Genomic DNA, 144,179 nt, shown 5'->3' on the forward strand with positions numbered 1-144,179 from the left:
CACAACAGCCTCAGAACTTTGAGACTGCTGTGGTGGTGGGTAGTTAGGACAGAGAGATAAATCCTTGAGTATGAGTGTGCTGGAAGTCATATCAGCCAAAGTCATATTTTGAGCCATTGTAGCCCGGCATGAAATCTGGGGACTTGGACCTGTGAAATCTGGATTCAAACTTGCTGGTCAGCTATGTTGCATCCAGGAAAGTCATTGAAAGCCAGTCTCACTTTTTCCATGTGTAAAATGGGAATATTAATGACCTGTCTTTGGCAATTAATTCCACAATTGTAACATGCATGTGTTTTACCAATGTACTCAAGTGCATGAATAAAACACCTTTTTAAAAGGCAGTCAATCTGATTATATTTATGATTGTATCAAGATTATTTTCTTCTGCACATATATACTCCTGAACATTAGGGACACACACACACATAAAAGAATATTCACACAACTCTTATATCAAGTTTACCCTTTCTTTGTAGTGTCTTATCAGTGCACACATGTGTGCCAGTAAAACTCCAGAATCTTGACCCAATCATGTATATGATCCATTCAAGATGGCTTTTTTGCTATGTGTTTTATCAGTATGCAAATGTTCAACCCTAGAAAGGGGGAAAGGCACAAATGAACTGAAAACTGGTTCAAGCTGTGCATCCCCTATGTTCCTCAGTATAAAATTCAGAAATAAAACAACTGTCAGGGCTGGGCTGTGGGGATCAGTCAGAGATGACCCAGGAGTCATGGGGACCAAAGAGTAAATAGGAACCACAACAAATTAGGAGGCTGAGTTAAGGAGCAATCAAGATGTCAGGACCAAGGAACAGACAAGATGCAGGAGCAGACCAGGAGCTCAGGATGGTCTTGTTGCTCAAGCGCAACAGCAACAGGAAACTCTCTTATGCTCCTTCCTGTCCAGGAGGATCCAATAGTCAGCCTGGGGGAGGAGTCAGCCCAGGGCCTGATGGTATTTCACCGAGAAGCTGCCACCTGCAGTTCAGTAGCTCACCACATGGGACAACTGATGACAGATCCCAATAGGACAATATTATATAAAAGGACAATAAAGCAACAGCATCAATAAAACAGCAGCAAATGAAGAATGCACGCACACGAAAAGACATAGAATTGGATCCAGATTTAGTCATAATGAAAGCAGACCCACTGAAATCCATGGGATTTAAGTTAGTTCTTTCATTTCACACAAAAATCTATTACCAGCTGTCTTTCATCTATCCTCTAGCAGTGTTATAGAAATTTCAGTTGTAGTATGTCTGTTATCCCATGATTTTATAAGCTAGGCTATGTCTGTTTTACCTCAGTGTGAGACTGCCATGCTAAACAAAGACACACCGCCTTATCAGAGACTCAGGAATGCCAAGAATGTGTTTACTAGAGTACAAGGCTACCTCTCTGCGCATGCCTAGATATGTCAAAGGTGCTGCCTGTCTTCTGTTTCCCTCTCAGCTAGACAAAGAGATTAGTACAGCACAAGCGTAAGACAGCCCCAAAGGTCTTGCCTATATAAACTTTTGAATCTCATCACTTTATTGTAGCCTTTGTTGGAGCGTTAGCCCCAAGGGTTGCCTTATTCTGCAGAATAAAATCGTGTTGGACCAGATCTCTGCCTCCTCTTGTTCTTGGTAAACAAATTGGAAAGTCTACCAGGGAAAAGAACACAATTTTTGTAACAGCAGCACAGCCAGGTTGGTGAACAAACTTATTTATATTTATTTTTATTTATAAAGGGCATTTTATACCATGTTTTGGTTCTAACAAGGGCCCAAAGCACTTTACAAAACAAAAATCAAAACTAAAACCTTAAAATTAAAAGAGCATCAGTATTAAAAACTATTCAAAGCCAAGTGAAATAAGAATATTTCCCTGCCCATCTAGACACTATCAGGGATGTCACTAGATGGTGCTAGTCTCACCTCTTTAGGAAGAGAGTCCCAAAATCTGGGTGCTGCCACAGATAAGGCCAGCCTTTTTTTTTTTTTTTTGGTGGTGGTGGTGGTGGAACGTATAACAGGGCCTCGATATCATATTGGTCTCTCATCTTCACTCTGGGTTCTTGGCTCCTGGTGTGCTCCAGAATGCTGCTCCCCCCTGCCCCAGACCTGATACGAGGGCTGGAGTCAAGGTCAGGTATGTTTGGGCACTGCCAAGAGCCCACATCTCACCAAGGGCCCACTGCCAAGACCCTCCTGGACTCTTGCTCCTCCTCTTCACCATTGCAACCTGCTTGTTGACCTGCCTCTTGCTCTGGCCCAAACAATGGTGGTGTTGAGAAGGAGGAGCAGGAGATGCCATGGCCTACTTGCCCACTGGCTCTCTGACTGTCAGGCAAGCAAGTGGTCACAATGATGAGAAAGAGGATGAGGAACAAAAAAAGCTGGTGACAATGGAGGTGAGAAGGTCAACTCTGTGAAGGAGGGAACCCATTGAGGGTGCCTTGCCCAAGAGCCCTGAGAAACCTGGACCCAGCACTGACTGACACATTGCTAGGTCTAAGCCTCAGGACTTCACACAGATGTAGCATGAAGTATGACTTTTGCCCACCTGCATGCTCTAACGATGAGGCCATTAGCAAAAAAACCCCTCTGGCAATACATGATCTACTCTTGTAGAATATTCTCCTTCCTAGGATGAAATATTGCAGGGCCAACGTGATAATTTGCAAAGATACCAACATCCATTAGCTTTCTGACATTACTGAGCATCTGAACAACATCCTTCCAGATCACAACCAGAATCCTCCATCAAAGCATTCATTATTCCCTCCTGTTGTTTTGATGAGCTTTTTCATCAATGACAATAAATCCATAGGGTGTCTCTCCCGGATGAAATACCATGGTGCAGCTTCAAAGTGAATCCACTTTTCTTAGCCATACCATCATAAATAATAGTAGATTGTAATGCTTAGATGGAGAAGGCCTTGTCCAGAGACGTAAATCTAGTGATGGGGCAAATTCAGAATTGGGGGAGTTTTTATTTAAAATTCTGGCCGTTCAATAAGCCATGTCCCATTTCAAGGTGGGCCCACACCCCTCTGAATGGGGGTAGGTTCAAGATGGAGCTTGGCCCTGCCCCCTGCTCTCACCAATATTCAACCACCCATGCCAGTTTCCACCCACCCCTTTCCCTCCCTAACTTTTGAAAAGGGGAGCAGCAGATAACCTGTTGTGGGGAGAGTTTTCATGATCACCAACAAAAAAGGACACTGTGGGGCAGGGTTGTGTGTAGAAGCTCTTTGACAAGAGAGTCTGTTGGGAATTTTAAAGAATACCAAAGATTTCTATTAGCTAGAGCCTCCCTCACCAATAATTTCGCCTTGGGGGCTGTCGTGTCATGCCAGATGCTCATGGGCTCATCATGGTTTGCTGTGTCGTGCAAACCTGGTGTCATGGGTTGTTTGAGGGGGTAGACAACCCTCAAATAACCCTCAGACAAGCCCATAACAACCCATGACACCAAGTCTGCATGACACAGCAAGCTACGAGTGCACTGACACTTGCATAATTCAAAATGGCAGCCAGCACACTCTGCTAAGCCCCACAGCAAAATTAATCCATGGTGGTTTAGCGTTATGTGTGAACAGCCTAAGTGTGTATTATATCTTTTAAGTCTTTTGTAAAGCAAATGGGTCTTAATTACCCATTCAAGACCAAGCCACCAGAAAATACTTTTCCTTACAACAGGGACAGCACACAACAATATATTGTCGCTGGAAAAAATCAGTTTCCCACCAGCTACTCTGAAGATTGTGGCTAAGTTCCGAGGGAACAGAGAAGTCTGAGAGGTGTGGCAGTGGACGGCATCATCCTTGCTCATCCAAATGTCCTGGCACTTCACCCCTGTGAGCCCTGGCTCACTATGCCACTGCTCTTATCAGCAGGACATTCAACAAGATCCAGTGGCGATGAATGGTCCTCCCAAGGTCGGTTCTTGCAGTGGCGGTGAATGGTCCTTCCAAGGTCGGTTCTTGCAGTGGCGGTGAATGGTCCTTCCAAGGTCAGTTCTTGCAGTGGCGGTGAATGGTCCTTCCAAGGTCGGTTCTTGCAGTGGCGGTGATTGGTCCTTCCAAGGTCAGTTCTTGCAGTGGCGGTGAATGGTCCTTCCAAGGTCGGTTCTTGCAGTTGGCTATGAGTGTCAGACTCACCTGAACTCTGAGAAGCCAGGCAGAGACAGCGTTTCACCATTCTGCCATTCCAGTGACTGAGCAGCATCCAAATTATCAGTCCTTTCTATGTCTAAGTCTGAGTCTTCCTCCAAGGCCACAGTGCCAGGGATGGGGGAAGGCATGTGGGTGAAGGCATGACACATGGGTGGTGGCTGAGGGGGGAACAGCAGGGTTGATTTGATTTAAATCAAAATGATTTAAATCATGATTTAAATTGCTTCTCTGAAAGACTCAATTTTAATGATTTAAATCACAGTTTAAATCACTAGTGAGGAAGATTCTATTTAATCATATTTAGTAGAAGTACATTATAGTTTAATATAACCTTAATACATATTCAGAGGTGTAGGTTTCATTAGAAGGCAGGTACACAGTGGAGGATACATGCAGCAGAAGTTTTCTCAGCAGTCAGGACCCCTTCCAACCCTACTATTCTATTATTCTATGAACTAGGTTCTTTTTTTACTAATCATTTTAATAAAATTTCAAATTGTGATTTAAATTTTAAAAAAATCCAATTTTAATGGTACAATCTGATTTTTAATTAATTTATTTTTTAAAAATTATTGATTTCTATCAATCCCAGAAACCAGTAGCTTACTCACCACCACGCCAATGCTGGACCCATGAGGTTACTTGAAGGAAAGTGACATTTCGTGTACTCAGAGTGCTTTTCTTTATTATCATCAATGTATGCAATGGAATTATATGAATCAAGTATAAATATTGACTGTGCCTGACCAAATATAAAGAAGTGAATATACATACATACAATATAAGCTCAAATAATCTATCGGGATGAACATTATGATTGAATCCCAGTGATTTTCTTTTTTTTCAATGAACTCACATTTCTATACATTTGTCCAATGTCTTTGGTTCTCTGTGAGTTTAGATAAACTTTATTATTGTCAGCTTTACGTATATAAAGAGCAGTCTCCCATAGGCTCACTTCTGTCTCTTGGCAACGTGCACACAAATGCATGTAAAGTTTTATTTATTTTTTATTCGCTTGTTTGTTTATTACACTTGTGTGCCACCCAACTGGCAAATTACCTTGGGGCAGTTCACAGTAATAATAAAAAAAACAGCAAGAAAATAACAATGAAAACATTAAATACAATAATGAAAGTATCAACATAATAAAATATTAAAACATTAAAGACATTAAAACGTTAAACATATTAAAGAGCCAGCAGTAAAGTTAATGCAAACTTTAAAAAGAAAGAAAGAATTGCAGCAGTTCATCTGTACTTTAAAAAAAAAAAAGCAGAAGAATTGTCAAAGCTAGAGATGAGCCAAACTTAAGTTCAGAAACAAGAAATTGAGAGAAACCAGAATTGACAGATCTGTCGTTCCCTTCCATGCACAGAATCTGACCAGACTGGCAGCTGATTCTTACTTCAACGCTGGCAAGAGACACTGCAGCCTGCATCGCAGGCTAGCTTAAGGGATGCAAGGTGGACCCCATGGTACAAACTGCTCTGTCCTGCAACAGAGGGGAACAGTGCAGGAGGCACAGCTGGGGCAGGGGGGGACTGCTAGCAGGGCCAGTTCCAGGTTTTGGAGGACCCTTGGGCAAGACATCCACGATGGGCCCCCTGCCTCAGTGAATCTACTTTCTCACCACCATTGCCAGCAGCTGCTGTTTCTCCTCCTCCTCTTTCCTCTCATTGCTACCACTTTCATGCTTGACAGCCAGAGAGCAAGCTGGCAGGGTCATCTCCTGCTCCTCCTGTTCACCACCACTGTTGTGCGGGCCTGAGCAAGGGGCAGGAGAACAAGCAGGATGCAACTGTGTAGAGGAGGAGTAACTCCAGGGGACTCTTGCCAGTGGGCCCCTGTTGGGGTGTGGGCCCTTGGCAAGTGCCTAACCATACCTACCTTTGATGCTGGCTAGGGGTGTATGAACCCCCCAACTTCCAGTCCAGGGGGCTGCAGCAGGGAAATCCGGGCCACTTTGGGCCCCACAGATTTCCCTGGAGCCTTACCACATCCGTTGGATTTCACAGGGTGGCTCCCTTCCATGGGAGCTGGCTGTGCCAGGACCTTTCTTCTCGGTGCCAGCCATTAAGGAAGCCCTTGACAGCTGGCACAGGGAGGAAGGGCCTCAGCAGCACCCCAGCGCTGTCTCCCCAGCACCATTTAGAATGGAGGAGAGCTACCCCGTGGGAAATCCAGCAGACCTAGAGCTGAATGGAATCGGTCCGCTGTGGACATCACAGGTCAGATTCTCGAGAATCCGCCCTGATTTGAATCCGCAGCGGATTTCTCTGCCATGCTGCCCCTCCCTGCTGCCACTGCCCCCTCACGTACCCCAGCAACTTCCACATCCGCTGACCACCTTACATGGCCTAATAACAGGGCTGGCTTCCACCATGGCCTCTGTACCTCTGTGGCAACAACTACCCAACAAGCCTATGAGTCAGTGTCTGTGGGAGTATTAAAAGGAAAGCACGGGGGGGGGGGGAAGCAAGAGGCAGGTGAAGAAGCAGTTGCAAAGGGGAAAAGTAGGAGCAGCTCCGGGGGCCTCTTGTCAGTAGGACCCTCCTGGTAGGGATACTGGAGAAATTCGAGATGGACTAAAATGAGCTCTGATTTCTAAGAATCCAACTTGTGGAATCTGCTGCAGAGCAACCCCCTCGGTAATGCAGAGTCCATGGACTTCTGGATCTTTAAAAAAAAAAAAAACTTTCCTGAAATTTACACATATTCATTTGTAGGAACTTACACAATTTCTGCTGAGACTGGTAAAGATACGCAGGGGGAAAGTAGAATGGAATGAGGGACAACGCGCAAAATGTTACATACTAAGGTAAATTATGTAAATCGTTGCAAACACTCTTACAGAATTATCTGCGTATTTTTCCGCACAACTAAAAATAATAATAATCTGTCTGTGAACGGACGACAGAACAAAAGGTGCCTGACAATCCATGAAACACAGACAGAGTGGCTGTTATACAATCCATACATCCCTACCTGCTGCTATATGGTCATTCAGCAGGTGCCCAACCTTGCCTACCCTGGTGCCAACCAAAAGCAAAATCCTTTGTGTTTTATTTCCCATAGTTATAAATCTTACATCCCAGGAACATCTGCTGTCTCACATCATATCTGGGTTGGTCCCAAGTTAAGAAAGGGTTAAAGGAATCAAGTACTGCCAACAATGGGATGTGGCTGCAAAAAAGGCAAATGCTATTTTGGGCTGCATTAATAGAGGTATAGCTTCTAAATCCCGTGAAGCACTAGTTCCCCTCTACTCAGCACTGGTTAGGCTTCATCTGGAGTACTGTGTCCAGTTCTGGGCACCACACTTTAAGAAGGATGCAGACAAACTGGAAAAGGTTCAGAAGAGGGCAACGAAGATGATCAGGGGACTGGAATCAAGGCCCTATGAGGAGAGACTGAAAGAACTGGGCATGTTGAGCCTTGAGAAGAGAAGGCTGAGGGGAGATATGATAGCACTCTTCAAGGACTTGAAAGGTTGTCACAGAGAGGAAGGCCAGGATCTCTTCTCGATCATCCTCCCAGAGTGCAGGACACAGAATAATGGGCTCAAGTGACAGGAAGCCAGATCCGGCTGAACATCAGGAGAAACTTTCTGACCATTAGAGCAATATGACAATGGAACCAATGACCTCGGGAGGTGGTGGGCTCTCCCACACTGGAGGCATTCAAGACAAAGCTGGAGAGCCACCTGTCAGGGATGCTCTGACTTGGATTCCTGCATTGAGCAGGGGGTTGGACTCAATGGCCTTGTAGGCCCCTTCCAACCCTACTATTCTATGATTCTATGACCTAGGCTCTTTTTTTTTACTAATCGTTCTAATAAGATTTCAAAATCCAATTGAAATAAAAAAAATCCAATTTAAATTGTAAACATCTGAATGTATTTATTTATTTATTTATTTATTTATTTATTTATTTATTTATTTATTTTAAAATCATTTATTTTTATCAGCCCTGGGAAGAAGTAGCTTACTCACCATCACTCCATTGCCGGACCCATGAGGTTACTTGAAGGAAAGTGACTTTTCATGTACTCAGAGTGCTTTTCTTTATTAGATTATATTTACCACCACTGCAGCTGTAAGCCTCATCAGCCCAGTCTGCAGAATGCTGACTATGCAGGCCTCAAAGCAGGGCATCGGCTCCAAATTCATTATTAATTACAAGCCGAGCAAGTGTTTGGGGGTAAGGATGCCTGGAGCTCCTAATAGAAATCAGCATTACGAGCATAATATCAGCATATTATGAAGCCGTTATTTGCCATCTTCAGCAGCAGCAGCAGATCGCTGCTCTTTCCATTTTACCATGGAAGAGCTGAGGCTATTGTGAGTAACTTGCCCGAAGCCAAGCCAACCAGGGTTCCATAGCTGAGCAGGCATTTTTGTCATTACTCATTAGGAAAAGTTTCTTTCTGATTTTCCAGCTTTTTAACAACATGTTTAATTGCAATTTTCCAGTTTCTTCCCCCATCCCACCCACACCCCATCCCACCCAAGATGATGTGTTGCAGTTTTGTGTTTTCACTTGTGTTTTCACATTTCTTGTTACAGTTCAGTTCTTATGTGAAATAGAAAAGGAGCAGGGAGGAACACAGAGAAGGAGGATGATACAGAGACAGAGGAGGGGAAAGGGAAGAATGTACAGGAAAGGAAAAAGGAGGACAGACACAGAGCCACCATCAAACCTAAGCATGGTTGGGCACCTGCCAAGGGCCCACACCTAGCAGGGGCCCACTGACAAGAGCCCCCTGGAGCCCCTGATTCCTCTCCTTCACCATTCCAACCTGCTTGTTCACCTGCCTCTCATCCTGGCCCAGACAACGGAGGTGGTGAGGAGCAGGTGCAGGAGATACCACAGCCTACTTGCTCACTGGTTCTCTGCCTGCCAAGGAAGCAAGTGGTAGCAACGCTGAGAAAGAGGGAGAGCAGTGGCAGCTAGTGACTTGGGGTGGACAAACAAGCCATTTTCGCAATAGCCGGTTTTTCTCTGAACACCAGCTGGAAGCTCAGCTCACCTTGTTTCCCATAGTTGACTGTGCTCTGTTTTCATTTCTTTCCAATAGGGAACGTGCGCACAGGAAAAATGCACATTTTTTTTTCACACTTTCTCCCCACAGAATAAAATGTGAAAATGCATTCTTGGGATGGGGGGGGGCTGCACATCTCTCAAAGTGCACAATTTTAAAAGTGTGCATTTTTGAACGCAAGTGTGGGAAATCGCCAAAATCTCCTGGAAAAGATGCTTTTGCTCGCAGTTGCATTCAGGATTGCGAATGGGGCATGTTCTCATGATTTGCAAACAAAAATGAATTCTCATACCTTCCTACTAGTGACAATGACATTGAGAAGGTAGACTCACTGAGGGTGGGGGCCCATTGATGGTGTCTAGCCAAAGGGCCCCCAAAACCTGAAGCCCACATTAAAGATTTGAGATAGTTGCTCATTAGCATGTGTGCCGGAGTGGGATATTCCAGTTGTTATTGGCATGGGTATTCTGCTCCATATATAGTTTGAAGAAGCTATGCCAAATTGTTTGGATTTCCCCCTCCCCTTTTTCTGTAATTTAATATTGAATATCTGTTCATGGGCATTTGAACTTCAAATCCAACCATCTATTCCTGAGATCCAAGTCTTTCATATTCCTGGGATGCTGCCGCGATATTGACACAAGTGGCATGTTTGATCTCCATTCAATTCCCTTTATAGGAAAGCTGGCAAGGAAAACTGATGTCATCTTTGGAAAGGCGAAAGGAGAGGGGTCATCGGAGTGTGAAAAGAGGGAATGCCTTATGGTGCTGTCCAGGACAGAAATGAAGATTCAACAGCTTACATGATGACAAGCTGACCTGCTGGTGAATCTCCCCAGAGCTTTTCAAGTATAAATAAACGGTAGAAAGGTTTAAGCAAAAGGGGGGGGGGACACAAGCAAATGGAAGGACAAACGTCTGAATAGCTAACAACCTTCCTTTTGCATCTCTCTTCCCTGTACAAATGAATGAAGGTTTCCCCCTAAAGAGGAAGACTTGAAGTTATTTTACAGTGGGTGAGAAGAACCCCATCTTGTGCAAAATCAGTTAAGCCCAGCACTGTGCTTTTCCCACATTGCGCACATTGTGTTGTGTGCAATGCGGCAGCAATTTTACATCCTGCTCTAGGATCTTTACTCATGATGCTTCCAAGGAAAACAGACCATGTTAGAAGGCCCATGACTCTGCACTTGCATTCTTAAAAGAATTCTTGGGTACTCATGTTTAATTTGCCAATAAGCCTGAAAAACTGTTATTAGATCTTAGATGGCCCCCCGCCCCCTGGAAAAAGCTGATCCAGCTATCTGTCCTACATGTTCCACAGTGAAGATTGATGCAAAGAATTTATTCAGCTTCCTTGGGTGGCCATGTGTCCTCTTTTTCAGGGGACGACCCTCTATTTGAAGGGCTGCCAGTGGACTGTCAGGGATGCTTTGACTTGGATTCCTGCACTAAGCATGGGGTTCGACTCTGTGGTCTTATAGGCCCCTTCCAACCCTATGATTCTATGATTCTATTTGATGGTGTCCTCTATTTGAATGGTTGTCTTCTCCATTTCCAGTTTAAAGAAAAAGAGCCATAAGAACTGTTGCCCATCAACAATTTGCACCTGAACAGCAGACTGAACAGGCAGGCACACAGGTCACCTGGTCCCAGTCTTCTACACTATGATGAGATAGATATATTGTATTTCTATTTAAATTGTAATAATTATGTCTAAATTTGCATCTATACATATAAATTAGCATATGCGAACGTTATCACCATCCTCTTCTTTCCTCTTTTTTGGTGATGCATTTCCTCTTTTCTTGGTGATCCAAAAGTGGCCACCCTAGCCATCTCCTTTCAACACACCTTTCACACCCTTGTGATCTGAAGGCCTTCACTGTCTTCTCTGCTTCTGATGTGTTTCATTAAATTGCTGGTTTAGTGTGTGCGTGGGTTTTTGGGTTTTTTTTAGCAATATGCTCCTCCAGTCTTCCTTTCTTTTTGTTTGGTTGCCCTGTTCCAACTTACATTCATTTTGCTGGTGTTTGTACTCCTTCCTGTTTTCGTCATGTAAACTACCATTTTCTGAAGGAAGCCTTCCTGCCTTTTACAGCTTCCAGTAAGACTCTACCGCCCAGAGACTTGCTGAGTGTGCTATCCGTGGTGCTAAACTCTACCAGCAGGCTGTTGAGTTGCACAGAACTTTTCTACAAGCAAGGAACACCCACTTTAGGACAAGTCTAGATGCTCCTTAATGAATGCTACCTAATAGACTGTTGGTGGGCAATGTGTAAAAAAGTTAAACAATGCAGATAGTAAGCAAACTCAACTGTATTTTGTAATAACTTGTAGTTATGATGTGAAAGATTTCTCTCTCTATATATTTTTTGGAGGGGGAAGTGTACGACTGCTACCCTTAGCTCACTGCACACTCCTGAGAGGTGGAATTGGTCTCTGCATAAATTGGGCAAGATTATCTGTTAGCAGAAATGTGTAAACTTAAGATGAAAAACATGGAATAATTCCCTGCTGTTGTTTCTTCTTCTTCTTCTTCTTCTTCTTCTTCTTCTTCTTCTTCTTCTTCTTCTTCTTCTTCTTCTTCTTCTTCTCCTCCTCCTCCTCCTCCTCCTCCTCCTCCTCCTCCTCCTCCTCTAGGCCAAATCAACCATTTCATCTCCTGCACTGCACATCTCAATCAATGGAGCAGAGATAATAACATATGCATTGTCCCTTACTGCAATATTTTAAAATCTCTCCTCCACCCCCCTCTCTTTAACATGTGCATGCAAATGCACATGCACGCACACGCACACGCACACACACAAATTGTTTAATGCCACATGAAGAAGTGCATGGTTCAAGATGGTTATATCATATGATCTCCAGAATTGCACGCATGGGTTCATGCCCTTGTTCTAATTTGCTAATAGTCCCCTTAGTTCTCCACTCAAAACTACTCACAACACAAACTCATGCATTAGTCCCATTAAGTTCAATGGGACTTACTCCCAAGTTAGTGTTTCTATAAGTTAGTGCAGCCTATGAACCCCGTCCCCAAGCTAACCTTCCCGCCACCAGCAGCTGGGGAGTACAGCATATGTTTTGGATGCACAAGGTCCCAGGTTCAATCCTTGCCCTCTCCAGTTAAAAGGATCGGGTCGCTGGTGATGGGAGAGACCTGTGCCTGGGGCTCTGGAGAGATGCTGCCAGTCAGGGTAAACAACACTGGACTAGAAGAATGAATCGTCTGACCTGGCAAAAAAACAGCTTCCTACTTTAACTTCACCTGTGTGCGTTGAAATGATGGCGGTAGGGATGTTGGAGAAATCCACCACAGACTCCAGTGAGGCTGGATTCTTTAGAATCCAGCCCCCTGGAGTCCATGATGGAATGGACTACCCCCTGCCACCCCAAAATCCCCCCCCCCGGGATGGACCTACCTGATGGCGGTGGCAGTGGTGGCTCCAGGTTGTCTTCCTTCCGCTGCTGTAAATATTTACGTAGCCTATCACGGCCAAGGGCAGGGACGCAAATGGCGTCCACTACACCGGATGCCATTTGCGTGGCAGCAGATGGAAGTCCGGCTGCAGACAGGCCCAGCCGATGGCTCCATGGGCTCAACGCAGAGCGGAGCTGGCTGGGAAGGATTCCGGGGGGAGGGACGGATCGCCTCCCCCCCAGCAGATGCCCTGGACTGGATGGGTGAGTGAGGTTCGTACACCCCTACTTTGATTTAATACTGCCAAGAAAGCAACCTGGATGTAATCGTGTACAATACATCAAAATTCTCCCTGTGCTTGGCAGGGCCACCTCAAGGCATTTTGCTGCCTGAGGTGAAAAACGAGATGGGACCCCTCCCATTCCATGTATAAAAGCCAAATGGACCAGCAGCTGGATTTATTTATTATTTATTTATTTGCAATATTTGTATACCACTCCATATTGAAAACAGATGTTGGAGCGGTGAACACAAGGGATAAAACAGTAAATGAATAAAAAGATTAAAACACCACCTTAAAATCATGTGTGTGTGTTTTTTTAAAAAAAACAACCCAACAACAACAGAATGCCAATAGAAACCATGACTGGTCAATTCAGGAATGCCTCCTGGAAGAGTGCTGTTTTCAGGAGGCGCTGGAAGCAATGCAGTGTTGTGCCTGCCTGACCTCCAGGAGCAGGGAGATCCAAAGAAAGGGGGCCACCAAGCTGAAGGCTCTTCTCCGGGTGGACTCCAATTGGCCATAGGTCCATGTGGAACCACCAGGAGTGAGCCCTCCAATGAGCTCAGTGACTGGGCAGGTTGGCAAGGGGGAAGGTGCTGTCTCAGGTATCCTGGTCCTGAGTTGTTTAGGGCCTTGTACACTAGTACCAGAACCTTAAGCCTCACCTGATAGCGGATAGGCAGCCAGTGCAGTTCCCCCAGCAAAGGAGCTGCATGCTGAAAAGGGGCAGCTCCCGACAACAGCTGAGCTGCTGCGTTCTGCACTACCTCCAGCTTCCAGAGAAGCCTCAAGGGCAGCCCCACACAGAATACATTGCAGTAATCCAGCCTTGAGGTTACCAGCGCCTGTACCACTGTGGCCAAGCTATCCCTGTCCAGGAGAGGCCGTAGTTGGAGAACCAGCCGAAGCTGGTAAAAGGCGCCCCGAGCTGTCATGGCCACTTGGGCCTCCAGCGACAGTGATGGATCTGGGGAGTTCAACCCCATCCAAAACAGGCAATAAGCCTATCTCCCGGACTTGAGAACCACTCACCCACAGGGCTTCTGTCTTGCCAGGATTCAGTTTATTGGCCCTCATCCAGCCTGTTACTGAATTCAGACACTGGTCCAGGACTTGCACAGCCTCTCCTGATTCAGATGTCACAAGGAGATAGAGCTGTGTGTCACTGTCATCAGCGTATGCAGTCTTTCTGAAACACTGATAAGGGGACACCTGAGGGCAGCAGGCTAGCTTAGGGGGTACAGGGCAAGCTGCATTGCATGCCGTTCTCCCCACTATGTCCTCGCTGCTGCCTCCCAGCATCTGCCACCTGAGGCAACTGCCTCGCTCTGCCTGATGGTAGGGCCAGCCCCAGTGCTGGCCATACATGATGCTATGGCATCTTGGAGAGGACGGTCTTCTGGTGATGGGGCCTGCATCCCTTCTGTGTTCCCTCCCCTACTGTGTTTTGGTGCTGTCTCTGGTGGGGTCTCAAAGCAGGGCTCTGCACAGGGTGGGGGGAGGGATGGAGAGATGGAGTAAGAGAGGCACACCTAGTTCGGCTGCTGAAGTGCAAAAAAAGAAAAAAATCAGACAGAGATGTGAGCTGGCTGGCCTGAAGCTTCCTTGGAATTCTCTTTGGGGACCTGATTCAGGCCGAGCATTTGCTTCCACTGTGCTCTTTTCATATGTTTGCAGATAAAACAGATATTTCAAAGGCAGCACACCATGCCAGTGCTCTGCCAGGACTAAGCTCTGTAGCGCCGCCCCTGGAACGTCTCTCTGGAACATACGTAGGACAAAAGCAAGCTGCCTACATTGGTCAGGCCCTTGGTCCATCTAGCCTGCTATTGTTGACACTGACTGGCAGCGGCTCTCCAGAGGTTCAGGCAGGGGCTTTTCCAGCCCTACCTGAAGATGCCAGGGATCAAACCTGGGACCTTCCGCATGCAAAGCAGGGGCTCTGCCACTGAGCTATAACCCCTCACCATCCACTAACTGGAAGTGGGAGGGGAGGGAGGCAGAGAGACAGACAGACAGTACAACGAGCAAGAAAACGGAACTTTGTTGCATTCATTTTTGTGCAGTGTAATCCTAACCATGTTTCCTCTCAGAAGTCCCATCAGGTTCGGTGGGGCTTAGACTTACTTAAAAACATAAGAAGGAACCATTCTGCTTCATTCTGCTTTAGTCAGGCTGCGTTTGGACTATTGAGGTATTTAAGCAGAGGCTGGGTGGCCATCTGTCAAGAATGCTGTAGTTGTAAGTGCAACCTGCATTGCAGTTCCTGCACTGAACAGGGAGTTGGACTACATTACCCTGAAGATCCCTTCATGGCCATCTGTCAGGGATGATTTAGCCACATCCTGCATTGCAAAGCCTGCACTGAGCAGGGGGTTGGACTCGATGATCTCCAAAGTCCTGTCCAGCTCTATGATTCTAAGAGCCCTGCTGGATCAGACCAAAGGCCTCTCTAGTCCATCATCCTTTTCCCACAGTGGCAACCAAAGGTCCATGGGAAATCCACAGGCAGGACATGCACCTTCCTGCTTGTGTTCCCCAGCAACTGGTACAAAGAAGAATAGCACACATATTTCTCAGTAAACATACATAGGATATCGCTGTTGGCTCCTAATAAATGCCTTTAAGGTTGTAGGCTTGCTTATTTATTTATTTACAACATTTATACACTGCTCCACATCTAGACAGATTCCAGAGCAGTGAACAATAAAAGATAGAAAGTTAAGATAAAAGACTAAAACTCAATGCTAAAAATATTATTATTATTATTATTATTATTATTATTATTATTATTATTATTATAATAAAAACTGTCACTGGTCAGTCAAGGAAGCCTTCCTAAAATAAAGATGTTTACACAAGGCGCTGGAACCAACGCAGTGTTGGTGCCTGCCTGACCTCCAGAGCCAGGGAGTTCCAAAGAAAGGGGGCCACCACACTGAAGGCTCTTCTTCAGATGGACTCCAATTGGGCCATAGGTCTGTGCGGAACCACCAGGAGCAAGCTCTCAGTGACCAGGCGGGCAGGTTGATAAGGGAGAAGGCGCTCTCTCAGGTATCCAGGTCCCAAGTTGTTCAGGGCTTGGCAAGAGCTTTGAGGGGAAGGTGTGGATATGACTGCTGTTGATACACACATGCAAAGACAGAGAGAGAGAGTCCAGGAGAAGTCATTGAAAGAAAGATTCACCAAGTAAGGGATTAGCAAAGTCTGTAAAATTACATTGCGCGCACACACACACACACATTTGAACTCTGAATATAGTCATGTCTAGAGGGGTAGCTGTGTTAGTCTGCTGCAGCAAAAACCACAAACCTTTTTTTGCCAATGAAAAGGTGTCTGTATTGTCTCATCACCCAACAACTCTTCTGTGAATGGCCCCTTTTAGGAGGGTAATAATGACCACTGTCATAATTTCTGCATTTTGTTTCCCTCTGACATCACTGTTTACAATCCTGCCCCACAACCAGGTGTATATATGCCTGCAACTCAACATAACAGTTCATGCATCTGATGAAGTGGACTGTAGCCCAGGATGGCTTATGCCATATGTTTATGTTGGTCTTTAAGGTGCCACAAGACTCTTTGCTGTTTTTGTTGAATGTAGAAGAGATCGTGTGTGTGTGTGTGTGCGCGCGTGTGCGTACATGTGTTCATCTTCCAGAAAATACTCTTCCAAGGAATGGAGCATGGACCAGGCTTTTATTCCATGCCCTCTTCTTCCTTATAACGTTTTCTCATACAGAGCCTTCCTTTTTCCTGACAGTGAGTGGCAGGGGAGAGGGGCAGTGGTGGTGAACATAATCCCTGATGCAACTTCGGAGCCCCTTGTGACATGGTGAAGCATCCGTCTGTTTAGTGTCATGATGCTTAAGCAAGCCAACATAGCTTAGTAAGATAGAAAAGTGGGGAGGGATGTATAAATGTGTCTGAGGGGGAGTGAGGGAGACAGAAAGACTGACAATAACTCTATTGAAGGATAGAGGCACAGGAGAACCATCATACCCGTTTTCAAACGTAAGCAGCAGGGTACTTTTGTTGTAGCTAATTTTGAGATGCAATCAGTTGCATGGCATAAATCTGCTTTGAAGTTCTGCCTTCATGTTTTTACTAGTATGTGTGTGTCCCTTCATCTACTGGTATAATACTTGGCAGCCTAAACGGCCTCCTTTCTATTACAGAGGAAAACCCCAAGGGGAATGGAAGGGTGAATCAAACACATTGTTCCCCCCTTTGTTCTCTGGTTTTATCTTGTTTAATATTGCAGTTGTGGTCTCTAGTCTAATAAGCACTGATCTCTTATACTCTCCTTATATGAGGATGAGTGTTCAGTTACATAACTTGCGAGGAATGATAGAACAGAACTCAGTGTAAACAAGATCTAAGGGCTCCCTTTGGTCAGAGCCGTATCCTTTTAGCAATAGGATTGATTTGGGCAGGAAAAGAAGGAGGGAGGGAGGGAATGTTTTCAAACCCGATGTGTCTGTTTAGGACTTGAGAAGACCTGGGTTCAAATTCCCACTCAGTGGCAAAAATGACTACGTGATCTTGGGCCAGTCACTGTCTCTCTGCCTGAATGATCTCCCAGGGGTGTGATGAGGATAAAATTGGAGCGGGGGGATCATTTGTTGTTTTGTTGGTTTAAAAGACATATGACCTGCCTTTTAGGGTAAACTCTCCCAAGGCAGCACACAACAGAACTTGAAAACCATAAAACACGACAAAACAATGATAAAAGTGGAAGATCAAAATGAACACTTAGAAGCAAATAGCTAGGGTGGCCATGTGTCCTCTTTTGCAGAGAATGGTTCTCTGTTTGAAAGCCTGCTATAAGACTCTCCTCTCTTTGAAGGTGTCCTCCATTTGAAGTGCTGTCCAGTCCATGTCCAGTATAAAGATAAAGAACCCTAAGAACTGTTGCCCATCCAGACTTAGCACCTGGACAGCAGACTGAACAGGCAGACACACAGGTCACCTGGCCACGCTCTTCTGCACTATGGTGAGATGACCTGTATTTCTATTTAAATTCTAATAATTATTTCTACATTTGCATCTACTTATATAAATTAACATATGCAAATTTTATGCAAATGAGTGTCCTCTTTTGTCCTCTTTTTTGACAAATCATAAATGACCACCCTACAAATAGCACCATATACACAATTATAGGCCAAGATAAACTGGTGAGTCTTAGGGCCCCATTGAAGGCCTGAAATAGAAAACAATTGGAACAGAGTTCCACAAATGGGGGACTGCTACCGAAAAGGCCTTACCTTTTGTGTCTGCTGGTCCAATTGCTCTTACAGGTGGACACACAAGTAAGGCCTCTGATGCTGGTCTCAGGGTAAAGGCAGGTTGGTATGGGTGAAGGGTAACCAGGACCCACACCAATTAGGGCTTTAAAGATCAATACCAGCATTTTAAATTGGGCCCAGAAGTGCAAAGGAAAACAGTGCAAGTGGCACAATATACATATCACATGATCTGATTACCTAGCATCTACATGTACTTAGTCTTGTACCTGTTGAAAGTTTCTGAGCCTTCTTGCAAGGCAGCCCCATGTAGAGTGCATTATAGACATCCAGCCTGGATGTTACTAGAGCATGGAAAACTGAAGCAAGGTCCATCATCTCCAGATAGGATTGCTGTTGGCATACCAGCCTACGAACTCCACAATGCATACTTAGTCTCTCAGGGGGACTGCAACCACGTCTAAAACCAGTCGCAGACCTCCAGTCATGGTAATTTGTTTCCCTGCTTCCAAGACCACAGTCTTGTCTGGATTCAGTTTTTCAGCTCATTTCCAGCCCCAAAGCACTTCGAGGTTGAAAAGTTCCACAGCTTCCCTGGGATGTGTAGGTGGAAATGAGATTCCACTTTGCACTCTTGGGTGGAAGGGTAGGGTTTAAAAAAAAAAAAAGCTTATAGATAATACCTCCAAGGAACCACTTCTTTCAGGAGCACAGTTATGTCTACTGATTTATTTAATTGAATGTTAAAACAAAAAAAGCGTTGTATGCAATATGTAGGGAAAACTACAACGGACCTAAGAACAAGATTCCGTAACCACAAATCTGTGATCCTCACCAAAAAATTGGTGCAGCCTGTTGCAGGACATTTCACCTCACCTTCACAAAGTCTCTCAGATTTACAGTTGCTTCCAATAGAACAAACAAAAGACAAGGACATGCTTGACAAAAGGGAAAATTTCTGGATCTATAGACTGAGTCCCAATGGCCTTAATCTAGAGGTCAATTTGTAGGCATTATACCACTCACACCCCTGTTTTTTTCTCCTAAGGAACTTTCATCTCCAGGCATTCCAAACTACCACTCCCGATAGCCATTGAACAGCACAGCTACTGATGGGGGCCGAAGCCAAAACGTTTAGCTTAAATATACTGTATATTTTTAATACTGTGTTGTTAGTCTTCCTGCCTTCCATCTCTCTCTCTCTCTCTCTCTCTCTCACACACACACACACACACACACACGGCTAAAAGTGAAGAATGTAGGAAGGTGCTCCTTGGCAGACCCTTCTGTGTCTATGTGTGACCCCATGTGGTGAACCACTGAACTGCAAGCGGCAGCCTTCGCAATGAAGACCCCCCACCCTGGACTGGCTCTGCCTACTCAGGCTGGCCATTCGATCATTCTGGGTAGGAAGAAATTGAAAAGGCTTCCCATTTCTTCTGAGACTCACTTGGGGTCTTCCTGAGATCTGGTATGTTCCTGCTTTCTTGGTTATGCTTTTGGTTCTGACTCCAGGTCAGACCCCTCCTCCGTCCTGACTTCTGGCGTGGGAACAGAGGAAACAGCCTTATACCGAGTCAGGTCAATGGTCCATCTAGTCCAGTACTGTTGACACCAGTGGAGGCTGGTGGCTCCGATTTTTGTGGGGCTGTAAGTCCGTTCCGGGTTTCAGTCAGAACCAGACAGAACTCTGAAGGTGCTATCCAAGGTTCTGAACCTATTTGGGGGGATAGTCTAAGCACCTTGGATAACTCCTTTAGAGTTCTGGCTGGTTCTGACTGAAACCTGGAATGGATGTACAGCCCCACTGAAATCGGAGCCACCCCCCTCCACTGGTTGGCACTGACTGGCAGTGGGTCTCCAGAGTTTCAGGCAGGAGTTTTTCCAGCCCTACCTGGAGATGCTGGGAATCAAACCTGGGACCATCTGCATGCAAAGCAGGGGCTCTACCACTGAGCTATGGCCCCTCCCTCCTCAATATTGCCTCCTGTTTTGTCCTGTGGGCTTGACTTGCTCTTTGGCAGTGACTCCTGGCCTGTTCCTCGCTCCTGCCTCTTTCTTGCTCTGGCTTGTCCAATGGACTTCCATTCCTGGCTCCTGTCCTGGCCCACCTCAGACTGTGTCCTGTGGCCCCGCCTTGACACTCCTGAAGGTTAAGGGAGCCTATGATTTATGCAAAGAGAAAGCACTAGTGATCTCAACTTACAGGGGAGGGCGGGGGGGAGAGACTTTTAAATAAATAGATCATGATCACATTTTTAAATGCAAGCTTGTGACCTTCCATTTCGCTTTGTAGTTATTGGAATGTGAAGTATATTTTCTGTGTGGTTATTTTGGCTTAAGACTGTTGAGCTATTTTTCCATTTTATAATTTGTTTAATTGGTTGGAGTCAGACATCGCACTGCAATACATGTCTACTCAGAAGTAAGACCTATTGAAATCAATGGGACTTACTCCCAGGTAAGAGTGTATAAGATTGCGTGCCATGTCCACAGACTGGATAATGATCCTACATGGGAACCTGCCTTATAGTGTATCAGACCATTGGACCATTTAGCTCAGTATGGTTTACACTAGCCTTCCCTAACATGACACCAGATGTTTTGGACTACCACTCCCAGCATTCCTGACCATTAGTCATGTTGACTGGGGCTGCTGGAAGTTGAAGTCCAAAAAACCGGTAATGCCCCAGGCTGGGGAAGGCTGTATGCATTGAGCAATACTCCAACAGTGGGTTTCAGACAAGGGTCTGTCCCAGCAGTGGAGACTGGCGGCTCCAGTTCCAGTGGGGTTTTGAATCCATTCTGGGTTTTAGGCAGAACCAGACAGAACTTGAAAGGGGCTCTCCAAGGTGTTGAACCCTACCAAGGTACCTCACTGCTTATATTTGAAAACTGGTATGATGGTTCTCCTGCGTCTCTATCCTTCAATAGGCTCAGCACCTTGGATAGCTCCTTTAGTGTTCTGGCTGATTCTGACTAAAACCCAGAAAGGATTCAAAGCCCCATCGAAATCAGAGCCACCAGCCCCCACTTGTTTCCCAGTCCTTCTTTGAGATGATAAGGGTTGGACCTGGGACCTCCAAATGCAAAGCATGTGCTTTATCACTGAACTATGGCCCTTTCATGCCTTCTCCCTAGCCATCAAAACCAAGTTTATATTTTCAAAAAAAAATTGCATTGCTTCTGGAAGATGTACAAACTCAAGATCAGTTCAGTCTCTGTGGAAAAAGAAGTCTAAAACATAAATATAGGCATCCCTCTCCATGTGCTTTTGAGATCCTGACATTATGTATTGATGCTAGCTAGCCCCACTTTTTCTGGAGGAACAGATCATCTGGGTGGCAGTGCACTCAGCCTGCAATGACTTTATCTTCCATATAGTTGGCCATAAAAAGGAGGCTGCTGTGCTACTTGAATGTTCATGATTAATTTGCTTCTTTTCTTCTCCCTCCCCAGCACCACCACCACCACCCCATTCAAATACAATTAAATACGCTAATAAATGCCCGCATTGCTGGGGAGAGACTTTGCCATGATAACATCAACAGCTCCCTAAGAACACGTTAGCCAAGGAAAGAGCATTTCCAAGACATTTGAGAGTAATGTATAGAATTATTTGTCCTCTCCCCATCAACCCCAAAGGGTTCTGATTGACAGCCCCCTTCTATTCCGCAGCCCCTACGTAGTTCCCGACGTCCAAGGGAGATGTCAGATTCCACCCCCCTTTAAAAAAGAAATCACAAGCATTAGGAGAGCTTTGCAAATTCAGTTTGCTGTGCTCAGATGCTCAGCAGCAGAGGAAGGGGGAAGGTAGTGCAGTGTCGTGTTTATAGCAGAGAGTATGCAGGAAAGCTAGAATAGATGCAGCTTTTGCTGGTCCAGACGGCTGCTGCTGAGAATTCCTGCCTTTACCCTGCTAGTCAATTCCCCTTCCTCCCCCTGCCCACCCCCTTCAAATTTTGTTTTTATTTGGATGCACTTTGCAGGGGAGAGAGCGAGATCACCACGGAGTCAGAGGACAGCGTGCTTTGTTCAGCACCATCAAGACGGGACAGAGCTCAGGAAGCCTTTGAACTGCAAGCCGCCCGGTCAGTTTTTTGTCCCACCGCTCAGGGTGGTGGGATCTGGAAGCTCCCTACCACCATGGAGCAGTCAAGCCCCCCACCCGGTGCTGAAAGCTGCCCCGGTTCTGAAAGCGACATCAATTTCCTCTACAACAGCACCTTGGAAGACTTCAACTTGAGTTCTCTCATGACGTCCAATGCCACGAGTCAATCCCCGCTGAAGAACACGTCTTCAATCATCATAGCCATTGCTATCACTGCCCTCTATTCGGTGGTCTGTGTCGTGGGGCTCCTGGGAAACATCCTAGTAATGTATGGCATTGTCAGGTAAGGGCAGAACTCTGGGTGTGTAGCCCCAGCTTCTTCCTTGACTAAACAGGGGAAAGTTCTATGCACATCTCCCTTGGCTGGGTGTCCAGTGCAGGCTGGTAGAACTGGCTTTGGTGGGACAGTGAATCCATGCTAGGTTTTAGTCAGAACCAGCCAGAACTCTAAAGGAGGAATCCAAATGCTGAACCTATTTGGGGATGGGGTTCTGGCTGTTTCTGACTAAAACCCAGAATGGATTCACCACCTCAGCAAAATCAGTACCATCAGCCTCCACCACTAAGGACTGTAGACAGCAGCAGCAAGGAAAGAGGCTATGCCAACTGCATGTCAGAAAATCAGTTAGAACTGTGTGTAGCACTAACTTGGAAATAAAAGTGTGTGCTTAGAAAACACGCTTAGAGACTGTGTGTGTGTGTGTGTGCGTGTGCGCACATGCAAAAGATCACATGCCCGTGAACTGAATTATATGTAACACAAACACCAAGAAAAGTGGCTAGAGAGAGAATGTGTGTACTAATATACACTGTGCATGTCAGTGAGCATAGTGTGTTCCTTTGAGTACAGCCTGGTTAGAAAGACGAATAATTGGATTGGCTGTGGGAATTTTGTGCCTTGTGTGTGTAATTGAGCAATACACTATTGTTTGTTATAAGTTAGCATAGCAACCAAGGATTAAAATGTGGGAATATGTTTGTGTTGTATCTTAATGTATGCATTTGTGAGTGCAAAATAAAAGAGTATTGGATGTTATTGCTGTTGTAATGGGAGTAAGGAACTGCATTGCCAGGTCAGTGCATGGGAATATGATTCCATGTGTGGGGTTCCAGTTCTAGGATTCTGTCCATCCTGTGGATGTTCTTGAGTGGAGGAAGCACCTTGGAACAGAAAATGCATTGCCTTGTTCATGGTGGAGTCTCTACTATCAGAGAAGCCAGCTGCATGGTGAATATTAGATATAGACATCTCTATGTTTCCCAAGGTGAAAAACAGAGTTTTGTTCTAAGTGCCAGTATATGTGCCTGTGTGTGAGAGTGCCTCTTTTAATTTCACACAAATGAGAGTAAGGATAGGTGTGCAAAACAAGCATGAGTTGTGTATGGAAGCATGTCCTTGTCTTGAGCATGGTGTGTTCCTTTAATAACTCTTGGGTTTGGCTTGTGATTATGTAGTATTTTGATCACAGGGAGACATTTCCAGGAGTAGGTGCCTCATGTTAATGTGGCAGAGGTAACCATGATAGGCAGCAGAAATATCAATGAAATAATAACCCGATGTAATAATATTTTCTGGTCCTTGATCATCAGCGCGATCAAATGCTTATGCGATCAAGTTGATGCTTGTCTAACGAACACAAGAAGCTGTCATTTATACCGAGTCAGACCATTTCAACTCTGGGTGGCATTAGTACTCATCACTGTTCTCCTAGCTAGAAATTCTGCTGGACATTGAACCCGGGATCATTTTTCATGCAAACTATGTGCTCCACCAGTGAGTTATGGCTCAGTCATGACAAGAGCTTTGTTTAAGAATAGTGCTTTGCACACACACACACACGCGCGCGCGCGCACACCCCTCTTACTAAATTCACTTGTGGTCAGACAGAGCTAGTTCCTTCCAGTGGCTTTTTTATTCAAATTGTATATTTTGCAAGATACACACACGCACACAAACCTGCCCAGACCCCAACTTGTGAAAATCACTGTTAGTTTGGAGGCTGTGAGTCACCATTCACAGATTTATGTGGGGAAAGGAGAACAGTGGTGTCAATGTAGTTTTTCATTGCTATTTCTGAGTCACACTCAGTGACTGTAGAATATCCAAGACTGTGGGCAGGAGAAGTGATCTGTGTTCATGTAGTCAACTCAGAACTCATCATCAGATTCACATGCTGGCTGTATATTTGTCAGATGCTCTACGAAGTTGTGGTTTAGGAACATGCAATATTTCTATAGTCAGGGAACTTACAACTTTGCATGACAAGATAATCGAATTCTGTGGTCCACACATCCAAATTCTGCTTTGGGAACAAAATATGCAAATTGCATGCATTTGTGTCCCCTGACTTCCTTTCCAAACATTTGGAAAGATATTTTCTAAATACTATTCCCTGGCAATGGGTGACAAGTGGTTACTGAGGTGAGAGAGCAGAACATTGGTGTTGTAAGTGCAGTAACCTGGAGCCATTACAAGGAACATTTAGCTTTCCTGAATGAAAATATCCCATTTTGGGGGCAATAGAAAGTCCGCAAACAGAAAATCTGGTTGTGGTTTCTGAGCCTTTATTATTGTTTTGATAATTTCCAAATTCTATCTACCACTTTGAGAACTAATGACTTGATATTTTTCTCCAAAATAAAAGGATACCAAGGATTTTTAAGAACTCACTGTATGGGGGTTCAAAGTAAAGGGAGAAGGAGTGACTAACAGTGCAATCCTATACCTGTCTACTCAAAAGTAAGTCCCATTGAGATCAATGGAGCTTACTTCAAGGTAAGTAGGTATAGGCTTGCAGCCTAACTCCCCTTAAAGTGACAGCTCTACTACTTTCTTGGGGCAGGTGAATCCAGAACATTTCTGAAGATGCAAGAACATTTCATGCAAGATCTGGCTTGAATTCCTCATGCACTCATTTCATCTAGGCTAGGCTACTATAATGCTCTTTACCTGGGCTGCCTTTAAAGTCAGTTCAGAAACTTTTGTTGGTTCAAAGTGTGGCCACTGAGATGCTGGTGATCCAGTGGTCACAACTCTCCTTCACTAATTACATTGGTTACCAGTTCATTTCTGGGCTCAATTTAAAATGCTGGTGTTGACTTTTAAAGCCCTAATTTAAAATGCTGGTGTTGACCTTTAAAGCCCTAATTTAAAATGCTGGTGTTGACCTTTAAAGCCCTAAATCGCCTAAGAAGTAAGAATTGCCAAATCTATCCAACTGCTCAGAATAGCTTCAGAGGCCCTGCTGTCTGGCCATCATTGACAAGGGTTTGGTTGATGGGTAATGGGAATGGAGCTTTTTTGGTGGTGGCACCACAGCTTTGTAATTCTATCCCCAAGGAGTTCCATGAAGCTCCCTCCCTTCCCAGCTTTAGAGGAAACCCTTTCTGTTGGGTTTCCTCTTTAAAAATAAAAAAAACCCTTTTTATGACTGTGTATTCTTTATGCTGATCTTTGGGATATTTATCTCTTGGATATTTATGCTGATGTTTTACACTTGTCTCAATCTGGATGGTTTCATTATTGTTTTATTGTGAAAAATCTGATTTGTGAGCTGCTTTGATTACGTGTGTCTGTGTGTGTGTGTGTGTGTGAGAGAGAGAGAGAGAGAGAGAGAGAGAGAGAGAGAGAGAGAAAGAAAGAAAGAAAGAAAGAAAGAAAGAAAGAAAGAAAGAAAGAGGGGGGAAACTGGGAAAGGGGGATATAAATTCCTAAGACAAACAAATAATTCAACACAATCCCAGCACTTTATCCATACTATAATGATCTGGGCTGGTTGTGCACCTGCCCCCTAAACAGTATGGGTTGGCTCCAGGTTTAATCATACTTATAGACCCATTGAAATCAATGGGACTTAAGTAAGTCATGACCAACTGAAGCCCCAATGCTTTCAATGGGTCTACTCTAAATATGACTAAATCAGGATCTAAACCAACCATTAACTACTGGGACTACTAAGGTTGGTGATATTAGCAGTTTAACTTAGGAACAGTAAGCAACACGAATCTATTATTTTCACACACACACACACACACAGAAAATGCAAAGGCAGTTCCAGTGCCTCAATCAATTTCAAAGTCTCCTCAGTCATTCTGTCATTCTCAGCATGCAGACAGCATACTGATAAGCCCACCATTCCTGCTCTTTCCACTCTGCCTAGTCACTAAAGAAATAAATGAATCTGAATGTGCCTTCAGTCAGAAACCTACCATTACCCAGTGGAAACTGGGAGCTCCAATGTCAATGAGGCGGTGAATCCACTCCAGGTTTCAGTCAGAACCAGTCAGAACTCTAACGGAGCTATCAGCCGCCACTGCCATTACCCCAGTGCCGATACTTTCAAATGATCAATACCCAGTATATCAACTGTATAGCATAGAATCATAGATTTGGAAGGTGACCTCAGAGGTCATCTAGTCCTGCCAATACAGGGAATCCACTGCTACAGCATCCCTGATAGGTGGCCATCCAGCCTCTGCTTAAACCTCTAATGAATGAGAGTCCATGTCAGGTTATGAATAACTTATTTGTAAGTGAAAAGCTCCCAGTTCTGACACGTCATCCTAATGGTGGATTTTGTTGGAAAGCCAAGAGGGTAGGAGTGAAGGATCTGGTGACCATTGGAACCCATGTTGGAAAGGTACCACAGGCTGGAAAGCTGTGGCTCATCCATGGGGCAGTGTCATTCCACAAACTCAAATAGCACTAGCAGAGCTCCACTGAATTTGTCTGCTGTGCAAGTGCCTACAGATTGCACTAATGGAGCGTGTGCTACTGGGCCACATGGCACATTCCTGAAAGTGGTTGTGCAAGCAGAACTTCAGTTGGATTCTCCCTTCCCATACACTCCGGGACCTAATTTCCATTAGTGCAGCGTCATTTGGGCTAATGGAATGACACAGTTGGATACTGCCCCATATGTGTTATTAGTACAAATGGCCGATACAACAGTGACCCAGTTTTCCAGACAGCTGCAAGACTGACAGAGATCCCTGCTATTGTGAAGCACACATGATTTCTTTTAAATCCACAAGGGAGATGATCAAAAGGGATTATATTTCCTTCTAAAACAGAGTCTTTTTCATTGGCTTTGAAAGGGCTTCGGATGTTGGGTGGTATATAAATAAATAAATAAATAAATAAATAAATAAATGTTGCTGAGCACTCCTTGCCCTTGTGGATCATGTTTATAGTTGCCTATACAAGAGCTACAATGCCAAATCTGGGATTAAGGAAAGGTGCCTTGTGGCTTTTGGTGTCCTGTATCTCATACGTTTTCTGTTATTCATTATTATTTATTGAAAGCATTTTTGCTCCGCTCTTTAGCCAAAAAGGCTGCCAGAGTGGCATGCAAATACAAGCAGTAAGTCAGTCCCTGTTATCAGTCTTACAAAGCCACAGCACACAAGGCAAAACGTAGGGATGTCAGAGAATTTCGCCACAAATCTCGGGGAGGCCGAATGCCAGCGCATTCGGCCACCCGAAATCGGTGGCAAAACAGTCTCCCCCCCCCGCCCCCCCCCGGGACGGGACTTACCTTGGGCGAATCTCCCTGGCAGCGGCAGCTCCAGCGGTGGTTCGTTGGCGGTGCGGCGGCGGCGGCTGCGGCGGCTGGTCTTCCGACCAGCTGCCGCCGCCGCCATTTCCAAATTAAAAAAAAAAAAGTGATAGGCTACGTAAAGATTTACGTAGACTACGGCAGAAATAAGGGGAATGCAAATAGCGTAGTGTTCCCCTTATTTTCGCCGTAGTCTACGTAAATGTTTACATAGACTAGACGTGCCAAAATAAGGAATGCAAATGGCGGCGCCCATGGGCGCCGCCATTTGCGTACGCACGGTTTTTGGGTTTTGGTTTTTAATTCAGCCGTGATAGGCTACATAAACATTTACGTAGCCTATCACGGCTGACTGCAGGGACACAAACGGCGGCAGCTACGGCCACCGCCATTTGCAGACCTGGCGGGCCAGGATTCGCGTCAGGAGGGACGGGACGCCTCCCCCCCAGCCAGAATTTTGGGGGGGAGGGACGGGATGCCTCCCCCCACGGGCAGAATATTGGGGGGAGGGATGGAGCGCCTCCCCCCCACCGCAAATCAAATTTCGTAAAAGGTAAGTGACTTTCGTACATCCCTAGGCAAAAGGGATGGGGGGGGGGAAGCAAGCTCAGGCACTGGTTCTTCTTTCTTTCTTTATAGGATTTTCACCTTGCTGTTCAGCCAGAAGACATGTCACAAAAGGAAAAGAGATTGGGAGGGAGGAGGGGGGGGGGAAGCAAACCTCAGGCACCAGGTCTTAGTTTCCAAAGTTCTTATAGGTGTTTTTTTTCTGGCAGGGAAGGCCAAAACAAGCTCCCTGCAGCTGTTCCCTCTCTGGCCAATGTATGGGGCTAGCTTGGTCTCCCCCATGCCATGATGTTTAACCTGGGAGGCAGGGAGTGCAGCATCCCAGTGGCCTTTTGTTCTCTGGCTGATGTCCCAGGGAACTTTGAGTTGGAGCTGTGTGTTCCTTCTGGTAGGTAAGGGTGAAGCATTCGGGTACTTACAATGACCAGGGTGAAGCATTAGGGTGAAGGGTGAAGCATTAGGTACTCCTACTGTGTATTTCTTCTGGTAGGGAAGGGCGAAACATTAGGGTACTTATAATGACCAGGGTGAAGCATTGGGGCACTAAAGGGTGAAGGGTGAAGCATTAGGGTACTCCTACTGTGTGTTCCTTCTGGTAAGGAAGGGTGAAGCATTAGGGCACTTACAATGACCAGGGTGAAGCATTAGGGTGAAGGGTGAAGCATTATGGTACTCCTACTGTGTGTTTCTTCTGGTAGGGAAGGGTGAAGCATTAGGGCACTTACAATGACCAGGGTGAAGCATTAGGGTGAAGGGTGAAGCATTATGGTACTCCTACTGTGTGTTTCTTCTGGTAGGGAAGGGTGAAGCATTAGGGCACTTATAATGACCAAGGTGAAGCATTAGGATGAATGGTGAAGCATTATGGTACTCCTACTGTGTGTTCCTTCTGGTAGGGAAGGGTGAAGCATTAGGGCACTTATAATGACCAGGGTGAAGCATTAGGGTACTAAAGGATGAAGGGTGAAGCATTAGGGTACTCCTACTGTGTGTTCCTTCTTGTAGGGAAGTGTTTATTATAAGCATTGGGGTACTTATAATGACCAGCTGGAATGGAAACTGTACAAGTAGCCAGATGGAATGTGTGCTGGCTAGGTGACAATCAGAGAGAGCCAAAGCTGGCTGGTCTCTCAGCAGAGGCAACAGAATAGCCCTGCTTCATCCAGGCAATGGCTCATGACTCATAAATGGGTCCAGGTTTGGAACTGGGGGTCAGCATCATCAGGCATTTGTCGAGGCCCACAGCCCAACATGTGGGTCATTGCAAACCCTCAGAGCTCCCTGGCCTCGCTGATCCACCTCCTTGCTGTCACTGCCTATTGTTCACCTGACCGCTCCATGCAAGTGAGCCATTTCAGGAGCAAGGGGAAGGTGGAGCAACTTCTGGTCGCCTTGCCCTCTCTATGGACAATGGTGCACATTGGACCCTGAAAGACAGGATAAGCGTATGAGTGTCAGCAACAGCTATGAAGAAAAGCTGGGGCTAGTCAGGGAGGGCTTCCCCCTGAGATCATCTTGCCCAAGGGCTCCCAAAACCTTAAACCACCACCAACTGGGTCAAACCACAGCCTAAGATGGGTCACCCCAATAGCACCATTACTCTTGTTTGTTTGTTCTGAGGTTGTTGTTTTTGTTGTTTTAAAAAGAAGAAAACAGTATGTTTGAGGGAGAAGGAGAAATACAGAGAGAGAGAGAGAGAGAGAGAGAGACAGAAATAGGAAATGGGGAGAGGAGAGGAAATAGACACACAAAATGTAGAATCTACCCCAAATAACTAAAAATGGGTCCCATATTGAAACATGGTCAAGTCTGTATTCAAACAGTCTGTAGGCATTTAGTCTAAGAATCTGGATCCCAAGAATACTGCACATGTAATACACATCCATGTTTTCCATTACATGAAGGATATTAACTTGTGCTAAGTGTTGGGTTTATGGCAAACCCATTCCCCAATCCAAGATATTAAGGGTGCAATCCTATGCATGTTTAGGCAGAAAAGAGTACTACAACTCCCAGTATTCCCCAGCCAGTATGTTGTATTAGAATTCCCATCATCCCCACCAGCAGCCCAACACTTCCGGAGGATACCACGTTGGGGGAAGAGTGCTCCCCACAGTGTACTGTAAGCCTTAGGGTGAACACCAAGAAAGCAACCTGAAGGAGTACAAGAACACAGAGAAATTTGCCAAGAATTTGGAAAGAATCTGGAATAAATTAGGGCACAGTCCAAATACAACATATCTGGAGGGTGTCCAGAAATTCTCCACCCTTTGGGCAGAGAAACTGAAATTATTTTGAAGTTCTTCACCCTATGAAATTTTGAAATTCTCCACCCTATGGGTAGAGAAATCGGGCAGGGGGAGGCAATTTCACCAAATTTCTCCAGGGGGAGGAGAAATTCTCAATAATTTCTCACAGGTTGGGCTCACCATTGGCAGGGGATGTAGCACAGCGTCTTTTTTCATAAGCGTTTTTGGTGTTTTTGTGCTGCCACCACGAGTGGCAACAGCATCCACTGTGTTGGCAGGCTGGCCCCCATTTTGCATCCTCCATAATGCAGGTGTGAGGGAGGCAGTGTTGTATTCAGCTCCAGGGAAGAGATGGAATTAGTGCTGCACCAAAATCTATCTTCTAATTTTATGGAAGTTTTCTTCCCCCATGAAAGAGGCTTCCATTGTTCTACCTCATTCACAGGGTACTTCACAATTATTTTTGTGGTGTTTGGGGGCTTAGTCAGTGTGAATGGGGCTGAGGGGGCTATGTGTGCGTGTTTTCTTTCTGTTACACATCTCTCTGTTTCTATGCAGCCTCCCAGGCTGCCTGCACTTCTTGATCTGAAAAAGCCCTATGGGAGGAATTACATCATGATGTCTTCTCCTTGGGCTTTGCTTGAAATGTTAGAAGCCGAGGAGGCTGCTGGAGAGATGATTGTACTATGTCAAACAGGACATTTGTGCACACTCCTTGGCCACCTCCTATGTAAGGTAAGCACAAGAAACCCAAACCCAATCCATGAGAGTTTGTCCAAAATTTTCATCACCATTGAATTTCTTTTCAAAAACAATTACTACTCTAACAAATTGAATGAGAATGGATGAAAAAGATGGAGAAATTTTCAGCACAGCACTACTTTTTAAACCATCAGGACTTGTTGGCTGTTATTGCAGTATTGGCTGCTAGTAGAGCTATAAGAACATTTGCCGCACCTGGTCCAGCCACCACAAGGGCTAGCTGGATGCACTAAGGCAACTCAAAAGCAACCAAGATGGGCATTTGTCCCCTGAATCTGGTAATCAGATATATCTTTCTGAAAATGGATGTTCCTAACTATCATGCCTCATGGCCCATGGCAAGGGGTAGGGAATGTGTGGCCCTCGAGACATTGGCGGACTGCAAATCCCATCAGCCTTTGCCAGCATAGCCTATGGTAGAGGATGATAGGAGCTGCAATCCAACAGCATCTGGAGAACCATGTGTTCCCCATCTCTGGCCTAGGGCAATGAATTCCACAGGTAAATTATACGTTTCCTGGTGTACTTAATTTTGCAACCATCAAACAATAGCCTTCATGGCCAGCATCATCTTCAGCCAGTGAAAATGACTGGATGTCCCAGCATTATAATATTTTGACATTTCCCTCCATTCACGGTCTCTGCATTGTTCTTAATTTAATTTTAGAACTCTGTATCATCATGTCACGCCCAGATTGTCTTTTTAATCAAGTTAAACATTGGCAACTGCTTAGTCCTTTCTTATTAAGGGAGTTGCTTGATCCCTTGATAATTTTTGACTGTCTTTTTTTTCTTTTCTCCCTCCTCCCTGCTTTTTTTATATTTGCTCTCCTGTATCATTTTATAAGATGTAGTAATATAACAGCACAAAGTGTTCTGCAAACAGTATCTGACTATATAACAGAATGCTGATACTTACAGTTTTATTTTGAATCCTTTTTCTAATAGCATTGAATTTATCTTTGTTTATGATTGCAGCACACTAAGCTGACAACTTTTACTGATAATCTGATCATCCAAAGCTTCTATGATCTTGGAGATCACATGCTGATAGTCTCTTCAACCAATATAGGCAGTTGCCTAAAGGGTGTGTGTGTGTGTGTGTGTGTGTGTGTGAAGTGTTTGCTGCATTTCCACTACTTGAGCATTCAGTAAATACAGTATCATTTGAAGGGGATGTACAGTTCTATAAAAACATGTCCAGGAGCTGTGATTGGCCAAGGTCCCTAGAGGTTTCTTTTTGTTGTCTTTGTAGGCATGCTGCTGCCCTTCAACCCTAACTCTATGATGTTCAATGCAAAGAAACACACTGGGACAGGGTATAAATACCTCTTTTTTCATATTTCAGCTTTCCCCAGCCTGTGGCCCTCCAGTTATTTTTGACTATGACTCCCAGCATTCCTGACCATTGTCCGTGCTGGCTTGGGCTGAAGCCTAAAACATCTAAGGGATGCCAGGCTGAGGAAGGCTGCCATATTCATAGAATCATAGAATCATAGAATAGTAGGGTTGGAAGGGGCCTACAAGGCCATCGAGTCCAACCCCCTGCTCAATGCAGGAATCCAGGTCAGAGCATCCCTGACAGGTGGCTGTCCAGCCTCATCTTGAATGCCTCCAGTGTGCGAGAGCCCACCACCTCCCTAGGGAATTGGTTCCATTGTCGTACTGCTCTAACAGTCAGGAAGTTTCTCCTGATGTTCAGCCGGATCTGGCTTCCTGTCACTTGAGCCCATGATTCCGTGTCCTGCACTCTGGGATGATGGAGAAGAGATCCTGGCCTTCCTCTCTGTGGCAACCTTTCAAGTACTTAAAGAGCGCTATCCTATCTCCCCTCAGTCTTCTCTTCTCAAGGCTAAACATGCCCAGTTCTTTCAGTCTCTCTTCATAGGCCTTTGTTTCCAGTCCCCTGATCATCTTTGTTGCCCTCTTCTGAACCCTCTCCAGTTTGTCTACCCTCCATATTATGTGTGATATGTGTGACATTAAAGAGTGTGTGATATAAGCTACCTTAGGATCACAAAAAGTATCCTCTGATGGGCAAGGGATGCCTGTGTGTTTAGTACGGGTGGATAAACTTGTCAGTTTCACTTTTTCCCCACATTCAGTTTCTTTAATAAAAAAATGAAGTTCTTTCTGTCCTGTTTAGGAAGAATTTTGTCCAGTAAGTTCTTGATTTTGCATTTCTTTCCTCTTTCTATTTCACTTTCTAGAAAACAAGTCCTATGACTGAGGAAGGGTTGAAGAAACTGGGTATGTTTAGCCTGCAGAAGGGAAGACTGAGGGGCGACATGATAGCGCACATCAGAAACCTGACTGTCACGCAGAAGGGGGCAAAGACTTATTCTCTGCTGGACTAGATACAATCCGTTTAATCCAATGTTAGTATGATTTAAGGCAGACCCGTTGAAATGAATGCAATTTCAGTTAGTCATAATGAACTGAAATCCCATTCATTTCAATGGGTTTGTTTATTTATTTGAAGTGTTTTTATGCCACACCTCAGCCAAAGAGGCTCCTAGAGTGGCTTACATATAACCATTTAAACAAGAGAGTCCCTGCCAGAAGGCTTACAATCTAAAAAGACATGGCACACAAGGAAAAAGGAACAGAGCAGGAAGAGGGGGAGAAATTAATTCTCTTAGCAGTCCTCATGGTATAGCCCTGCTCTCTCCATCATCTCCCACCATACAGCCTGCTGGAATGCCTAGTGGTGGTGACAGCTGAGGGAGGAGGACCCTTCCTGAGGACCATTTACTCTAAGTAGCAGTAACATTGGATCTGAGCCTGTGTTACAGGAGGGTAGATTTTGGATGGACATCGGGATAAACATATTAAAGGTAAGAGTGTTATGACAAAGGGAACCAATTACTGGGGAGGGGGGGCTCCCCCTTGCTGGAAGTTTTCAAGCAGACACTGACCAGTCAGCTGTTGAGGTCGTATGCTGTATAATACTGCTGTGCCCCCTATTTTGGGAACTTTTCCTCCCCCTGTGAAAGAGACAGTGTTTTTCTGCCTTGTTCTCGGGGAGAGGGAAAATTTCTGAGAATTTTCTCTTGGGGAGGGGGACAGGGTTCTACATAACTTTTTTAAGCATAGGTGATTCTTCTTTCTATTTTTTTTTTTTAACACCCTTGCACTTGCAGGAGCCCAGGACTCTTCTCCGGCCGGGAGTTCTTCCTGAATGGCTTTTGGAGAGGCTGAGGTTACATGGTCTCCTGGGAGTTCAGAAAGAACTGTGGGCTGGAGATGAGGCCTGGCCGGCTGCAAGTGCAGGGGGTGATTTAAAAAAAATAACACATAGAGAGAAAACCCCTCAAGTATTGCCTACATTTAAAAAGGTATGTGGAAACCCTGTCCCCCTCCCCAAGAGAAAATTCTCCAAAATTCTCACTCCTCCAAGCCTCTTTCTCAGGAATTTTCATTTTTCCCCCACCCACCCCTATGAAATGCTGAAAATGGAAGAGTCAAAATTTTTGGCACAGCACTACTCTATAGCTCTGGATTTCATGCACCAAGCAAGCAGTTTGGACAAGATGTCCTACAAGCCCCCCTTCAACTCTACAACTTTATGAATCTATGGGCAGTAAGTATCCAACAGTGTCATTCTGTAAACTTATGCAGTGCTAGCAGAGCTCCATCAAATCTTTCTGTTGCACAAGCGGTTGCACATTATGCTTGTGCAACTGGTTGCACAACTGCAATGTGCAACCAGCTGTGCAAGTGGAATGCTCAACTGGTTGCACAATGTAATGCACAACTGGTCATACAACAGGTTTTGTTGCACAATGGACTGAGCAAGAGGTTGCTAGTGGAAACTAGGTTCCGAACTTTGTGCAAAAGGAGAATCCTGCTGAAGTTGCAATTGTGCAAGCTTGGTTGTACAACATGCAAAGGATTGTGCCCTTAAAGAGTTGTATTCTTAAGCAACCACATGTTCTCTCCCTTGCCACTGTTTTGTTTGAGAAAAAAATAAACCTGATAGCTTCCATCCTCATGAGCCCCCTTCCTTAGACTACCAGTCAGGGTCACCCAATGAAATGAATTGGTGGGAAATCCAGGGCAGAAAAAAGAAAGCATTCACCACGCAATGCACAAGGAAGGTGTGGAACTCTCTGCCACAAGACATGGTGATATCCACTGATTTCCATGGCTTTGGAGGGGTGTCAACAAATGGGCAACTTGTTGCTCTCCAGATGTTTTGGCCAACACCTCCCATGATCTTTCACCATTGGCTATGCTGGCTAGGGCTGATGGGAGTTGTAGGCCAAAACATCTGGACGGCCACAAGTTGCCCGCCCCTGATGCAATGTCCAGGTTCAGAGGCAATGTCTCACTTGTGGGCATCCTGGAAACTTCTGCTTCTGTAGGAACCAGGAGAGGATTCTGAACTAAATGGATGCTTTGGTGTGACTCAAGAGGAATCTTCTGACATTCTTCGTGGCAATTTGCACAATCTGTCCATGGGACTTTCCAATAAACATGCTTAGGGTAAGGGCAAAAGTGTTTTGTATTGTTTTGAAGGCAGCAATTACATAACCACCCATTTATCTTCCTTCCTGCTCCAGCCTGATGCCTTGGCTGTCTTGGAGCCATTTTCTTCCATTCCTCCAAGTTTTAGTTCCACCCTTTGAAGTGCCAGTTTCACACATTTATAGTCTGCAGGGTTTCTGAGTTGTGCTAACTGTTATCTTCTCTTCCGCCCCTTAGGCTGGCTGACTAATATTTAGCACAGGATGTCTTTGTTCGAGATTTAAAAGCACTTTGTAGATGAGTCTCCATTCTCCATGGGAAAATGAGGGCAGAGAGAAGTGAAGCAAATGCAGGGGCAGGGGTGAATCTGAGAGCCACCAACAGATCGAGTGAAATTCTGAGTTGAAATTCTTGCTCAGACATGATGTTTGCTGGGTGAACTGGGCCCGGGCAAAACTTTTTATTTACTTATTTAAGGCACAATCCTGTGCACGTTTAGACAGAAGAAAGTCCTTCAACTCCCAGCATTCCAGGAATGCTGGGAGTTGTAGGACTTTCTTCTGTCTAAACATGCATAGGATTGCATCCTTAGAGTATTTTTATCCCGCTCCTCAGCCAAAAAGGATCTCAGAGTGGCTTACAAAAAATCAGTAAAAGAATTCAGTCCCTGCCCGCAGGCTTACAATCTAAAATGGCACTACACACAAGGAAAAGGGAATCAGGAGGGAAGAGGTAAAAACTCAAGTCTTTCAGCAGGGCAGGTAGACTGAGCCTGCTTCTCCTCTCTCATCTCCCTCAGTGCAGCCTGCTGGAATGGCTGCTGGTTGTGACCGTTGAGGAAGGGGGACAGTTCATAGGGGTTAATTCTCAGTATAACCTATCTCACATGGGTTGTGGTAAGGATAAAATAGGATGGGTCTATATGTGCTTCCCTGACCTATTTGCAGGATGGGTGGGATACAATTGTGATATCTAGGAACTAGATCTCTGTGATTCAGGCTGAAATGAAATCCTATATCCACTTATCTTGCAATAGCCCCAAGATGCCCTTGGGGTGCCCTTCAGATGTTTTGGACTACAACTCCCAGCATTCCTGACCATTGGCCATACTAGCAGGGGCTGATAGGAGCTGAAGTCCAAAACATCTGGAGGGCATCAGGTTGAGGAAAGCTGTTCCACAGCTTATCTCTAGTGCTGTGTGCTAAAACATGTCCTCCAGTTCCTGAAAGTTTCCCCCACCTCACCCCGTGAATGAGGCTTCTGTCTTTCTTCCTCATTCTTAGGGTGGTTTAGAATTTCTTTTGGTTATGTTTTTGAGCTTAGCATTGTGAGGTGGCCGAGGGTAGTATGTGGCTTCCCCCCACCCCGTTTCTGTTACACATCTCTCCATCACTCTGCAGCCTCCCTGGCTGCCCACGCTTCCTGATCTGAAAAGGCCCCATGCGAGGAGTCTTCCCCCAGGATCTAATTGAAATGTGGGAAGCTGAGGAGGCTGCAGACCATCAGAAAGATGTATGTATGATGAAAGAAAGGACACTAATACATGCATCCCTTCACCATCTCATGACTAAGGCAAGTGCAAGAATCCCACACCCCACCCATGAGAATCTCAATGAAATGTTCTTCTCCTTCGAAAAACCCTTTCAAAAGCAATTTGGAACAATTAGCACATTTTAGTCTGTTGGATTCACTGAAATCTTTCGAGACAAAACGCTGTGACAACTTGGGCTGTATACAGCTATCATGTATTTTGAAGAATTAAGGCAAGGCTGAAAGAGCTGGGTATGTTTAGCCTGGAGAAGAGAAGATTAAGGCAAGACATGATAGTGGTGTTCAAATATCTGAAAAGCTGTCATGCAGAAGATGGAGCAGACTTTATTGCTCCAGAGAGCAGGATTAGAACCACCAGGGGGAAATTGCAGGGAAGCAGATCTTGGCTTAACAATAGGAGAAATTTCCTTATAGTGAGAGCTGTTCAGTAGTGGAATAGATTTCCTCAGGAGGTGCTGGGTTCTCCGTTGCTGGAGGTATTTCAGCAGAGGCTGAATGGCCGTCTGTCAGTGATGCTGTAGCTGCAGTGTGCAGTGCAAAGCCTGCACTGAGCAGGGGGCTGGAATAAATGATCTCCAAGGTCTCTTCCTATGCTATGATTCTATGCCCCCATAAACCTTTGGCCGCTTGTGGGTAAAGATACATTTCCTTTATATCAGGGATAGGCAACTTATAGTACTCTAAATGTTTTGTCCTACAACTCCCACCAGCCCTAGCCAGTATAGACAATGGTGAGGGATCATAGGAGTTGTTGGCCAAAACATCTGGAGGGACACACGATGTCCATCCCTGCTTTAGAATTAGCCTCCATTGCTGGGGGAGAGTGGGCAGCACTGATGTTGTTGGGAGTGTTTACCATTGTCATTGGTAAACAGCCGTTTGATAACGTTACACCTTGGAAGAACCCTTTTCATGTCTGCGAAATGAACCTTGCATGTCTATCACGGAACTCTGGCGTATTGCAAAGGATTTTAGGATATGCACTCCCTTCCTCTGGAGTAGAGCTGTGTGCAAACGGCTTCTCAAAATCCACCACCCAGTTTGTGGGCAGAGAATGGCGGGGGAGACAATTTCACCGAATTTATCCAGGGGGAGGAGAAATTCTCATCAGTTTCTTCCACACATAGGGCTCACCATTGGCAGGTCTTGTAGCACAGCTTCTTTCTTTTTCATACCGTTTTTCTTTTTTTTTTCACTGCCACTGCAAGCTCCAACAGCATCAGCTGTGTTGGCAGCTTAGTCCTAATTTTGCATCCTCCACAATGCAGGTGTGAAGGTGGCAATGTTGGGTCTAGCTCCAGAAACAGGTGGAGCTAGTGCTGTGCCAAAATCTGTCTTCCAGTTTCCTAAAAGTTTTCTTCCCCCATGGAACAGGCTTCCATTTTTCTGCCTCATTTTCAGGGCATTTTATAATTTATTTTGGTGGTGTTTTTGAGCATATCTAATCCCTGCAAGGTGGCCATTGGTGCAGATATTGTACTTCCTTATCTTTCCTATGGGAGGAATGACTTCATTACTGAAGTGTGGGAAGCCAAGGAGACTACAGGCTGCCAGAGATATGATTGTACAGTGAAAGGCAGGACACTCACACATGCTCCTTGGCCACCTCATAAGTAAGGTAATCACAAAAACCCTGAACCCAATCCATGAGAATTTCTTTGAAATTTTCTTCTCATTTGAATTTTCAAAAGCAATTCCTTTTCTATGAGATTGAATGACAAAGGTCAAAAAAATGTAGGAGAACATTTTGGCACAGTATTAATCTGGAGCAGCTTTTAGAGTGGCCACTTATACATCACCAAAGAAGATGACCAAAAAAAAAAAGACATGGGTTTGCATCAAATGTTCATATGCTACTTTATACATATAGATGCACATTTTGAAATAATTCCTATGATTTTAAATATAAATAAATACAATTCAGCTCACCATAGTGGGGAAAGACTATGATCAAGGGACCTGTGGGCCAACCCTGTCTGCTGTCCAGGTGCTAATGGGCTGTTGACAGGCATCTTCAAGGTTCCTACAAGTTTTTAGCCCTTATGACTGTGAAGATATGCCTGCAATTCGGTAGGCAATGCCTGCTAAAGAGGAGTGATATCTAAATACGATTTCCAATTGTGGGAAGGTGAGGCTTCAGTACTCTGCACAGCTCCATGAGTAGCAAAACAAGAATATATTATGCAAAATTGCCTTCCCAAACATTTTTCTGCAACACAAGCCAAATTATGCAAACGTGATCAACTTGCTTAACTGATGCAAGTTGCAGTACTTTTCTTGGCAGAGAATATGGATTACCTGGGTGCAGGGTTTCTGTTTTTGTTTTTAACTTTTATTTTTATTTATGTGTTGCTGCAGCAAGTGGCAACAGCAGCAACTGTGTCAGCAGCCAGGCCATGATTTTGCATCTTCTACCATGTTCCAGTCCAAGTGTCACACAAGGGCATTGCGGGGGGGGGGGGTTGTATTGCCCCGGCCGTGGGCTTCGAACTCTTAATTTAGAGGTGCCAAGATAGTGATAAATCAGGTTTATCTGATAAGGAGATACTTTATTGAGTAACTCACAGTACACAGGCATACCCAATGGTTGGATCAGACAGCTTCTCTGAACCCAGAGCCATGGGGTACAATGGGACTTATACCATACATATCAGCAGTGAGGCAGCACAACACTAGCAAGTGCCACCTATTGTTCATTCCCAACATAGACTAGAAGTAGTTGGTTCTCAGCACAACTACTTGCAGCTTTAAGACGCAACACACTTTGCTTCCCAGGCACATCTTGATATCGGCTTTTGACTCATCTCACATGTTTAGAGGCCTACTAGCAAGGGAATTCAACTATTAATGAACTTAAGCAAAGCACTATGGATCTGTAGGCCTCTCTAATGCTACAGGTAATTTGGTTACAGGCCTGGGCCAATACAGTGTGTGTGTGTGTGTGTGTGTGTGTGTGTGTGGTGGAAAGGCAACAGCTACACAGAGAAAATGGTGGAGAACAGAATATTCAAAGAAAATTGGGCAAAATGTCCCTCTTTTTCTTGGCGGGGGGTGAGAAAAAGAAACATCTCGTCAATTCTCTCAGGGAAAAGAAAATGTCATCTGAGAAATTTCAGCTCGGTTCTAGCTGTCACCTTCTCAGTCCATTTCATCCATCTGCTGTCAGCTGGTGCTCGCAAAACACATGTGCCTCAATAAATCAATTTGTTTTCTGAAGTGCCTCAACACAGTGACTTTTTACTGCTGCAAGACAACCATGGCTACTTTTCTCAAATTAGGAATATTATTTGGAAGACGGGAGAAGGGAAAACACAACAACCCTGGGCCATCTTTCTGTGGTACTGGAAATTTCCAGTGGAGTCAGCTGCTGTTTCTGCCTGCAAAGTTCAGCCAGTGACAAAGGATGATGAGAACAAGGGAAATAATGGAGAGGGGGGAAGTGATATTGAGCAGGGGTTGGAGAACCTGTGGTCTGCCAGATGTTGACTTACTTTCCTTACTTATTACATTGTTATCCCGCCTTTTTCCTCCTTAAGGAACCCAAGGCGGCATACATAATCCTCCTCCTCTCCATTTTAGCCTCACAACAACAACCCTGTGAGGTAGGTTGGGCTGAGAGTCTGTGACTGGCCCAAAGTCACCCAGTGAGCTTCCATGGCTGAGTGGGGACCAGAACCTGGATCTCCCAACTCCCAGTCCAACACTCTAGCCACTACACCACACACTCTCAGATGTTGTTGGATTCCAGCTCCCATCAGCCCAGGCCAGCATGGTCAATTGTCAGGAATGATGGGAGTTGCAGTCCAACACCATCTGAAAGGCCACAGGTTCCCCAACTGTGACATAGAGGGATGCTCATCTTTCATGGTTCCCTACTCTTTGGGGAGGCAAGAAGGGCTCTAGGAACAGTTTGGCCTCACTGAGACAGCTACCTTTGTGACAGGGCTGTGGCCAGTGATAATCAGAGGAGGCTGGTGGCTACGATGTCAGTGGGGCAGTGAATCAATTCTGGGTTTCATTCAGAACCAGTCAGAACTCTAAAGGATCTTCCAAGGTGCTGAACCTTCAATCTGTCCAAGCTGCTGAACCTATAGGGGTTCAGCACCTTGAATAGCTCCTTTAGAGTTCTGACTGGTTCTGACTGAAACCCAGAATGGATTCACTGCCCCATAACATCAGAGCCACCAGCCATTTGAGTATCATCAGTGGTGATACTCAAATCTACATGGGGAGAGCAAGTTCTCCAACTCAGAATTCCTGACTTCAGTAGGGTGGATATTTGCCTTACTTTACAGAGGCTGGCCCTTTGTTTGAGGGGCTGTCCTCTATTTCAGAGGTAGAGAACCTCAGGACCAAGGGCCATATCCAGCCCACTGGGCTTCTCCAGAAGGTCGTGGCCCCTTCCCCTGGCTGCAACTCCTTTTGCCTGACCACCAATCATGTAGTGGTTTCCTGGCTTTTGTGCAGTTTTTTCCTCAGTTCTAAAAGGTTGAAATGCCCCCACAAAGACTTAGTTTGTAGTAGCAAGGGGCTGCAGCTAAAATAGGCTGGTATTTTTGAACTCCTTCAGCCTCACCCACCACTGGAACCCCTAAGAGGCTCTCTGCAATGGAATTCAGCCCTCCGGCTGAAAGAAGTTCAACACTCCTGCTCTATTTGAAGGTGTCCTCTTTTGAAGGGTTGTCCAGTCCAAGTCAAATTTAAAGGTAAAGAAAAGAGAGCAAGGGCCTTGAAGTTCTCCATCCATAATAAGCACTTGGAGACAGGGATGGTGTGGGCGCTGAATTCTGTCTGGGAATCTGGCTTAACATCCCCTGCCCACATCCCCAAGCCCATGGCCCCACTCACCCCCTGCCCATGCTCGGCGAGTGGCCTGCACTCACTGCAGCAGCCTCATCAAGCTCTGCAGTCACCATTTTTTGAAAAATAAAATGGTGATTGCAAAAATGCACATATCTGCGTGTGCGAAAACGTGTGCATTCGCGAAAACGCACATTTCACACATACGCAAATATGCCCATTTTTGCGATTGCCATTTTATTTTTCAAAATGTTGACCACAGAGCTTGACAAGGCTGCCGGGGTTAGTGTGGGCGGCTCATCGAGTGAAGGAGGGGCTCGAGCACTGTCTGGGGGCCGACGAGTGGGGGCAGGGGCTGGGCAGGCACCCGGAGAACCTGGACGGGGGTAGGTTCGTACATCCCTACCTGGAGAAGAGCAGATTAAGCAACAGATACACAGGTGACCTGACCACAGTCCTCCCTACTATGCTGAGATAAATTAATTCTAAACTTGGATCTATATATATAAATCAGCACAAGCAAATCTGATGCAGATCTGTATCCTCTTTTGACTTCTCTTTTTTGATGATGCGCAAACAGCCACCCCAGAGGCCAATGTCACCTGAGTCGCCACAGGTAAACCCATCCTGTTCCACTGACCAAGCAAAGGCAGGACGTCAGAATCCCGGGAGTTATGCCAACCCTGCCCAGTCAGGAAGCTTCAGACCACCTGCCAATCCTATGGGCTTATGTTATATACTTCTATGCGCTTCTGTGCTTGAAGAGGGCTCTGACATCACAACCCACATTCTCCATGGTAGCTCACTAGCCTAGGTCTCAGCCTCATGTTCCCTTGTTCAAGCCCCAGAGTCTGTATCAAAAGTCCTAATAAATGATAGAATAGCTAATCATTTGCTTCCCTATCATGACACCCCAAATCCGCTAGCCTTAGATGGCTGCCTCCCCCTGCCTAATGATAGGGCCAGCTAGGCTGGCCACTTATGAATCACCCCAAAAGAGGAAATGTGTCACCCCAAAGAGGCCAAAAATAGATACTGATTTGCATCCAATTTGTATATGCCGATTTATGTGTATAGATGCAAATATAGATATGATTATTGTAGTTTAAATAGAAATACAGTACATCTCACCATAGTGCCGAAGACTGTTACCAAATGGCCTGTGTGCCTACCTGTTCTGTCTGTTGCACAGGTGTTAACTGTGGATGGGCAACAGTTGTGATGGTTCTTTATGTTTAAGAGAGAAATCCTATGGTCACTAGACAGTGCCTAGAAGGCCATAGGATTTTTCTGTTTGGGGGAACCATGCTCCCTGCCCCCTCCCCCACTGTCTCATAGGCAGCACAGTTCTTGCCGGTCTCCATGATCAGAAACAGAATGCCAAGAGGGAGAAAGGGGGTGGGGAGGAGATTGTGGAAGCCTCTTTATGAGGCTTTCTATGTGCCACGCAGCCTCCCCCAAACCCGCTCTGATGCTCCCCAGCTAGATGGCTGAAATCGCCCATCTAGCCGGCAATGCAGGGTGGCTGGAGCACAGAGGAGAGGATTCCCTCTATGCTCCAGCCACCCTGCATTGGATTGGTGTCAGCCTCCAAGTTCGGAGGCTGACGTCTGTCTCCATAGGATTGCACCCTAAACTGGAATTGGACAGGAAAGCCCTTCCAATAGAGGACACGTTCAGATAGAGAGGATGGTCCCCAGTAAAAGAGGACACAGCCCAGACACTGCAGTTGCTTTAGGACACCAATGCTGATCATTTCCCTCAGCAGCAAAAATCAGAAAGGGCTTGTGAGGAATGTAGGATTTCCTTAAAAGAAAATCACTCCCCATTCTGTCTGAAGTAGCTATCCTCGGATAAATGAAGAATGAAACCAATCAAAGGACTCGCAGGAAGTTAATGATCAGAATTGTTACCACTGAAATGGCTATTGTGTGCAGCAGTCCCTGCTTTTCAGGAAGGCTGAAGCGATGAGGGAAGGAACAGGCCGCAGCCTAAATCTTGGCAGGGTGGCATGTTATGCCCCACATCTGCGTACATGAACCTTAACTTGGAGTTCAGAGGAATTTAGCCCAACCAGGCAGAATTCAAGACATCGCCAAGATGATTTTTTTTATCGCTTGTCCCAATTCTGTTTTATTTACCATTTTTCTTTCCAAAAGAAAGCACAGTCATAACATGGCAACCATCTCACAAGGTCATTCTGGCCTGGCTTTGGTTGTGAACGAAATCAATAGTGACTCACTGGAGGAAAATAACTTGTAAAATGTATCGAGGCCATCTACAATCCATAATGGAGAACTTATTAACCTTCTCTCCAGCCTCGCTCCCCAAAGAGACTTTTAGCCAGGGCCAGAGTTTTAGTAGGACATTAATCTCACTAGCACTATCAATAGTGCAGTGATCAGGAGGGTAGGGTCTCTGGATATATTTACCAAAGGTTATGGGTTTGAGTTTCTCAAATGGTACAGCGATTCATTTCCTTGGGGTCTCAGGCAGAGGGAGGTGTTTCCCATCACCTCCTCCCTGATCCTTTAAACTCAAGACACTGGACATTGAATCTGGCACCTTCTGCACGCAAAGCATGTGCTCATTCGTTGAGCTATGGCTCTTCCATCACCCCCATAGCTTGTAAACTATGCCTAAGAAATTCAAGAATATAGCCAGATGTCTTTATGTCTGCCAGATCAGCCTTCCTCAACCTGGCACTGTCCAGATATTTTGGACTATAACTCCCATCAGCCCAAGCCAAGTCTTTTATCTCTGAATTCATATGCCACTATAGCTTATCCTCCAGTGTATCTCAGTCCAAATCTGTGGCAGAGCACTAACAGCAGAGAATGTAGCATCAACAGTGGGATTCAGCTTTCTGAGGATCTCAGCTTTTACTTTTTTAAAAAAGCAAGTTTACTTTTAAAAAAGCAAGTTTCTAGCCCATATGCTTGAAATCATATGGGCAATGCCTGCTGAAATCTCAAAAGGCAAGAAAAGTGGCTACATAAGATTTCCAGTAGTTGGGGTGGGCTTCTGCATAGCTCCCTGATCTTCCCCTCTTCCAGGAAAATCAGAATACATTATGCAAAATATGCTAAATTATGCATATTTGCTCAATTTGCATACCTTCTACTAGTCACAGAATCCAGCTTTTCTGCTCTCAGGTAAGCCATGAACATGAAGATGTCTTGGGTCAGAATACATTGCCGTATATTTTCCTCTTCCAGCTATACATGTGTCTTGATGGCTGTGAACACAGGGGTAATATAATTAGCTGATTAAAGTAGGCCCCATCCAAATTCTTCAAAAGGAGGTTTCAGGATTGTCTGTTTATTATTTTCACTGAGCTTTGCAGCAACAGCATGGAGAAGGGTGCGGGGAGAGAAACCCCTGAAATAAATCAACATCCAAATGCAGCCCACACTGTCATGCTGAAGGAAATCAGCTTTTTGATTCCCAGCAACCAATTTCCCAAGTCAGACCACTTGCAAGAAGCCTTTGCAACTGAGGAAGCTGAAGTGGCAGGCTTTCGTGGTCAAACAAAGCAGGATTCCAAGAATCCCGTGCTGGCTATCTGCCCTTGTTAAAGCTTCTGCAAAACTAACTAAGCTGATGGAGGCAATTGGCACTGACTTTGGTTTACCCCTCAACTGAGTAGAGTGGCTGCCTTGGGTGACCCAGCACATGAGTCACTCACAGAAATGCTCTCCAGCAGCGGTGGCAAGCCCCTTTGGGCATGGGGGCCAGATTTCTCCCTCTCCCCGTGGGCCAGATGATGCCACGTGACAGGGCCCCATCTGTGATGATGTCAGGGTGAGAGCCCAGGCTGAGTGAAGCCTACTGGTGCCAGCTTCACTGCTTCTTCTCCCTTCCATGGGCTGGGTGGACCAGCCTGGCGGGCCAAATTTAGTCTGTGGGCTGCAGGTTTCCCATCCAGGCTCTAGGGTGGCTTTTAACATACACAAACAAAACACATGGGGTGTGAAGCCCTTTTGGGCATGGGGGCCAGATTCCCTGCCCCCAGCAGGCCAGAAGGGCCGCAGCAGGAAGGGCCATGGCTCAATGTGATAGAGCCCCTGCTTTGCATGCAGAAGGTCCCTGATTCGATCCCCGACATCTCCAGGTAGGGCTGGAAAAACTCCTGCCTGAAATTCTAGAGAGCCACTGCCAGTCAGTGTAGGCAGCATTGGGTTAGATGGACCGACGGTCTGACTCAGTATAAGGCAGCTTCCTGTGTTCTTGTGTTCCATATGCAGCTAGCTGCCTTATACTGAGCCAGACCATCGGTCCATCTCACCCAACTGACGGGCAACAGCGGGCTGTCCAAGATTTAGGCAGAGGTCTTTCTAGCCCTCTTTAAGTGGAGATGGGGAAAATTGAACCTAGGACCTTTTACTTACCTACAAAGCATTCATCCCATTGGCAGTGAGCTACATCCCCTTCCCAAGTGCAAGGCAGTGGGACTAGATTTCACAGTGGTGCCTAGCTCATGCAGTTGCCATCACCCAGGTCACCTAATATCCAAGCAGGAAGGGAATCCTGAAATATGGGTTCCTCGTAGGCACAGGGAGTATTTTGTTCAGTCTGTGTTTTTAAGCAAACTGACTTATTTTGCACTTCTCAGGCTAATATGCAGATCAGAACACACACATATCCTTTCGACGGTGGACTTCTCCACATTTTGCAATGCAGTTTGTGGCTCAGAAATTTCAGACCAAAATGCATATATTGGGGAAAGGCATGTATTACGGAAAGCGCATACAGAAATGAATAGATAAGGGGAAGTTGCTAACAAATTGCAGATCCTGGGGAAAGTTGCGAACACAAAATGAACATCTGAAATGTGAGAATTTGCAGACTGATGCAGAAATTGGGTAGAATGGAGTTATGATTGAATACATGCATAACTGACACAGACCAGATATAGACTGATTCATCCATCACTAGTTCCTGTTGACATTTTGTCACATTTTCAATACCTACCTTCTCACCAAACTACCCTAGAACTCTTTTCTGTATTCTCAAAAGAATCGTCTTCCAAGGGGGTCAAGCATCAACAGCTTCTGATTGACCTTGCAGCATCCTGTGATTTCCCAGGCCACAATTACCCTGGATCACTCTGGCAAGCCTCCAGTTCTCATAGATCTCATAGAATCATAGGGTTGGAAGGGGCCCCCAAGACCATCAAGTCCAACCCCCTGCTCAATGCAGGAAGCCTTATTCCCAGGCAGTCTCCCATCCAAGTACTAACCAGGGCTGACCCTGCTTAGTTTCTGAGATCAGAAGAGATCAGGAACATCCAACAAGTTGCATGGGCCTGTCGCTTCTTCCTCTAGCCAACAACACTGATGCCATAGGAAGCCATAGCTATGCCATAGGCAGGGCCGGCCCTACCATTAGACCAAGTGAGGCAGTCTCCTCAGGCAGCAGATACTGGGAGGCGGCAGCAAGGCACTGGTGAGACCTGTGTGCCAAGTGACCTGCCTATGCCCCCAGAGCTAGCCTGCTGCCTTCAGGTGTGGTGAAGGATGCTGTTCCATCACTACCCTGAGAGGGTTCCACCCTTAAAAGGGGCCTAGAAATACTTTTAGATAGAATAATTTTAGATACATCATCACTGTTCAAGAATTGGCTTTTGGACATGGAATGGGAGAGGGCGCCATCACGTTCTGTGCCTCAGGAATAGGGATGTCAGAGAATTCCACCACGGATCTCGGTGAGGCCGAATGCCAGACGTGGCCGCCATTCGCTTCCTCATTATAGCTGTGATAGGCTACATAAATAATTACGTAGCCTATCATGGCTAACGCAGGGATGCCATTTGCGTCCCTGCAGAGGCCGTGATAGGCTACGTAAGTATGTATGTAGCCTATCATGGCAAAAACAAAAACAAAAACAGCAGATGTAAATGGCGGCGGCCGCCGCCATTTGCATTCCCTTTTTTTTTTGCTGTTTTAGCCTACGTAAATATTTACGTAGGCTATTACAGCAGGGGGGAAAGGGAACGCAAATGGCATAGTGGCCACCATTTGCGTTCCCTTTTTTTTTTTGCTGTAATAGCCTACATATTTATGTAATAGCCTACATTTAAGTAATAGCCTACATAAATATTTACATAGGCTAAAACAGCAAAAAAAAAAAAAAAAGGAAACGCAAAAGGAGGCCACTACGCCATTTGCGTTCCCTTTTTTTTCCCACTGTAATAGCCTATGTAAATATTACGTAGGCTAAAATGGCCAAAAAAAAGGGAACGCAAATGGTGGCGTAGTGTAGTGGTGAGAGTGACGGACTGGGAGCCGGGAGATCCGGGTTCTAGTCCCCACTTGGCCATGGAAGCTCACTGGGTGACTTTGGGCCAGTCACAGACTCTCAGCCCAACCTACCTCACAGGGTTGTTGTTGTGAGGATACAACGGTGAGGAGGAGGATAATGTAAGCCGCCTTGAGTTCCTTGCGAGAGGGAGAAAGGTGGAGTATAAATGCAATAAATAAATAATAAATAAAATTTGCGTCCGCTGTTTTTTGTGTGTATTTTTGCCATGATAGGCTACGTAAATATTTATGTAGCCTATCATGGCAAAATACAGGGATGCAAATGGCGGCGGCTATGGCCGCCGCCATTTGCTTCCCTGCAGGCTGCCTAGCGGCCGGATGTCCAGCTGCGGGCGGCCCCGGATGGCGGCTCCATGGAATCTCCACGGAGCGGAGCCGGCCAGAGGGAATTTCAGGGGGAGGGACGGACCGCCTCCCCCCCACCGCGAATGTCACCCTTCGAAAAGGTAAGTGACTTTCGTACATCCCTACTCAGGAAGCAAAATGTCGTGAGCCAGCCCTGTCCACGGGGCTCCTGGTTTAAGCCCCACAACACCTGGCATGACTTTGTACCTTTCCTCTTATTTTTATTCTTGGAAAGACACAAACTCTAGACCCTCACAGTTTAGAAATTAAGCACTCAGGAAAGCTGAATTCCTTTCAGTTCGATTCAGAATTGACTCAGCAATCAGGCAAAATTGGAAAACTCTTGCGGGGAGGGGATACTTATGTTTTCCCTGAGAGTTCTTAATTGATTTGCAATGTTGGCTGTACCTTACTTACTATCTTACAACAGGGGTGCACAGCCTGTAGCCCCAAGGATTTTACCCCACCACCACCAGCATAAGTGCTCTGTTGCCACTGAATCCCCCACGCCATTTCCACCATGCATGTACTTTCTGCTGTCTCCCCCTGAGATTGTCATGAAAACCACTTTTTCCTGCCACAGCAAGGAAGAAGCATCTGTATCAAGATCACTGGTGCGTGTGTGTGGCCTTCAGAGCCAATAAAGTTGTGCACCCCGCCTTAAAATTTCATCAGTGTTCGTTTGCCCAAATTCTAGGCACATTTCTCTGCCCAGAGTTGAGCAAACACCCTCAAACGGTGATTTTGTTTTAAGCCTCAAGGGACCAGTGGACACCCTGCTCAACTTCTCAGTATGCAATTCATTGATAACCATTCCAAAATGTTCCTCAGGTTTTGCCTACACCATAACAAAACCTACAGCTGTTCAACACTGACCGAATTTGAGCAGAAGTCCATATTCTCCTTGAGGCTGAAATACTTTCTAGACCCTGGAAGGGGGAGAGGAGTATCAACACTCCTTCAAGTGAGCCATAGGTTTAAAATGAGCTCCACTTCATCTCCACAAACCTTTGAAACACAGGCCAGGCGCATCGGCAAACTGGGCACCAGGCACTTGTGTGGGAAGCAAAGTTTGGGCTCCGGTGGAACTCCATTTGTTGCTAGGCTTCATTTGGGCAAATTATCTCTGACAGAAGCACCATTAAGTGCCGAGCAAATCAGACTGAGGATTGCACAACTTCCAAATTGTTTCTAGGGGTATTTGCAAAAGCTCGCATCAACGGAATGGTAATTGCAAAAGCACTAATGATGCTTCTATTCGTACTTAGCGACTAGAGGGTGTGGATGTTCTCTCCCGAATCAGGCTAGGCCTAGTCCTCACTGGAGTATCAGTGTTAGGGCTATACCACTTCAGATTACATCTAAGGGCTCCCATGATGAAATGTGAAGGGGAACTTGCACGTAGGGTGGCCATTGGGGAATTGCCAAAGAAGAGGACATGCATCACCAAAATCGAGGAAAAAAGAAGATGCCAATTTACATTAAATGTGTATAGGCTGATTTATATGTATAGATGCAAATTTCTAAATAATTATTATAATTTAAATAGAAATACAATACATAGTACGGTACAAGAGCCTCGTGTGGCACAGAGTGGTAGGTGGCAGTATTGCAACCGAAACTCTCCCCATGACCTGAGTTCGATCCCAGCGGAAGCCAGGTCTCAGGTAGCCGGCTCAGGTCGACTCAGCCCTCCATCCTTCCAAGGTTGGTAAAATGAGTACCCAGCTTGCTGGGGGAAAGGTAGTCATGACTGGGGAAGGCAATGGCAAACCACCCCACTATAGTCTGCCATGAAAGTGCCAGCATAGCAAGCATCCCTCTAGGGATCAGTAATGACCTGGTGCTTGCACAGGGGGAACCTTTCTTTCTACAGTACATAGTACCATAGTCAGGACCAGGTGACCAGTGTCTCAGTCTGCTGTCCAGGTGCTACTGATGGGCAACTTCAAGGCCCAGGTCTTCCTTCTGATGGTTCTTTATCTTATACTGGGCTTGGACTGGACAGAACTTCAGATGGGAGATGCCTTCAAAAGAGAGGGCAGTCCTCTGGCAGCTCTTTAAATGGAGGACCCATGGAAACCCTACTTGCACATATAAAACTAGAGGGCTCGAAACTCCCCGCACACCTCCCCCAGCATCTAGTTTTCTATGTGCAAGGAATTCTTTGTATGGAGAAACATTCGATCATGGGAATGCCCATCTGCAGAGTGAAGAAGACTTTTGACTGTTTAGCTCTTTAAAGTCTGGCTTTGAATCCCCGTATATTCAAGCACATTAATGCTCAATTCAGGTTGCCACTAGGGATATTGCAGATGCCCAACTGCATCCAGGAGACTGTCAGGCTCCCCCCCCCCGCACCCCAAGATCACGCCCAACAAGACCCAGGCCTCGCTCGCCCCCACCTAGAGCCCTGCCAGACGCTCCCCGCACTCACCTGGAACCATCCGATGAGCGGCCACCATTTTGCCGACTGGTTTTTTTATGAAAAAAAGCAGTTCAAAAGACTGTGCATATTTAAATATGCACACGTTCGGGCCAGGAAAGCATCATCTATGCAATATTAGAGGCATTTATGCCTCTAATATTGAGTAGGTGAAGCTTTCCTGGGCCAAATTAGAGGCATTATGCCTCTAATATTGTGTAGATAAAGCTTTTAAATATGCACATTTTTTTTGAGCTCCCTTTTTCTCATAAACAAATAAGTCAGCTACATGGTTGGCACTCGCTGGACAGGTCCTGAGCCAACTGAGGGTGGCTGGCCAATCTCATGGGGCTCGAGCATGGGTCTGGGGGCATGAGCGGGGGCGGTGCTTCAGCAGGTGCCTGCCGATCCTGGACGGAGGTGGGGGTTCACACATCCCTAGTCGCCACCAATTTTTTTTTCCTGACAGGCTCTTCATCTTTAATAGCTATACGGCAGGCAGGTGCAGATGTTCCTCTCCGTGCTGAGAATAGCTGTATCATTGAATTGGGCTGGTGCAGAGCTCCATTCAGTTCAGCTCACCTAAATCTGCAAATCTCTTCATAAACAGCAGGAAAGAAGCCTTTGTTTCTTTAGAGCAGGGGTGCAGAACCTCAGGCCTGGGGACCAAATCTGGCCTTCTTTGGGTCCTGATCCCCCCTCAGTGTTGTCCAGATGTCCATGCCCCCTTTCCTTGGCCCCACCCCCTTTCCCTCATTTCCTGGCTTTTTAAAGGTTACCAGTTGTTTTCCGGGCCAGATTCAAGGTGTTGGTTTTGACCTTTAAAACCCTGTATGGTTCTGGCCCAGCCTATCTCGAGGAGCGCCTCCAGCAACACCAGATAGGCCGCTCAACAAGATCAGCCTCAGATGGCCTTCTCTCCGTCCCATCAGCCAGGACAGCTAGACTGGTGAGGACGAGGGAGAGGGCCTTCTCTGTAGTGGCCCCCACTCTGTGGAACTCCCTCCCTAGGGAACTCTGCCATGCCCCCTCTTTAATGAGCTTCCGCCATGCATTAAAAATGTGGTTGTTCAGGCAGGCATTTGGGGTTGGTTAGGGTATTTTTAGAAATATGATGTTTTTAATGTAGTTTTGTATCGTTTTAAACTGTTTTTATTATTGTACATCGCCCAGAGTGGCTGGGTGACCAGCCAGATGGGTGATTAATAAATGTAATAAATGAAAATGAAAATAAAAATAAAATGCCTCTCCTAAGGCTCAGTTCCTGGAAGTGAAAGCTTTAAGATCAACCATGCTGGCATTTGTAGGATTTTTTCTTTTTTCAGCCCTCCCCTTTTGCCTTTGGCCCTGCCCCTTTTTGTCCTTGGCCCCACCCACCACTGGAATATGGCCCCTGGAAGCTTCTCTGAAATGGCATTTGGCCCTCTGGATGAAAGAGGTTCTGCGTCCCTTCTTCAAAGTCTATTTCTCCAATGATTGATTTATCACCCTGTTATCTTTCAATCATATCTAACCTCTCTCATGCATCCTGTTCATATAGTATACTCTTATCTCCTGGCGCTGCTTAGAGAGCCAACGCTTTCCAGCGGAGTCATTTCCAAAGCTTATAAAGCAATTGAAATGCAATGAATTAGCTGAGCGTGGAGAAATTTGCAGTTCTATCTTCCACGCGGCTGCTGGAGGCACAGGACGAGGCGAAAACACCAGGCACGAGAGAGATGGAGACAGCCGCTCCTTCTCTCTCACGCATGAAGAGCGAAGGCAAATTTCAGGGTTGCCAACAACAATGATTCGATCCCGTACCATTTTATTTCCACATTAGCCATAAGGCCTGGCAGATGACGGAGCGCAGTCCAAAAAGAAATAAAAGAACGAGGTAACAGAACCCGCATTCTAAAACGAGCGCAGTAAGAAAAACGACAACCTGACGGGTTCATTTCCATCACGGCGGTCACAAAGGCGATTCCAAGCAGGTGACTCAACAGCGCTTGCTGTCCTTGTGCTGCTGCATGTGGGAGTGGATTTGCCAATGCCCTTTGGGAGGAAGGAAAGGGTGTGCAAGGCTTGGAGCAGGAAAGGGCCTAGAGCCGGATGCGCAGCCCCAGTCCATCAAAGCAGTGCCGGGTCCAGGTTCTACAGGTGGGCAAAATCCTCCTCCATGCTACTTCTGCAGTGAAGTCATGAGGACTAGGCCTGGCAATGTATCAGGCAGTGGTGGCTTGGAGGGCCCTTGGGCAAGGCACCCTCCATGGGCCCCCTCCCTCGGCGAGTCTGTCTCCTTACCACCATTGCCACCAGCTGCTGCTTCTCCTCCTCCTCTTTCTTGTCCCTCCTGCCACTCGCTTGCTTGACAGGCGGAGGGCCAGGGAGCAAGCGGGCCGTGGCCTCTCCTGATCCTCCTCCTCACCACCATTGTTGTCTGGGCCAGAGCGAGAGGCGGGTGAACAAGCAGGCTGCAATGGTGAAGAGGAGGAGTGAGAGTCCAGGGGGCTGTTCTCGGTGGGCCCCTGCACGGGGGTGGGCCCTTGGCAGGTGCCTGACCAGGCCTACCCTTGATGCCGCTCCTGCTGGCTAGCAAACTGACATTTGATCACAGCTCTCCATTTTGGATCGAACGCGTTGAGGTGGTTTAATCTAACCAGGTTTCCTGTGCGGATGAACAGGGAGGGATAGCGAGGAGGAGGAGGAAGATAAAGCACTTCAGGCAGTGCAAACTCCAGGTTTTGAGGGCCCTTGAACAAGATGCCCCTGTCCCTCAGTGAGTCTACCTACTCAGCACCATGGCCACCAGCTGCTATTGCCCCTCATCCTCTTTCTCTTCGGTGCTCCCAGTGGCTTGCTTGACAGGGAGAGAGCCAGGGAGCAATTGGGCCGTGGCCTCTCCTGCTCCTCCTACTCACCACCATCGTTGTCTGGGCCAGAGCGAGAGGCAGGCGAACAAGCAAGTTGCAACGGTGAAGAGGGGGAGCAGGTCCAGGGGGCTTTTGGCAGTGGGCCCCTGCTGGGGGGTGGGCCCTCAGCAAGTGCCTGACCCTGCCTTTTCTGCCACCATCACCAGGTAAGCCTGCTCACAAGTGACCGTGGGGTGGGCAGCAAGGTTGGTAGATGCAGCAGCGCCACTGTGAGAGGGCCCAGGTGGCATTAGGGTTGTACGAAACCCCACTTACTTGCGTCTGCGGGGCTCTGCCAGGTGGGGAGGCGATCTGTTCCTCCCCCCCAGAATCCTTCCGGGCCAGCTCTACTCCAGCCTAACTTCTGGCCGTGGCCAAGCTGCGGCCGCAAATAGCGTCCCGCGTAGGGGACGCCATTTGCGTCCCTGCTTTGCCATGATAGGCTACGTAAGGATTTACGTAGCCTATCATGGCCAAAGGGAGGCACGCAAATGGCATCCACTAAGCAGGATGCCGTTCGCGGCCGCAGCTTATAAAACTGCAAAAGCCTGTAGCTTATAAAACAATGTGGCGGAGGTGTTACAAAGTCTCAGGCTGCAATTGTATTCACCATTTCCTGGGAGTAAACCCCACTGACTGAACACTAGGGATGTTAGAGTCTGCCACAGACTCCAGTGAAGAGTCTAAAGATTCTAAAGAATCCGGCCCGCCGGAGTCCACGGTGGAACAGAGCAATCCCCCCTGTGACCCCACAAAACCTCCCCGGGATGGACCCTACCTTTTGTCGGCCGTCCACTGCCCTCATCTGCGGGTGCAAATGGTAGCCCCGGTCTGCGGCCGCCATTTCCCTCACTACATTAGCCGCGATAGGCTACGTAAGTATTTACGTAGCCTATCACAGCAAAGAGCAGGGACACAAATAGCGTCCGCTATGCCATTTGCGTCCCTGCTCTTTTCATGATAGGCTAAGTAAATATATACGTAACCTATCACGGCCACGCAGGGATGCAAATGGCGGCCGCTATGGCAGCCGCCATTTTCGGCCACAGCACAGCAGCGGACGGAGGTCTGGCTGCAGCAGCTCCGTGGACTTGCCACGGAGCAGAGCCGGCCAGGGAGGATTCCGGGGGGAGGGACAGATCGCCTCCCTCCCCCCACCCCGTGGATCCCCCGAACAGAGCCAGGTAAGGGATTCGTACATCCCTACTGAACACAGTGGGATTTACTTTTAACTAGAAAGGAGCTATCCAAGGTGCTGAACCCTATCCCCAAAGTAAGGTCAGCACTTTGGACCACTCCTTTAGAGGTCTGGCTAGTTCTGACTGAGACCCAAAATGGATTCACAGCCCCACTGAAACTGGAGCCACCAGCCTCCACTGCACGGGGTCCTGCTGTGAAGTAGGGTCAGGCAATGCTTGTAGCAAAAGTAGATTTCAGGTTGCAGCAAAGGGTACGGAAATCCTTTTGGAAATCCAAATGCTCAGATCCATCCCTCTCATTCATCAGAATGTGCAAGCCCACTGTAAGGCAGAAAGCAGAAGCAAAACATGGTAGTTCATTAGCAATGCCGCAGATGAATTTTAGGTGGTGCACCAGTCCTTCAATGCCAGACTGGGTGGTGTGACCTAGTGGTAGGATGCTTACTGCAGATGCTCTTTGTCAGCCAATGTGTTCTATCTCACAGCAATGGACAGCTAGTTGACAACGCCAGCTACTTAAAAGTACCAAACAGCATCTTATTAATCCATTATGAAAGCAGCCAGGGACAAGAAGGCAAAGAAGGCATGAATGAGCAACTGAACAAATGGCGATTAAAGTGGTATGAATGAGCAAAGCCTGTTTTAAAACAGAAATAGCTGAATGTCAGTGACAAGAATTAAGAATGGAAGCAAGCCCACGCCAAATGCCCAGTATTTAGGGCAGGGGTGGAGAACCATTTTGGACAAGCTCTCATGGGCTACATTCCAGTGGTGGGTGGGGGTAACAGAAGTGGGCAGGGCCAATGACAAAAGGGGAGGAGCCAAAATACCATCACTTGCCACCCATGATGAAACCTTAGAAAAGGCACTTCAATCTCTTAGAACTGGGGGGAGCTGTGTAGGGATGTACAAACTCCCCACAGTCCGGTCTGTGGAGGGGCAATTCAGGCCACTCAGGGCCTCACAAAATCCTCCAGAGCCCAACCACGTCCACCAAAGTTGGCAGAGTGGCTCTCTGGCTCCCTATAAGATGCAGTCTGCTAATGGTGGCTGCCATTAGCCTATCGTGGGAAAAATACAGCCGTAAAATACAGCTGTTCATGGCTGTATTTAGGTCAAAGTCAGTGCTTTACAGCCACAAATGGTGTACAATACGCCTTTTACGGCTGTAACTTTCCTGCGATAAGCTAATGGCAGTCGCCATTAGCATATTGTGTCTTATAGGGACCCGGAGAGCCGCCCCGCGTGAACTGCTCCAGACCCGGAGGGAAGCACAGCTGCTCTGCCACGGACTCCAGAGGTCGGATTCTTTGGAATCTGACCTCATTTGAGTCAGTGGCAGAATTCTCCAGCATCCCTAGAGCTGTGCGAAAGCCAGGAACCCTTCAAATGATCAGCAATTGGAGGAAAGGGCATTCCCATCAGGTAACCATGGGGGCTGGATTGGGGGGAAACCACACTTGTCTGCTGATGTTCTCCTTTTCTCCTTTCAAATGTGCCAAAGCATCTCTAGCACTCGGTTTGTTCCTAGTTTCTGGTGCGAGAGGTGGGGTAAAACATGCTGGCTGTTCGAATTGAGATGCGTTGATTACACAGACCACTGGTATAATTCTGTGTCAAATTGCTTCTTAAATTTGGAGTGCCATACGGCACTTTTGAAAATTAAAAATAAACATCCTTGCCTGGCGCATCTTTAAATTCAATGTGTCTTTAACCAAGGCAGCTGCTTAATCACTACAAATGATGATGCACCAGTTACAAGGACACAGGAAAGCCATATAATTGGATTTTTTCTAAACCTTCCATCATAGAAACTCGCTTCTTGCTGCCTTGCTTCATTTCATCCATGGCTGGTAAAGAACGCTTGACTTCCAGAAAATGGGACTGAAAATCAAAACCCATGAAGGTAGAAGATAGCCCTTTTTCTCACCCCATTGCTCATAGAAGGAAAACAGGCATGTAAGCTTCACGGTCTACACTGGACTCCTGTCAATCTTTTTTAACTACATGGGTCAGACAGAGAGCTGAAATTTCAAGCGAATCAAATAAAGACCTTGGGAAGACATTTGCGGGGAGCCTGTTAAAGTGACCTCGATTTCCTTTAATCCAAGGGGCTTGAAACATAGGAGGAACAGCGTAGGAAGAATTTAGATTAACACCTAAATTAGAGACAACTTCTTTTGTCACCCAGGTGGGCAGTGAGAAGGGGGAAGGGAATATATGCAAAAAACATGCCTGCCCCGTAAAATATGTACAAGTGGGATGTGCAACAAAATATTGCAGTGTGGAGTGCTCCTGTCCATGGTGCAAATGAGCCAGCCGTGCCCTCTTTCAAAGTATGCCATTCCCCACCCCCAGCACCTGATTTTCCATTTCATTTCATTGATGACATTTCCATACCACCCAACAGCCAAAGCTCTCTGGGTGGTTTACAGAGATTTAAAACCATTAAAAAATACATTATACCCAGTATAAAAAAAGAACATCGACATACATACATATATATACAGACAGCACACACACACACACACACACACACACACACACATATCTAAACAATTTTAAACCATCAACCTAAAACAAATGCAAGGCCTGATTAAAACCTCATCGTATGCTGCCAAAGGCCTGAGAGAAGAGGAAGGTGTTAACCTGGCACAGAAAAAATAACAATGTTGGCACCAGGCAGCACTCTGGACAGCCAGCATTCTTTGGCCACACAGCAAGTTCGGTCCTTCTCAGGCTGTTTTGGAGTGTGGAGGGGAAGGCCTCCCCTTAATTTTTTTTCTAATGTCTTTTTTTCTCCTTTGGTACCTCTGGAAAGCTTGGGGTTTCCACCAAGCCTAGTAATACCGTGTGTGTGTGTGTGTGTGTGTGTGTGTGTGTGTTGCTGTTTTGGTTGCATCCACACTCAGAGAACACTGTTCACATATGGGACATATCAGTGAAGGCTGGTGTTTCCGCTGTCGGTGGGGCAGTGAATCATAGACCAAGATCTTTGCAGAACTAAAGTGTAACAGCTGTCCAGTGTCCTTGTTGCATGTGGAGCAGGAACACTATATGAAAACTGCATCCATTGTACCCAACAAAATATGCGTATTAGCCGCAGCCCTTTGACTTGCCATCCACTTTTGATGTGGACGTCAGTGCTGAACATTCCCTGTTCCTGCCCAAGGGGGTTATTTGGCCCATCAACTACGCCATTACGCAGTGGAGGCTGGTGGCTCCGATGTCAGTGGGGCGGTAAATCCGCTCTGGGTTTCAGTCAGAACTCTAAAGGAGCTCTCCAGCCTCCACCATTCTACATGCATACATTGGATGTGCACAGAGCATCCTCACATGCAAGCATGCAAGCATGGGGGCACATGGTCACTGCACATGTAAGAGGCAAGGAGATGTCTTCGGGGTCCCCGTCCAATTCTATGATTCTATGCCATATGATTGATACATTGGGTAGTGGTCATTTGAAAGTACCAACAGTGGAGTAATGGCAGTGGAGGCTGATAGTTCCTTTTGAGTTCTGACTGGTTCTGCCTGAAACCCGGAGCAGATTCACTGCCCCCTGACATCGGAGCCACCAGCTTTCACTGCCAGCTCACTCTGCTTCTCATATTAGTACTCCCTTGCCTCTGCTTTGCTTGCTTGCTTGCTCAATAGGTTTGTTGTATCAGCAGGGCTTAGCTTGTGCCAGGGATCTATTCTGCAACACAGGATGTCCTGACAAAGAAAACAGTGCCTCTGAACATATTCAGAGTGTCTTTCCCATGTCCCATAACCCATCATAGCGGCACTTACAGGGAGGGCTCCCAGGTCAAAAGGCACCGTGCTTCCAATGCACCATGCCAGGTTTAGATTTTAGGGGGTTCTTAAGCAGGTGGAAACCCCACCACCACCACTACCGGCCCCCTGCCTATTCATGTCCTCTGGGCCTGATCTGATTGCATCCCCCCTCCCAAGGACAGGGCGAGGTTAGCAGAGGCTGCTGCTAACCCATTCTTGCTCTCGTCACTCTTTGTTCCGTTAAGAGAGGAGAGCTAAATAGGAAAGGGGGAGAAATGCATTTGGTTCACATTTTAATCTGATGTTGCCTAATTTTGCACTTTCGAACAAATACGCGAACTGCTCTGAAACTCAGTTCTAAATGTGCGCTTCTCCAAATTTTGCAGTGAGTTTTTCCAGCCAAAAACTGCATACAAAAAAACAGCCAAAAGTGCACAGAAGAACATGTATATTAGTGGAAACAACTTTCAAAAATGTGTTATATTAGGAAATTGCTTGTATGATGTGTATGATGGGCAAAATTGCATATGCAACTGCATGTGTGTTAGGAGAAAAGCACCTAAAAATGTGTATGAATGAACTTTAAAAAAAACATAGAACATAACATTGGGAAAATTCTCAAAGTTCAGGACAGACCAAACTTAATTTATGCATTCGTTTATTTATTATTACATTTATATGCCAGCTTTTTCCATCTTTCATGGAACCCAAGGCGATTTACTTGGTCCTCCTCTCCTCCATTTTAACCTCACAACAACCCTGTGAGGCTGGTTATGCTGAGAGCTAGTGACTGGCCCAGAGTCACCCAGTGAGCTTCATGGCTGACTGGGAACTAGAACTCAGACCTCCCCAAGTCCCAGTCCCACCCTCAAACCACTATACCACTATGATTGGAAAAATCAAAAATGAGAAACTGAGAGAAACCAGTTGACAGATCCATCCATACCTAGAGATGAACAGGCAGCAACACCTATCAGGGAGAAGCAGCCGATATTGTGGGCTGGAGGGGCTGGGCAGCACCCCTGCCACCCTCCTGCTGAGGCATTGGCCTTAGCAGGTGCCTGATGTTGCCAACTTGCGATGCCAGCCTTGCCAAGGCAGACTTAAAGCTTTCAGCAGTCATTGCCTACACACTTCCAAGCTGATTGTCACAGTGATACAGATCAGAAAACTACCTTAAGTTAAAATATATAAACCAAAACTCTAATTCTTGGAATGATGAATTCTGCTTCCAGTGTGAAAATCCTGCACTTGTGCAGTGTGACCGCTGTGAACTTGCTTGAATGCATTGAACTCTTGAGCACCTATTGTTTTAGAAATTAAAGGCACAATGCTATGGGGATGGCCGAAAGCCTGTGAACTCAGAGGCTTATGGCCATCCAATGCAGACCAGAAGGAGTGGCAGAGGCAAGCCTTGCCTCCACGTTCCCCCTGCTATGCATTTCAGCTAGATGGTCTTTTTTGCCCACCCAGCTGAGGTGTCAGGGAGGGGGAGGGAAGGATGCTGGGGAGGGCTGGGCATAGCTCGTATCCCGGCTTCCCCAGGCCCCACCCACTGAACCACCCCCTTTACCCTCCCTTTACCCCCATTACCCTCTTTTTCGCCCATCTAGCTGCAGTGTCAGGGAGGGAGAGGGAAGGATGCTGGGGAGGGCTGGGCATAGCTCGTATCCCGGCTTCCCCAGGCCCCACCCACTGAACCGCCCCCTTTACCCTCCCTTTACCCCCATTACCCTCTTTTTCGCCCATCTAGCTGCAGTGTCAGGGAGGGAGAGGGAAGGATGCTGGGGAGGGCTGGGCATAGCTCGTATCCCGGCTTCCCCAGGCCCCACCCACTGAACCGCCCCCTTTACCCTCCCTTTACCCCCATTACCCTCTTTTTCGCCCATCTAGCTGCAGTTTCAGGGAGGGAGAGGGAAGGATGCTGGGGAGGGCTGGGCATAGCTCGTATCCCGGCTTCCCCAGGCCCCACCCACTGAACCGCCCCCTTTACCCTCCCTTTACCCCCATTACCCTCTTTTTCGCTCATCTAGCTGCAGTGTCAGGGAGGGAGAGGGAAGGATGCTGGGGAGGGCTGGGCATAGCTCGTATCCCGGCTTCCCCAGGCCCCACCCACTGAACCGCCCCCTTTACCCTCCCTTTACCCCCATTACCCTCTTTTTCGCCCATCTAGCTGCAGTGTCAGGGAGGGGGAGGGAAGAATGCTGGGGAGGGCTGGGCATAGCTCGTATCCCGGCTTCCCCAGGCCCCACCCACTGAACCACCCCCTTTACCCTCCCTTTACCTCCATTACCCTCTTTTTCACCCATCTAGCTGCGGTGTCAGGGAGGGGGAGGGAAGGATGCTGGGGAGGGCTGGGCATAGCTCGTATCCTGGCTTCCCCAGGCCCCACCCACTGAACCGCCCCCTTTACCCTCCCTTTACCCTCTTTTTCGCCCACCCAGCTGAGGTGTCAGGGAGGGAGAGGGAAGGATGCTGGGGAGGGCTGGGCATAGCTTGCATCCTGGCTTCCCCAGGCCCCACCCATGGAACCGCCCCCTTTACCCTCCCTCTGAGGTCGCTTTTCCACCCTCGGAGAGGCAGCCGGCACAGTTCTCTCCTCATCAGCTGTGAGGGGGAGGGGAGTTTGGACTCCTGAGTCTGAGGTCAGCTCGGATCCAGGAATCCGAAGTATGCTTTGGCTCCCCAGATGCTGTCTGGGGGTCATAGGATTGCTCTCAAAGCAACATTTACCAGGTTAATACAGAGGAAATGCTACGTTGCTGGATCGAGTGTTTTGCTTTGTTTTTCTCACGTAACTGCTCATCCCATACTGTGCACCCATTGTGGTTCTACGCATTCCACAATTTCATAATCGCACTAGAAGAAGAATGCAACATTCTGAGAACTGCAGCTTTGATTTAAAAAAGCAGAAAATGTCATTTTGTTGTCTTCATGGATGCAATCATAGTCTCAAAAGTGAACAGGAAATGCTTGTTGCAGTCCCAGAAGCTACAGAGCATGACATGGAAGATTCCAGTGTCATGGATTTTTTTTTCCATTCCCCATAAGCTAGACGTAGAATGCATTATTGCATGCAAAGTCATATTGACATCATATATACAGCCCCGAAATTCTCCATTTCTTGCTGCAGAGTCAATGCTCCCCCAGCACAGTAATTTAATATGAGCATCTTCACATGGGCAATTAAAAATGGGTTTGGGCCACGCACAGAAAGATAGGAAATTTTGGGAGGATCTTCTATCTTTTAATCTTTAGCTTATCTTCAGGATTTGTCTAACGTAAGATTTTTCTATCCTCATTTTGACAGATTCCCAATTTATCTGTGAGTGTTAGTTGGGCCCTTCTGTATGCAACAGTCTGTAAAATGTCTCCAGCAAAGGCAAGAGATGAATTTTGGTCCTTCGATTTTGTTGAGAACTCAACTCAGTATGGGGAGATCAGATGCTTTCATCCACAAGTCACTTATAAGCAAACAACGGCAAAAACAACCCAGCAGCCAAGCAACAATAATGAGTGTACAAATGGAAGATTTCAAGACAGTGTTTACAAAGCACAGAAGAAGTATATGAACTTCTAAATATGGCAGGGATAACTAGTGGCATAGTGGAGTCAGGGCTCACGGGGACAAAGCGCCAGAACTTTAGCAGGGACACTGAGGTGATCTGCCACTCCCACCCGCTGAGACGTCCCTGTTCCCTCTGAGCAGAACTGCAATCCTCACAGTAGCTGGGGAGAATTGGATTTTCCCAGCATTAATATATTGTTTCCTATTGCAATGCAAAGTATTTGGGGTGTCTTGATCTTGAATGGGCAATTAAGACCCATTTGCTTTACAAAAGACCCAGTGGAAGCTGGTGGCTCCAATTTTGGTGGGACTCTGAATCCATTCTGGGTTTTAGTCAGAACCAGCCAGAACTCTAAAGGAGCTATCGAAGGTTCTGAACCTATTTTGGGACTAGGGTTCAGCACCTTGCATAGCTTCTTTGGAGTTCTAGCTGGTTCTGACTGAAACCCCAAATGGATTCACTGCCCCACTAAAATCAGAGCCACCAGCCCCCACTGAAAAGTCCAGCTCCTGGTGGAGATGAAAACTGTTAGAACTGGTTTGTTTAAATAGATCAACACAGCTGCCTGCATTTTTGGATTCTCCTTCAGAGCATGGCTTCAAGGAGATTGCCATGATGAATGCCTGCACTTCAAAGTTTATTACTACACCACTGGGGATATTTAGGTGCAAGCTGTCAGCTTATTGCACATGGAATAAATAGAAAATGTTTCTTAAAAACCCAAGTGTTTGTTTTTTTAAAAAAAAAACTAGTATTTTAAAAGAGCAGAAGAATAATTTTGGAAACTTTCCATGATTTTTTAGATTTAGGAACTGTGGAAGGGGATTCTCTTATTTGTTAAAGGGGGGAGGGGACATAGACAAAACCGATTGGGATCTGCAACAAAATGTTGCAGTATTGGGTGTTCTTGTTTAAGGTTCCAGCCAGCCAGTCATAACCTCTCCATTCTATTCCATTCCATTCCATTCCATTCCATTCCATTCCATTCCATTCCCCCTCAGTCTAGTTTAAATACTCAAGGTATTTAACAACATACACAACATATTCACAACAGTTTAAAAACAATCAGTCAACAAAAGATCATCCTAAAGGTAACACGATTTAAGAGGCCGGGATAGCAGATAAATCAAAGATTTACAGTAGAGGATGAAGACTTGGAGGGTGTGCCAAGGGCTTTGCAGAAAAGATGGGTCTTGAGAGGGAGCTGACAGAAGTAAAAAGTGGCATCACACCTCTGGGAGGTGATTCCAAGCATCCAAGGCAGTAAAGGAGAAAGGTCAGAATTGTCTGAGGAAGCAGGACATCAATGGATGGCCAAGAGTAGTCCACTTCCTATGCTTGTGGCTTGCAGTCTGCACTTCCTCACACTGCGACTCTCGAGGAAACTTGCCTGAGGAAACTGTGTGAGGAAACATGAGGTTTGCAGGATGCCTGGAGGCAGACTTCTGTTGTGGCCCAGAGACTGGGAAATGACAGGACCTTGTCTAGCTAACCTGTCCACTGACATCAGAGTCACCAGCCTCCACTACGTAAACTCCTTCATGAGGAGGGGATATCCTAGCCCAACCAGGGTCTCCCCTTGAGTAGAGGCACTCCATGCATGTACCATGGTATGCATGTAGAACCCTTTCACAGATTCTTTAAATTTAATGTGTGTGTGTGGGAGGGGTGTATCTAAAACCCCCTAATGTGGTATTTGGGAGGAGAACAGTTATCACAGGAGTGAAATTGCTCTATGGCATCTCCGATCAACTCAGGACCCTAAACCAGCTTTTCCCAGCCTTGAGTCCCACCCAGCACAACCTGGCAATTGGCCATGCGGGCCATGAATGATAGGAGATGCCATCAAACCACATCTGGAGACCCAAGGTTGGGAAAGGCTGCCCTGAACAGATCTCAACCCTGCCTTGGACAATTGGCTATTACTGTCCACACACACCTTGCTACCTCCAGTATCAGAGGCAGCATGCCTATGTATACCAGTTGCTGAGGTACATGGGCAGGAGGGTGCTGTTGCACTCATGTCCTGCTTGTGAGTTTCCTGTCAACAGCTGGTTGGCTGCTGTGTGAACAGAATGCTGGACTAGATGGACCTTTCTGATCTAGCAGGGCTCTTCTTGTGTTCTTATGTTCTTAACTGAAATATCCACAAAAGGGCCTAAGTGCTTAAGGGCAGATTCCTATGCATGTTTAGGTAGAGGAAAAAGTCCTAAAACCACCAGCATTCCCCAGACAATTTTAGACAGTTTAGTTTTCTGTCTAAACATGCATAGGATTGTGCCCCAAAGCACCTTTAGATATGCAGATCCCTATCAAGCCATTCTCTGGCATCTAGAGTCCCTACCCCTATATGAGCAACAGGAAAATTAGCATTTAATCTTTGTCTGATCGTGAAATATTCCAAGTTACAATCACACTGCTGTGTTTTTAGAATAATTTCTTTTCCTCCGAACAGCGATTAAGGCAAAGTAATTAATCAGCAACATGTCAAGCCGGAAGGAGATGCCAATGCCTTTATCACTTCAAGCTTTTCATTACAGGAGAGACTAATTATGACTCAAGTTCAAGTCTATGATGTGAAACTTAACCTTGATGCCCACCTGAAATAACCCTTTGTGCTGGAGGGAATATTAAGAAGGGAGTTCTACCAGTCCGTGGAAAATGAATGAGAAAGATCGGTGTTTGGAATAAAAAGGAAAGCAAAGGCAACAATGCTAAGTCCTTTGCAACTCATATGCATGTGGGAATTAGTCTAGACATCTCCAGCAGGGGTGGAAAATCCCCAGTGGCAAAGTGATGTTGCTAGCTAACTAAGAATGTTGTCATGTTTTCTCCATCCAGACATGCAGGACTGGTGAGTAAAAATTTGATGCAAGCACCTAGGAATTTGTGATTAGGGATGGCGCAAGTGTTCAGTGGGGGAGATGTTGATGTTAACACACACACACAGCTTGAAAAGTCTGGCCTCATTTCATCTTGTAAAGGCTTGGGGGCAGGGGATATTGCCAGTCCTTCAACCCCCCACTTGTTATCCATTCAGTGTTAAATGGAGCAGCTGGGGCGGGGCGGGAGGGAGAAAGAGATGAAGTGAACAAAAAGAGTTAATAGCCTCTTTTTCTGTTTACTGATTATTGCTGGTTGATGTCCCAAGTGTTTGGGAGTTCTCCCCTTACTCCACCCCACCCCACCCCACCCCTAGCATATCAGCATTAGTCTGATAATATCTCACCGGCTAAAGGCTTTGGCCTGAAATCCAGCCAATAAAATATTACTCTTCCATTGGCCTTGAATGGGAGCCAGCCATAGATCAACATCAAGGTGACACATAATCCCTAAAGGAAGAGTTTCTGCTGTCATCACTTGAAGGGTTTTTTCCCCTCCTTACATCACTTGGCAGTAAGCTTTTCTTAAGCCAGCAAAAAGGAAGCTTCAGAAACGGCTGCTCTGTGACACTGATTCTCAGCTGAATGCATAAACTTTCTCCATTAAGACATGAGTTACAGGGCTGGCCCTATCATTAGGCCGAGTGAGGCAGCTGCCTCAGGCAGCAGAGGCTAGGAGACAGCACCAAGGTGTAGGAGGAAAGCCCTTCTATGCCACATGACCTGCCTGCTGCCTTGCACTCCCTAAGTTAGCCTGATGCCCTCAGTTGCAGGGGAGGATGCTGTTCCATCACCAGTGTGGAAGAAAGATTTAACTGCCAGTCCAGTTGGCTTTTGGACATGAAATGGGAGGGGGAGCCATCTTGTTCTTTCCCTCAGGCAGCAAAATGTCTTGAGCTGGCCCTATATCAGGTGGTGGAAAAGCTCTCTCTGAGTGCTTTTAATTGGCAACAGAAGTCTCACATCAACAGATCTCTGTGGGATAGCCCCACTGTGTCATTTTGCCCTAGTTTCCTTACCTGTGATCTTTCCTCCTCTGATGTTACTACCATCAGTCGTCCAGAAACCTGCTCTCGTATATGACCCTTGCTATGCCAGGAAGAATGCTAGGACAGCTAGACTGGTGGGGATGAGGGAGACGGCCTTTTCTATGGTGGCCCCCACTCTGTGGAACTCCCTCCCTAGGGAACTCCGCCATGCCCCCTCTTTAATGAGCTTCTGCCATGCATTAAAAATGTGGTTGTTCAGGCAGGCATTTTGGGTGGGTTAGGGTATTTTAGAAAACGTTTTTATTGTAGAATTTTATTGTTTTAAACTGTTTTATTATATGCTGTACATCACCCAGAGTGGCTGGGTGACCAGCCAGATGTGTGATTAATAAATTTAATAAATAATTTAAGAGAGAGAGAGAGAGAGAGAGAGAGAGAGAGAAAGAAAGAAAGAAAGAAAGAAAGAAAGAAAGAAAGAAAGGTTAAAATGTCCAGAACCATTTGGCTTAGGAAAAAGGTGAGTACAGGGAGATGATATACAAAATTATGCATGGTATAGAGGAAGTGGATAGGGGGATGTTTTTCAGCCTCTCTCATAGAACAGGGGGTCATCCCATGAAGCCAAGGTGTGGGAGGTTCAGATCAGATCAAAGGAAATACTTCTTCACACAGTGCATAGTTAATCCTCCCTGGTTTGTTTCATGATCATTGTACCAAGGAGGAGCAAAGTTGGACCTAACGGGTTGTATGCATTCTGGAGAATTCTGGATTATCTTTCCATGCGAACGTAGCCACTGAGTGATAAATGTGCATATAATCTCCATCGGTTACCAGTCCATTTTGGAGCACAATTCAAAGGGCTTATTGCTAAAGCCCTGGACAGCTTGGGACCAGGGTACCTGAAGGAAGTCCTGCCTCCACATCAGCCTGCCCAGTCCTGAGATTATCATGGCCCCATCATCAGAGGCTGGCAACTAGGGAGAAGGTCTTCTCAGTGTTGGCACCCCATTTCTGGAATTCTCTTCCCAGGGATGCTCACCTGGCTTCTGCTTTCTTTGTTATCTTTTTGTCCTTTTACATTCCCCAGGCTTTTTAATCTGTCATGACTTTTACTGCTGCCATTTTGATCATGTTTTTATCGTGTTTAATCTCAGTTATTGTTATGACCTTTGTTTTATTTTTTTATTGCATTAAGCTGCCCTGACACAATGTATACTGAGTCAAAATCTTAAAGTAAAATAAAATGAAATATTAACTCCAAAAGATCAGAACCTGAGCATTTGAAAAATAAACATTCTGTTTTGATTTTCTAACTTCATTCAGCAATAACCCCCTTTTCTGTCTACCGGGCAAAACAACTGGAATAGTGTGGGCTTTGTTATGCAAAGCTTGTACCATCTTTTGAGAGAATTGTAAAACTTCAGATGATGATTGTTAATCATGAAATTTCCAGGAGATCAGTTTCCCATGGTAACCGGAGAGATTTCTGAAAGCAAACCTGGTAGAAAATAAAGTAATACATAATAATTATTGCGTCGTGGACAATCAGATTAAAAAGAGGATACAAGGAAAGCAGCCAACCATATGAAGGAAGGTTGTATGGCTGGTCCTGCAGTTTGAAAGACAGAGGAAAAAATGGTTTCTTATGCAATCGGACCTTTGCCAAAAGAGAGAAGTGGGAAGAGGGAGGTGGGAGGCGGGAGGGGGGATCCTTCTTGAAGCAAAATTGCTGCCTCTAGCTTTTGAATTCTCCAAACAATTGCTCTTTCTCTGCAAATAAGCTATCAAATTATTAATCCTTCTTGTGAAGCTAGTACTATCACAGCTTAAGTAGTTTTTGTGTAGAGTGGAACTGAATACACACACAAACACACACACACACACATACACATGCAGGGAGGGAGGGAGGGAGGGAGAGAACTAAGGCAATGGCAGAGATTACTCCAGAGGGCAAGAAGGATGGATGTTTGCAGGGTGCCCAACTCTAACAGTGCTGCTGATCTCAGGATGAAACCACAAGTTACTTCAAAGGCAAAGCTAGCAAATACATATTTTGTTTTGTTTTCTTTTTTACATATGGGGTCCATTTTTTTCACTTGGGAGCCCCCCACATGGGAAGGGGAGGTTTAATCCTTCTTTTCCCAGCTGTGATTTTATAGGTAATGCCCCTGCGGGGGGTGGGGGTGACGACCAGTAAAATCCCAGCTACTGTAAGAAAGAAAAACTTCCCTTTTCTGTCTTTGGGGGGTGTCCAGTAGAAATCAGACACACATCCCCCTCCCCCCCAAAAAAACTCTGATAAAAGCATGCAGAGCTGATACCTATGCCTTTAAAGTAACATGTTGTTTGACTTTCATAAGAATGTAAGGAGAGGCATGCTCAGTCTGACCAAAAGCCTGTCTTGCACAGCATTCTCCTCCCACAGTGGCCAACCAGATGTTTATGAGAAGCCCACAAGCAGGACATGAGTGCAGTAGCATCCTTCTGCTCATGTTCTATTGTAACTGGGATACAGAGGCATAGCGTCTGTGATACTGGAGGAAATACATAGCCATCATGGCTAGCAGGCATTGATAGCCTTGTCTAGTCTTGTGAAGGGCTGGATGTGCCTGATGTTGCCTGATCTCGGAAGCTAAGCAGGGTCAGCCCTGGTTAGTACTTGGATGGGAGACCGCCTGGGAATCAGGCTTCCTGCACTGAGCAGGGGGTTGGACTCGATGGTCTTGTAGGCCCCTTCCAGCCCTATGAGTCCATGTCTATGTCTATGTCCATGAATTTGTCTAATCCCATTTTAAAGCCATCCAAGTTGGCAGCTATCGTTACATCTTGTGGTAGCACATTCCATAGTTCCATAGCAAATTCCATAATTCAACCATGCGCTGCGTGAAAAAGTCCTTCCTTTTATCTGCCCTAAATCTCCCACCAATCAGCCTCATGGGATGACCCCTAGGGATGTATGAAACACCTACCTGGCTCCATGCCGGGCAATCCGCGGTGGGGGGGGAGGCGCTCCGTCCCTCCCCCCGGTATCCTCGATGGGGAGGAGGTGATCCGGTCCTCCCCCCCAGAATCCAGCCCAGCCGCCCGCAGCCGGACATCCGGCCGCTGGGCAGCCCTGCAGGGATGCAAATGGCAGCTGTTGTAGCCGCTGCCATTTGCATCCCTGTATTGAGCCGTGATAGGTTACATAAATATTGTGTCCCTGTACTGAGCCGTGATAGCCTACGTAAATGGTAGCCGCCGGCATTTGCGTATGCTGGGTTTTTTCCCCCCCTGCCGTGATAGGCTACGTAAATACTTACGTAGCCTATCATGGCAGGGGGAAAAAACCCAGCATACACAAATAGTAGTAGCTGCCGCCATTTGTGTATGCTGGGTTCCCCCCCCCCGCCGCCATGATAGGCTACGTAAATACTTACGTAGCCTATCATGGCCTCCGCAGGGATGCAAATGGCGTCCCTGCATTAGCCATGATAGGCTACGTAAGTATTTACATAGCCTATCATGGCTATGAAGAGGAGGAAGCAAATGGCAGCTGCAGGACGGCCGCCATTCGCAAAGAGCACCGACAGGAGCAGGTAAGTGCTCCGTTTCGCGCGCCTTTTGTGGGTTGGGGGCAGCGGGGACTTTGTCCTGCACGACTTTCATGGGTTGGGGGGCAGGGGCTTTGTTCCACGACAGATTTCGGGGGGCCAAATGCACTGGCATTCGGCCTCACCAAGATCCGTCGCGGAATTCTCTGACATCCCTAATGACCCCACTAGGGATGGACGAAAGTCCCTTACCTGATCCCGCAGCTTGCTTCGCGGTGGGGGGGAGGCGCTCCGTTCCTCCCCCCGAAATTCTTGGCGTTGCCAATAGCGTTGCCCTTATTTTCGCCATAGTCTACGTAAATGTTTACGTAGACTACACGTGCCCAAATAAGGAACGCAAATGGCGGCGCCCATGGGCACCGCCATTTGCGTACGCGCTTTCTTTTTCCCCCAAAGTCAGCCGTGATAGGTTACGTAAGGATTTACATAGCCTATCACGGTGTTTTTTGAAAATCTAGCCATGATAGGCTACCTAAATCTTTACGTAGCCTATCACGTTTGTTGTTGTTGTTGTTGTTGTTTTTACTGGGAAATGGCGGTGGCGGCAGCCGGTTGGAAGACCGGCCGCCGCCGCACCGCCGCCACCGAACCGCCGCCGCCGAACCGCCGCCGCCGAACCACCGCCGGGAGCTGCCAGCGCCAGGGACATTCGACAGAGGTAAGTCCCATTCCGGGGGGGTGGGGGGGGCGGACCGTTTCTCCACCAATTTCAGGGGGCCGAATGCGTTGGCATTCGGCCTCCCAGAGATTCGTGGAGAAATTCTCCGCCATCCCTAGTTCTAGTACTATGAGAGAGACAGAAAATGTCTCCCTACCCACTTTCTCCACACCATGCATAATATTGTACACCTCCATCATGTCTCCCTGTACTTGCCTATTTTCTAAGCTTAACGGTCCTGGACTTTCACTTTGCACCAGAGCCCCCCAAAACGCCCGTGGCAACATGAGAACAAAAGAAGGGCCCTGCAGGATCAGACCAAAGGGTCCTGATTTCTGTAGTGGCCAACCAGGTGCCTTTGGGAAGTCACAAACAGGCCATGAAAGCAATAGCCCTTCGTTGCTGTTACCACCCAGCAACTCACAGTCAGAGGGAGATGGAGTTTCTGTCTAACCTTCATGGCATTTTTAGCCTCATCCTCCATGAACTTGTCCTCCTTTAAATCTGTGTATGTCAGTGACTATCCCTACACAGCTTGAAATAATACCCTGCCTCTTCCAAATTAAGGGGGCCCAGGGGGGATAGGAAAACAGGAAGCTGCTTTATGCTGCATCAGACCCTTGGTCCATCTAGCCCAGAACTGTTGACACTGACTGGCAGTGGCTCTCCAGGATGGATTCTTTTCTAGCCCTATCTGGAGAAGGTGAGGATTGACCCTCGGACCTTCTGCATGCAAAGCAGGTACTCTACCACTGAGCTACAGCACCTGAGCTACACATGACCATTGCCTTCTCATAACATATCCCTGGTGCCCACCCCACCCTCTCTTCTTTCAAGCTCCCTCCCAGGGGTGTTGAACCTCTTTCAGCCCAAGGGTCAAATGCAGTTTTGGAGATGCTATCTCAGGGGCCACATTCCAGTAGCAGGCAAGGCAGAAGGCAAAAGGGAGTGGAGTCAATATACTAAAAAATACCAGCACATTTCACCTTAAAGCTCTTACTGCCTGTCACCTTAGGAGGGGTATTTTCAACCTTTTAGAATGGGGGGGGGAACGATCCAATGGCTGGGAAACCACTAAACATCAGCAGTTGGAGGAAAGGGGGTGGGGCTAGAGAAAGGGGTGTGGCCATCTTGTGAAGCCCAGGGGCCCAGATTGGGACTCCACAGGCTGGATTAGGCTCATGGGCCTGAAATTTGACACCCCCACTTGTGGGTTTCCTATGGACCCTTGCTGGACTAGATGGACCCTTGGTCTGATCCAGCATGGATCTTCTGATGTTCTTATGCTCTAGCCCAAATCCCACCTCTTCTGTGAAGCCTTTGGCTTAAGCCTTTAAGGCAGCAACCCTCTGGCTGCTGGACAGTGTCTGGGGGGCCATAGCTACTTTGGATACCCTGATCTGAGGTTGGAGCTCTGCCCCCCTCCCCCTCACAGCCGGCGCAAAAAGAACCACACTGGCTGGCCTCTGAGGTCAGGAACTCAGGAGGGGGAAGAAAGGGGTCATTTTTGGGGGGGGAGGAGATTGCAGAGGCCAGGAGATGAGATCTCCTGGGCTTCTTCCAGCCTCCTTCCCTCCCCCTCCAAAACGTCTTTGCTAGACAGGCTGAAAAGTCCATCTAGCAAAAAATTCAGGGCAGGAGGACAGGGAGGCAAAGATCATGTTTGCTGCTGCTCCTGCCCTGCATAGGATGATAATAAGCCTCAGGGTCCAGGGGACTTCCAATCATCAAGGGCACAACCCATAGGATTGTGACTGAAGTCAAGTGTTCCTTAATCATTTTAAACTTTGCCCCCACCCCACCCCGGGTCCAAACTTCTCCCCACCCATCATCCCACAACCCAACAGCAATCCTCTGTTCCATGGCAGCATGCACAGTTTGCTCACAAAGATCTGTGGACAGGTCACTGATCGAACACTGATGGAGCCCTGTTCCATCCTATGTACATGATATGTGGGGATCAACTGTACAGGTGGACTGAGAGGTGCTCGCTTGCAGAGGTTATTTGGAATTGTGGGGCCAGGACAATGAATAGAACCTGTGCTATTGGATTGGGGGTGGGGGGTCTTCTCTTCCCTCCTCTGCAGACATCATGCCCATGTGTGTGTGGCAGGGGAGGGAGATGCATGCAAAGGCTGATTGTCCTTGAGATGAACTTATGAAGCAAAATGTAGCAAACCCATCTGATATGACTGGATAAGTTGGCCTCGGTGTATGACCATTTCTTTCTATTGTAAAGCATATTCCTGACATATACATGTTTTAAAATAAGATAGCCTGGTCATTTTGTTGCAATGTACTGAGAGAAATACTTTTATTGCTCCACTCCTTACATACAGTCTGTGAATATTAGCAAGATACAGACTAGAACATCATCATATGAATATAGTAAAAAGATATGCTGCATTTTTGAAAGCAACTGGCTCCCAGGGTTGTTGGTTGCTTTTGGATGCTGTTGAAAACTGATATCTAGAATTTCATGGAGCCTGAAAATTATTCATGGGAAGGAGGAACAGAGCTAGAAACAAAATGACTGACTGATGGATAGGTATTAATTGATGCAGGACATACATCTAAAATCCTCTAAGGTTTAATACCTGAAATGAAATGCAAGGGAAGAAGTGTTAGGCTACAAGTCTGCTGGGGATGATGGGTTGTAGGCCCACATATCAGAACAGCATGAGATTGGAGAAGCCTGTCCTAGGACGTCAGCAGTTCATGAATTATTTGGCAAAGGACTTGGGTCAGTCTCTGGAATCTCCTGGTACAACTGGGAAAGAACCCTGTCTAAAACCCTGAATAGCCACCGCCAGTCAGTGTACAGACAATACTGAGCGAGATGGACCAATCTGACTCTGTATAAGGCAGCTTCCTATGTTTCTATCAGATGTGCTGGGTGGCAACACACAGGGGTGCATGAGAATTTCATTTTTGCTCGCAAAACATGTGAGCATGCCCTGTTCAAAGCCCTGAACCAGAGCAGAAGTGCAGGTATTCGTCTGTCGAAAATGTTTGCAAATTGCCGGACAATTGCTCACATTTGATTTGCACAACTTTCCCAGTTTGATTTTGTGCAAAATTCTTAATTTGCACAAATTCCCCCTGCAGACTGAAAGCCCCACCTTAGGCTATGGAGGAAAGTTGTGCAAATTTGGGGGAATTTCTGCAAATATCATGTTTCATTGCTACTCAGTTTGTGCAACTTTCCCATTTTGCAGAGCGAGCAGCGATCACAAACACCAACAGGAATCATACATGAGATGATTTTTGGTGAGATGATTTTTGGAGAATCCTTGTGATCTTGAACATTCGCTCATCCCTAGTAATACATCTGCTGCAGATGTGCTCAGTAGTAGAGCATCTGCTTTGCAGGCAGAATGTCCAGGTTCTATCCCCGGCATCTGCAGGTAGGGCTGAGGAAGACTCCCATCTGAAGCCCTGGAGAGCTCCTGCCAGTCAGTGTAGACAGCACTGAGGCAGATGGACCAGTGGTCTAACTTGGTATAGGGCAACATCCTGTGTTCAAAGCTCCCCACCTTACCCTTCAAAAAGTAATTACTCTAGGTTCTGGCCTCAGTCTCAGACATACCCAGCTCCCATCTGATCCTTACCTACTGATCCACATATTTTTATTTGGTTGGATCCCCATGTACGAATTGTCTAGCATTTTAACCTTTAGAAGGAAGGGAAAGACTGCACAAAATCTGGGAAACCACCAAATGATCAGTGGTCAGAGGGAAACATGTGGTGCCAGGGAAAGAGGGCATGGCCATCTCAGGAGCCTGGAGAGCTGGGTTTGGCCCACGGGCCTGAGGTTTTGCACCCCTGGTTTCAGCTCTGCCCCATCTGTGCTCAACCTGCATATTTGTAAATCAATGCAAATGTTACAAAATGCCAATAAGCCTCCAGTGGCCTCCTTCAAGAGGGAACCAAACATCAGTAAGTTCTGCACCCCCTGGAACTTCTCACATCTCAGAGAAGTGGGGCGAGTCTAACAGTGTCTTTGGTTACAGGTCTCTTTTTGTATAACAACAAAATAAAGCTCCTCTGGTCAGTGCAAGCTCCGGGTTTTTGAGGGCCCTTGGGTAAGACATTTTCAATGGGCCCTGTCCCTCAGTATTTCTACCTCCTCACTGCCATTGTCACCAGCTATTACTCCTTATCCTCTTTCTCATCATTGCTACCACTTGTCTGTTTGACAGGCAGGGAGTTAATGAGCAAGCTGACAGGGGCATCTCCTGCTCCTCCTTCTCATCACTACCACTGCCTGGGCCAGAGCAAGAGGCAGGTGAACAAGCAGGTCACAATGGTGAAGAGGAGAAGCAACTCCAGGGAACCCTTGTCAGTGGCCCCCTGCTGGGGTGTGAGCCCCTGGCAGGTGCCCAACCATGCCTACCCTTGGCACCAGCCCTGCCTATGATAAAGCTGGAAAACTGGACAGGTTTGGGGCTTTTGTTTAGACCGATAAGAATATGTCCATCCTTCTTGGCCAGTGAGCAAGCATCAACTGTAGTTTATCTCTCTCCACTTATCTCATCTCTCCAGATACACCAAGATGAAAACAGCCACCAATATCTATATCTTCAACCTGGCCCTGGCGGACGCCTTGGCTACCAGCACGCTGCCTTTCCAGAGCGCTAAATATCTGATGGAGACTTGGCCCTTTGGGGAACTCCTCTGCAAGGTGGTCCTCTCCATTGACTACTACAACATGTTCACCAGCATCTTCACCCTCACAATGATGAGTGTGGACCGGTACATAGCTGTCTGCCATCCGGTCAAGGCCCTGGATTTCCGGACCCCAGCCAAAGCAAAGCTAATCAATGTCTGCATCTGGGTCCTCTCCTCTGTTATTGGGGTGCCCATCATGATCATGGCTGTCACCAAATCTCAAGGCAAGTGTCTGTTGCTATATTCTATTCCATCCATCCACATCCATAAAGGCTTTTAAAATATATATATATATATATATATATATATATATATATGTTTTATCTTTATAAATGAAATAAACAATACCAAAAATACCAACAACCTGATCAATACTACAATTTCCCAGTAATACAATATTCTGATGAGGACACTGTCAAGGGCTCCTTGGAGGCCTCTCTCAGTCTAATCCAGTAGCCAAGTCCAGACACAGACAAAGGGATTCCTTTCAAAGCTTTATTCCTCTTTTACAACTTAACAACTCTACCGTTAGCAACTAGATCTGAGCAGCACAGTACCTATGCCCTAAGTTGGAACAGTTGGTCCCCGTTTGAAAGGGAATTACTGGCAGACCCCTGAACTTAAGGACTAGGGAGAGTCCCTCCCCTTTTCCCTTGGATCCTCTGGGCACAGCCGTTGTTTGCGTGCCAAAGGGGCACTACGCCTCCTTTCCTCACCCTCCATTTGGCGCCGCTCTCTGCGTCGGCGTCATGCATCCATCAAGTCTGCTTCCCACGCTCTGTCACTCCCTGGACTGCTATCTAAGCTAGGAATGCTGGTGGGAGGAATCTCCGTCAGCTGTTGGCCCTGGGAAAGAGGAGCGCGCTCCTCTCCCAGGAGCGACTGCTCTTCCTCAGAATCAGAGCTATTCTGGGATTCTATGGGCTCAGTGTCCACCCTGACAGACACCACAGTAACAAAAAGAAAAGGAAAAAGGGGGGAAAAAGGAAAAGAGAGGAGGAAAGGAAGTAAAGAAAAAGAAAAGAAGATTCTTTTCCCCTCCCTCCCCCTCCCCTTTAAAGAATTAAGTTTAAACTCCAATACACCCCGGCCTCTGATGCCATTCTATTTTAAAAACTATTAAACAATCTTACAGTTTAATAAACAACCTTACATTTCAATATCATATCATAAATCTTATATCAAAGAAACAGGTCTACAGTTCATTCCCAGTAGCCTATGTGAAGAAGAAGAAGAAGAAGAAGAAGAAGAAGAAGAAGAAGAAGAAGAAGAAGAAGAAGAAATATAGTGTTATATAATAATAAAACTTAAAATCTTCAACAATCAGTAATATATTGTATACGAGATATATAAATGCATGAGCACAATTACCCTCAAACAACAAATTTAAATACAGCATACCATATCTATTTTGATATAAAAAATAATAAAAATATAAAGAAAAGCAAGGAAAAAAAGAAAAGATGGAAGAGAATAAACAAATATATGTATAATCATTTATCTTCTAGCCTGGATCATGTAGACTAAATACAAGCAGTTAACAAAGCTTGTTTAAAGATGCCAGTTCATGGGGTTGTAACAGAACTCTCACGCATTTGTACGTTCAGCCATGCCTCCGCCATTTCATGATTTAGAAACTTCTTCATCTGACCTTCAGACACAATACAAAGTGTAGCAGGATATTTTAAGTAATATTGTAAGTTCATTTGTTTTGCCGTATTTTTTGCTTTTAAATTGCTTTCTTTTATTCACCACCTCTTTGATGTAATCTGGAAATAACATAACTTTATCCTGTTTCCAGGAAGGCTTCCACCCTCTCTTGCCAAAAGCAGGACATAATTCTTTGTGGAGACTTTTATAAATTGGACTGTTATCATATCGTCAGTCCCTTTAGCATTTGGCACATGAAATGCCTGCTCAATATTGAGTAAATAATCAGATGGGATAGGGAGTATCTCATGCAAAAGCTTATCCACAAAAATAGACAATTTTACATCATTAGACATATTTTTAATCCCAATAATACGTACATTGGATCTTCGCGTGAAAGCCTCCAGTTGAGAAATTCTGTCAGAGACATTTTTAAAACATACTTGTATCGTAGTTTCATTCCCTGCCATTCGGTCTTCTAGCTCGTTAATTTTCGTCTCCATTTTTTGCCGTGACACATTAATTAAATCCACAGCTCCTTGCAAGGCGGTGATGGAATTTTGGATTAAATCCAACCTTTTGGCTTGCTCTGTAAATTGCGAAGATAAAGTCTATATCAGAGTAAATAATTCCCCTATATCTTCTGTTTTCAAAACTTTTGACACAGGAGGTATGGGGGGAGTTGGCGGTAATGCCAGCCCCTTTCTTCTCTTCGGTGTAGTCATATTTCTCTCAAACAGATCTTGCAGGTCCTCAGATGTTCTCAAATATTGTTAATATTTCTTAAATCATCCCTCAGGAGTTGCTGATATTTCTTAAAGCATATATTATTATGGAACACGTCAGCCCTGCTTTCTCCTATGAAATAGGAGTTTCAGAACAGCTTTTTGCGTTGGTAAAGCTCTGGGGAGATAATCCTGGAATCCCGCCCCCCCCTATCTCGAGGGGGGGTACTTTTCTCCAAGATGTTATCCAGAGCTGCCTTGCCCCCCTTTTAATTCCAGAGGGGAGATGAAAAGGTTTTTCAACCTTTTAAAAAACTGTTAGAGAAAGCTCCCACGGAGAGCCCATGGGAAGCTGCCAGAGCGACATCAGCTCCAACCGGAAGTCCTTCCACATCCTTAAAGGCTTGAGGATATAGAGGTACCACTTTTCTGTTCTGCAACCCGACCCAGGGATGCCCTTAAAGCTGAGCAACTTCGCATGCATACCAATCTGCATAATTGTAGCTGTGAGGCTGCTGTGGAAGTACAGACAGCACATTTTGAGCACATGCGCAACCTTCTGGCTTGGTTTGTGCATAGGAGAAAGCATTTTCTCCTTCAGAAGCCATCTTTGCACAGTGCTGATTAGACAGCCCTTGTTTAAGTTGCAAAGCCACCTCCCTTCCCCTTCTCCAACAAGGGTTGTGCACAGCTCTGATTCGCAAGTCTTCGTCCCAAATGCAAAGCCACCTCCCCCACTACTCAGAGTAGGGCTATGCATCAGTGGAGGCTGGTGGCTCCATCTTTGGTGGGGCTGTGAATCCATTCTGGGTTTCAGTCAGTCTCTGTGCTGGAGGACTGGAGAATGGCCAATGCAATGTCCATTTTTAAAAAAACAGGATCCAGGGGGGATTTGGGAAATTACAGGCAGGTTAGTTTAATGTCTATTCCAGGTAAATTGTTTAAAAGCTTTATTAAAGATAAAATTAGTAAGCATATAGAAGGACAAGCCCTGCTGAAGAAGAATCAGTACAGCTTCCGCAAAGGTAAGTCATATCTCACTATCCTTTTAGAGTTCTTTGAGAGTGACAATAAACATGTGGACAGGGGAGATCTGGTAGACACTGTTTACTTGGATTTCCAAACTGCTTTTGACAAAGTCCCTCACCAAAGACTCCTGAGCAAACTCAGCAGTCATGCAATAAGAGGAGAGGTCCTCTTATGGATCAGTAACTGGTTAAAGAACAGAAAGCAGAGAGTAGGAATAAATGGTAAATTCACCCAATGGAGGGAAGTAAAGAGTGGGGTCCCACAGGGATCTGTATCGGGACCAGTGCTTTTCAACTTGTTCATAAATTATCTGGAATTAGAAGTGAGTAGTGACGTGGCCAAGTTTGTTGATGACCCCAAATTATTTCAGGTGGTTACCACAGAGCTACAGCCCATCCCCATCCATTGCTACTCTGGACAGCATTTCTTGTGTTCCTTGGTTTGTGGTATATTGGGGTGGGATGGCAGAAGGGTGACAGCTGCAGACCCTCATAACTAATGCAACAAGGAGGATGCTGAATGCAAATCAGCTCTCATTGTATACCAGTGCAAACTCTTTTCTTGCCCCCCAACCCAACAAAGCCTGCTGTACTCAGTGTGTGAATTCCAGTTAGTCTGCAGATGTGGTTGAGCAGTATACAAAACAGGCTCAGGAGGGTTCAGGGATGCTGACAATAGTAAGGAATTACAACAGCAGCAGGTCCTGATGTAGTTAGCTACACTTGTTTCAGTGAACAGATGGTGCTGCAAAAAATAAGCATCTGTAGTGGACGAGCGTCAGGAAAAAATGTCAGAACTTGGGCTCTCTCTCTCTCTCTGTCATAGGGCATAGACATAGGAAGCAGGAATGTATGAGAATTTTGTTTTGGTTTGCAAAACATGCCCCATTTGAAGCTCTGAACATGAGCACGTGTCTGCTGAAAATATTTACACATTGCTGTGCATATGCTTGTGTTCATCTAGTTCCTGATGCCCAGTTCAGTGTGCGCAAATTTTCTAATTTGCACAAATTTCCTCACTAGACTGAATTGGCCCCGCTTTGGCCTATGTGTGCAAATTAGGGGAGATCTCTTCAAATCTGGGGAGATTTGGACACATCTCCCATTCGAGCACTGCTCAATTTGCGCAAGCTTCCCATTCGCTCGGAGCGAGCAGTGGTAGCAAAGGTGAACAGGAATCAGGCATGAGACGAGCAGCAAGATGATGTTTGGGAAATCCTGGTGACCTTGAATGTCACTCATGCAGCCATCCCTAATGCGAAGTACGGCTGTGCAGGGACCCCCCAATCCAACTCGGAAGCTACTTCATGGCCTCAAAGGCGGGCCCAATTCGACTCGGGCTGATTCGGGGGGGGGTTACCCTATTCAGCCTGGAACCCAAAGCGGGATTCGGATACCGAACCCTGCTTCAGGTCCTCCCATGATGCCCCCACACAACCCCCCAGCTCCTTACCTGGGCTGCCGCCTCCGCCTCCTCTGCTGTGAACCTCCGCCATTCTCCACTGCCGCCACTGCATTTTCCACCGCCACTGCATATTCCCTGCCGCCGCTGCCTTTTCCGTCGCCACCCACTGCCACCGCCTTCTCCATCACCACCTGCTGCCACTGCCAGCTCCTGAGGCCTGGACATGCAGCGACTCTTCTTGCAGGGAGTCGCCATTTTTAAAATGCCAACTTCCAGGAACTTCCAGGAGGTTGCCATTTTAAAAATGGCGACTACCTGCAAGAAGAGTCACCATGTGTCCAGGCCTCAGGGGTTGGCAGCAGTGGAGAAGGTGTCAGAGAAGGTGGTGGCAAGGAGAAAGCAGCAGCGGAGGCAGCACGGCGGCGGTGGCATGGAGAAGGCAGCAACGAGGAGAAGGTAGTGGCAGTGGTGGCGACATGGCAGTGGTGAGGAGAAGGTGGCATGGAGAAGGCAGTGGTGGCAGGGAACGTGGCTCAGGTAAGGATCTAGAGGCGCCAGCGCAGGTGGGCTGGGGGGGCTGGGCTGGAGTCGCCGAAGCTACGAAGTGCACTGAGTGCTTTGAAGAGCCCCTGACCCGCTCTGAGTCACTTCGTGCCCCCTCCACTTCACCTTGGAAGGGGTTCAAAGTGACCTGAAGCAGCCCGCTTCGACTCGGGGTTCAGGCCTCAGGCTGAAGCAGCGCACAGACCTAATGGGAAGCTACCAAGTCAGACTATTGGTCCACTCCAAGGTTTCAGAGAGGAGTCTTTCATACCTGGAGATTCTGGGAGTTGAACCACCAGCTATGGCTCTCCTGCAAGGAAATAGTCCTTCCCTCAGCAATTGAGCTATGGCTGTTCTCTCTCTCTCTCTCTCTCTCCTTCCCTCTCCCTTTCCATGTACCGACCAAAGATCTCCTCCATCTCTTTCTCTCCCTTTCATGCAGGTGGCATCGTAGTGTGCCTCCTCCAGTTTCCTGAACCTCAGATTTACTGGGACACAGTCACCAAGATCTGTGTTTTCATCTTTGCCTTCCTGGTCCCCATCTTGGTCATTACCATCTGCTATGGGCTCATGATTCTCCGCCTGAAGAGCGTCCGCCTCCTCTCGGGTTCCAAGGAGAAGGACCGCAACCTGCGCCGCATCACACGCATGGTGCTGGTAGTGGTAGCAGCCTTCATCATCTGTTGGACGCCCATCCAGATCTTTGTCATCGTTTGGACCCTGGTGGGCATCGACAAGAAGAACCCCTATGTGATGGCCAGCCTGCATTTCTGCATTGCCCTCGGTTACACCAACAGCAGCCTCAACCCAGTCCTCTATGCTTTCTTAGATGAAAACTTCAAGAGGTGTTTCCGAGAATTCTGCCTCCCCTTCCGGTCAAGGATGGAACAGAACAGCTTCAGCCGGGCCCGGAACACCACCCGAGAGCGCGTCTCCACCTGCACTCCTTCGGAAGTCCTCAATAAGTCGGCATGACTAGACATGGACAGCCATAAAAGGGGCTCCCATGGACGCAGAGGGGATGAACTGCATTCAGAAGTGACCCAGGTCACCACCACTGAATTTTAGCCAAAACCATAGGAAGAGCCCCTTGGGCAACAGGCCTGATCATGAATATTTCAGACTTTCCGGAACTGCAAATACTCGGGTTGTTTTTTTCCCCCCTTCATGTACCACATCTCAGATCACGTGCACAACAGGCACCAGCTACAAACTGATACATAGGTGTGAACGTAACTGTTGGTTTGAATTCTCAAAACTGGCATCAATGCTTTTTGGGTTGTTTGTTTCTTTGCACTTTTGGATATCAAGTATTGTTGGCTTTCAACCATTTTGAGAAATTCACATCACCTATTTGTGTGACGTTGATGGTCAAGCTGTTGCTTATACATCAATGTTTGCCCTGCTGCTTCCCCCATTCTTTATTTGCTCAGTATTTTGATAAGCCAATCTCGGAATTATCTTCAGTAGATGATACAAATAGTTGGAAGTACCCTCAAGTAACTAAATACAAACATACTTTTTTTTTTTTAAGTGAACTTCCCAATGGTTACAAAGTTAAATTCACTTATTCATTCAGAGGGAGAAAAAATATTGGAATTCAGTTTGCTCATTTGGAATAGCCGATGCATTTCAACTCTGTGGGGAAACAAACAACCACAAGCCACAGTCCTGTAAGTGGCATCCAGTCTCCCACCAATAACAACTTAATCACAGTGTAATCAGTATTGCTCAGCCACAGGATGGTATCTTGTGACTTCTCATGCCTTGGTCACCTCTGTAACTAATATTTTGCCTCTATGCCGTAAGAAAAGAGGTAAACCAATTACTTGCTTCGGTAATCAGCATTGCCTTTATTTTAGCTCTGGAGAGAGGACCAGGCACCCTGTGAACTCTGGATGGATGGATGGAAACTGAAAGTTGGGGGCACAGGTAAATTATATATTGCATTACCTTTCATTTCTTTCCCATGATCAACAGAAAATTGCACCGCTGCGGAAGGTCACTTTGCTCTTGTTGCTGCACTGTGCCAAAGCAACCTATGTGCTGGAGCCTGCAACCTCAAATCAGGATTCTCCAATAGCACAAAAGCCTCCCTCCGTCGCCAGAAGCCTTCCATCTCTTTGGTGTTTTTCTTGCCATTCTGAGGCTGTCACCCCTGGAGGACCCAGCTACAATCTTGGCACATCCACTTGGGAATGCCAGCACAGAACAGGACAGTGGCACACCTTGAACTGCTCCTTACTGTACATATAGACCTCCAAACAATATCCTGGTATTAATCAGGTGGCAATCCCTGTGTGAACAGGACTGGGACATTGGCAACAGAGGCCTGTGTGAGTCTATGAGGGGAAGGGTGCTGTTGCATTCATGTCCGTCTTGTGGACTTCCCATGGGCCTCTGTGGGAACAGAATGCTGGAGTAGAGAGGCCTTTGGTCTGACCCAGCAGTGCTCTTCTTACATTGCTTTGGTGTGTCCAGTGTTCAACGGCTTTCTGTATTGTTATTGTTTATTGCCTTACCCCATCCAAAGTGCAGGGGAGATGGCCCCTCTGCTTCTCCCATGCCTTATCTGATCCATTTAGGGCACACTGTCTAGAATAGAGGGGCCAGTGTCAAAACAAACACTAGTCAAGACAAGGAGCATTCGTATTTTTCTGTGACAGAGCTGACTCAATAAAAAGGGGTCAAGGAGCCGTAAAGTCCTTGTTCATTATTTTGATTTCAAACCTGCCACACCTGAAGGGCTCGAGGTAGCATCCCAGGGGCTTGGAGCAGAGCTTATTTGCAGGGTGGGGGCATTTTTGGCAAATGTTGATAAAAGCCTCCTGCTTTTGCAATTTTGGGGCACTCTTCACAACATTTCCCGTTAACATTGTCCTCATTCAAGGTTGCCCTCAGTAGCCCTCAGAGAGGTGATCAAGGTGCCAAATCAGATTGAATTGTGAGATCTTTCTATTCACAGATTGAAACCAGATGGAGTAGGATCAATGTAACAAACAGTGAAGCAGAAACCACGGAGGGTTGGTGGGGGGAGGTGGAAATGACATTGAACGACACTGGGAAAAGTGAAGTGTCTGTTTCAGGAAAATCTGTACCCCACCAAAATTGCAAGATTCTACCTAAATATTAAATGCAGCTCTAGCTCATAAAAATAAGCACTTAAATATTTATCCTCTTCTATCTTGGGTCATTCTAAAGCTGCAAGGGGTAGAAATACTCATCTGGAGTACTGTGTCCAGTTCTGGGCACCACAGTTTAAGAAGGATGCAGACAAACTGGAGAGGGTTCAGAGGAGGGCAACAAAGATGATCAGGGGACTGGAAACAAAGCCCTATGAAGAGAGACTGAAAGAACTGGGCATGTTTAGCCTTGAGAAGAGAAGGCTGAGGGGAAATATGATAGCGCTCTTCAAGGACTTGAAAGGTTGTCACAGAGAGGAAGGCCAGCATCTCTTCTTGATCATCCCAGAGTGCAGGACACGGAATAATGGGCTCAAGTTATAGGAAGCCGGATTCCGGCTGAACATCAGGAAAAACTTCCTGACTGTTAGAGCAATATGACAATGGAACCAATTCCCTTGGGAGGTGGTGAGCTCTCCCACACTGGAGGCATTCAAGACAAGGCTGGACAGCCAACTGTCAGGGATGCTCTGACCTGGATTCCTGCATTGAGCAGGGGATTGGACTCAGTGGCCTTGTAGGCCCCTTCCAACCCTACTATTCTATGATTCTATGATTCTATGAAATCTACATGCAAAAAGTGGCTGCAGAGTATGGCAGTTTTTCATCCCAAAACCTGATGATTTTCTTTGATTAAAGAGCAGGTTTCTAGCCTCATGATACAGGTAGGCTTAATCTATAGCATTTTGGAGCTCCCAGGTCTTACTGAGTTCTGCACCCACTGGGGCGAGGCTGAGACTGGTGGGAATCCCAGTGGGTCTTCCTGAACTACCCTGTCCCATTCCCTCATTGATGTCAGCCAACCTACCTTCACCTCCACCCACCTGCCTGGTTCAAACCCAGAGAACTTGGGCTTCGTACTCCTGGGTTCCAGATCCTATTCAGCCACATATTACATCCAGTTGTAGATGCTCTGGATTTACTGCCCACACTCCCCCAATGATTGGTTGCTTGTCCCTTCCTTGCACCCTTATTTTTGTATTTATTTATTTATTTATTTATTTATTTCATTTACATCCTGCCTTTTTTTTCCCCTCAAAGGAATCCAAGGTGGTTACATAGTCCTCCCTCTCTCCATTTTATCCTCACAACAACCCTGTGAGGTAGTTTAGGCTGAGAGTCAGTGACTGGCCCAAAGTTACCCAGTAAGCTCCATGGCCAAGTGGGGACTAGAACCCAAACCTTTATATCTCCCAAGAAAATGCCTAAAGTCAGTGTGTGGGAATGCCAGCTCTGCATGTAGATAGTATATTTGTTAATTCGGAACCAGGTGTTGTCTGGGTTGGGCATGTTGCAGTCTGTAACAGGGGCAGGGCTTCATTTCACAAAGGTCTCCCTGTATTTCCCCTCAGTCCTGCTTGCTGTCTTTAGGTTTAGGTTTAGGTTTAAAACAAAATGAAATCAGGGATATTTGCATACATGGCAGAGCATCCCAGCATGTTTTGGCCACACAGTGTTTGCTTGTAAGGAGTTCTGAATTCCAGCCATCTCTGTACACCCCAAGGCAATGAATCTGCTCTTGTAAATGCAGTCACTTCTTCTAGGATAAATCAGAAAGGAGTCAAAAGCCCCTAACTTGCACGATCCTCCAAGTATTCTTCCCCGTTTCAAAACTCATTTTCAATTATGCAAACAAGTCAAATACTGGTGCAGGTCAAAGCAGTATTGGCAAACCCATCAGGTATATACATACTGAAGTGTTTTGAAGTGAGGAGGCAGGTAGGTTGAAGGCATGGAGCTGAGATGGAATGAAACAGGACAAGACAGACAGACAGACAGACAGACAGACAGACAGACAGAGAGGAGTATTCGCAGCATGTGGTAAGTGTGAGCCAGTGGTGGGTTGTGGATCCAATTTTGGTGGGGCTATAAAACCATTCTGGATTTCAGTCAGAAGCAGCCAGAACTCTAAAGGATCCATTCAAGCTGCTGAATGCCAAAATAGGTTCAGCACCTTGAATAGCTCCTTTGGAGCTCTGGCTGGTTCTGACCGGAACCCAGAATGGATTCTCAGCCCTAGCAAAATCAGAGCCACCCAACTCCACTGGTGTGGGCTACAAGAAATTTTATTGGCCTAGTCATGGAAATGTCAATCCAATTTGCAAAAACAAGCCTAATGAAGAAAGGCAGACATTGAGATCTGACCTTTAAAAGAATCTGATTTCAATGGGATTGTATCAGTCTGGATGACTCCAGACCTTCCCTTACTCCAGATATTTCCCAGCATGGATGATCTGAAAGTCTAAATTGGTTGGCTTCATAAATAGGCATAGGCATGGTGGATAATGCATCTTCTAATATTTCTGTCTGCTAACATTTAAAGCACAGCATGACCCCATAATAGGGACAAGTAATGGGTTGCCAGGCATCACTATCGGCATTAAATCCATGAGGGCAGACTAACCTTGCCACCATGCTGAAAACATACTTCCATGGCTGAGATGGCTGAGGGGGAGAGATGGCAAAGAAGAGGGAGTGATGCCAACTGGAAAAGGATGGTTTAGTCTTGGAGATGCATGGGTTAAGAGTCCAGTGCTTTGAAGGATACTGTACGGGTTCTAGAAAAACCCTGGAGCATGCACGTCTTCTTTTCTGGAGGAGGGAATTGCATATTAATTGTGGAAACAGGACAGAATGGACTTCAAGCAATGAATGCATGAGAAAGTGACATGGATCGGATTTAGACTGATCCATCCATCCCTACTTGGAGAAATTGCAGAGCAGTAGCCATGTGAAGTCTGTTGCAGCAGAACACAGAAGAGTCTGGTTCAGGGCCAGGACCAGGGTCAAGGGTAGGCATGGTTGGGCACCTGCTGTGGACCCCACTCCCCAGCAAAGGCTCACTGACAAGAGCCTTCCGGAGTTGCTCCTCCTTATTCACCTTACTTACTCTGGCCAAGACAACGGTGATGGTGCTGAGAAGGAGAAGCGGTAGATGCCACGACCTACTTCCCCTCTGCCTGTCAAGCAAGCAAGTGGTGGTAATGATGAGGAAGAGGATGAAGAGCAAAAGCAGCTGGTGACAATGGCAGTGGGAAGATAGACTCACTGAGGGAGGGAGCCCATTGAAGGTGTCTTGCCCAAGGGCCCTCTCAAACCTAGATCCAGCCGCAGTCTGGTTGCACTTTAAAGATCACCAAATCTATTATGGCAAAAGCTTTGTGGGGCAAGAACCCATATGCTCCAACTGTCCCTGTTTACCAGGGAAGGCTCCTATTTTTTGGCACCTGTCCTTCAGTAAATCACTGCCCTTACTTTGTCTTTGGGAAAGATTTAAGGTGCATCTTCTTTAAAAAAAAAAAAAAATTGTATTCCCAAATACCTTTCCAGTCAGTGTAGTCACTGTTGTTTAATGTATTTTGTATTGCTATTGTGGTACTATAATAAACACAGCTCAATCTATTTCAAGATTAACCATCCTTGGAAACTATCGTAATTTTTTAAGCAGAGAAGGAAATGTACTTCAACAATTAGCACAAGACAAGCTGTTGTGGAATAAATGAATGCTGCATTCAACAGGCAGGGGAAGAGACATCAGTAGGGATGGATGGATCAATCTATTCCCAGTCCGTGCCAGCTTCACATGTGTTCTGTCATAAGTCAGTTCCATCCCATTTGCTGTTATTATTACGTTCAAACACATGTGTTTGAATTGTACACATTTCCCCCTAATATGCATTGTCGTACCCATTTCTTGAGCTGTGCGCTGTATCGCAAAATTCGGAGAACTGCACAATCAGAAGGATAACTATGTTCTGATCTGTATTTTAGTCCAGGAAGTCTGAATTATGTCAGTTTGCCTTAAAATGTGGACTGCATGAAATTCTCAATTTTGATTTTGAGAGTAGAAGATTCTAAATCATGGAGCGAGCAAAGCGCATGAAGCAGGGTCTACTCTTCAGGTCTTCTCTCAACATGAGGACTTGGGGGCACAGTCAGCAGGGGACATGGCAAGAGGAACAGAGAGCACAGCCCCACTCTTCAGTTCACATGATGGTAATCCCAAGAAGGATGAATGACTGAAGCGGGCTATTGTGTGATATACTGAAATGTATTTAAAGCACTTTATTCCCACTCTTCAGCTGTAAGGATCCCAGGACAATTTACAAATATTAATAAGAAGGGAGTCTTTGCCCTTAGGCTTGCAATCCAAAAGACACAGCATAAAAGGAAAACGGATTGTGAGGGAGGAGGAAAAAAGCAAACTCAGATGCTAGTTCTTAGGTCAACAAACACACACACACAAAACCCTCCAGAAAGTATCTACCAAAAAAAAAAAAAACCCAAAGAGGGAGACCACATCCCAACATGCTGATAATTACATGGAGACAAATAATTTCATAGAATTATTTATTCTTCTGAAAATCCGTTTCTTGTACATCTTCTGAGTAGCTGGAGATTGTATAGATGATGCTTTGTTCTGTTTTATTTTGGAGAGGAAGTGCAGCAGATTTGGAAAACATTTTTGGTTGGGTTAATTCAAGAGATGTTAATCTTCAATTCAATACTCATCAGAATTATGATGAGATCAGCTTTTAGAATTTCCTCATCAGAAAAGAGAACAGTTGTTTTAGTACCTTGGTTTACAGAAAACTTACACACAGAGATACATATCTGAGATTTGACACAGCTCATATTCTAAATCCCTCAGGTATAAACTGCCATACGGGTAGTTCTTACAATTTAGACCTAACTGTTCAACAGGTCAAAAAGTTCTGAATCCAGATTATGGGAAGTAATCAATTTATGGATAGAGGATATCCTAAAGAAGTGGTGATCAGCAGTTTGAGGAAGGTTTCTTCAGTAACACAGATTGATCTTTTGGTGACACAGAATAGGGTCATTTAAACTGTAATCCAGCATTTAGCCATGTTAGTAATATTTTACAGGGAAATATTAGAACATGTATATATTTTACAGGGGATACCAGGATGTCAAGAAAAACCCATGATTTCTTTTAAAAGAAATAGAGCTATAAGAATTGTATTGGTTAGAAGCAAATTTAGGGATAATAAACACACTTATTCTCATAAGTGTAGACAAGGGCCATTACCCCTTTAGTCACTGTTTCCTGCAAATACATTGGCAAAATGATGGATTTTGAGTAGGGATGGACAGGTGCCTGTCCAGGTTCTCTGAGCACCCACCAAGCCCTTGCTCCTGCTCGGGGGGCCAACGGACCTGCACCCGAGCCCCCACCCACCTGCTCGCCAAGCTGCCCACACTCCCCCTGGGCTCAACAGTACCCCTGAGACATTCGACAACTGTAATACCAGTAATGTAGTGCGTATTATTCGATGTCCATGTACTCAGTTTAAGGATGGAAAAAACATCGGGCTCTTAAAAAACAAAGGTCAGACTGTATCAGGCATACAGTTTGTGGCATGAAGAACTTTAGCTCCACAAGATTTAAATGAGAAACTGTATTTCTTTTCCCTTTTCAAGTTCATGTGTGGTTTCCTCCTTGATGATACGCAGGGCCAGGCTCAAGGGTAGCATGGTCAGGGCACCTGCCAGGGACCCACATCCAGCAGGCCACTTGGAGTTGCTCCTCTTCCTCACCATCACAACCTGCTGGTTTACCTGCCTGTCACTCTGACGCAGACAATGGCGGTAATGAGAAGGTGGACCACTGGATGCTGAGACCTACTTGATCACTGGCTCTCTGATGGTCAAGCAAGCAAGTGGTCACAATGAGGAAAAAAAGGAAGAGGTGCAGGAGCAATGGCAGCTGGTGACAATGGCAGTGAGAAGGTAAACTCACTGAAGGGGAGACCCATTGAGGGCATTTAGTGTTCATTCGTTCATTCATTCATTTTTTTACATTTCTATACCGCCCCATAGCTGAAGCTCTCTGGGCGGTTTACTAGAGTTAAAACACTAAAATACAATATACAAGGTTTAAAAGCCATTTACATAAAAGCACACAGACAATATACACAAACAACATGTAACTGAAAACAGCTTTTATCTAAAAACAGTTTAACCAAAAATCCAACAATAAAAACAACACAGCTTAAAAACAATACAGTTTAAAAAACATATACAAGACTGAGCAAAAGGAACAAGGGTTCTAAAAAGGGAAGGCCTGACAGAATAATAGCATCTTTAATTCCAGCTTAAAGACCTTCAAAGAGGTCAGGAGGTGCATTTCAACCGGCAGGTCATTCCACAACTGAGGGGCGGCAAAGGCAAAGGTCACTGGGTACCTTGCCCAAGTCCCTCAAAAACCTGAAACCTGTCAACTGGCACTGTTGATATTCCCTGAGGTTATCTGTTACGTTGGCCTTTGATTTGTAGAAAGGTTGGTGACAACTCGGTTTCCTACCGGAAGGATACTTATTCGCTTTCTTATCACAAGTTACTTTCGCTCCTGCCTTGGTGTCACAGAACCATACATCTCTCAGAGATTTCTGTAAGTATTTTCAAACAATATTTTTAGATAAATGTAAATAATATGTATATATACGACTCATTTTAAGATGGTTTATCTTTAGACTTTTTATTTGAGTGTATTTTTGAAATTTGTCATATGATACGTTTCATCGCTTTGTTGCTTTTCATGGCTTTGGTTTTTGGTAGCTCCAAAACAGGTTTTTACCAATTTCATAAAAATGTCTGGTTTTTGTAGACTGCCCCTGAAGAAGGCCTTTGGGGCTGAAAGGCACTGAGATCTCAATAAACATATGATTGTCTGCATCTTGGGACATGGTGTCTCTCTTTGGTGGTCATACTAGTTCTTAGTTACACCATTCTAGTAAGTGTCCTTTCCGGCAGGGAGAAGAGAAGCTCCCTGTAGCTCCTCCTTCTCTGGCTGATGGATGGGACCAAGTTGGACCCCCCCTTGCCTTGATGAGAAGCAGAGGGAGGAAACATCCAGTCTTACATTGGGTCTTGGCCAGGGCCCACACACTAAACAGATTCAAGGATACCAACATGACTCGAGTCCACTGGTGTGAAAGAATGATAGAGTTTATCAATGGAAAATGGATGCAGAGAAAGCAAAAGAAAGCTTACACATCACCTAACTTTTGGTTCAGCCACTCGGGGTCCCAGGAAGGTCACAGGGTGCCATTCCTCAGAGTCGGGGTGGTTATCTGAGCAGGTGGTGCACCTTCCCCCTCTCAGATGAGAATAGGTAACTGGCCAATTTGCTCAGGATTTTAGGATTCAGAAAGTCTCACTGAGTTAGGAAACTGTCAAGAAGCACATCTATGCTGCCCCCCACCCCTTTACAAAGGCCTTTCGCTCTTGGCAGCAAAATAATTTTCTCACAGTACGGAAAGAAGCATCCTTTATCAGTTAGAAGGTACACAGTGTGAAGAGTGACCACCGTGCATTGTTTTTCTTCTATTAGTAGCCAAAACCATGGCCTTCACTGTTTAAGAATATAGTTATGAGAAACCACTCCAAAATCATGAAAATTGCCAACTGCCCTAACACATTAGTGTACTTATGCTGTTAATTACTGCATTAAATACTGTGTATGATTCTGGGCAAATTCACACCGGACTGCCCGCCATTCTTCCAAAACCAAATCCAGTACACAAGGAACGCTTGGTCTCCTGGCCATTTACAGGGGCCAAGCTGTGTGGCCCTTTAGGTCTACAGTGCAGCCCTTTAGGTCTTTCTAACAAGGAAAAGTAAAGCAAATTCCCTGCAACTGTTCTATGTCTGAAAGACCTTGGTCTCCTGAATTTCTTATGTATTTATTTATTTAAAATATTTCAAGGCAGCTTTTCAGGTCAGGAGGCCTCCCAAGGTGGCATGCAACAATGAACTGCATATAATAAAAAGATGCGGTAATAAAAACAGCAAATGTTCCCAAAAAACAACAAACACCAGCATAAGACAGAAACCTACAACGCAATTGCAGCTATAATAACCCAATCTGATCAAACAATCAGGAGAAGGCCAGAGTAAACAAGTAACTCTTCAGGGCCTTCTTAAAAGCCTGCAATGATGGGGTCCAGCAGACCCCTGATGGTAACTTGTTCCAGAAGTGTGGGGCCACTGCAGAAAAGGCCCTCTCATGTATACCCATCCACCTAACTGCCCCTACAAGTGGGCAAATGAGAGGGGCCTCTCATGCTGATCTGAAAGTGCAGGCAGGCTGATACAGGTGAAGGTGGTCCTTCAAGTCATTTGGTCCCAAACTGTTTAAGGCTTTAAAGGTCAAAATCAGCACTTTAAATCGGGCTCAGAAACACACTGGGGTAACACACTGGTAACAAACTAGAAACCGATGCAGCTGGCACAGTATGTGATCTGATCGACTCGCCCCAACCAAGACTTGGGTGACTGCATTCTGCACCAGCTTGGTCTCACTTCCTTTATACCGTATGTCCCTGATGATGATGATAGTGAAGGAGGAGCATATGGTGCAAAGGCACTGAGCCTTGATGTGAGAATAAGGGTATTAAACTTACACAAAAGGATCCCTATTTTCTTATTTAAATGTTGGAGTGTATGAGAGCTCCACTTGTTAAAAGCACGGAGTGGTCTCTTAACATATATATGGCTAAAACTGGCTTATACCAAGACAGACAATCAGTCCATCTAGCTCTATATTGTCTACATCAGCCTTCCCCAACCTGGTGCCCTCAAGATATTTTGAACTATAAGTCCCATCATCCCTGGACATCAGCTATGCTGGCTGGGGCTGATGGGAGTTACAATCCAAGAACATTTGGAGGGTGCCAGTTTAGGGAAGGTTGGCAGCAGCTCTCTATGGGTTCAGGCAGGATTCTTTCCTAGCTCCACCTGGAGATGCTGGGGACTGAACCGGGGACCTCCTGCAGGCAAAGCAGGTGCTCTACCATTGAGTCATGGCCATCCCCATATGGATACAGAGAAAAAAATGTGTGCTCTACACTGCCCAATAAAGAGCTTTATGGTGCACTCCTGTGTGTGTTGAAACAGAAGAGAAGTTCTACAGCTCAGGCTCCTTGCATCCTTGGAGGAAAGGCGAGATATAAATGCAGCAAAGAAGCAAAACGAAACATATCCAACAACATGTGTTAAAGCCTAATAGTGACATCCTATGCATGTCTACTCAGAAGTAAGTCTCACTGAGCTCAATGGAACTTACTCCTGAAAAGTGGGTATATGCTTACAGCGTAAAGGCGCAATTCTATGCATGTTTAGACAGGAAAATGCCCCACAACTCCCAGCATGCCCCACCTGGCATACTGTGCAATCCTATGCCCACTCACTCAGGAGTAAGCCCCATTGAACTCGATGAGACTTACTTTTGAGTAGGTACGTATCGGATTGCACTATTAGGCTCTAACATATGTTATGGCACATGTTTTGTTTGTTTGATTTTTTGTTACATTTATATCCCGCCTTTCCTTTGAGGAGCCCAAGGCAGCAAACGTGATCCTTCCCGACACACACATTTTTCATGGATTGGGGCCAACTTGGCCAAGACAGTGGGCAGTTAGTAGAAGAGTGGAGAAAGGAGGCATAAATAGAGGGACCAAAATCATGAAATGCAAGATGTAGTATGTGCTACACTTACTGTTCTTGCATTGTTAAGCTTTTTATGCCCATTTTGCAAATTTGGGTGTTTTATTCCTCTGCTCCCACTGTGTGAAGAAGCACTTCTTTTTATCTGTCCTATATTTTCCGCTAGTCAGCTTCATTGGATGAATCCAGGATCTAGCATTATGAGAGGGGAAGAAAAACTTCTCAGTATCCACTTTCTCTACAGGATACATATGTTATGCACATCTATCAAGCCACAGGCTTTGTTTCTTTAGACAAGCAAGAGGTGTGTGTTTTTCCTGTCTTTCATGCTACTATGAAACTGCAAAGCTCTTCTGGAGGCAAGCATACAAATATTTACAGATGTAAACCGCTTTTAAGAGCATTCTGCACTGATTCTAAAAGTGCTGGGCAGAGCTTTTATCTCTAAGAACATCTACCACAGCTTAGCTGCTGCATCTTCTATTAAAAAAAAAAAAAAAACCTTTTGGAATAAAAATCTGACAAGCCTGTGAAAACAACTTAGGTCTTAAAGAACATAACTAGGAGAGTCAATGTTTTGCTAGAAAGTATCTGAAAATAGCAAGGTGAGAAAAATATGCTTTCTGTTCCAACTGTCCTGTTCTAGGTTGGCTCAAGGTTCCCAGGGGAGGCTGATTCAAAGCAGTGGCACTTACTGGAAGGACAGGGTCATATCAGGCTATGCAGGATCAGGTCAGGCCAGGCCAGGTTGGTCAGGACCTTGGACAGATCACTGTGGCAAGTGCTGGCTGGAACTCTCCCAAGAACAGCTGTTGTCTCAGCAACATACAGAGGCCTTCTAGTTGCTGGTCTTGACCTGCTGCTAATCTCATCCTCCTCTAAGGAGCTATCTGTGTTACTTAAAGGGTCACTGATTGATTCTGTAGCCACTGTCCCCTACAGCTTGGGAGTGGTGAGGGCTGCATTGGGGGGGGTGACCTCTGAGTCCAAGGAGTCCATTAAAACCACATCCTCAAGCCTGGAAGGTCTGGAGTACCCCAGGCTTGAAAGATATGGAGTAGTGGAAAGATATGGAGTAGTCCTCCCCCTCTGAATCTTCCTCTGAGCTAAAGGGGGGATTGAAACCAGAGAACATGACACCAACAATACATTCATCACAGAACTCCACTAAACTGCATCAATTACGCCCAGCCCACAGAATTGCACTTCCATCTTTCTAATGGGAAAAGGTAGGGCTGCACCACCAGTCATTCTCAGCTGAATGTTTCCAGCAAAAATCAAGGGAATTTAGGGGATAAAGATTGCCCAACACCTTGCAGCTCCCCTTTTTTTGCCACCATCAACACAAGTTTTACCATTTTGGCAGCTGCAATGATGGTGTTCTTAGCAGGTGCAGGGGGGGCATTTTCAAACAGCATTCTGATTCCTGCCCCCCCCCACTCAACAGCACGCTGGGAGTGCAGTGCTGGAGGGCACCAGATTGACTGAAACCTAGTTGCTAAGCCACACTTCCCTTTCCCAACCCCAGAGGAGGAACAAATCCTCTATTGAACTTCATAAAATTAAAGCATGTTTGCAGCTCTACTCCCTAGACATTCTTTATTCCCACTATCCTTATAATAGGAAAAAAACAATGTAATAAAAATAATCCTGCAAACAGCCTTGGCCCTAACACTTAATTGTAGCAGACTGTAGATGAAAAGTAATGATGCAAATGCAATGCTAACTCCAGTAGCTGTGCAGGCATTGATTAAATGTGAAGCCCTTCTGGATTTCATTTCATTTCTTACAATTCCACACCACCCAATAACTAAGGCTCTCTGGGCGGTTTACAAAGATCAAAAACCTTTAAAAAAAAGAACACTGTATAAAATACAATCAACAATGAGAGATGAGAGAAGGGAGTTAATTTCTTGCACGAGGCAACTCCCCAAGCTATCTTCAGTGTATATATTGGTTTGACTTGTATCCCGCCTTTCTATCAAAAATGGCACTCAGTTATGCAATGTCTCTGAGTTGACTACTCTAGGGGTCAACTCAGTTTTGCCACCGAATGTACACTTGTTAGCAGGCTCCTAGTTTGTGCCAATTCCCTCCATAGACTAAAGTGGGGCTGATTCAGTCCACTGAGGAAATTTGCACAAATTGAACTGGGAATCGGGAAAGAGACGAACGCGAGCACGGGTTTGACAATTTGAGGATTTGGCAGAGATATCCTCATGCTTGCATTCAAAGCTTCGGACGAGGCATGCTCACATGTTTTGCAAGCAAAACAAAGTTCCCGTACATCCCTAAGCTCAGCCGGCCATGTCCCTGGCTTCATGCAGTATACAGCATCTCCAAGGGGTGCCATGTGCATCTCCAAGGGGTGCCATGAAGCCACTTGGCTGGCATCCCCACTGTTATCTCCAATCTCAGATTGGAGATAACGACAGAGATTCCTCCATGGGGGGGCGGGGGCTTGGAGGCCATGCCTTGTCCTCTGGAGGAACCCAAGGAGTTTCTGGAGGGCAGAGGTTCCGTATCCCTGTTCCAAAAGGTGGGACCCAAACCAATGAGTTCAAAGGGGATTTCAACAACAACAACAAAATTCAAATTATATAAAATGGGATTTCAACAAAGAAGAACATCTACAGTGGAACAGACTACCTCAGAAGGTGGAGGACTCTCCTTCATTAGAGGTTTTTAAGCAGAGGTAGGATGGCACCTATCAGGGCTGCAGAGCAGTAGTAGCAGATCTCCTGCAATGGCAGGGGGTTGACCTGTAAGGTTCCTTCAAACACCTTGATTAAGAACATAAGAAGAGCCCTGCTGGATCAGACCAAGGGTCCATCTAGTCCAGCATTCTGTTCTCACGGGGGCCAAGCAGCTGTCAACCGGGAACCCACAAGCAGGACACAAATACAACAGCACCCTCCCACACATCTTCCCCAGCAACTGGTTTACATAGGCATACTGCCTCTGATCCTGGAGGCAACAGCAATCAGGACTAGTAGCAATTGATAATCTTCACCTCCAGGTATTTATCTAGCCCCCTTTTAAAGCCATCCAAATTGGTGGCCATTGCTACGTCTTGTGGTAGCGAATTCCATAGTTTCCCTATGTGTTGTGTAAAGAAGTCTTTCCTTTTATCTCTCCTGAATCTCCCACCAATCAGCTTCATGGAATGACCCCTTTGGGTCCTAACATTATGAGAGAGCAAGAAAACTGTCTCCCTATCCACTTTCTCCACACCATGCATAATTTTGTACACCTGTATCATGTCTCTCCTTACTCACCTTTTCTCCAATTCCATATGTAGAAGAACGGAGCTGCTTATTCAGCTTTTAGGCCTGTTGCAACTATCCAAGCTAAGTGGCCCAGAGAGAAGATGCTCCTTTGAGCAACAGCATGTTATTAATTTCACATAAGAGATGAATTCAGGAGTGATATTTCAAGGAAGCAGGAAAGTAAAGGCATCTTCGAAGCTCAGCCAAACAAGGAAAAAGCAAATTATTTCTATATCATTTTCTTTAACCCCTCTTCAGTTCCTTCAATCCAGTTAGCATGACGATTAGCTCAGCAACAACAGCTGCTTGCCAGGAAGGTTTGTGAGGGATCGGCATGTTGACAGATTTTGTGTACCTAGTAAGCCCTGGTATTTGTTGAGGCAATCCTCTCAGCTTCTGCATTTCAATAACAACTTGAGCCTGATGCAGTGTAATACACATTTTATGAAAACTCTCCCTCATTCCCCCAGGCTTTCCCAAGTGAACAACTAAGGCTTTCTTCTCCAGCTAAATCAACACTAAGCAACAGAATGAGGTGGTACAGTCCCAAATGGTGGTAGAATGTATTGTACCATTTATTTTAGGCTGCATGCGTGGGGTTATCACATCTCTGAATGCTTCCCCTAAAAATAAAACCTCTCCATAACTAGAAAAATAGCACAGTGGTATGCTGTCTGTTGAAACTTGACTATTGGATTCAGAATCCACATAGGAGCTGGTAACTTGCATTACCCATCAGGTAGGGTGACAAATTTACCCCAAGTGCACTTTGCATTGCAAAATTTACACAGAAGTAGACCTGCAACAGAGTCCTTCCAAGACATTGTTGTCTACTGTCACTTACACAATGTCTTCAAATTTCAGCCTCTTACCACTTATTACTTTCTTTCTGGAAACAAAAACACACCTGGGGTATAAAATATCCCCAGAATCGATTTATTTTGCCATTGGGGGTCTATGCAAGTTGGCTTAAGTGCTCTGGGTGTCAGTAAGTTGGCACAAGTTATGGGATTTGATTGAGGGAACATTTACCTCAACAGAACAGAGCCAGATTTTTTATGGGGTTGGAAAAACATCCCACACAGCCAAAACTGTTAATTTTTAGTAATAATAAGGTTTGCTTAAAGTTTTCCCTTGACACTTAATGATACTTTTCTAATCATTCTAATAGACTGAGTTTAAAACACACTTCTGACACCACAGACACATTGGGGCATTTTACTACCCCAAGATACATATGTAAATGGCTTGGGGTAGTAAACACATTTGTGTACATTTTTTAGGGTTCTTGGATGAGCTTAACAAGGTGATCTACAGCTCCCTGGCAGGGCTCTAAAACAAAACACAGGCCTGCAGCAAGGTTTCTCCTAATCGAAGAGAGGGAGGGCAGGTCTGGAAACTGGGCTGTACTTAAAGCAGGGATGAGGACCCTCCACTCCTGACTTACCCCTCAAAGCTTGTTTCAGCAGCCTAATTTAAGGAGGAAAGCCTTTCACTTGTTGAAGTTCTCAGCCAGTTGGGAGTCAGAAACCCTTGTTGGCCTATCGCAAATTATCTATAGATCTAGTAGATCCTGATTTACCTTCTGCCTGCCCCTGACAGGGTCAGCATCAAGGGTAGGCATGACTGGGCGCCTGCTGAGGGCTCACATCCCAGCAGGGGGCCATTGACAAAAGCCCCCTGGGGTTGCTCTTCCTCTTCACCATGGCAACTGGCTTGTTCACCTGCCTGCCACTCTGGAACAGACAACGGTGGTGGTGAGAAGGAGGAGTAGCAGATGCCACGGCCCACTTGCTCACCGACTCTCTGCCTGTCAAGCAAGCAAGGGGTAGCAATGATGAGAAAGAGGATGAGGAGCAAAAGCAACTGCTGATGATGGAGGTGAAAAGGCAGACTCACTGAGGGAGGGAGCCCATTCGGGGTGTTTTGCCCAAGGGTCCTCAAAAACCTCGAACCGGCACTAGCCCCTGGTGTAAACAATACTGAACCAGCTGGACATGCAACATGAAGTCATCTTTGCAGGGGTTAATCCAGTGGTGCAGCAAGGTAATCTTAGACCCTGGTGTTATGCCCCCCCATTTCAGTTGTGAAGCACAATATGAACATTAAACTTCTCGCCCCCTTCCACCATCATTCCATGCTTTACAACTGCTTTTATATTCCTGATATTAGACCAAACCCCCCACAAAAACCTCTCTGACAGCCCTGATAAAATAGAAATCCCCTGAGCATGTGCAGTTTCACATTTTAAACTCACATCATGGCACCATCATGATTACCAGAATAAAATGGGGACTGCTTCTGTTGTCCTAATGCTAAACATATTTACATTTGTAGAAATTGATAATATATTTTAAAAGGAAAAATAATAAAATGACCATTTCTAACTACGTGCATACATGACTGGCTGCCCGCTGATGATAAAAAGTGTTTTTAAAATACGAAAGGATGCTGTGGTGAACAGCATCAGCCCTGGTGAGCCCTGGAATGCCCTTGCCAGCTGAGGTGCTGATTCCAGCCCTGTCTGCTGCTGCCCCCATCACCTGCCATTCTCTTGAGGGTCATTTGGGGGCAACCAGGCAGCGGGGTCCTACGCCTAGTCCTAGCTGCACCACTAAGTATATCATTTTTTATTATTATTACAGCGTAGAATGAGAGAACTCAGCACAGAGCTGCCATTTTCAGCAGCAGTGCTGTGTCCTGTATATCACATATTTGTGCCCAAGAACTGCCTCATATTCAGAGGCTGACATCTTCTCCTAATACTGCTCTATTATATATTTATTGAGCATTTTCAACATTAAAACACAGGGAGGGAGGGAGGGAGGGAGGGAAGGGATGTATGAGAATTTCCTTCCTATTCACAAATCATGCAAATGTTTCCCGTTTGCAACCTCAAATGGAGTGTAATTCTTGGGATATTTTTGCAATTTCCCGAGCTTGAATTCACATTTGAAAGTGTTCAGTTCCACAAATGCACAGTTCCAAAAATGTGCATTTCCCTCAGAAATGGCGTTTTCATGCTTTACCCTAGGGGGAAAGTGTGCAATTCGGGTGTGTGCTTGGAAAAGCATGCGCTTTTCATGTTCAAAACTGCACTTTTCTTGTTCAGGAAAAAAAAAAGGCATTTAGGTTCAGGAGCAAGGACAAAGTGGGTAACAGACAAGAACCTTGATAAGATCAAAAATTGCTCATTCCGAGAGAGAGAGGGGGTGGAGGGAGGGAGGAACTTATCTGACTCTTTGGGCCAGAACCAGTATTTCCCAGCCCCCAAATCTCTACAAATTATTCTCTGCTTGTTCCTTTGGTTTAATAACCCTCATCCACTCCCCACCAATCCTGCTTTTTCCCCATCTGCGGTGCTGGGCCCTGGAGGCACGGCAGGTTTTCAGTTCACTGTAATTTTGGTTTTGTCAGGTAATTGTTCTCAATAATGAGAAAGTAATGAAAGCCAAGGCTTTATCTCCAGCAGCCTCTCAGCCAGCACAGCTCATGCTTAAGAGGCATCTCTTGCGCTCTCTTTCTTTCCCCCGCCTACCACTGACCGCTTCCACCTCTCTCTCAGATCTTAGGGATGGCTGTCATGGGGAAATCCTGTTTACTTTTGGCTCGATGGATCTCCATGGCGCCCCCAACTCGGCAAGCATTTGCAATCCAAACAACAGGTCAGTTTCTGAAACACGGGAACCTTCCTGCCTTTTTTTTTTTTTAATCTGCAAGCCACGATTTGGACAAAATTGCAGGTATGAACATTTATGGAAATCGAGACCATAAATAGCGCAATTGGAGCAACACTGCACTATTTACGGCTGCAATTTTGCACAAATTGTGATTTCGGTAAATATTCATACTCACCATTTGCACAAATCTTTAAAAGCAGAAAAACCATGAGCTTGCCCAACTTGCCGTGTGCCAAGTGGGGCCAGTTCGGGGATCCACGAACCAGAGTCTGGGGGGCCAAGCTGGCAAAAACTCTCCAAGCTCTACCCCCCAACTAGATTCCTCCAACATCCTTATGATGATCAATATGGTAATAAAACAGTGTTGTGAGTTTGGCTAGCTTCGTCACCATGAATGAATGTCAATGAACTTTTCTGAATGAGTGTGGATGGGTCACCATTCACCAACAGAGGTATCTCTCACTCTCAATCTCTTGACCTCAATCCCTCTCTCTCTGTTCCCCCCAACACAGCAGCCTACTGGGAAAAGGACAGATTGCTCTTGCCAGAGCTAATCCCTTGCCAAGGGTGTTTGAATCCCCAAAGTGTGCTCACCACATACGACAACATGGGGGATCTGGTCATTCACCAGGGCTAGATCTACTGTTGTTGTTTATTCGTTCAGTCGCTTCCAACTTTTTGTGACTTCATGGACCAGCCCACGCCAGAGCTTCCTGTCAGCCGTTGCCACCCCCAGCTCCCCCAAGGTCGAGCCCATCACCTCCAGTATATCATCCATCCATCTTGCCCTTGGTTGGCCCCTCTTCCTTTTGCCTTCCACTTTCTCTAGCATCAGCATCTTCTCCAGGGTGTCCTGTCTTCTCATGATGTGGCCAAAGAACTTCAGTTTTGCCTTTAATATCCTTCCCTCAAGTGAGCAGTCTGGCTTTATTTCCTGGAGTAGGGACTGGTTTGATCTTCTTGCAGTCCAAGGCACTCTCAGAATTTTCCTCCAGCACCACAGTTCAAAAGCATCTATCTTCCTTCACTCAGCCTTCCTTATGGTCCAGCTCTCGCAGCCATAGGTTACTGCGGGGAATACCATTGCTTTCACTATGCGGACCTTTGTTGTCAGTGTGATGTCTCTGCTCTGAACTATTTTATCAAGATTTGTCATTGCTCTCCTCCCAAGAAGTAAACGTCTTCTGATTTCCTGGCTGCAGTCAGTGACTGCAGTCATCTTTGCGCCTAGAAAAACAAAGTCTGTCACTGCCTCCACGTTTTCTCCCTCTGTTTGCCAGTTATCAATCAAGCTGGTTGCCATAATCTTGGTTTTTTTGAGGTTTAACTGCAACCCAGCTTTTGCACTTTCTTCTTTCACCTTCGTCATGAGGTTCCTCAGCTCCTCCTCGCTTTCAGCCATCAAAGTGGTATCATCTGCATATCGGGGATTGTTAATGTTTCTTCCAGTGATTTTAACTCCAGCCTTGGCTTCATCAAGCCCAGCATGTCGCATGATGTGTTCTGCATACAGGCTGAATAGGTAGGGTGAGAGTATACAACCCTGCTGTACTCCTTTCCCAATCTTGTAGGCCCCTTCCAACCCTATGATGCTATGACACCTATATCAGTTCCAGGGCTGACATAGATCAGGAGCCAGTTTGGGGGTTGGTCTGGGATCCATAAAAGATGTAAATCCATAGCCTCTCCCAGCATACTCACTGCTGTCCAAGCACACCTCATTCCCCCCTGTCGGAGTTCTCTTTATGACGACCCCCTGAGCAACTACTTAAGGATCTCTTGCCTCCTTAGGAGTCCCACCTTCCTGCTTTTAAACTTCCTCTTCCCAATAACGTGGGGTTTAGGCTGTAGACGTGGGGTGATTGGCACTTCAGATACCTGGGTGTTAACCACAACAGTTTGCTGGTAAATTAAAGCAAGCAAATTACAACTAAAGGTATTGGCAGAACAGAGCTGAGTGATACAAAAGGCATTAAGAGAAAATAAAGGTTGCAAAAACACAAGTTCCTCTACCCTAGCTGCACTTAGACTTCTCCAGGCTGCTTCTTCCTGCTCCTTCTTCCTGCTCTGGTCTTTTTGTCTCTCTGGTCTTCTCTGTCTCTCTGGATCTCTCTCTCTCTCTCTCTCTTTGTCTCTTTGTAGTGGCTCCAGGAGCGTAGCCAAGTCATTTATAGTGTTAGAGGGGCCTAAAGATCCATAATGCTTGCTTAAGTTCATTATTGATGCAATTCCCATGCTAGTAAGCCTCTGAGCATGTGCAGATGAGTCAAAAGGCCAATTACAGCCTCCTTGGTGCATTCCTTGCTAATGAGGACAGTCTTTTTCTCTGATGGGCCTGGGAAGCAAAGTCTGTTTACAGGTGGCTGTGCCTGAGAACCAAACACTTCTAGCCTATGCTGGGAATGAATGCTAGGGGTGCCTGCTAGTGTTGTGCTGCCTCATGGCTGACATGTAGAGGATAAGACCCATTGTACCCAATGGCTCATGGTTCAGAGAAGCTGTCTGATAAAACCATTGGGTACACCTGTGTGCTGTTTGTCCCATTTCTGAATTAATCTGCATTTAAAAAAAATGCAAGTGAAAATTTCCATTTGGATATGTATTTTTATGCATGTTTGTTTAAAATACCTGAAAAGTAAGATATAGAAATCTGTGACCCACATCCTTGATTCCAGCCATCCCAGTCTATTCCCTCACCCATATATCAACCATCCCCTCCAAATGTTTAAGCATGAGAATTATAAGAGTGATGTTACATCAGCTGGTTCTCAGCTTCTCACCCTCCAGTTTCTATGCTGTAAAAAATATGAAATGTCATTTGCTCTTTGCAATAAGAAGACACAAACTCCCACAAACGTGTGGCATGTGTATTTAATTTCAGTTTGAAGCCTGCTATATAAGCACTTTTAATAATGTACGGTTTTCATGGAGTTATGACAGGAGGCCATTTACAATAAGTGTCCGATGAGGACTGTTTTGTATAGATTGAGGGAGCAATCCTGTGGCCCCTAAATAGAGTCTGAGAGGCCATAGGATTTTTTTGATTCCTGGATCTGAGGTCGGAGACAGCACTCGGAGCCAGGAATTCAAGCTATCTGTGCCTTCTTCCTTCCTCTTGCAGCTGGCAAGGAGAGAACCACGTCAGCTGCCTCTCTGAGGTAGTTGTGGCAGTACCACGTCGCATAACATGTTTAGGTAATTGTTACTATCCACAGTTATATCGAAGAAAACTGGTCCTACAACACCTTTGTTGGACAGTGCACCCCACACTGTGACGCCTGGTTGGTTCAATTGAGATGTGATAGTCGAATGAGGATTTTCATCTGCCCAATACACACAGTTATGCCTGTTCATGTGGCCTGACAACTTAAAAGAAGCCTCACCTGGCCAGATGATCTTATCAAGAAGGTCTGGTTCATTAGAGATTTGGTTACGCATCATCTCACAGAATTGCAACCGACGGTCTGGGTCGTCCTCCAGAAGACCATGTAACAGTCTTGGACAGTATGGCTTCAATTTCAATTTATGCATTAAGCATTGCAAGGACATTCTAGGTATGGATAGCTCCTTAGACGCACGTCGTGTGGAGTTTTTTGGACTGTTCACAAATGTCAGAGCGACTCTCATCTCATTTTCCTCTGTCATAGATGTCCTAGGACATCCAGATTTCGGTGCATTAGCCACTGCACCTGTTGCTTCAAATTTATCTCTAAGATGATAAATTGTCAGACTTGTTGGTGGAGGAGTGTCAGATGTTTCTTGCCACACTGTGCACACCCACTCGGCATTTTCAGTCTTCCAGTACTGCTTTAGAATCCACTTTCTTTGTTCTTGACTCAAGTTCGCTGCCATCATTCACAATATCAGTAAAAAAAAATAACTAAACAACTGTATACCTACTTAAGGGCCTCACTCCCCTCACTCTCTACACTTAACTGATTTAACTGTCACTCCCTGTCACTCACTCTTCCCAACTGTCATTCTGACTCCACCCACACATCTTCTACTCACACATTCTCTCCCCCTCCCATCAACATTCTAAACAACTGTATACCTACTTTTGGGCCACCTGGTATATGGTAGGGCAAGCGGCCCACATAAGCCCTCCCCACAACATCACTGCCCCTGCCTGTTCAGTCCCCAAACTTCCTGCATTGATGGGAAATACTCTCCTCCTCCTTCTCCTCCTCCGACAAATACAGGAGAGGTTACAGCAATGTGGTGATGGGAATGCAGTAATACGAATGAGGGTGTTGATACAAGTATGCCCTTGTTTTCCTCTGCAAAAGATCGCAAGGTATGGAATCTTCATTGTCAGTCCCAACACACACAGCTGTTCTTCCTACGCAAGTGCATTGAATGGATTAAAGGGAAGTAAAGCCCACCCGATAACCCTCCAATGAAATGTTCAGGAAATGAACATAGCCCTCAAAAAACATATTTCCTACCAACCTGAGATCAAAATGCTTTCATCCAAGTTGAACCATTGCAGGAAAGTTAGCATCACGGTGGCACTGGGAAGCTGTTGAACTCCTGTGCCTCTGCTCTCCATTTATTGATCCACAGGGCATGCGTGGGTGTTTGCTACAGTTCAAGGCTCAAAGCATTTCAGTCTCTTATTCTTTTATGCCAGCAATAGATTACTCCCTCCCTGCTCATCCATGTAAGACTGAATGGAACAAAAGAAGCTCAGAGCTCAGATTGCATTCAACCAACATGGGTATGGGTGTGTGTGTGTGTTATCTGCAGTATACTCTACAAGAGCTCTTGCCTGATTAAAGAAACCTTTGATGAATAATGGTATCAGTTTTAATAGATAAATTGACCAATTAAGGTTGCAATCCTTTGGTCCCTGGGAACAGTGTCCCAGGAGTCATAGGATTTATTAGATCTTCCCCTCTAAGGGTAGAGAGGTCCACCCTTGGAGGGGGAGATTAGACCTTAGATGCCCTCTCCCAGCCTCCAAGGAAATGTCCACAGCTTTTACCTCTCCAGTGTTGGAGAGGGGGTATGAAGGTTTGAGGCATATAGAGGCAAGATAAAAAGGTCAGGCCTAGAAGCCTAAGGTTTTTTGGGGAGGGGGTATCCCCGAGAAGAGTAGTTTCATTTCCCCAGTTAAGTTTCATTTTCCTGAGTTAGGTTTGATTTCTCCAGGTTTGAAACAGTATTTTCAGTTTTGAGGAAAGAGGAGTGTATTGCCCCTGCAGTGGCATTGAACTCTTAGGTTAGAAGTGCCAAGATAGTGATAAATCAGACTCAAAGGTTTATTTACAAGGAGTACTTTATTGGGTAACTTACAGCTAGGGATGTACGAAAGTCACTTACCTTTTCCCAAAAGCTGATTCGCGGTGGGGGGGAGGCGCCCCATCCCTCCCCCTGAAATTCTGGCCGGCGGGGAATGCAAATGGCGGCGGCCGTAGCCGCCGCTGTTTGCGTCCCTGCAGTCAGCCGTGATAGGCTACGTAAATGTTTACGTAGCCTATCACGGCTGAGTGTAAAGAAAAAAAAAAACCGCGCGTACGCAAATGGCAGCGCCCATGGGCACCACCATTTGCGTTCCTTATTTTGGCACGTGTAGTCTACGTAAACATTTACATAGACTACGGCGAAAATAAGAGGAACGCTATTTGTGTTCCCCTTATTTTTGCCATAGTCTACGTAAATGTTTACGTAGACTACACGTGCCAAAATAAGGAACGCAAATGGCGGCGCCCATGGGCGCCGCCATTTGCATAAGCACGTGTTTTTTTTTCTTTCACTCAGCCGTGATAGGCTACGTAAACATTTACGTAGCCTATCATGGTGTTTTTTAAAAATCTAGCCACAATAGGCTATGTAAATCTTTATGTAGACTATCACTTTTTTTTTTTAACTTGGAAATGGCGGTGGCGGCAGCTGGTCGGAAGACTGGCCGCCGCAGCCGCCGCTGCCGCACCGCCACTACACCACCACCGGAGCTGCCGCCACCAGGGACATTCGCACAAGGTAAGTCCTGTCCTGGGGTGGGGTGGGGGGGGTGGCAGACCGTTTCTCCACCAATTTTGGGGGGCTGAATGCGCTGGCATTCGGCCTCCCCGAGATTCGTGGAGAAATTCTCTGACATCCCTACTAGGGATGGCGGAGAATTTCTCCCCAAATCTTCGGGAGGCCGAGCACCGAGGCATTCGGCCCCCCGAAAGTGTTGGGGAAATTCTCCGCCAGCCCCCCGCCCCGCCGGGATGGGACTTACCTTCAGCGAATGTCCCTCTCGGCAGCAGGTCCCGGCGGTGGTTCGGCGACATTTCATGGGGGGCGGGGGCGGCGGCTGGTCTCCTGACCGGCTGCCGCCACCACCATTACAAAATAAAAAAGTAAGTAAAAAAAACAAGAACACACACCCGTGATAGGCTACGTGACGATTTACGTAGCCTATCACGGCTAGATTTCCAAAGTCAGCCGTGATAGGCTACGTAAATCGTCACGTAGCTTATCACGGGTGACTTTGGGGGGGTGAAGCACGTACGCAAATGGCGGCGGCCCATGGGCACCGCCATTTGCATTCCTTATTTTGGCACGTCTAGTCTACATAAAGATTTACGTAGACTACAGCGAAAATAAGGGAACGCTATTTGCGTTGCCCTTATTTTCGCCGTAGTCTACGTAAATCTTTATGTAGACTAGACGTGCCAAAATAAGGAACGCAAATGGTGGCGCCCATGGGCCGCCGCCATTTGCGTACGCTTTTTTTTTTCCAAAGTCACCCGTGATAGGCTATGTGACGATTAACGTAGCCTATCACAGCTGACTTTGGAAATCTAGCCGTGATAGGCTACGTTAATCGTTCCGTAGCCTATCACGGGTTTTTTTAAAAATTATTATTCACTTTTTGTTTCACGGCCAGGGAGACGGGGCGCTTCTCCCCGGCCTGAATTTCGGCTGGGCGAGGCGGGGCGCCTCCTCCCCTCACCTGAACTTTGGGGGGAGAAGCGAAGCGCCTCCCCCCCACCGCAAAGCCAAGCTGCGAAAAGGTAAGTGACTTTCGTACATCCCTAGACAAAACAGACTTATCAGTGAACATATGTGAAAGTAACATGGACTGGAAATACCCTTGCCTTGTTGGGCACCAGATGAGCAGATGGGCAACAGCAATTGTTCTTTCATTGCCTGGATGTTCTCTTGCCTGTCTGTGGGCTCCTTCACACTGAGCGTTTATCCTGTGATTGAGATTGCTCCTTCACAGACATTTGCAGGCTCTTTACATGACGCCGTAATCATTCAAGGTGTCTCCTGCACTAAATGCCCTTTGTTCCATTGTTGAATAGATGGCAAATAATGAGCTATCAAATTACCCCTTTGTGTTCTGCTTCTGTTTCCTCTGTGAAAAGAGTAAAAGCAGCAAGAAGATCAATTAAAGATAACGGAGGACTCAGATACAGGGAGAAGGAGCGGGGAAGGGGTGAGGGGAAAGGAAGCGGGTGAAAAAGGGAGTCAGTTGTGATCCTGCATTTAAAACAGAAGCAGAAAGCCCCATTTTAAATGCAGGATTTTAGGCTGCTGTAGAGATGCCCTGTGTGCTCCTTATTAACTTTCCTCTGGGATCTTTTTACTGTCTCAAACCAGAGAAGGAGGTAGCAAGTAGAGCAGCAATAAATATATTGGCAACAATGGCTCTGTAATACCACCATCAACTCTCTGGGGGAAAAGTGCCTGCCTTTTTCCATCTTCAGTCGATGACTCCTGGGGAAGATGATTCACTCCACACTGTGGTACACAGATAAGCAATCATGAAAAAAGGACTTCAGAGGGCTGGAGTACACATTACAGTTGCCATGGGGATGCCACCGAAAACAGCCTGCCAGTGGCAAATGATGCTTGTGCTCAATGTCTGGAAGTACTCAAGTACCCCATCATGTTGTGAGTCTGCACTCTCCCCTGCTACACAATTCCAGTACGCCCAGTGGGCTGGGGGAGGCACAGAGACTCATACAATGAAGAGGAGTCGTGATAAATCCTTGGAAACGTCGCCACCAGAATGTGGAGTAGTTGCTAGAGGAAAGCCATGATTTTAGAGGTAAGTCCACACTGATGATAATGTGTATTCCACCCCTAGCCTCTGGCAAGTAGAGGTGTCTATCGATGCAGACAACAAATTGCCACTGTTATTTATTTCCATTCATTAATTGCAATATTTTCACTTTGCCTTTTCCAGTCCTCAAGGTGAGTAACAACAAATAAACTATAAAAAGCATAAAGACAGATTTTTCTAAAATAAAACAAAGCAAAATGTTGCAAACTTAACAGCCAACAGCAACCCGCAAAAAGAGAAATAGGAAAACCAGATGCAGATCCCCAGAAGTGGAGAAGCCAATGGTCAGTTAATGACCAGGTTAAAAGCATGCTGAAATAACAGTTTTCTTCACCTGGCTTCTGAAGGAAAGGGGCCTGGCCGGAGGGGGGCGGGGGGACCTGACCAGATATTCTAGGTCAAAAAATTACACAAAGTGGACACCACCACTAAAAAGGTACCCACTGGTGGGTTACAGAGCTGATGAAGATCTGATGAAGATCTAAGTGTGTAAGTGGATTGTATGTGCACGTGTATGCATTTGCACATGGGTGGTCATGAATCATGCAATTCCTAGGAGGAGGTGTTTCATGCCATCTAGATGTAGTACGTTTTTTCTAGCATGATGGCTTAGAATCACAGAATCATAGAAACATAGAATAATAAGGTTGGAAGGGGCCAGCAAGACCATCGAGTCCAACCCCCTGCTCAGTGCAAGAATCCAAGTCAACCATCCCTGATAGATGGCTGTCCAGCCTCGTCTTGAATGCCTCCAGTGAGCCCACCTCATATCCATTGTCATATTGCTCTAACAGTCAGGAAGTTTCTCCTGATGTTCAGCTGGAATCCGGCTTCCTGTAACTTGAGCCCACGATTCCATGTCCTGCACTCTGGGATGATGGAGAAGAGATCCTGGCCTTCCTCTCTGCGACAACCTTTCAAGTACTTGAAGAGCACTATCATATCTCTCCTCAGTCTTCTCTTCTCAAGGCTTCTGCATGTTTAGGAGCTATGTAGTAGCCAGAAACACAGCTGGTGAAGAATTTTCCCAGTAAATCTCTACCTGTTGCACAGCTGTTAAAAGCATGGGAGCCTGGCAGGCAGGAAAAGTTGCAAGTGACAGGGCCCTGTGAAAATAGCTTTGGCATTCTTCTAAAGGTATGTTTGTCTTTGGGAACATTCACCATCACCGGTGCTTGTTGGTTGGTTTAAAAAATACAGGTTGCAGGGGGTCCCACTGCAAACGCAAAGCTAGTTTGGCATGGTACTGTGAGATGGTTTGACTTTAATACCCTGACAGTGTAAGGCTGGCAAAATTTAATTTGTAATTTAAATGCAAATTAAAGCTCCGGAATAGTCTGCATCAGCCCAGAACTTTTGCTCTCAGTTTAATAAGACTTTGGAATTTAAGTATTTATTACTTCTGCCATTTCAGTTTATCAAGGCTTTCTCCTCTCTCTACTCCTTGCTTAAATAATGCAAACCATCCAAAAAGGTGATGAGATTAGACAGAATCAATTGCTATATATTACTGTCAAGCTTCAAGATGGGCGCATTTACAAAGGGAAATAAGATTATATCCTCCAAATGTTCAAAATGAAATACTCTGATTTTAAAAAATTAATCATAGGAGAATGTGATTTAGAGCCTCCGTGGCCATTGATTCTAAAGTTTTGTCTAAGGGGAACACTGTATGGGATTAGTTAATCCATATGCAGAAACCTCTTGACACAGTATTATTCTGCTTTGTCAACCATTTATTTCAGATTTGTTTAACTTAAATCCAGTGAGTTTAGTTGCCACAAACATGAGATCCGTGCTTTAGCGTAGGTTTCCTGTGTCATCATTTTGTTTGTGGGACCTAGGAAGCATGCTTCAAACTGGGTTCCCATAAAGATGTAAATGATGTGGTTATAGACAAGACTTTTCATATTATTATGTACCTGGGAGGGATAGTAGCTTGGTGGTGGAGCACCTGCTTTGCATTCAGAAGGTCCCAGCTTCAATCCCCAGCATCTCCATTTAAGAACATAAGAAGAGCCATGCTGGATTAGACCAAGAGTCCATCTAGTCCAGCATTCTGTTCACACAGTGGCCAACCAGCTGCCCACGGGAAACCCACAAGCAGGACATGAGTGCAACAGCACCCTCCCACTCATGTTTCCCAGCAACTGGTGTACATAGGCTCACTACCTCTGGTACTGGAGGTAGCACATAGCCATCAGGACTAGTAGCCATTGATAGCCTTTTCCTCCAGGAATTTATCTAACCCCCTTTTAAGCCATCCAAATTGGTGGCCATCACTACACCCTATGGTAGCAAATTCCATAGCTTAAGTATGTGCTGTGTGGAAAAAGTCCTTCCTTTTATCTGTCCTGAATCTCACACCAATCAGCTTCAGAGGATGATCCTGGCTTCCAGTATTTTGAGAGAGAGAGAAAAAAAGTCTCCTTATCCACATTCTCCACACCATGAATAATTTTGTAGACCTCTATCATGTCTCCCCTTAGCCTCCTTTTTTCCAAGCTAAATGATCCCAGCTGTTGTAACCTTCCCTCATAGGGGAGATGCTCCAGCCTCTTGATCATTTTAGTTGCCCTTTTCTGCACTTTTTAGCTCTATGATAGCTTTTTTTAGGTGTGGTGACCAGAACTGTACATAGTATTCCAAGCGTGGTCACATCATCGATTTGTATAGGGGCAGTGTGATATTGCCAGTTTTATTCCCAGTTCCTTTTCTAATTATGCCTAACATGGACTTTGCCTTTTTTACAGCGGCCGCACACTAGGTTGACAAAATCAGGGAGCAAGCGATGGAAAATACCTCTGCCAGAGACCCTGAAGAGCAGGAGCAATGCTGGGCCTGGCCCTATGGGGCCCCTGACCCAATTCTATTTCCCTGGGCCCCAGATCTGTTCCATTGATGCCAATGGAAGATTTCTTTTAAAGCTTAATTTCATGGGCTGGGGTGCGGGGTAATTTTTCTACAGGCAGGAAAGAGAGAGAAGTGGGTTGGGGGAAAGAAAGAAGTAAGGATGAGCCATGAGAGATTGTAAATTCATTGTAACTGAAGAGCAGCCACTGATCTGGGTTGATCTCAGGTGGGTGCAAATTAATTCAATCATTTATTTCATTGGAGGTGAATTGGGTGAGAAATTAATTGGCTGGCTTTGCCTTCTGTGAAATTTTAATAAATAATAGGCATTACTTGTAAATGTGCATATATACATCTAAATAAGCATGTGCACATTTTAGGCAAGTTTGAGTCCTATGGGCCTGGCCCCAAATCTTTGAAGTGCATAGTAACACCCCTGCTGGAGAGCTGCTGCCAGTCAGAGTAAACAAAGTTGGGCTAGTTGGATAAAGATTCTGTCTGGTGCAAGGCAGCTTCCTATGCTCCTGTCCTCCTTGCTGAAGGTTCACTGAAGAGCTCTAGCAGGACAATAGCCATCCAAATGGCACTGCTAAGAGAGACAAAGCATGACCAAGGCTGTGTGTGTACATAACTTAGTGCCAGGTGAAAAATTCAGCCTCCTGAGTGTCAGGTTCCTGACTCTTATGCCTGACCCAGGTCAGGATGACTCTTCAGAGGAAGATTCAGAGATCTCAGAGTCTAACAACCCTGTGGATTCTCCTGACAATGCTGAGAGACCTAGCACCTCCAGCAGAAGCTACAGCAGATCCTCCAATACTGGTGGACTCTGAGAAACTCCTGGATGGGACCCCTGAGACCTATACAGCCCCCCATGAAGTCTGAAGAGGACCCCTTACACAAGGCTCTGATAGGATGCAGCTGATTCCTGGGTGGGGCTCTGGAAGCTCCAGCCTTTAAGCCTTCAGTGAGACCTGCTAGCTGCTGGAACAACACCTTCCCTTAGCTCCTTGTTTCCCTGACCTTGCTTCGTGACTGATCCTGTGTGCTGCTGACCTTTGGACTCCTGTTAGACTCTGCTCTTTGGACTGCATATATGTTGGACTGATTACGTGTGTTTTCACCTTGGCCATGCCTCAGACCCTTCCCTTGGAACTTTCCTTCATGACTGATAATACTGTGCTCTTGAGGTTTACTGGCTTCTCCTGCTTTGAACTGCCTCTTGCTGGACTGATACAACCATGCTTGACCTGTCTGCTGACTTGCTGGTATATTTACTCCATCGTTGGTCCCAAGGGTGAGCCTGACCCAGTCATAGAGGACAGAATCTCAGTTCCTTTTTTAAAAAAGCAAGTTTCTAGCCCTTAAGATAGCCTTGAAAGTGTGCAAGCAAAGCCTGGTGAAATTTCAGTAGTGTGTGTGTGTAGCAGCCAGGGTAGGGGAGCTGCAAACACCAAGTAGGATTTCTTGCATTTGAGGATTGAAGCATCAGTTTCCTACAGATGTCTTTGCCCTCCCCATGTGTAGCCACATTTTTGTTAAATAAACAAATATATGCACATTTGTTGAAGTTGGACAGGTTGCAGGTTTTGTTTTTCTTAGCACAGAATGTAGGTTAGCCCGGTGCAGAATTTTCCTTTATGAAAACGTTCAGCTTTCTGACTGAATATCCAACCCACAACTTGGCTCTCCTTCCCTCCAGAGTTTGGCAGTTCCGCACTGTAAAACACTTTCATTACTTCCATGGAGGATACATCTTCGTATAGCTGTTGGCCATGGTGGACAAACAGAACCAACTGGCCATCATGAGAAACAGGATGCTGCAGTACAGGCTTCCCTGGCCTGGTGCCCTCCAGGTGTTTTGGTATTCAACCCGAGCCAGTATGGCCAATGATCAGGAATGCTGGGAATTGTGATCCAAACATCTGGAAGGCACCAGGTTGAAGAAGGCTGCTGCAGAAGATAGAACTTTGATTGGATCCAGCGGGCTCTTCTGATGTTCAGTGGACAGCACATAGGTAAACTATGGAATCCACTACCACAAGATGTAGGGAAGGCCACCAATTTGGATAGCTTTAAAGAGGGCTAGACAAATTCCTGGAGGAGAAGGCTATCAGTGCCTACTAATCCTGATGGCTATGTGCTACCTCCAGTATCAGAGGCAGTATGCCTCTGTACACCAGTTGCTGGGGAACATGGGTGGGAGGGTGCTGTTGCACTCCTGTCCTGCTTGTGGGTTTCCCATGGGCAGCTGGCTGGCCCCTGTGTGAACAGAATGCTGGACTAGCTGCACCCTTGGTCTGATCCAGCAGGGCTCTTCTGATGTTCTTATGTTCTTATGCAGGGCTCTAAATATGGGAATCTGGAGAGCAGGAGTGATTTGCTAAGAGCTCCTTGCTGCTCTGTTCATTGCCCTCTTCTGTGGATCCAGCTGGAACCTGGTCATCATACAGCAATTGAGCAAAGAGCCAAGCAGCACTTCTGCTGAAATTTACCACAGTCCATCAAGGTGCTTGAACAGCTTTCTGGACCAGGGCTTGAAGGGGAGAGTCCCAGGTTTGTCAGATGGTCTAGGGGAAGGAAAACAGGACAAAGTGGTCGGACAGGCACAGGAAAGGTATGAGTTGAATTTATTGGTAACAGATGGTGGGCTCTCAGTGTAATCCTACAAGAAATTTGTCCTGATTTCAAACACAACTAAAAGTTTAGAAAATTTGAAAAGTGTTTTTTGTTGTAGTTGTGTGTAGGGAGGATGGGGATATTGTAGCATTTTGATCACTTGGCTGTATTTTTTTGTAATTTGTTCTTGTGAACCTTGCTGGGATATATTCGCATGAAAGGCAGTATAAGAATACCAGGAGGGAGGGAGAGAGGGAGGGAGGGAGGGAGAACTCTGACCGGCTGCTGAGCCAAAGTGCAGATGGGCAGTAACTGGAGACCACGCATCTCAGTCATACAAAGAGTACCACTAAGACTTCCCCCACTTGGTGCCCTCCAGATATTTTGGTCTACAACTCCCAGCATTCCTGACCATTGGCCATGCTATCTGGGGCTGATGGGAGCTGGAGTCCAAAACATCTGGAGGGCACCAGGTAGGGGAAGGCTGCACTAGAACAATTCAAGGCAAATGTACGGAACTTATTGGCTCCTGTCCTGGGGGACTCTATCCTATGAGAACATCATGAGAATCCTATGCACCACTATGTTCTGGAGCCCTGCAACCATTTGATCTGCACTATCTCATTTCCCTCAACAGAGATAACCACAAGGATGCACACAAAAAGTATCAGGCAGCACCCATCCTTGATTGATTGATTGATTGATTGATTGATTGATTGCCTTACATTTCTATGATACCTTTCTTCCAGGAACCCCAAGAAAAGCTCATTGTTTAAAAAATGGCTTACAGTTTCATAGACACAATGCAAAAAGGAAAGGTACAGGGAGGGCAGAGAAAAATACACAAATTCCAGTGCTATGACCAAGGCATGAGAGAGTTCTAGGAAGGGAGAAACCAGACAGCACGTTTCTTTCTGTATTTATTTACTCCATTTGCATTCTGCTTTTCAGCTCCAGCCAGCTAACAATCAGAGCAGTTAGCAAAATGTTCAATCAAAACAACATTCATCCCTATTTCAAAAAATATCAAAACAGCAGATCATTTAACATCTAGACTGCGTGTGCATGCGTGTGTGTGTGTGCACGAAAGAGAGAGAGAGAGAGAATGGGGTCCGACAAATGACATCAGGGACCACATGCCAGCAGTGGGGTGGACTCACCCACTTTTGGCAGGTGTCCCCCGATGTACTTAACCAGAGCCAATTCAGCCCTTGGGCCACAAAAGCTTATCCACCCCTGAGCTACAGGCACATAACCAGAGCCAGCAGGATAGCAACACACAACAACAACAACAAGGGCAAATGAAAAAGGTCTTCACTGAGACCAAAATGAAAACAAGGTTCACACAGGTGACCCTCTCTGGGGGAAAGCAATATCAGCCAGAAAGTGTGTGATTTGATTTGTTCTGGTCTATTTAAAGATGCGTGCAGCATGAACCCAGTGTAAACTGATGGGTTTGCTATTTGTGGTTACACATTGTTTATGTGAACAAGCCAAGATACCTTTTCATCTTGGAGAGAATCAGCGAAGGCTTATCAATCCAAGGAATCACACTCTGGGCTTCTTCATATGGAGCTTTTATCCTGCTATTGAGATTGGTTACTCACAGAAGTTTGCGGGTCCCTTAGATGACGTCATCAACCTCCAGGCATCTCCCGCACTAAATGCCTTTATTCCACTTTTTTAAAGAGCTGAGATAATGAGCTAACAAATTACAGCACTTGAGTTCTGCGTGAAAAGAGGAAAACCCACAATAAGAGGAGCTAGACCACAGCGCCATCTAGCCGCTGTGTAATGAAACATATGGAAGACTCAGATAAGGGGGGAAAGGAGGGGGGAGGAAGCACGTGTCAAGGGAGTCCGTTGTGATCCTGCATTTAAAATGGAAGCAGAAAGCCCCATTTTAAATGCAGGATTTTAGGCTGGTGTAGAGATGCTCCCAGTGAGAAAGCCTATAGCATGGGAATGAAGAGCATGTCTGGGTGAAGCTTTTGTTTTTTGAGAAATCACCTATTAAGGATATTCTTGTGGACTTCCTCAGGCCATTAAAATGTGTTTGATGGAGTGGAAATATCAGTCGGAAAGTGTGTGATTTTATCAGCTCTGGTCTATTTAAAGGTGTGCGCAGCATGAGCCAGTGTAAATCGATGTGCTTGCTACGTATGGTTACACATTGTTTACGTGACCAAGCCAAGATACTTTTTCATCTTGGAGAAAAATCAGCAAAGGCTTAAAAATCCAAGGAATCGAACTCAGCCATGGCACAGGCAACAATGGCAGTAAGGGCTGCTTAATTTGGCTCTCACGTGTGCTTTCACATTTCTTTTCCCTTCAATGGATTGTCAGATTGTTGGCTCAAAAGAGGTGTTTACCTTCTTGGCTAATGGAGAACCAATGGGGATTCTTATTTGGATCTGCTTTCCTTTATACTGGACTGGATTCAAACTCAGTGAAGTCAATGGAACTCTGCATCGGGGGGAAATGGGTGATCCAGGTCTGGCTGCAGAAATGCACGAGTCAGCTGCACCCCCTCCCAGCCACCCCCTCCCCAACATCAAGAAAGAAACACAGGAGAATATAGATTCTGGGTTATGGCCACATCTTTGATTCTATATTGTGAGTGTTAAAATAGGGCACACTCCATGTAGAAGATCACACTGCAAATAAACAAACAAGCAAATAAATAAATAACATCAGTGCATTTTTAAGAGTGATTGTTATGGCGGGTGCTGTTTTGCTTTTAACCTCTTCATAGTAATTATAACGTCAATAACATGGGTTAATAATCAGACTGTAGCTAGAATGTACAGTATGTGGTGATGGGGCCGAAAGAAGTAGGGAATAATCATTATTTCTTTGTTTATTGAATTTATTTTGAAGTATTTTTATCCCACTCTTCATCTGAAAAGCATCCCAGAGCCTTTAATAAAACAAGACGGTCCCTGCCTGCAGGCTTACAATCTAAAAAGACATGACAGACAAAGAAAACAGAATGGGGAGGGAAGGGCGGAGGGGAATTAAGTCTTTCAGCTGTGGGAGCCATTGCATTGGAGCCAGAACATAATACAGGTAGCCTCATGTTTGCTTTTGACCATTATGGACAACACTTTAGGCTGCAGTCCTAAAGCTACTTCTGAGAACATCAGAAGAGCCCCACTGGATCAGACCAAGGGTCCAATCGAGTCCAACATTCTGTTCACACAGCAGCCAGGCATCTGTCGACCAGGAACCCACAAGAAGGACACGAGTGCTACAGCACCCTCCCACCCATGTTCCCCAGCAACTGGTATAGACAGGCATACTGCCTCTGATATTGGAGGTAGCACAGAGCCATCAGGACCAGCAGCCACTGCCTTCTCCTCCAGGTATTTATCTAACCCCCTTTTAAAGGCATCCATATTGGTGGCCATCACTATATGGGAGTAAGTCCCATTGAGATCCGAGGAACTTACTTCTGAGTAAGCCTTTTTAGGACTACACTGCTAGTTTAGTTTCTCTTTCCATTCTGCTTGTTAGTAGCTGCTGGTTATTCCTAGGCAGAAACCAGAAATGCCCTCACCCCAGCGCCAGCTTGTCTGGCTGAAGGGGGGGGCCATTGCAGGTGGGTGGGGTGACAAGTCGTAGGGGCCTCTGATTGGTGCACCCCAGTGGCACCACCGTGCAAGGAGGGGCAGGCTGAGTTGCCTTAAACTCAGCCCCCTTCCCAATCTCAGCTCTCTGGCTCGACGCAGCTAGAAAGAGTTAAAGATCGGCCTGGAAACGACGAGGGACATTGGAGACCTGGAGACCGGCTTCGTTGTCGTTCCAGCCACCTTGGATTCAGTGTGCTATCAGCGCACCCAAAAAGCTTCGCCCCTGTGTTGCCGACGCTCGCGGCGGGGCGCACGCGCTCCGGCACGGCTCCCTCGGGGCCGGCGCCTGCCGGCCAGCGGGAACACCAGCATTGGTGGAGGCGCGTGCTAGGGCGCGTTGCCTGTCGCCGCCGGTGCTTGCTGCATCCTGGGGGCCCTGGCGCTTGCGGCGGCAGCACGCCCGCCCCCCTCCTGGTCCTCGCTTCCCACCGTTCGCTCGGCGCACCTGCCACAGCTTCGGGTTTGCCGGCGCTCGCAGCAGTGATGCACGTGCGCTGGCGCCGCCCCCCAGCCGGTGCTTGCTGCCTCGGCGGGAGCACCGGTGGCTGTGCCGGTGGCGCGCGCCCAGGTGCAGCGCTCGTTGTTCTCCCCTGCGGGGGTGCCGGCGCTGGCGGCGGCTGAGCACTCGCCCGCCTACCCACTCACCCACCTTTTTGCCTCCTTCAGCCGCTGCGGTGACCTTATGCCACCGCAGCCCCGGGGTTTGCCGGCGCTCGTGGCGGGGCACACGTGTCGCGCGCCGCCCCTCGTAGCCAGCTTACCGTGTCGGCAGGAGTACCGGCGTTCTTGGCAGCGGCACGCGCTTGTGCACGGCGCCAGTGAGCGCTGGCTTAGGTGGCGGTGTGCACTAGGGCGCAGCAGCGTGCCCGCCCCCCCTCCTACTCCTCGCCCACCGTCTGCCCAGCGCGCCTGCCGCAGCTCCGGGTTCACCAGCGCTCGTGGCAGCGGCGCATATGCGCGGGCGGCGCCCCTTAGCCGACGCTTGCTGCTTCAGCGGGACCGCTGGCGGCTGTGCCAACTTCGCGCGCCCGGGCACGGCGCTCGTTGGACTGCTCCCCTGTGGGGGTGCCGGCGCTGGTGGCGCCCACCCGCCTGCCGGCCCACACGCCCGCCTGCCTACCTACCTACCTACCCTTTTCACCTCTTTCGGACGTTGTGGTGCCCTTACGCCACCGCGACTCGGGGATTGCCGGCGCTTGCAGTGGGGCGCGCGTGTTGCACGCCGCCCCTCCTAGCCAGGCTTACCGTGCCGGCGAGAGTGCCAGCATTTGCGGTAGATCCCGATATCTACTCTAGGGATCTCCCTTCTCGAAATGGTGCCAGGGAAATCCTCTAGGGAGTTATCCTGATTCATGACCTCCCTTCCCTGAGGGCCAGTCTGTTAATCACGAGTTCCCCGATCATCTGTGCTCAGTGCGATACACCTCGTCGATGGGGCAGTTGTCTTGGTTGGCAATCCTGGCCACGGGTTCCTGATGGGCATATGCTACATGGAGTCCAAAGTTGGTGGTCAATGTTCTGACCTAACACAAATATTGCTTCCCTTTCCTGTTACCTCGCTGTCCCTTAGCTCACAAAAGGCTGAGGGCCCGTCTCCCACATCAACATTCGGTGAAGCCAATCTGATACCCTTAGGCATTATTCTTGCCTCCCTCAGGACAACTTTCAGGTCCTTTGGGCACAGCTCCAAGCAGTTATACATCTTCCTAGGGTTTCCCTTGGGGGGGGCATGCAAGATATTGTAGGGCATCTTCTTTTCACAGTTAGGGTAGCGGCCCCTGGCCGTGCCTTCTCGCGCAGGCTTAGTGCAGGGCCTGCGGCTGCCGCACCATCAAACCAGGGTCACTTCTGCTGTGCGCATGTACCCATGGGCATGGCTTCAACTTAGTAGGGCTTTAATGGCACCTCCTTCTGGAGGCATGAGCCGCTCCTCAAAGCTGGACTGCGGATTCACGCGGTTCCTCCGCTACCCCAGGGGGCTTCAGACTCTTAGGGCAGGTCTGATCGTGCTGTGGGTAGCGGCCTGTAGAGTGGAGGCTGCCACCACCAAGCACATTTTGGATGATCTCATAGCCAAGTCAGTAACCCCCCGCCTTTGTTATGACGACATGACCACGTTATTCATTCTCTGTCCTCCTGAAATCGGAGGGTCGTGTCATGTGCCAGTGTGTTCGCGCTCCAGTGTCGGCATTACAACATCTGGTTCCGGGTCCACCATGTGCTGGGTTAGGCAAACCCAATTGTCGATGCTTTGTCATGAAATCAGGTCAACGATTTCCGGGCCTTATCCCCATGGGTGCTCCATTTCCAGATCCCATCCTTGCAGTACGATGGGAGACTGGGAGACTGAAGCCAGGCATGCCATCCTGCATTCCATAGCTCTCAGTACAGGAGCCGCCTATGAAAGAGCAGGTAGGGTATGCTGCGCATTAGTCAAAGCTTCAGCGATAGGATTCACGGCCCTTACCTATAGACCATTGGCCGCAACTCTGCGCCTCCTTAAGGAACTACAGACTATCTGGGACCATAAGTCGTAAGCTGGCCATTTAGCCTTCCGGCCCACAACGGTGGGATTCACTGACTCCATGTCAGATTTTAGGGTGCAGCGTGCAATATAGGGTTGGGCACAGATGTCACCTGCTTTAGTGAATTTAGCCACCCCCTCTCCCCAGATACCCTTTTTGGGCTCCAGGGGTAATGGCCCTCCATTTGCGCTTTCCAGTAAGACGTTTCCCTGTTCCACGCAGCAGCCTTAACGGCCTTCTGCAAGCCCCCCCCCCCCCCGTAGGAATTCAGGGTTGGTCTGAGCTCCCAAGTCCAGCTTGTCCCGGAGGGCCTTGATATACTTCAAGTTTCAGGTCTGGCCCAATGTAACCCACTTACGCATTTGGTGATCAAACTGATCGGTATGGCAAGGGCACAGCAGTGGCCCACGGCCAAACGCAAGTCAATGGGTTATGCCCCATCGGGACCTTATGGGTTTTTATGGAATGCTGCGGGTCTGAGGAGGGGCCTCCGCTTTATCACTTCAATGGCTTACTGTTGACATAAGGGCAATTTGGGCAGTTTCTACATTAGCTTTACCCTGCTAGGCCTAGGTAATTGCAGTTTAGAACCACTGTTGTTACATTGAAGCAGTCTCCATGGTGGCCACTGGAGGTTTCTCTCACAGGCACGTTATGGCAGTTTGAAAATGGGGCTTCACAGCGTTCCGGCCCGCGTTTGCAAGTTGTCTGCTTCTTCCTGACACAATTTTCGCTTTGCTTGCCCTAATGTGCTTATTCCTTAGACCAGCAGACTCGTCGTACGCCGGAACGGGTGCTCTTACATGGGCACGTTATGATGTCGAGCTGCACGAAGGGCTTGTATGTCGTCTTCGGACTTCAGCTTCTGTCACCCCGACACATTAAGATCCAGTGGCTTCACAGACGAGGCATACAGTGGAAGTCCCCTCCTCACTCTGTTTCACCGAAGTTGGTCAGCCTTCCTCCACAGGTCCAGGTGCTGCACATTGAGAGGAATTACTTCGGCTGTAAGCCAGGCGAGGACCTGATCGAACAGGCCTTGGTTCAGATGCAGGTGGTCTGGCATACCTGGCCAGAAGTAGCCTACTGCAGCACTCACGGCTCCCATGGATCAATGGGAAGGCATGGAATGACGTTGCCAGTGGCAGGGCACGTCAGAAAGTGCACAGAGAAATGGCTTATGGCCTAGGCGAATGAGGTGATGGATGCACCACCCGCCAGGGAATTCAGTGGACATGGAGGGAGCATTACAGGAAGGACGGTGTCCGCCTGTCTCATGTAGTGAATAACATATTTCTGTCTGATCTGCAAAGGGGCCTGCGGGAAGTTCTTCTGGGCAGGTGGGGGGAGTTTCACAAGCTCTAGGCTTGTGACTTCTGTGGCGGCTAGGACAGGCAAAAACAGGAAAGTAGGGATGGTGTGCACCATCTCCGCTCGCAAGAAGCTTTGCCTCAGTTCCAATAAAGTTGTCAACTGTCGCCTAGCAGCAGCTATTCCATCAAGCTTCAGCAGAGGGAGAGAAGAGAAGCAAAACTCTTCCATCTGCTCTGAGAGACCAGCTGTCTCTGCCTCCTCTTCTCCCTGGATGTCAGTAAACATATCTCCCTAGCAGTAGACATTCCGTCAGGCTACCTGAACTGTTTCTATCCCAGCTGGTAGTTCAAAAAAACATTAAGCTTAAGAACGGACACCCGAGTTTCCTTTTTTCCTCCTCCCTCCCCTTCCTTTCTTCCTTTCATGTTGTGTCTTGTAGATTATAAGCCTGACGGCAGGAGCTGCCTTATTACTGTTAATCTCTGAAAGCTGTTCTGGGAGTCTTTTTTGGCTAAAGAGAGCAGGTCCGGGGCATGCTTTAAATAAATGTATGACTACATTCAAAAGCATGAGTACTACTTTCGGTGCTTCAAACTCCTTGCTTGCAAACATAGGATTGCTACTTTTCACTAGGGATCTCAGAGAATTCCGCCACGGATCTCAGTGAGGCCGAATGCCAGTGCATTCGGCCCCCTGAACTCCGTGGTGAAATGGCCTGCCACCACCACCCCGCCCTCTGCGGATCCCCCCCGGGACGAGACTAACCTGGGGCGGATGTTCTGGACGGCAACAGCTCCAGCGGTGGGTTCGGCAGAGGCAGCAGCGGCGGCTGGTCTTCTGACCAGCTGCCGCCATTTGCAGTCTCCCCCCCCCATTCGTGATAGGCTACGTAAAGACTTACGTAGCCTATCACGTCTGGGTTAAAAAAAAAACTTATGCAAATGGCGGCAGCTACGGCCACCGCCACTTGCGTTCCCTATTTTTGGAAGGGGTGCACGAAAGCCACTTACCTGGTCTCGCAGCTTGCTTCGCGGCGGGGGGGAGGCGCTTCGCTGCTCCCCCCAAAGTTCAGGCTGGGGGGGGGAGGCTTCCCGCCTCACCCGGCCGAAATTCAGGCCGGGGGGGAGGCTTCCCGCCTCGCCCAGCCGCGAAATAAAAAGTTTAAAAAAAAAAACGCCCCCGTGTTAGGCTACGTGACGATTAACGTAGCCTATCACGGCTAGATCTGCAAAGTCAGCCGTGATAGGCTACGTTAATCGTCACGTAGCCTATCACGGGTGACTTTAAAAAAAAAAAAAGCGCGTACGCAAATGGCGGCCCCCATAGGGAGCCGCCATTCGCGTTCCTTATTTGGTCGCTGTAGTCTACGTAAATCTTTACGCAGACTACGGCGAAAATAAGGGCAACGCAAATAGCGTTGCCCTTATTTTCGCCGTAGTCTACGTAATCTATGTAGACTACAGCGACCAAATAAGGAATGCGAATGGTGGCTCCCTATGGGGGCCGCCATTAGCCGTACGCGCTTTTTTTTTTTTTTAAGTCACCCGTGATAGGCTACGTGACGATTTACGTAGCCTATCATGGCTGACTTTGCAAATCTAGCCGTGATAGGCTACGTTAATCGTCACGTAGCCTATCACAGGGGCTTTTTTTTTTTTTTTTTACTTGGAATGGCGGCGGCGGCCCCTGACGAAGACCTGCCAAACCGCCACCGGGACCCGCCGCCGGGAGGGACATTCGGGAAAGGTAAGTCCCATCCCAGGGGGGGCAGGGGGCAGAGAATTTCTCCCCGAAACTACTTCGGGGGGCTGAATACGTTGGCACTCAGCCCCCCGAAGTTTCGGGGAGAAATTCTCCCCCATCCCTAATTTTTGGTTGTCTTAGTCTACGTAAATAATTACGTAGACTAAGATGGCAAAACTAAGGGGGAACGCAAATAGCGTAGCGGACGCTATTTGTGTTCCCCCTTATTTTCACCATCTTAGTCTACGTAAATATTTACGTAGACTAAGATGGTGAAAATAAAGGGGAACACAAATAGCATCCGCGATGTTATTTGCGTTCCCCCTTAGTTTCGCCGTCTTAGTCTACGTAAATATTTACATAGACTAAGATGGTCAAAAATAAGGAACGCAAATGGCGGCGGCCGTAGCCGCCGCCATTTGTGTACGTGTTTTTTGTTTTTTGTTTTTACCCAGACGTGATAGGCTACGTAAGTCTTTACGTAGCCTATCATGGCTGAATACAGGGACGCAAATGGCGGCGGCTATGGCCGCCGCCATTTGCATCCCTGCTAGCCAGCGGCCGGATGTCCGGCTGCTGGCAGAGCCGGCCGGCGGCTCCGCGTAATCCCCGCAGAGCAGAGCTGGCCGGCCAGGATTCTGGGGGGAGGCGCAGAGCACCTCCCCCCCAGCCAGGATTCTGGGGGGAGGGACGGAGCGCCTCCCCCCCCAGTGGAACCCGGCGGATCTAGTAAGTGGGGTTTCGTACATCCCTACTTTTCACTCCTCTTCCATGGACATGCCCTCTGGTCTGCCCAACCGGGTAATCGTACTTCACACGTAAAAGGGCTAAGGGCACAATCTTGTACATATTTAGAGACAGAAAAATGCTACGACTCCCAGCATTCCTGGGAGCTGTAGGAGTTCTCTCTCTCTCTCTCTCTCTCTCTCTCTCTCTCTCTCAACATACATAGGATTGTGCTTTAAATGTGTTTTGCTGCTGTTGTTTTAAATAGAAGCTGGACACTCAGTGGAAGGACCAGGCTCCCACAAACCCTGCGTTCCTCCTACCAACCTGTAATTAGGGATGTATGGATATTATTAAATCCATTCCGTCTGTGTTTTGTGGATTGTCAGGCATCTTTCATTCCATGATCTCCTCATTGACCGAATCTGGGGGGTTTTAGGGGTGCACAAGAATTGTGTTCCACTCGTGCTAAATGTGCAGTAGCATGAGTGCACATTTGCGCAAATCACCCCCCCCCCAAAGTAAAACACCAATCCACATGCCCACAGATTGTGCAGGATGCGGAAAAAGCCAGTCCACTGCAGAATCCATAGGTCAGGTTCAGAGACATCCGAACTCATTTGGTTCTGTTGCAGATTTCTCCGACATCCCTGCCTGTCATAATTCTTTTTCTTTTTAAGCAGATGGATTTGTACCTTTGATATGCACACCTAGCAACAAGCCCGTTGCATGGTTTATAACAATAATCATTTCATGAATGGTACTGGAAACATACGTTGCTTCTGGGTTGCTTCCGGATGGAGGGGTCCTGGTGCTCCCAATCAAAAGGCATTAATTTCCCTCCCTAATGGCTGTTTTGTTGTAAGAAAAAAATGGAGGAAGCAGTGGGAAAACACAAGAAGGTTTTAAATAGGTGAACTCCCCGGTGCCCACCATGTGCACCCCACGCCAGACTCCTGCCACTTGCCCGACCCTGGTGGGCAGAAAGGGCAAGCTGCCAGACAGGCCACAAGCACACGGCAAGAGCTTGCAGCATCCCACCATTTTGCATAAAATTGCAGGTAACTGCACAAAATGGCTGCCAGAAATTGTACAATTTACGCAAAATTGCAGGTGTAAATGGTCTTTTAGATGGCCGTTTTGCCATTTTGCTCAAAATCACAATTTCCGTAAAAGGCTTAACCATGAGCTAGCATCCAGGGTGCTGAGCTGGTGAAAACCCACCGGCTTCGAGCCCCAAACCAGATTCCTCCAACATCCCTAGTTGCAATGGGAAGATGATGAGATCTGGACTCCCGTAAAATTCTGTGAATGATGCAGGGTGATGGCACAATAAAAACCTCATCAGGAACCACCCATAGACGCTCCTCTGGAATTCTGAAGTTCTGGTGCTCTGAAGCATAGGATACTGGAGAGCCAATGTGGTGGTGCAGTGGTTAGAATGCTGGACCAGGACTCAGGAGGTCTGGGTTCTAGTCTCCAATTTGCCATGACCCTCACTGGGTGACTTTGGTCCAGCCACTGACTCTCGGCCTAAGTTGGCTGGGTTGTTGTGGAGATAAAATGGAGAGGAGGACCACCATGTAAGCCACCTGGGGTTCCAAGCAAGAAGAAAAGGGGCAGGATATAAATGTAATAATAAGTAAATAAATAAAATACACAGACACACTCCTTAACTCATAAACTTACCAGAAGCTGCAGTTTCCAGGCAAAAATTTACATGCATTTCAACTTCAAGCACCCACTTATTGGCCCATTAGCAACAACCATTAGTGACAACGAGCCAAACACTTTAAAAAGTGTTTAAAAAGCTTCCAAATCCCACAGGAAAGAGGAGGATGCAACGAGTTGCACATAACCCCATATTGCCACAGTTTACTTTGTAACTAGGATGGTGAGATATTTACAGCCCTGCTGGCAAACATCAGAAGGCAATAATTGTACAATACGTTCACAAAAACAGTGTCCACATTTATGCCAGCAAGACATCTGACCAGCAACATCAGAGGGATATTAAACGTAATAGGTTTTCTGCACTTTCTTCCAGAAGAGAAAAGAAAATAAGTGGATCAACCAAGTTCAACTCACATCTTCTCCTCAAAGTAAAAGTTGATACTTGTAGGCCAAGGTTGAACTTAATGAAGTTATTGATGGTTTGTTACAGATAAAGTGGTGCAAGGTTAAATATAATTGACTCCAAGAATATCTGATAAGGAACTATGGAAGTTGTGGCTCAGCAGGAAAATTCTGTAAGTGGCAAGATGGATTGTAAGTTTATAGGCCATTCCAGATAATACATGCCAACAAATTGAGGATAGGTGTTCATTTTTATAACAATTTGCCAAAATTCACAAATTTCTTCATCTCTGGGACAAAAAGAACTTGAGATCTAGAAAGAATCAAACATAGGAGAAAGCAAGACTGACAGATTTGTCCATTTAGGCCCAGGGCTTTGAATGCCTAGCTCTTCAAAGTCTGGGATTGGGTCCCTGCATATTCAACCTTTGTAGTGCTGAATTAGGATTGTAGGGATGGATGGACTCACCCAAGTCTGCCTCGTGAGCAGCTCGCTGGATCCCTGCTGGGCGGACGCCCCTGCTCATGTGTGGTGAGCCACCGAGCAGTCTGCGGGTCCCCGAAGAGTGGTGTGCACCCACCCAACCCCTCAGCAAGTCACCATTTTGTGTAAAAATGGTGGCTCGTTCTTTTACGTAAAGGGCCTTTTCACAAATGTCAGCCATAAAGTCGCCATGTACTCAAGATTACAGGCATAAATGGTCCATTTACGCATGTAATCTTGCATAAATGGCTGCTTTCCAGCCACTATTTGCGTAAAAGGCCCTTTACATAAAAGAACAAGCTGCCATTTTTATGCAAAATGGCGGCTCAGCAGACCAGCAGGGACAGCCACATTTGCCCAACTTGGCGTGTGCCAGTCGGGCAAGCATGGCAGTCCATGGACTGGATTCTGGGAGGTTAAGCAGGGAGGAGTCCCCCAGACTCCATCCCCCTCTCAGACTCCCAAGACATCCTATAGGACTGTCACCTCTTTTTTTCTAACAGACTCTATATGACGGACATGTGCCCATATATTGTTACAGCACCCCTTGCCTAGAACTGAGGACTTTTAAGTCTGAGCCTTCAGCGCATAGCTGCACGCCATCCATGTCACCTGAGGAATGGTCTACTCATGAGCAGAGCCTTGCTCACTTAACTCATTAGGAGTCCTTATTCCTCAGGCAGGCATTTCTGTATTTCTGCATCTGAACTTTTAGGTGCCTGAACTCCCTGGTGCTAAGTGTAAGTTGGTGTCTGCCTCTGAGTTTGAGAAGGGGCTAATGACTTTTTGAGGGAAGGAGCCCATGGCTGCCTCACCCATAGGCCTGAGGTCCCCCTGATTTGCCTCAAGGTCCCTTGACACAGGCAGTTCCTCTACAATATTTGGCTCACAGGGGGGAAGAGGAGTCTGAAGAGGAGTCTTCCATGGCGGGGGCATGATGAGCAGAGAACACAGTGAACAAACGTACAAGGATGGGATTAAATGACTTTTTTGTAAGCTGTATGTGAATATGTTTAGTACGAAATGCAATGAATTGTATTTGCTATTCGTTTTACTTGGGGATGGGAGAAGCAGAGATGTTGGACGTCACTGGAATATCCAGTGCTTGCTTATATTTTCATTTGTGGCCTCTTTTTGGGTTCGTTTGAATGGGGAAAGTGCACATTTCAATGGGAAAAGTGTGAAAATGTGTATTTTTTTTTTAAGTGCATTTCAAACTTAAGAAAAGATGTATTTTTCAAATATCATCAGAAGTTTGGGAATGTGCTAACATTTGGGGGGGGGATGTGCTCCTGTTCAAGTTTGCATCCAGGGTTGCCAACAGGGCAGATTTGGGTGACTGGCATACTGAAATGAAATTTTCATACATCCGTAGTTGTACTGTGTGGGTTTTGTTATTTGGTGTCATATTTGTTCCGGGGGGGGGGGGGATTTAATTTTTTTAAAAAAAATTATAGAGCAGCATGCCAGCCTTAACCAGCCCGGCGGCAAGCTTGCAATATTCTTTATGTTCTGTTTGACTTGATGGAACACAAATAGCTCATGTCTTTCTTAAGTAACAAGTCTGCCAAGATGACTGGACAAGGCAGTCATTCATTGTAGGTGATGGTGTCGGGCATCTTAGAATAAGCAGTGGCTGTCTTAGAAACTTTTATGATGCGTGTCAGTGAATGTCATGTCATTAAAGGCGTGCTGCAGCCATTTTCACCTGTGAACATTTTCAAGGCAAAATGGATGCTTTTGGGAAGGCAGAAATATTCCCAGGGATTTGGGGTTGGGGGGGGTAGGTACCATTCATTCATTTATTTATATCCCACCTTTCAGTAAAAAATGCCCAAGGCAGCTAACAATGAAATCCACAACAGAAAATAACCAATCCACATAGCAAATGAGCAATATCACCATAAAACCACATAAAAGAGCCAGTGTGGTGTAGTGGCAAGAGTGTTGGACTGGGAGCTGGGAGATCCGGGTTCTAGTCCCCACTCGGCCATGGAAGCTCACTGGGTGACTTTGGGCCAGTCACACACTCTCAGCCCAACCTACCTCACAGGGTTGTTGTTGTGAGGATAAAATGGAGAGGAGGAGGAGGATAATGTAAGCCGCCTTGAGTTCCTTGCAAGAGGAAAAAAGGCGGGATATAAATGCAATAATAAATAATAAATAAATAAATAAAATGAGTTAAGAGCAGTTTTTTAAAGGTAAAAGAAAGTTACTGGGTAAAACAAAACTAGAGAACATCCAAAAAGATCTGATGGAATAAAGAAACAAAGTCTCCAAGTCACAGGTTTCATTTTGGAGACTTTTTCAGAGATCTTTTTCAGAGATCGCAGCAGGTATTTATATAGATAAATTAAGCCTATATAATTAAGTCCTAAAGAAGGCCCATAGGGCCGAATCATGTAGGGTCTTGAAATAAAACCACATATATTTTTCCAACATCCTGAGATTTCGTCTCTTTATTCCATTAAAAGAAAATGGCAACCACTTGAAAACAGAATTAAATTAAAAATACAGATTAAAACAAAGAGCAAAAGGAGGAAAAACAAATGAGCAGAGCAGTGGGCCAAGTACCTGTTTAAATAAAAATGTTTTTGTCATCAGCCTTTGAAAATGGTTAGGCATTCAGCTGAATAAAAACTTTTCATCTGTGTTAAACATGATTGCTGATGGAACAGAAATGTACTGACCTACTACTGGAAAAAGAAATGGTCCTTAACAAACAAGCAAAACAACAACAACAACACCCATTCTCAGTTACTCATTGTGACATGAGAGCACATGACAGACAACAACTCAACTCAGCTAGAAAACCTATCTGAGATAATGAAAGAAATCAATCTCACTGGTTCATGTATGCATGACTTAAGCACATTGCTGAAGTTCACACAGGGAACCTCTGGCAGAGCAGGGATTTCTGGAGGTGCCACCTGGGCCTGCACCTTAGAGTGCAATCCTCTGTGGTGTCTACTCAAAAGCAAGTCCCACTATGTTGAATGGAGCTTGCTTCCAAGGAAGTGTGCACAAGATGGCAGCCTTAAATACACAAACTAAGGAAGTGTGGATAATTGTTACAGGGATCTTTTAAACCAGGGGTGGGAAGCCTCAGGCCTAGGGACCAGATCTGGGGTCCCAATCCAAATGGCCATCAGATATGTGTAATATGATCCCTCTTAGCTTTTCCTGCCAGCAGCGAGGCACTAGCTGCACCTAGTGGACCATCTTCAAGGGGAGCCCCATACAGAGTGCATTGCAGTACTCTATCTGAGATTAGGCCAGATTATATCAATCCAGGAATGGACATAGCTGGCAAATCAGCCAGAGCTGGGCAAAAGTGCCCCTTGACACTGCAGCCATGTAGGCCTCCAGCAACAGTTCTTCATATTAGTGATGGACAAACTTCCCACACGTGAATTTGTTATGTCCTCAGAAATTAACTAATTTATCCATATAATCACAGATGAGAGTTCTCCTTTTGTTCTGGGTACATGAGTTTTTGCACATGTGCAATATCAAACTGCATCTTGGGAGCTGTAGTTTGGAATCATGGAATGTGTCATGTTGTCATGCATCACTATGTTATGTACCCCTTCCTGATTGACCGCTTCCATGTGGCCTTTCTACATAATGTTCACTCACTGATCAATATATGGAGGAGAGAGAGATGGATTGGCCTATGGAGGTGTATGCAACCTACGAGGCTGTTTCTTTGAACCTGATTTGTTTGTGGAAAGAGTTCAATAGCCAAGCTTTCCCTAAAAAGTTATATCATTACATTTCCTCCTGAAATTATCTGAATAAAAACTTATTTGCCTGTGCTGGAGGAAGGACATCAACAAAGAAGCATGCCTAGCCTCCCTTGGAGGGATTTCCAAACCCTGGGAGCATCCACCAAGAAGGCCATGCTCTCTCATTCTCATCAAGTGTGCTTCCAATGGTGTCAGGATGAAGAGAAGGACAGATAAAAGAAAGTCCTTCTTCACAAAGTTAAACTATGGAATTCACTACGGCAGATGTAGTGATGGCCACCAACTTGGATGGCTTTAAAATGTAGAGATATAGTGATGGCCACCAATTTGGATGTAGTGATGGCCACAAACCATTGGCTTGTCAAGAAATGTTTTGGATGTAGTGATGGCCACCAACTTGGATGGCTTTAATTTTGATTAGGCAAACTCATGGAGGATAGAGCTATCAATGGCTACTGGCCCTGGTGTTGACTATATGCTACCTCCAGTATCAGAGGCGGTCGACCTAAGTACACCAGCAGGAGGGTGCTATTCTACTCATGTCCTGCTTGTGGGTTTCTCAAAGGCATCTGGTTGGTCACTTTGGGAACAGAACAGAGTGCTAGATAGGCCTGATCCAGCAAAGGTCTTCTGACCACCTTCTTTTGGTGGTCAGTGCATGCAGGATTTGGACCAATAAAAAGAATATAAGTGTTGCCAGAATTGAGATCTGGAGGCATGACAAAATCAGAGCAGGGAAATCATCCTAAATAAGTATCAAAAGAAGAAAAGTCAGGTTACCAAATCAGGGAAAGATCAGTGAATCCAGTTCCAGAGGGGCTGTGACTCCATTCAGGGTTTTAATCACCACCAGCCAAAACTCTAATGGTGCTATCCAAGGTGCTGAAAGGCGCTACCCAAAGTGTTGGTTTCCATCCTCAAACTGGGTTCAGCACCTTAAACAGCACCTTTCAGCACCTTGGATAGTGCCATTAGAGTTGTGGCTGGTGGTAACTAAAATCCTGACTGGAATCACAGTCTCTACAGAGCTGGAGTCAGCAGCCACCACTGGGAAAGATACATGGACTCATAGCTGAGGTGTCTACCCAAAAACACTATTTTGCTAGGTGTAAAGGATAAAAGTAGATAAAAGACCAAGCAGATAAAATGCAGGACCGTATCAGGGGACAGAGTTTGGAAGAAAGAATATGGTAGAAATGTTAGGCTTCCACTGAAACTGAATATTGTGCATAATCATTTAATGCAAAATTCTCGGTGGTGGGTCCCCAATTATGGAATGATCTCCCTGATGAGGTCTGCAGGTGCCAACATTGTTATCTTTTTGATGCCAGGTTAAAACTGCCCTCTTCTCTCAGGCATTTGGCAGCATATAATGAGTTTTAATTAGGTCTTGGATCATCTTTGGCTGATGGTTTAACAAATTGTTTTTAGATATATGTCGTCTGTGTGTATGTTATCTGTTCATATGGTTTTATGTAAATGCTTTTTTTGTACTTTGTATAATGTGTTTTAATGGTTTTTAATTTTTGTGAACTGCCCAGAGAGCTTCAGTTATGGGGTGGTATAGAAATATAATAAATGAATGAAATTAATGGATTATCTAATACTTAGGGGAAAACATAGTCAACTAGTAAGTGAAGGGACAAAGGAATAGGATACAAAGTGATATCCAAATGTTTCCAGTATATCCAGGACCATCCTGGGGATTTAAATTCTAGCCTATGCTGTTGTGTTCAGCTTGATTTGATTGCTAACAGAGGAGCATCTTCACACATGCACCTTAGCTGGGAGAACACTTACAGCTGGATCACTGCTTCTCAGATTTCACTTAACCTGAATAATAGGGATGGATGAATCAATATCTTTCTGGCCTATGTTAGTTTCACATGTATTCAAGCGTAAGTCCATTCCATCACATTCCCACATCAGTCAATTAATTAATTAAAAAATCCACATTTATTTTTGCACCCAATTTCTCTTAACTTAAGGGGAACTTTCGTATACTACACAGCTTTCCCTAATATATGACTGAGAGAGTCTGAGCTGAGAAGTAAGAACTGCATCAGAAATATAGAGAAGTGCGCTATCTGGACAGAACTGGCACAAGACCTCCCATCACCTGAGGCAGGAGGCCATGCCACTGCCCTCTCTTCTCCTCCCTCCCATGGTGATGATGGCAGCATCCATTCCCCCAACAATGACACAATGGTGACAATGGTGGTGGTGGCCACCACCCCCTCCTTTCACTGCCATCCCCCAGTGGCAGCAGTAGTGCACTGCGGGCATCTCCCTCAATGCCTCACTGTGAGGGGTCCTTTGTCAAGAGTGAGGCATTGGCGGGGAGGTGGCCCTGGAGGTCACCTGTAGGCCAGCAGCAGAGCTGATCTCCATGGCAACCTCCCTGCCAATGCCTCACTCTGAGGAAGAACTCCTCAGAGCAAGGCATTTGGACTGGGTCTCTCTGGAGAGCCGCCCTGACCACTCTCTCTTCTGAGCAACTGGCAGGGCTTTCCAGAGAGTCTACCCATCTGATGCTGTCCTCTAAAGGGTCCTCACAGTGAGGCATCAGAGGGGTGGCACTCCAGAGAGCAGTTCCCTTGGTGGTGGCAGCGTGGGGCACACAAAATCTACCGCCCTTCAGGATCCACCACCTGAAGCAGGAGATTCACCCTGCTTCATGGAAGGGCCAGCCCTGAATCTGAAGGATGCTTTCAGGTCCAAATATTATAGAATCATAGAATAGTAGGGTTGGAAGGGGCCTACAAGACCATAGAGTCCAACAAATTCCTGGACTAACAAATTAGTCCAGGAGTTTCTCCATATTAGGTTGGTTTGCTGAAAAAAGCAGACCAAACCCATTTTTCCCCATCCCTACTGACTATGAGAATATGTATAGCCTCTTTTTTTTCCAGCTAGCCTAGGTTAGGCTATGTAGATAAAGCATTTTTCATACAACAAGGAAAAGGATCCAAAACTGACTGTAGAATTTGTACTTTCATCTTATTTAAGGAGGAAGACTTTTAGACTCTCCACTGCTGGACCACACTGGAAAAGATGTAACAGAGTACCATCAGCTACACCCAGATACAAGCAATGCACATTTTGGTATCATAAGAGAAGATGGGCAGCTTTATTTATTCATTTGTTCACTCTGTTTATCAATAAATTCTCTGGGAGTTCTCTGTTCAAACGTCCTCTGGGAGGGGTACTTTGTTTATAACATTTAAAAAATGGTTTAACATACAAAGTAAAAGCAAATGCAAATCACCATTACACTAAGGCAAACTTTAAAAATAAGTAGATACAACAACTATAAAATCAAAACAAATCAGTTTAAAATAGAGATCAAAACATTACAGCAATAATCAGAATAGAGATGTATGTGTGTGTTTTTAAAAAAATCACTGAGATAAACAATTTTGTGAAAACCACAGCATTAGTATAAAAGTTTTAAAAGCCTGGGAAACTAAAAAGGCACATTTCTTCTGACAATGAAAAATGGCCAAATAAGGAAGTTGCCTACTACATTTTCCCTCTCTGGTTTCAGTAGATGGCAAAAGCAGAGGAGAAGCAGCTGCACAAAATTACAAAAATGAAGTACAAACATACAGTGAATCTGACTGGTACTGCCATGTTCTCTGACCTCAGTCCCCCCGCTGGCTCAGAGAAGGACACCAAGGAGGAAGAGGCATTATCCAGTAAGCCATGCTGGCTGGGAATGATGGGAATTGCAGTCCTACACATCTGGAGGGCACCAGGTGTCACAAAACCCCTTGGGCCCCTCTTACCTTAAGCACTCACACACACATACAAAATGAGAGGCTTCAGTCTCACACCTTTAATTCATTGTTCACAGGTTCATTACAGATGCAAGTCCTTGAAGACTGTCTGGCTGCAAAGAAAGGCCTCCAGGGGATTCAAATGGGATCACCGAAAGTTGCCCGCAGTTTGAAAGGGCGGCTGTCTGGCTAGGCTAACTTAGGGAGGGAGGTCCTGTCCCTCGCGCAATGCTTCCCTGCGTAGCCTCTCACGCATCGCTAACCAGTTCGACCATCTGAGCTCCACCCCTGATGTTTCCCTCTTAGCTCTGCATCTCCATCTCGCATCTCTGAGGTCATAGTCCTCAAGCCCCTCCTCCTCCTGCTCACTGCTTCTCACGGGGGTGGGGGGTAAGGAGGAAGCTTCATGCCCGGCCATCTGGGAGTTGGTAACCTGAGAAGCGTGCCACCCATATCTGAACTGGCTTGTGAAAATGCCTCCCCCAGTTCTGGCTGCTCCTCTTCTGAATCTGAGCTGCTAACTATCTCCCTGCGCTCAGAATCAATCCTGACACCAGGTTGGGGGAAGTGGATCTAGTAGAAGGATCTTGGGGATCTGGGGTTATGCCACAGTTTCCTCTAGGAGATGAAGCTGAATTGGGTTTGTTCTAGATCCCAAGGCCAGGTAAAGCCCAATGGGCTACTCTGATTCTGGACTTTGTGTGGCTCTGGTTCGTTTTTGCCTTACCTTGTGGCTTATTTCTCTTGCTTGTGTCATCTGGAACTCTTAGTTCTAGCAGGCACTTTCTTTGGAAGAACTTCCTGGCTGTAGGTAAGGATGTCAGAGAATTCTGCCACAGATCTCGGTGAGGCTGAAAGCCAGTGCATTCGACTCTCCAAAATCCATGGCGGAACGAAGCCCCCGCCCCTCCAACCCACAAAAGGCATGCAAAATGGAGCACTTACCTGCTGCCATCCACACTGACTTGGGAATGGCGGCCGCCCTGCGGCTGCCATTCATTTATTCATCATAGCTGTGATAGGCTACGTTAAGTATTTACGTAGCCTATCACGGCAAGCCAAAAAACCCAAAAAATACAAAACAGAGTACTCAAATGGCAGCGTTCCCCTTTTTTTTCACCGTAATAGCTTACGTAAATATTTACATAGGCTAAAACGGTGGGGGAAAAAGGAACGCAAATAGCATAGTGGGCGCTATTTGCATTCCCCTTTTTTTCACCGTAATAGCCTACGTAAATATTTACGTAGGCTAAAATGGCTAAAAATAGGGAACGCAAATGGCGGCCGCTGTAGCCGCCGCCATTTGTGTATGCTGTTTTGGGGTTTGGGGGGTTTTTGGCTTGCCATGATAGGCTACGTAAATACTTATGTAGCCTATCATGGCAGCTTTGCTGGACGCAAATGGCGGCCACTACGGCAGCTGCCATTTGTGTCCGCAGCAGCCTGTCCGCGGCTGGAATTCCGGCTGCGGACGGCCCTGGCCGACAGCTCCGCATAGCCGCTGTGGAGCGGAGCCAGCCCAGGGAGGATTCCGGGGGGAGGGACGGAGCGTCTCCCCTCACCGCAAATCCAAGCTGCAAAAAGGTAAGTGACTTTCGTACATCCCTAGCTGTAGGAGCTGTTTGATAGTGGAACACGCTGCCTCAGAAGGTGGCAGATTCGACTTCATAGTGGATTTCCTGCATCAGCAGAGGGTCGGACTAGGTTACCTTTGAGGTCCTTTCCATGTCTATGATTCTGTAACATGCTGTGATCTCCATTGTATAGGAGGATGCCCTGTGGATGAGTGGATGGTTCATTGGGGGATGTTTTACCAGGTGGCCATTTGGTTCCCCCCAGATCTTAGGATTCCATATCAGGCCGAAGGATTATGTGTGAAAATCCACCACGCATGAAGCTACCCTTGGAGACATTTTCTGCTTGAGTCAATGGCACAATCCCAAACTGATTTCAATGGATGAGACTAATTCTGAGCATTCGGATGTATTCTCCAGGTATCTAGGCTGACAGTGTTAAATAAAAGGAGGGAGCAATCCCATGGCCGCTAGTCAGCACCTAGATAGACATAGGATAGGTTGGTTCCTGGGAACCGACCTCAGAGCCCACCTCTACTACCTCCCATGCTGTGCACTTGGAAGAGGAGTACAGAGCAGTAAAAACGGGGCATTGCTGGGGGCATGTCAGGGCGGGGAAGTCAGGAATGCCAGTATGACACATCCTATGTGTCGTCTGGCTGCTGCCTCCCACGCTCCGAGGTCCCACGGCTAGACAGCCAAAATTGGCTGTCTAGCCGTAAATGCAGGATGGCTGAAGCACAGAGGGGACAATCCCCTCCGCGCTTCTCCTGCCCTGAATTGGATAGGCAGTCACCTCTGGGTTCAGAGGCAGCCGCCTATCCAGATAGGATTGCACCCCAAACCTCCACAAGTGTGTCTCAGTTTTTGTTTTAATGCAGAGAATTTTTTCTATGGGCCAGTGTTATGAAAGCAGCTGGATTGCCTATAAAAACACACATAAACAGCACTCTTATTGGATCATTAAAATCCATACATTTTCATTTGTAAATGAATCAAAATAGTGTGGTTGCAGGAGCTGGCTGGCTTTAGTCCAGATATACTAGTCAAGGCTGAATTCATCAGTCCAAAATGCATTCACACATGAAGTTGCATTTAAGTCCCTAGTTTGAGTCTTCCTCTGCCTTGAACTCGCTAGGTTGCCATACACCAGGGATGGGGAACCTTTTTTCAGCCAGAGGTCCACTTTCCTCCTTGGAAGGCATTATATCAGTAGGTGGAGCCAAATATAAAAGTGGGTGGGGCAAACGTAAAAGTGGGTGGGACTCCCAGCCTCTCATATACACACACACACACACACCCATTTGTTCACATGCACACACGCACACACATTCATTCATACACAGCTTCCTCTTCACCACTGCTCAGCTGTTTCCTGCACAGCAGGAAGTGGGAACCATGGGAAGGACAGGTACTGAGCTACCTTGCATGGTTGTTGTAAGGCTCACAAGTTAACTGTGAAGCACTTTGAACAAGCTAAATGCAAAGTATCATGCATGCATCTAAATATTTGTATTAGAGGTAATTATTTATGTACATAATACTCTTTGTTAATTAAGGCACCTAAGAGCTCATTTGAATGCAGAAGCCTTTGTTCTCCCATTGCAATAATTAATTATACACCCGCCTGTTCCTTTAGCTGAATCTCAGATCTGAAGTGACTTCATAATTGCATTATTATGTACATGGCAAATGGCTTGTTATGACTATCTTGGCTGTGGCTCAAACTCTCCTGTCTAGAGGATATTGGGGGTTGTGGGGGGGGATGGATTCAGAGCCTCTCCCAAGACTCAAGGAGCTGTAGTGAGATTCAAGATGCATCAGTTTGAAATGGCACAATAACTAAATTACAAGGGCTTGTTCATGGATAAGGATTCTGGCTGGCTCAAAATGAGTTTTAGCCTGAAGCTAAAGAAAATGACTTCATGGTCCATCAGATGAAAATGGATATGCAAAGGCACCCATGTATGTATTGTTGAGTCACTATTGGTATCATGCTGCAAAATATATGTCTAAACCTACACCAGTTGCCTGTAGAGTTGGGGGCAACCAACCATTTGTACTCAGGAAGGATTCAAACAGACTGGACATTTAGCTGAGTAAAAGATGCATTTTTAATCCTGGAGATGAACAAATCTTCAACACCTCCACAGTTTGCATCAAAACTTTACTGTCAGGGATCTAACTCCTAGCTAGGGATGGGGTGAGAATTCTGTTCAGTTCATTTTTATTTTATTTTTATTTTTTTTTGTAAGCATTTACCAAATTTCATGAATTTCTTCATAAATGGAACAGAAAAAACTTGAGATTGTAAAAAGTTCTAATGGGGGAGAAAGGGAAATGAACAGACCCATCCTTCTGGGCAGAGGGCTTCGGGTGCTTAAAATTCTGGGATTTCAATCCCTGTGCATTCAACTATATTTGCTGTACTGAATTATGATTGCCACCTCTTTTTTCTGAAAGGCTCCTCATTTTTAACAGCTGCATGGCAGGCAGATACAACATGGCCTTCCCCATGCTAGGAATTTCTGTACTTATTGGACTGGGTCCAGATTCTGCCTTCCATGAGAGGAATTATTATTATTTATTATTATTACATTTCTATACTGCCCCATAGCCAAAGCTCTCTGGACAGTTCACAAAGATTAAAAACTTTAAAAATACAGCATGCAGAAGTTAAAAGCCATTTACATAGAAAACACATAAACAGACAAGATGCACAAATACAATATATATCTAAAAACAACATCAAGCAATCAACCATAACCATAAGACAAATCCAGGATCGATTAAAACTCATCATATGCTGCCAAATGCCTGGGAAAGAGAAAGGTCTTGACCCAGTGCCAAAAAGACACCAGGTGAACCTCATCAGGGAGACAATTGGGGGGCCACCACTGAGAAGACCCTCACCCTTGTTGTTGTCTTATGAGCTTCCCTCGAAATAGGCAGCCAAAGGAGGACCTTAGATGTTGAGTGTAGTGTACGGGTACGAAGGGGCCTTCCTAAGGCACAGCAGGGTATCCTGGCCCTCTGTGTAGCATTTGCAGTGGGCTGAGGGGGGCTGCCTTGGGAAAGAGGGGCAGGGAAGTCCATTTCCACCAATGCATTGATCCAGCTTAAATTTGGATCCAGCCCATTGAATTTGGCCAGTGCAGATAGGTAAGAATTTTATTCAGTTCGTGTGTGTGTGTGTATCCCAAATTTGCAATTTTCTTCATAAATGGGATTTTAACAGTTCAGATGTGGGGAAAAGCAAAACTGACAGATTCATCCATTCCTACATTAGCAAGGAATTAAACTAAGAAAGAAAGGTATGAGTTCACCCAAGGCACTGATTTTCAGTGTGAAATATAATAATAGAAGAACAGAATGTGTGCAGAATATGACAAACTCAAAACGTATTCAATATTTCAGGACTTTTCTAATAAGTGAGCAGAGTAGGGCTGGGAAGACTGGGACACAAAGGTCTATCAACTGAAGCCAGCCCAGGAGCAAAATACATACTGAGCCCAGCAATTCTGAGCCCAGCAATTTGTCTTGAGTACTAGAGCTCAATTCACAGCCCTTCCACACAAAAATCCATTCCTATTCACACCTCAACAGCCTTCTTCATTTCAGCAGTACAACTGTGGAAAGATCCTTTTGTTGTTACCACTGCCAAACAACCAAGAGTCAGAAATCCTTACCAATCTACATCAAATCACCCAGAGATCTACCCATAGATACCAATCCATTTTCTGCCCACCCATAGACTAGATCACAAGACTAGGGATGTATGGATTGCGTAAATCTGTTCCATCTGTATTTTGCGGATAGTCAGACACCTTTTGTTCTGTCATCCGCCCTTTGATGGAATCAGATTTTTTTTCTAATTTGCGCAAATGTGCAAATTTCCCCCAAATGCACATTTTCACACTTTAACCTATGGGGAAAATGCACATTTTCACACTTTAACCTATGGGGAAAATGCACATTTTCACACTTTAACCTATGGGGAAAATGCACATTTTCACACTTTAACCTATGGGGAAAATGCACATTTTCACACTTTAACCTATGGGGAAAATGCACATTTTCACACTTTAACCTATGGGGAAAATGCACATTTTCACACTTTAACCTATGGGGAAAATGCACATTTTCACACTTTAACCTATGGGGAAAATGCACATTTTCACACTTTAACCTATGGGAAATGCACATTTTTGGCTTGCGGGGGTTATTCTGTGTATTTTTCAATGATGAAATTTGCACAAAATTCAGGAAAGTTAGAAACCCAGCTGCAAGTCCACAGAATCCACCCAACAGGGGAAAAGCTGCTGCTCTGTGGAATCCGCAGGTCAGATTCACGAAAATCTGAAGTCTTTTGGTTCCGTTGCAGATTTCTCTGACATCCCTACACAAAACTAGAGAAGTACGAAATTGGCCTTACCTGGCTCCGCTGGGTTCCGCTGGCGGGGGGAGGTGCTCCGTCCCTCCCCCCAGAATCCTGGCCAGCTGGCTCCGCTCCGCGGGGATTCCGCAGAGCCGCTGGCCAGCTCCGCCAGCAGCCGGACATCCGACCGCTGGCTAGCAGGGACGCAAATGGCGGTGGCTGTACCCGCTGCCGTTTGCGTCCCTGTAGTCAGCCGTGATAGGCTATGTAAATCTTTACGTAGCCTATCACATCTGACTTTAAAAAAAAAAACACGTGTATGCAAATGGCGGCGGCTACGGCCACCGCCATTTGCGTTCCTTATTTTGGCCCATCTTAGTCCACGTAAATATTTACGTGGACTAAGACGGCGAAAATAAGGGGAACGCAAATAGCGTAGTGGATGCTATTTGCGTTCCCCCTTATTTTTGCCATCTTAGTCTATGTAAATATCTACGTAGACTAAGATGGGCTAAAATAAGGAACGCAAATGGCGGCGGCCGTAGCCACCACCACTTGCATACGTGCGTGTGTGTTTTTTTAAGTCAGACGTGATAGGCTATGTAAATATTTACGTAGCCTATCATGTCGTTGTTGTTTTTTTTAACCTAGCCATGATAGGCTACGTAAATCTTTACGTAGCCTATCACGTCTTTTTTTTTTTTTTAACACTGGAAATGGTGGCGGCAGCGGCCGGTCAGAAGACCGGCCACCGCCGCTACCCAGAAGATCCGCCCCAGGTAAGTCTCGTCCCAGGGGGGATCCGCGGGGGGGAGGGGGGGCAGGCCGTTCCGCCACGGAGTTCGGGGGGCCGAATGCACTGGCATTCGGCCTTACCGAGATCCGTGGCAGAATTCTCTGCCATCCCTACACAAGACACAGAGATTAATTTGTCTGGTCCTCCAATATCCACTGCAAAAAGCTTGTGGTCCTGCAAATTTCAAAACTAAAAGATTCAGTAGCCAAACACCATTTTGATGTTACCTTTTCTTGGATCAACTACTAGCAAGACCACAAGCTTTTGAGCTAAACAGAGCTCATCAGCAATCGCACCTGCAACCATAAGGGAATCTAACCTGCAGCATGTCTCCTGGTGAGTTCCTGGGTGTTGAAGCAACAGATGCCCATTATCGTCCATCTCCATTTGACTGAATACCTGGTGGAAAGAATGGTCCATTATCATTCTCCCTTGCAACAGAGCTTGAAGACTAAAATTGGTTGTGCCAAGAAGAATACAGTTCAACATGTGCTTGCCTCAGTAAAGCATGCAACTTTACTGGAAAGTATGCTGCCTTCTTTCCTTACATTCAGTGCTTTTTTTGGTGCCCCATCCCTCTTGAGCAAATCAGTATCTTTAGGGGCAGAGCTAGCTGCCTTATACTGAGTCCATGTATAGGTCCATCTAGCACAGTATTGTCTACATCAGTCTTCCCCAAACTGATAACTTTATTTATTTATTTATTTATTTATTTATTTATTTATTTATCGCCCATCTGGCTGGTCACCTAGCCACTCAGTACAGAGTATATAATAAAACAGTTTAAAACAATAAAATTCTACAGTAAGAGCAGCATATTTCTAAAAATACCCTAGCCCACCCCAAATGCCTGCCTGAACAACCAAGTTTTCAACGTGTGGTGGAAGCTCATTAAAGAGGGGGCATGGCGGAGTTCCCTAGGGAGGGAGTTCCACAGAGTGGGGGCCACCACAGAGAAGGCCCTCTCCCTCATCCCCATCAGTCTAGCTGTCCTGGCTGATGGGACACAGAGAAGGCCATCCAAGGCTGATCTTGTTAAACGGCCTGTCTGGAGTTGCTGGAGGCGCTCCTTAAGACAGGCTGGGCCGGAATCATATATTGTTTTAAAGGTCAAAACCAACACCTTGAATTTGGCCCGGAAAACAACTGGTAACCAGTGCAACTCCTTCAGCACTGGAGTGATCTGATCTCACCAGTGGCTGCCTTTAATCAGGCGAGCTGCCGCGTTCTGTACCAGCTGCAGCTTCTGAACCATCTTCAAGGGTAACCCCACGTAGAGCGCATTACAGTAGTCTAACGAGAGGAGACCAGGGCATGTACTACCGATGGGAGCAGATGGTCGGGAAGGAAGGGGCGCAGCCGCTGTATCAGATGGAATTGGTACAGCTAGGGGTGGACAAAAGTCACTTACCTGTCCTCGAAGGACGTTCGCGGTGGGGGGGAGGTGCTTCGCTGCTCCCCCCGCGAAGTTCAGGCCGGGTGGGGGAGGCTTCCCGCCTCACCCCAGCCGAAATTCAGGCCGGGGGGGGAGGCTTCCCGCCTCGCCCCAGCCGAAATTCAGGCCGGGGAGGAGGCTTCCCGCCTCACCCGGCCGCGAACGCAAAAGTTTAAAAAAAAAAAAAAAAGCCCCCTGATAGGCTACGTGACGATTCACGTAGCCTATCACGGCTAGATCTGCAAAGTCAGCCGTGATAGGCTACGTCAATCGTCACGTAGCCTATCACGGGTGACTTTAAAAAAAAAAAGCGCGTACGCTAATGGCGGCCCCCATAGGGAGCCGCCATTCGCGTTCCTTATTTGGTCGCTGTAGTCTACGTAAATGTTTACATAGACTACAGCGAAAATAAGGGCAACGCAAATAGCGTTGCCCTTATTTTCGCCGTAGTCTACGTAAATCTTTACGTAGACTACAGCGACCAAATAAGGAACGGGAATGGCGGCTCCCTATGGGAGCCGCCATTATCCGTACACACTTTTTTTTTTTTTTAAGTCACCCGTGATAGGCTACGTGACGATTGACGTAGCCTATCATGGCTGACTTTGCATTTCATTTCATTTTTTTTTCTTTCACTGCCGCTCCCGCCTCGCTCGAACACCCGCCAAACCGCCGGCCGGACCAGCCACCGGGAGGGACATTCGGTGAAGGTAAGTCCCGTCCCGGGGGGGTGCGGGGGGCGGGGGGGTGCGGAGGATTTCTCCCCGAAACTTGTTCAGGGGGCCGAACACGTTGGCGCTCGGCCCCCCAAAGTTTCGGGGAGAAATTCTCCGCCAACCCTAGGTACAGCGCTGTCCAGCTCACAGCTGACACCTGAGCCTCCATGGACAGCTGGGAGTCCAAAATGACCCCCAGGCTGCGGACCTGGTCTTTAAAGAGTAGCCGTACCCCATTCAACACCAGGTCAACATCTCCCAACCTCCTCTTGTCTCCCACCAAAAGTACCTCGGTCTTATCAGGGTTCAGCTTCAGCTTATTCCTCCCCATCCAGCCACTCACCGTCTCCAGACATTTGGACAGGGATTCTACAGCCAACCTTGGTGAAGATTTGAATGAGAGGTAGAGCTGTGCGTCATCTGCATATTGATGACACCGCACCCCAAACCTCCTGATGATAGCCCCCAGCGACTTCACATAGATGTTAAATAGCATCGGGGAGAGGACAGAACCCTGTGGCATCCCACAAGTGAGTGGCCACGGGTCCGAAACCTCCTCTCCCAGTGCTACCCTCTGGTACCTGCTGGAGAGGAAGGACCGGAACCACCGTAATACTGTGTCTCCAATGCCCAACTAGGGATGTACGAATCCCTTACCTGGCTCCACGCAGGGGCATCCGCGGTGGGGGGGAGGTGCTCCGTCCCTCCCCCCGGAATCCTCAATGGGGGGGAGGCACTCTGTCGCTTCCCCCAGAATCCTGCCTGGCCAGCTCCACTCCGCGGCCAAGCCGCGGAGCCAAGCCGGCTCCGGCCGCCCACAGCCAGGCATCCAGCCACTGGGCAGCCCTGCAGGGACGCAAATGGCGGCTGTCGTAGCCGCCACCATTTGCGTCCCTGTATTGAGCCGTAATAGGCTACGTAAATATTTATGTAGCCTATCACGGCGGGGGGGGGAAAGACCCAGCGTACACAAATGGCAGTAGCCGCCATTTGCGTACGCTGGGGTTCCCCCCCCCCGCTGTGATAGGCTATGTAAATACTTACGTAGCCTATCATGGCCTCCTCAGGGATGCAAATGGCATCCTTGCATTAGCCGTGATAGGCTACGTAAGTATTTACGTAGCCTATAACAGCTATGAAGAGGAAGCGAATGGCGGCTGCAGGACGGCCGCCATTTGCAAAGCAGCGCAGACGGGAGCAG

At 46.4% G+C, this 144,179-nt stretch overlaps 1 protein-coding gene and 1 long non-coding RNA gene across 2 annotated transcripts; one reads left to right on the forward strand and one right to left on the reverse strand.

Moving 5' to 3' along the window:
• The first annotated feature begins 22,320 nt into the window (after positions 1–22,320).
• OPRD1 (opioid receptor delta 1) lies at positions 22,321–81,890 on the forward strand. The gene is made up of 3 exons (XM_084814402.1): positions 22,321–22,568; positions 75,439–75,788; positions 81,358–81,890. Exons 1-3 carry the CDS (start codon positions 22,321–22,323, stop codon positions 81,888–81,890), a joined length of 1,131 nt encoding a protein of 376 aa, XP_084670528.1.
• Positions 76,048–97,150, reverse strand: LOC146338024 (uncharacterized). Its single transcript, XR_014784931.1, has 3 exons — positions 96,847–97,150; positions 81,470–81,635; positions 76,048–77,803 (listed from the first exon to the last, which is right to left on the reverse strand). It is a non-coding gene; the product is annotated as an uncharacterized LOC146338024 (long non-coding RNA).
• Positions 97,151–144,179: the final 47,029 nt, after the last annotated feature.

The sequence above is a fragment of the Heloderma suspectum genome, chromosome 10 (assembly GCF_057233095.1).
Source record: "Heloderma suspectum isolate Gila_16-S chromosome 10, 16-S_ref, whole genome shotgun sequence".
In the NCBI taxonomy this organism is placed as follows: domain Eukaryota; kingdom Metazoa; phylum Chordata; class Lepidosauria; order Squamata; family Helodermatidae; genus Heloderma; species Heloderma suspectum.

What these genes read in the sequence shown, in the direction of transcription:
- OPRD1 (XM_084814402.1), top strand. Translation starts at nt 22,321, where the DNA reads ATGGAGCAGTCAAGCCCCCCACCCGGTGCTGAAAGCTGCCCCGGTTCT. An exon ending in GTAATGTATGGCATTGTCAG is followed by an intron (nt 22,569 to 75,438) that starts GTAAGGGCAGAA and finishes TCATCTCTCCAG; the next exon opens with ATACACCAAGATGAAAACAG. An exon ending in GGCTGTCACCAAATCTCAAG is followed by an intron (nt 75,789 to 81,357) that starts GCAAGTGTCTGT and finishes CCTTTCATGCAG; the next exon opens with GTGGCATCGTAGTGTGCCTC.